Here is a 144,179-nt window from a genome sequence, read left to right as displayed (position 1 = left end):
GCATGACTAGTTGGAAGACAACCATGTAAAAATAGTGTGAATAAAACAATCGTTAAAATAAACGAGGAAGTAATAACATTTTTATTTTTTATCTTAACTAACAATAAACAACAAGTTTACAAAAAACATTCGAGTAAGAATAGTGTAAAAAGTTTAACCAATAAAAGATACAGGTGATGGTTGAATTATCTCGCCTGGAAGAAAAAAAACAAGTAAGTGGTAAGGATTATATAATTGTAATGAATGATTTAAGTAAGGTGTTGATTAGCGGAATGTTCAACAGGCAGAACATTGTTGAAATAGATAATGCTTTGAATATGATTGGACTTTACATAATTAAATCTTCAGGCGCATTGTAAATAACTGGTGAGAGGATGCTGAAAGCACTACCGCGCATTCAAGCATCCTCTCGATGAAAATAAACACAGGCTATGCACATTTACGTTATAATGAGGTAAATTAATGTTGTAAACATAGTGTCATGATTAAATCTGGTATGATGTGCATGAAACGACTCATGGTGCAAAAGCGCATAAGTGTTGACGGAAGATTCAAATGATAGGTATCACCATCGACAACCAATTTGGAGGTAGTCATATTGCCGAAAATACTATATCTTGTTGTTTTCAAGAAGTATATGTGCTGCAACAATAAACTGTAAAAAAAACAGTAGTTAACAACATTGTACAAGACAGTATTATAGACCCATATAATGCAAAGTTACAGGGTGTTGTACAAATGTACTCTCTTACTTTTAGGCTATTGTATGTTCATCCAACTGTCCATTCAGAATGATAAGGAGATAAAGTAGGTGCAAAGAGACTATATGGAATGTAATTGTACTTCATGGGAATATCATTGATGATATCAATCCATTCAGACTGATAGAACCCGTAAAAGTAATGAATTTATCGCATGGCAATGGCAATGACATATAACCAGAGTGAATTGACCATGCGCAAAGACAGCATTGTTGGTTTGCATAAGACAGCCAACACACAAGCTATAAGGAGGAAAATCCTGGTATCACCAATGACAGGGTTGTAAATGAGTCAACATCAAACCAGAAACATAGAATGTAAATGTATGGACCTGTTTATACAGAATACCAGTTCATCCCTCATTATGTATGTGGACTATGTTATAAAGATCTCAAACCATTATGAGGCCAATGACAAACAAATTTGATGTTTCCAGTATTAGGGTAAAAATATTGGGTAGTTAGACAGGGATTTTATTATTTTAGATTTACCCCCCCCACCCCAATGTCCAGTATATATTAAATTGGCCCCTATCAGTTTGTGCCTAATAAATGACAGTTATGTACATTCCTGCTGTGGCCATTTACCTACAATAGCAACAACACAAGCATGATGTACTCATTGCAGCTCCTGCTGTTTCTTGCATGTGACAAAAATCCTCCTAAACTACAAAAAAAATTGCAGTGGGCCAAACAATGGTCATGAAAAAGTAAAAATGAGTACAGCGAGCAATGCCAATGTGGTGAATGAAATGCTATTTCTTGCATGACTTTCTGCTCAATATTATACAGTGTGTGGTAGTCTATGCCAAATAGTCGTGGTCGCAAATGATCATAAAGATTATGATCACATACTTCATAGACATTATAACATTACATTAATGGGAAAAGACTATAAATCATATCCATGCCCTAGACATGGCTACATCCGAAATCATTATTTTGCCAATGCCATTCTTGCAATTTCATTATTGCTGGCTACATAGACCAAGTGGTCGTGAAGGACCGGTATGTTAGGTAATTCTTACTAGTCGCACCGTGCATGTGCACATCACACACATCATATGAGTTCACATGCCATTGGCCTAGTAAATCGCTGTCATTTATATACGATGCGATTTATTTTTGGCCATTTAGGCCCATTTAGATTCCCTGATTCGTGATATCGTGCGCCAATAAATCCTGAAAATCGGCTTTGCTAAGCGATGAGTCGTTTAGTTCAAACACTGAATGATCATAGCATGGTGTGCAACGTTTTATAGGTAAAGCAATATTTATGAATATATTAAAATGTGTGGAAAAGGGCAAGAGCTCTTACCTTTAGTACAATGTATGTACGGCGTTCTAAGCTCGCCGGCAAAATAATCTACGTCATCGAAAGTAGTGTGTACGTGTACTGTAGACAATTTTCATGACGCTGCATTGCATGCGTAGATTCGACGTCACGATTTTAGTATATCAATTTTACTCCGCTTTTTTCAACAAATAATTCACTTTTTCTCCTGGGAAAACGTGGTCAATCTTATTTTATTAACCTGACCTTTGTATTGACAGCCAAATTATACCCAAATAAGCGTCCTTGGTTGATTTCTGGCTCCCAAAATTGATTCTCGACTCAGTCCTAATTACGCGTTTAGGAATGACCTGTTGATCCGAAATTGACCTCGCACGAAATACTGCCGCCTACGGCGGGTCTCGGGATTATTGCGTCAAGCCAATATGGGCCAATCCCGAGATCTACATTGTAGTTCCTGGAGATTTACTCCGAGATTGTTTGCAGGGCTTCTACCAACTTTTTCGAAGCAAGCCCACACTGTACATAATCGATGACTTTTCAGTCCCAAAGGCACTATCTGTCTAAGCTGGCCTTCTCAGGCCGGCACTCAGAACAACGTGCATTGGTTCTGAAATAGAAAAAAATGCTGTCCTGAAGGACCTGCATGACCAAATTCTTTGGGTTGCTCTTTTTCACTGCAATAAAAGGGATGTTATGTTGATACAAGAAGAACATGCCATGGTCCGTCAGCTGCGTACGGAGATAAAAGAGGCTAATCTTGTATTGAAGACTGATTGCTTATAAAGTAATGATATGACATTTCATCATCCTAAAACATGAAAATCTATTATGCAGAATTTATGTGACATCGGACGATAATTTCTGTAACATCCAGAAAGATTGTCATTCAAACGATGTGGCTGCGAATAATACTACAAATACAAATGACAAAAACCGTCAACAAAATTTTAATGTAAATACTGTTGTTCCAGTTTACCTTGTGAAACCAACACACCCATACATAAAACAAGTATTAACAAAGATGTAAACAGAATCGAACCATAAATAAACACACACACACAAACAAACAACAAATGATAAATATAATGCAAATAATTCCATTGAAAACGATATTACTGAAAACATTATAGACCCCGACACTGAGGTCACTGAAGCTGTTAAAATATTATGGGTGAGCCCTGGAAAAATCCGGTTGACGTGGACACATTTGCCAATGACACTCAAAATGAATCACTAATTAAAAATATTAATAATGATGTTGAAAATAATGAAACCAATAACATGAGTACTGTGAATAAAAAACGCAAGTTGTACATGCCAACAATAACGAGAATGAATTTCCTGATTCTCAAAAGCAACTAAATAGTACGAATACGACCAACGTAGTAACTGATGATTTGTCAATGTAGGATGGCATAAATACCATTGAGGAGTCGGTACTAAGCTGGTTCTTGTCGTCACTCAGTCTGCTGGAGAGGTTGCTTTTGCAATTTCAGGTTCTCCTTCCTTTGCTTCTGTGGTGGCCTCAATCTCTGGTCCAGTCCCACAATTTATTTATGTTTTTGACATCAAATTTGATGAACATGGTAGCCCCCCCCCCGATGACGGGGATGACATAAAGTTCATTTCATCAGACATTTCTGATATATCTCAAATGAGTACTAGTGATACAGCTAAAGACAAACTGTTAGATCAAGTGTCGGTGTTTGCTTTCATTAAAAAGTCATATAACAAACGAAAGAATTGTTGAATTAACACTAGTTTTTTGTTCCGACCTTGCTTTACTTATCAGATCTATCATTAATGTTAAAAAAATGTTGAGATGCCAATCAAAGATAAAGCACGTGTTTTGCGCATGCTCTCTAGACTTTAGTCTCACTATAAACAAAATTAAAAACAATAAGATTGCTATAAGCGCACATGAAAAATCGGACAAAGACATACTAAACATACGTCGTGGTCTACCTTGCAAGCAAGGAGGTAGAAAACCAAAGCATCAATTGCTCCGATCTTGCATATCATTATGGATTGGTTTGTTTTATTCTGTCTTTGTTTGTTCATGGATACTGTTTCCTATGTTACATGGAATATCCGAGGCTGCCGGGATTCACTTATGAGATACCAAATGTGTCATATCCTAAAATCCTGTTATAACAGTGATTTTATTTTTTACAGGAAATGCACACAATTGTTTCTGATGAGTATACTTGGAAAGTTGTATGGCGCACGCCTGCGTTCTTTTCTCGTGAAAGCACACATGTTTCTAGTGTTACAATTTTGTTTCATCCAAATAAAAATATAAATGTTCTCAATATTACCAACGCCGTCCCTGGTTGTCTGCTTCACTTGCACGTAGAAATTGGTGGTTCTCGGTTTCACTTGGTCAACATGTATGCTCCCACTGTGGGTGTGGTGCGTGTTGCTTTCTTTGCCTCACTAAAACATTTGTTCAACGGGCTTGAGTCTGACCCTATCACCATGGGGGAGTTTTCTACTGTACGCTAAACGCCAATGTGGACAAGTTTAACAATGACGAACCTCACCAACCATCATCTGCCTTGCTTCTCGTTATCACTAAACGATTTAAACTCATTGTCTCACGGCGTCACGTTAATCCAACAGCTAAGCAGTTTCCATGGTCACGCAATCAGTCGAAATCACGACTCGATACTTATTATATTTCAAAGTCACGAGGATAAAGCATGCTTCCATAAAATACCACTTTGACTTCTCAGACCACGCTTCCGTTATTATAAACTAAATTATAAAATTCACAAAAATATATAATCGAAATCCTGTCTGGATATTTAACACAAGTCTGTTATACGATGTTGAATATTGTGAAATTTTATACTGGATCCATTGGCGGAAGCAGAAATCGCGATTCACTCATATTGAAACATGGTGGAAAACTAACATGAAAGAAGTAACAAAACAATATACCGCGAAGCTGTATAACAACTATAAAAAATGAGCTTTGTCGAAAAATAACTGAATTGAAAATGATATTCACAATAATCCATCGCTACAGGAAAAGCTCACTGCAAAACAGACACTATTAAATTAATTTATTAAAACTGAATCTAAGAGTGCTGCAATTAGGGCCAGACATTAAGTACTTAATGAGAACGATGCGCCTACACCATTTTTTTTTAATGCTGAGAAACGTTAAGGCAGCAAACAAATCATGACACAACTTGAAAGACCAGATGGGTCAATCATAGAGTCACCTGTTGTTCTGAGGAGCATTGTTGAAGAATTTTATACTAACTTATTTATACCAAATCGTATCTCTCTTGATTCACAAAACACCATACTTGAAGTTTTTCCCCAACTATCTGTCACCTCAAAAGAATGTTGTGATGCCTGTTTACTTTTGACGAACTGTCAAAACGGGTCAAACTTTTAGCAACCGGTAAGTCGTCTGGTGTTGACGGGCTTCTATGCGATTTTTATAAACACTTCTGGACCATTTTTAGTCAGGATCTTTTTGTGGTATTTTCAGCCTCAATCGTTGATGGACTACTTCCGTTATCGTGCAGCAGGGCGATTATAACACTGCTTCCTAAAAAGGGTAACAATAATCTCCTAAACAATTGGCTGCCGGTCAGTCTTTTGTGCTCGGATTATATAATCTTGAGTGAAACTATCTCTCTGAGACTAAAACATGCACTTCCCGAAATAATACATATAGACCAATCTTACTGCGTATCCGGTAGACAAATATTTGACAATATTAATCTTGTGCGTGATGTAATTTCATATTTAAATCTCACCAATACACTACTTGCAGTCGTCGCCTTGGATCAACAAAAGGCTTTTGATCGTTCACCATGATTATTTATTCGAATTACTGCAGTCATTCGGTTCGGTATTGGCAGAAATTACATTAAATACATTCGTTTTATTCTGATACACATAGTGCGGTAAGGGTGAATGACACCCTCACAAGTCCTGTTAGTTTTCTTCGAGGTGGGCGCCAATGATGCTCTCTGTCTGGCCAGTTGTACATCATTGTCGTAGGATCATTTCTACATAAAACAAGTCATTGAAAATGACACAGTCCCAGTTAAATTTTTGAAAGTTCTCTTTGTGCTCGTCATACATGTATTAAAGCGGAGGGCTTGTCGCAATCGTGTCCTTGAAACTTGAGTTCTAAGTGGCGTATACAACAGATTGTTTATTTACATCAAAACACGTGTTCCGTGTAGTAGTAATATAGCCAAAAATAAAAACAACCGTTATTCGGCCATCTTTGATCTGATTATGAAACACACTGATACGTATGATGTATGTATGTGCCAAATACAAATGAAAATATTTGATCCAATTGCGAAATAAATCGTCATGGACATCTGTTCTAACATGTATAATCCATTTACCAAGTTTGAATGAAAACTGACAAAGCATGTCCAAAATACAACATTTTCAAAAAACAAGATGGCTGCCAGTCGGCCATTTTGAATCGAATCGCTAAACTACTGCATGTGCATATGTCCCACATAAAGTACTAGGCACATGCAAAAATGAACGAAATCGGTCCAAGGGATTCTGAGATATGACTCCGGACGGATGCACGGACGCACGGACGGAGACCGAATTATAGGTCCCCGTTTTCGGAATTAGTCAAATTCAAAGTATTAAAATACAAAACTCCAGTGATAAGCGAATTCACATTTCATTATACGCTGGTGACATTTAGCTTTTTTATAACAAATAACGGTGATATTCATAAACTAAGTCACTGGTTAAGAGTTTATGAAAATGCAAGTAATGCTTGCATAAACTATACCAATTCCAAGGGTCTATGGGTTGGTAGCTGGAAATCACGCACGGATACACCACTTAATAATAGCTGGAATATTGAAGGTTTAAAGGTTCTCGGCGTGTATATTGGAAATAATTCAGCGATAAACCTGGATAGACGTGGTCAACAATATCAAAGCCAAACTTTAATGGTGGGAAAAAATTTGCACCCTTGATAAATAAATTTGTTTTCTTATGTCCGCCCAACAAAATCACTGATGAGCTTCAAGAGCTGTTTCTAAACTTTTTTTGGAATGATCGGCACCGGATTCATAAAGAAATTGTTTATCTAACAGTCAGGAAGGGTGGTCAAAAATTGATTGACCTCCATACTCGCATATCTTGTTACCGCCTAAATTACATTCAACAATATTTGTACTCCGGTCTTCACTCTCACTAATTATTACCTGCAACAGATACAACAACTTAATTATGACAAACAAATATTTGTAATTATCCCTCCAGAAATTACCACTGATACCCGAATGCATATGGAATTCAGTACCAATAGTCCGAAATGTAGGCCAGACACTTTTACCAAGATCTGCGAAGAACCCCTTTTTCAAAACCTGCTCATTTTGCATCATTTACAAATAGCACCATTAGAACTGGTGCACTTCAAATAAGCCGGAATTACAAAGATTGGTGACTTGGTTGATGACAGTGGCTGGTTAGAACCGAATACATTCACGAGCTTGTGCCCATATATTCAAGGCGAATTTTAAATATGACTCTTGATGTGGTAAAAAGAGCAATTTCGTTAGAAGGGAAACATTCTCTTAATGGCGGACCTAAGCCGGACGATTATATATAAAGCTGATGACCAGGCAGTGCTATTAAATTATTCTTTATATAAACTTGAAAAGGGTTCACTCTATCACGAAAATCCTACATTCGTAATTCTGACAAATGTCCATATTGCAATGATAAAGATGATTTGTTTCACATTTTTCTAGAGTGCCCTAGGCTGCTACATTTGTTTAAAGCACTCAATGATCTCAGTATTGCTTGAAATATATCATATTCCTATTCACTGGTACTGCCTTGGTCCACCCAGTCAAAAAACGTACTTAATCTGTATATCGACTACAATGCTACCTGCTAAATACCGCTAAAGTAGCCCATCACATCACACGGTATAACAAGCTAAAAGAAATGGAGCCAACCGCTGTACTACAGTGCTTCAAAACAAGAGTAAGGAGAAGAATAACGCCTGAATTCAAGTTTCACCTACTGCATAATTCCATTGAGACGTTCAAGGTGAAGTTCTGTGAAAACAGCGCCATCGCTGACGTAGTAGGCGACTGTCTTCTGTTCGCTGATGCAATAACGTAACGACTACCTGTAAATTTTACCATATGAAAAACTTTTATGAACTATATTTTTATATCGCACTACGTCTACTTTTTAAACTTTATCTTAAGTAATGAACTGATCAAACTCTGAATCCATTGTCACGGTTTGCAGCTATGTCTGAGAGTGAGTCTGCAAGAGCAAGCTTGACTCTGTGTTTGTTTTTGCGAAAACCAAATTAGGTGTTTATCTTTGTATGTTTTTTTTTCTAAATAGTCAATAAATTGTTTATTTACAAGCGATTCAATAATTTTGCATAAAACTGGAAAATGGAAATTGGGCGATAATTACTAACATTTGTTATCAAAACTTTTCTGAAGATCGGGGTAATTTTTGCGATCTTGAGATGACGTCTGCAGCATAGATAACTTGTTTGGGGTGAATTTGTTCATGTCCAGGCGATTTAAGGGGATTTAGTGACTTAATTTTATTTAAAACATCTCTTTTGAAAACAGGACGAATAAAAAAGCTCTGGAAATTTCGCTTAAATATTGTCTAAAATTGTGTGGCGGGCAAGTGATATTGGCAGCGAGATTCGGTCCAATGTTAGTGAAATACGGGTTCAAACTATCTGCAATGTCTAAACTATCACTTATTGTTTTGTTTAGCGTAGCGCCATGCAGTTTTTGAGTGGCTCTTTTCGTTACAGTTTTATTTAGAATTTCATTGACTTGAGGAGTTGACTTGAGTTTTGTCAACGTGTTTATATACGTTTTATATTTATTTTTGAGTTCAGTTTTTTTGTGGTGTTTCTTCATTTTACTAAATAGGTTGTATTTTGTATGAATTGATTTAATTAGAGCTTTGCATATCAAGGTTTGCGGGGAATGTTGTGTGATTTTTTTTTTCATTTACATTTACCTGTATATGCTTTAATGATATACCATGAAAAATGTCATAAATGGCGGAATAAACTTGATTAGGATCTAAACGTGTTAATACGTGTGACGTTCAAAGAGCATACAGTATACAGTGCTACTCTTCCGCCCTGTGAGTTATCCTGATCACATGTAATCAAATTATAAGAAGGGGTACTATAAAGAATAGGGTTTGAGGTGGAGTTTAACCAGGTTTCTGTAATACCCATAAATAAATGTGGGTGGTTTAAAATACTGAGAAAGGAAACGAAATCATGAAAATCCTTTGTGAGGTATCTAATATTTAGATGCAAAAAAGAAGTTTACTGTTTTGAAAAGTCTACCTTTGTTAATCCTACACTTTAGAACAGTTTAACTGTTATAATTGATTGTTGGTAATTCATTGCGAGGTGGAGGGATGGCTTGGTGTATGGACATGGTTGTACTTGTTATGCAATGTGTTCGATGTCATCATTCTTTGAAATACGTATGGCGTTGTCTCTGTTGTTTTTCCTTACAAGTATACTGCCATTCTGTGTCCATATGTACTTCCATTGCTTTGCTTTGCATAGTTGATTCGTTAAAAACAGGGGTTTGTTTGCTGGCGTGAGGTCTTCATTAATGAAAATAGTGTTATTTCCGAGTAATGCCATATATTTGGTAGTTTTGTTTCTTAATTGTTTTCTTGAAGCATATAATTCCTTTCTAATTGTGTGCCTGGTGAATTTGACTATACTTGGTGCTGGTTCTTGATTCTGACGGGTTGATCTGCGTGGAAGTTTGTGTGAAATGTCAATATCCGGAAGTGAAATATACATACCTACTGCGGTCGCTACCGAGAAAACAATTTCATCTGTTTTTTCGTTTTCCGATTCGGGTATATGTATATTGTTGCAGGTCGCTGAGTGAATCCTCTTTTTTGTCAATCTTGTTTTGAGCTATTTGTTCTTTTCCCTCAGTGACGTCATATGGTCTTTTAATTCGTTAAAAACATTACTCACATAACTCACGCAAGCTTGAAGATCATTAATACTGGTTGCCGTCCTGTAAGTCAATTGTGTGCCGATTATACAATCTCGCAAAGGCATTTTCCCTTAGATTGGAACTTGCACTACGTAACATCATTCACACTGACTAGAGTTATTGTATCTCTGGCAGACAAATACCAATCTCGTGCATTATGTCCTCACGTATGCAAACAACAATAACATCACATTGGGCATCGTTTCGTTGGACCAAGAAAAGGCCTTCGACCGTGTACACAATGAGCACCTTCTGAAAACACTACAGGCTTTTGGGTTTGGTGAGTTTTTCATCAAATATATAAAACTAATCTACACACAAACCGAATATCTCATTCATGTTAACAGTTCACTCACCTCACCACTTCCTTTTATGCGTGGCTTTACGCCAGGGTCGCTCGCTGCTACTGAGCCCCTATTACATAAAACTAGAACGAAAAGTGGTATACATGGTCTAAGACTTCCCAATGCAGCTCAAAAACACTCACTACATACGCTGATGACGTCAGTTACTTTCTAAGTGGGAAATGGCGATTTTAACAGACCGCGAGACTAGCTAACTATTTAAAAAATGCCAGCAATTCACATGTTAATTATGCCACATCTTGAGGTCTCTGGGCTGGTAGTTGAAAGACCAGGACGACTGACAACCCCTAAACATCAACTAGAACAATGTAGGCTTGAAAGTACTTGGCTATGATCCAAAATATGAGGAGAGAAACTGGTACGATACTGTGGGAAAAATAAAATCTAAACTTGAATGGTTTTCCAAATATGACTTACAGAGGGCGCACTCTCATAGTCAATCAACTGGTTGCCTTCAAAATCATACATACGCGTGTTTTCCCACCTAAAAATATAAACAACTAAATACAGAAACTCTTTCTGGATTTACTTTTGCAGGGTCGGCATTGGTTCCCGCTGAAATAGTCTACCTACCTTCTCCTGAAGGTGGACAGGGTCTTATTCATCTCCCATCACGCATTGCCTTGTTTCATATACAATACATACATCCAAAGATACCTGAACCTCAGTTTCAATCATCAATGTTTCACCTTAGCAAGTCTTTTTCTCAGTAAAGTAAACAAACTGAAATACAGCAGTTATTCATTACAGATGTCTCCTTTCAAAATACGCCTGAATATTAATGCAGGTTACTGAAAACTTCCTTAACTTCAATAAGAAAATATTTACCAACCACGTATGATGAAGCCCGGGAGAAATAAACTGATACTGCATCCAATCCATACTGAATTTACCCTCACACATTTTCGTGAGGCGGGAGTCACTATAATTGGTGACCTGGTGTCAATCAACACATTACTAGACTGTAATGAACTACAGGGCAAAATACCAATCTATTCATAAAGGCTATAGATGCAAGTTCGTGGGCACATCTTAAGTTCATTATAGAAAAATGCTTTTGTTTTTACCCTAGTTAATATTTGACCTTTGTGTGAGGTATGTATGGTAATTAGATCTGTTCCAAGTTTTTTTTTTCAAACACATTTGTAAGTTTATACTGTGATCAGCAAGTTTCTCAAATAGCTGCATTGGGTTAACTTTGTACAATTATGTGTGTCATTTCATTTCCATTGTGTGAAATGAGTATGTTTTTCCATCTTATTATAATCAGGGCCATCTGGAGTTCATTATTTGAAAATGTCTTCTATTTATACTTTAGTTATCATTTTATCTTTGTTAGAAGTCATTGTATGGTAATTAGATCTGGTGAAGGTTTATATTCAAGCTCGGTTGCCAATAATTGCTTGAGCTTGGTACTGTCATCAGTACACACACATTATTTTAGTTTACATAGTTTTATAAACCATATTCGTGAGGGACTGATAATATTATAAGATAATATTCTACTGTAAGCAGTTGTACTCGGTACTAGTCCTCATTGTTCAGTGAGTTACGAACTAAGTGCAATAGGTACATCCCAGAGTTCAAATATAATAATAATAATATTAATTGCTATAACTTCAGTGCAGTCAATTTTCTATTATTACTGTATAATCAGTTATATCCTATTAAGTCACATACATGTAAGATAATTATACTATAAGTTGGCATATATAGTAGTTGTTAACTGAGCAGTATTTGCTAATATCCAGACCATTAAGTTAACTTTCTACAATTATATAAGTGTGATTTCCAATATTATCATGATTTAGAATGCCTTAAGAAAAAATGATTTAGACTAAAACATAAACAAAATTGTCAATACATGCAGGAAATAAGAGCATGCGAGTCACAGCCTCAACAGTACAGTAAACAACAAAACCTTGAACTAAATAGTGAAAAATCAGGTAATCATGTAGAATTACATGTTGTTACCCATGAAGTTGATAATTTTATGGACCAATTAATGATCAAACTTGACAGACCAACAAATCAAAGTGAAATATCTTCAAAAGAATATTGTGAATACTGATTGGATATATGTTATGAATGGACTCCCTGGTGCTGGTTTACAAAACCTTTGACTTAAATGTTATTAAAATGTCACACAAGTATTAATACACACTCCAGCATTTGCACGCTACATGTTTACCAAATCAAAAACCCATCAATGCAGAAAAAATAAAACACCATCTTGTTTGTTATGTGAATGGGAATCATTTATAATCCAGATGTAATTGGGTAACAAGAGTTTTAATAGTGCGGCATAGTTACAGAAATACATTAAAAGTACAGAATTATTTAATCCTCTTATGGAAAATGATGCTCATGACTTTCTTGTGATTATAATTGATATATTAGAACAATATGACTTTAACAGTAATAATATGCCAGTACATACTTTACAAAGTATATTTATGGGTATCTATAATAACACATACATCAAAACACTGCATATCAGAATGTTAGACTTAAACCATTTGCTGTTTTTGGGAGATTGGCTTATAGGTACTACTATAATTATTATTTACAATTTCCTATCAAATATTCTAGTAATAATGAACCAGTTTCTATTTCAAATTGCTATAATTATTATTTTAGTGAAGAAACAATACATGAATATTTGTGTAGTAATTGCAACGAAGTTCATGACATTGTAAAAATGTGACCGATTAATTATTACGACCATACCTTGTTATACAGTTGAAACGTTTTTCAAATTTAGGGATTAAAATAGAGACACATGTCAGTTGTCTGAGTATGTAAGCAACAGTTACTATGGTAATATTTCATACAAGTTATATGATGTAATAGTTATTGTATCATTTAATAGAAATAAATACTAATTTTTAAGATTCCACCAATTACAGTCAAGTACTTAGTTGGCAAGATGTATTTACTGATGTTAAGATCATGTTCAAAATAAGGCTGATGTTAGTTCATCTCTTCAATATGATATGTTAAGTAAAGAATTACACAGGCAAATTGAGCTTGATGAAATAAAAAAGAGGTATACAAAACAATCAATCATAGTCTAGAAAAAGAAATATCTGGAGAAGAAAAGATATTTAAGGAGATTAAGTATGGAACATTGGAAAAGTAGAAATATGCAATGAGGTCAAATATAGAAGAATGCAGTGAGACTAAAGAGGAAACATATAGAACAATTAGAGAAGGAGAAAAATGCAATGAGATTAAAGAGGAAAAATGTACATCAACTTGAGGAAGAGTGTAACGTGAAAAGGTTAAGTCGAAAAAATGTATAACAATTGGAAAAGGAGAGACATTCAAAGAGATCAAGGATCAAGTAGAAAAAATATAGAACAGTTGGAGAAGGAGAAGAATGCAAAGAAATTTAAAAGTAAAAAAATATACAACAACTTGAGAAGAAGTGTAAAGCTAAGAGATTGAAATGTAAAAATGCAGTTGGAAACGATCGATTTAGTGAACTCATTAATGAATTTCAGAGTATATAATTGCTGCTATCAAACATGGTATAGACATTCGGTTGTTGAATGTAATCATGATATATATATAATAAGAAACTTGCTAAATTATGTGTAACTGATTTTAAATCAGTATGTGATAAACAATGGATATGTAATACTTGTTCTAATTCCATGAAAAGGCGAGTTATCCCATAATATCTATATGCTAATAAAATGAAATTTCCTGACAAAAATCCTAAATTAAGTTTCTACCTACTTGAAGAAAGATTGATTTCTCCAGGAATTCCACTAATGCAAATACGTGAGCTACTACGTGGTGGTCAATTAAGTATCCGTGGTAATATTGTCAACGTAGTTGCTAATGTAAATAGCACAATTGTGAATTTACCACTAACATTAAGTAAATCAGAAACAGTACCCATTAAATTGAAAAGGAAAATATCTTACAGCAGTCATGCTTAGTTTGAAAATATTCGTCCTTATGAAGATTTAGAGTCTTTGCACTATTTAGTGAGCAAGACTGAACTGTTCAAATCACAGGGTATAACTTTTAATAAAAGTGGTGTTTGGGGCAGTTTTGTGAATGATTTCTCTAACAATTAGAATACTGTGGAATCAAACAACGACAATAATAGAAGCAGAACACTACAAAATCAACACCCCACCCCCAAATGTATAGTTTAGAGTAATATTTGCTAGTAAGAATGTTAAATTACGTTATAAAATTTCACTATTTCAAGAATATAACCAATTCCTGGGCTCAACTTAACCAGTCGTATCAACTATTTCCTTGTGGGCAAGGTTTCAAAAGTTTTGCTATGTTTAATTTTATTGTACTTAATTTAATCGTTATTATTAATTCATCAATCTATCCTTCCATTCGATTTTATCAATTCAATATTCATTTCAATCGCTCCCCCCCCTGTGTGTGAGTTTTTATACTGTATACAGTGTTACTATTAGTCCAGCAGATTTAGCCCTGAAACAGGTCTAACCGGGAAGTAAATAGTACATTAACAAGTTCAGTATCAAAAGTTAGAATTTTTTTTTTGTAGATTTGCCAAAAAACGCAAAGAACTGATAACATGGCAATTTTTTTACACGGGTCGAAGTAAGGGGTAGTGTTTTTTGTACATTTTAGATTTTTCTTACATTTATATTTTGTAATTAATATTACTTACAGCCTACACATTATTTCATATAGATATTGCTAGTGTTTTCTATACACTTTTTATTTAGATAAACTGAAGAAACTATCCGCCAGTTATAGAACAGAAATTTGCTGATGTCAGCATTTTTTTCACAATTATTTTAATCCTGTCAAGTAGTCAACTAATCGTTTGTTTTACCAGATACCTATCGGTATAACAAAATATCTTTCCTTTATTTCTAAGCACCAGCATCTACGAAACTAAGCACTGTTTGAACTTTTAATGACTCATTTGTAGTTTCCAGGGTTTTTTAATACCCTGATATTCCCAAAATATAGCTGAATCCTGTTATGGTAAGACTTATATAAACACTTTGCTATTATTACTTTTCTTTTTTCCTTCTGTATTAACTGCTCTGTTTAGAGTAATCATATTTTAATATAGTTAAAACAAGTCATTTGCAAGTCCTTGCATGACTGTCAATCATACTAAATTGCTCAGTTTGTATAGTCAAAGTGACTTTTGATTATTATCACGTTCCTTATATGGCAACCAGACGAACCTTAAGTAGCACAAGATTATGTCACAATTTTTTTGCTCGAACACTTTCAGACTTTCTGAATGCAAACACTGACAACTTTTATTAAGATTTGAAGGCTTTCGTGCGTACTAAACGCGTCTTGTTTATGCTTGTGATAAATTTAGCGCGTCCCTAGATCACAACAATAAAACTTAAGATCTACGAAGATGAGTACAAGCCAGACTTCTCAGCATCAGCAATTTTACATGATTTCCACTATCATGCAAAGAATGAAGGCCGTGAATCCGAAAAAAAAATCGGCTCATTAAAACGGTTGCACAACTTATTAAAAATGATATAAAATCGTCCAGCACAACTAGTCATTTATATAAAAACACTGAAGATGCAATGCACTGAGAAAGCCATTGAGTACCTTCCATCCACCCTGAAAGTTTTACTTTAAGATACGTTTGTTGGAAAAGCACTGATGTTAATGTGGCATCCATAGGGCGGGTCATCATGCAGTCAGTTCGCCCACGAGTTATAGTGACTCCACTACAAATAGGACTTGCTGTTCAAATGCATCGCCAGTTTGGCTCACGATTTCTCATTGATTCTTTCCATAGTCATGGATTTTGTTCATCATATGCAGAGGTACAGAAGTTTGAACGTAGTGCCACCTTGGTTTTACACCCGGACATTTCATACAACATTTAGCTGATAATATTGACCATATAATGTCCGGCTAAACACGTTTCATGGTATGGGCATAATAACAACCACAACACCATACCTAAAGTTCATGTCACATCCGAGAATATAGTTTCTGTTGCAAAAGTCAATATTAAATATTATATGCAGTTATCAAAGGGCATGGCCAAATTAAAGTATGCCCAGTTACCCAGTTTGATAGCAGGTGACAATACATTGAATGTGGTTCTTCTGTGGAAAATCTCTTGGTTGTTACATCCATCTAGACCATCTTGGAATGATTTTATGTAAATGGTACATCAAGGTCCTCATCCTGGGGTTTCATCAATAATGTTCATGCCAATGATCGATATGAAATCAACTGATGAATCATGTATATTCTCAACTATGTGCTCTATCAGTGAACAAGCCAAGAAGTATGTGTTAACACCAGTGCTCACCTTCGACAAGCCTTTGTGGTGGAAATCACTGGAAATCCAACAGAATGAGCCCACAAGTAGCATTGTGAGGAATATTGTTCTCAGACTGGGTGGTCTACATGTGCAAATGAGTTTTCTGGGTTGCATTGGACATTTGATGAGTGGATCTGGACATCAGGAACTATTGGAGACAATTTATGGCGAGATTGCTGTTTGACATATGATGAGTGGCAAGACCATTCCCAGGGCTATTAGGGGGTCACATTCTAGTGGAAGCATCATTATATGCATTGCTTTTGTCAATGACCTATGACCATTACCAAGAAAAGAATCAGACATTCAAGAAGATATCAGTGCTAGTAAATTAACAGATATACCCGAACATGGCGATTCCAGTAATGCAAATCAGTCACAAACAGAAGATACAACAAATGAGTTGAAATAAGCTTGGTCCATCCTAGAGAGACTGTTGCGCATGAGACAGAGGTAGAATCGGTTTGTTCGGAGGAAATACTGACGCTAATACAGTAAAAAATCAACCAATTCAACGAAACACTCGCTTCTCTTAGAACATCCAAGTTATGGTTACAGTACATGGAGTTGATACTCTAGCAGTTCATTAAAGCTGAAAGAACTGGTAACTGGTCTCTTCATCTAAAAGCTTTTTCAAACATGCTTCCATACTTTGCTGCATCTGGCCATAATCTTTATGCAACGCCAGTGTACATATATCTTCAGATTATGTCAAAACTACCAGAGAGTAATGCAGATGTATTTTGTGCATTCCTGAATGGATACCATGTGGTTAGGCGGTCAGACAGGTACTGGGCAGGTATATCGACTGATCTTGCAATTGAACAAGTGTTGGTGAGAAGTGTCAAAACAAGTGGTGGGCTGACAAGGGGTAGAGGTATGTCAGAAATACAACGTACCGTTTGGCTACTCTCAACACCTGTATGTGCAGAAGTCAACCGTGCAATGCAAGAGTTCACTGGTGTTTCTTACATCACAAGTGAGCAACACAAAGAAAGTGCTAAGACCAGGCAAATTAGAGATCATAATGACCTAATGGAGTTGGTACAGTTTCGTCGTACAAGAAATCCATTCACAAACAACTATTTTCTGTGTAGTATAGCTACTAGACGTGTTGATGATGACACAGTAAATGTCGATAGTGCTAGGTATATTGGTGCTGAAATAATAAAGTCTACGATTGGAAAAAGCGTAGGTGATTTTTCATTCACTAAAAAAGAACAGAATAAAACATTTGGTGTGAAAACATCATTAAAGCTTGATGCAGATGAAGTACAAGTTGATCCCTTGTTGTTATTTCCAGGACTTGTTTTCATTGCAAAGGGAATTGTATCAACAAACGAGTTGTCCAGTCTTTTCACATATGAGCTGTGTACTCATCCACCAGCATTGTTTGCATCTGATGGACTGGTGCGGGAAGCAAAGAAGCCAGCATAGCCATTACTAGTGACATGTCCATTGAGGTTAAGTATGTTATTGATAGAGGTACACTTTCACAGAGAATTCCATGACCACAAGGACTAACATATAAGGACATCTGCAAACTACCTTGATTACATTGACCGCAAATATGGTAAAGAGTCAACAGTTGTTTTTGATGGCAATCCAGATAGACCATCAACAAAAGACACAACTCATCTTAGGCGTTCAATAGGGAAAATGTCTACTTGTGTTAACTTTGATTCTGACATGGTTATGAATATGAATAAACAACAGTTCCTTGCAAACACAGCACATAAGCAGCGGTTCATTGATATCCTGGGAACTGAACTTGAAGTGAATGGAATCAAGGTTCGACATGCTGAAGAAGATGCAGATGACCTTATAGTGATTGCAGCTGTAGACTCTGCTAGACAATGCACCAATGGTAGTTGTATGTGATGACACGGACTTGTGATAATGAAACAAACCCAGATCCTGGTAATATACAAAGATCTGAATTAACAAGGAAGTCAAGTTGTTATTAAAGGTACATCAAGGTTTACTCAGATTTGTGTTTGGTTGCACTTGTATACTGTGGGAGTTTGGACCTGGGTCAATGAAAGTTATCAGATTAAGGGAAATCACTTTATGATGAGTTGTACTCACATGGAGTACATATTAATTTAATTGTTTGTAGATGTTCAATATATTATTTTAACATGAGTATTTTATATTTAAATAACGGGGTCTGTGACATTCTTGTCTTGTTTCAATATTATCATTATTTAGAATGCCTCGACTTCAGAAAAAGAGTTTTAGACTAAAAGGCGAACAAGATAAAATACATGCAGGAAATAAGAGCATGTGAGTCACAATCTCAACAGTACAGTAAACAACAAAACCTTGAAGTAAATAGTGAAATATTTCCTCAGTCAGGTAATCCTGTAAAATTAGATGTTGTTACTCATGAAGTTGATAATTTCATGAGCCAATTAATGAACAAATTTGACAGACTAACAAATCAAAGTGAAATGTCTTCAAATGTAATGCAATTATTAAATCAGTTTCACCTGTGTCAAAAGAATATTGTGAGTACTGATTGGATCGATATATGTTGTAAATAGACTCCCTGGTGCTGGTTTACAAACACACTCCAGCATTTGCAAGCTACATTCTTACCAAATCAAAATGCAGGCAGACAAAATAAAACACCATCTTGTTTGTTATATTGAATGGGAATCATTTATAATTTGGGTATTTGGGTAACAACAGTGCAGCATGGTTACTCGTAGAGAAATACATTAAAAGTACAGAATTATTTAATCCTCTTGTGGAAAATGATGCCCATGGTTTCTTGTGATTATTTTTGACATATTAGAACAGTATGACGTAAACAGTAATAATATGCATGTGCATACTTTACAAAGTATATTTATGGGTATCTATAATAACACATATAAATCAAAATACTGTGCATAACAGAATGTTAGACTTGAACCATTTAGACTTGAACCATTTAGCTGTTTTACAACTCCCTATCAGGTATTCTAGTAATAATGAACCAGTTTATATTTCAAATTGCCTTAATGATTATTTTAGTGAAGAAACATTGCATGAATATCAAAGTTCATCAAAGTTCATGACATAACATCACAATATCAACACCCCTCCCTCAAATGTATAGCTTAGAGTAATATTTGGTAGTAAGAAATGTAAATTATGTTATAAAATTTCACTATTTCAAGAATTTTTAAATTAAAAACTCAAGAACAACTTTTTGTCCTGATTTACCTTTGTTGATGCGCCCCCTTATGCACTATAAAGAAAATATCAGAGCAGAGAAAACGTCAGAATACGGAGAAATACCTTCATATAAAAAGCTGGCAGTACCAACGAGAAGGCCTCCTAATACACCCTGAATTCAAAACGAGAGATCCTCACCAAACCAGACGGGAAGTTATCAAGAATGAATTGTTCAGTTTTATGTTATTATGATTTTAAATAAATTCAAGGGTCATATTCCCATTATCATCGATATAATCTTGGTTATACTATATGTCTTGTATACTCTGTTGATGTCAGTTTCTGGTGTGTGCTAATTGTTAAAAACAACTTTAATTTTGTTCAACTATATGCTGTATCATACACTAATAAATCACAAATCTTGTTAATTGTATCTGAATATCAACCACTGGTTATTTTCAGTCATCTTGTGATGTCTAGTTGTTCAGCTCCAACGTGTAATATCCACGGTTGTTGGAACTCGCTTAAAAGCCATGTGACAACTTCCATTTAAATTCACACCTACCAAATGACAACACACCTACAAAGTGACGACCCTCACTGTTTTTGCTATAATATATATTAAGTAAGGTATGCTACACGTTATATTAAATCAAATTGTTAGGTCACATTATGTTTGATGTTATTTCAACTTCTTTATTTAGACTAAACTATATTACAAGTTCATCCCATATAGTCATCAGAACACAAGTTAATCCAATAGAGTCCTGGAGTAGAACGTGGGTTCAAATTTACATGGGTTCAAATTTACATATTTCAAATTTGGAATGTTAGAGGGATCCTTCTGAGGTATATGCACCATTTATATGAAAATGAATTATGTCGATTACATTTCAATTAACTTGTATTTTATCAATATTTTTATCATATTTCAGAAAATGATCATATATACCTTTGATACAAAGAGTATTATTAGTGTGGAAGCAAAAAAAATACAATAACAATTTCAGGAAAGTCACAAGAGCAAAATTATGAGAAGCAAATAAAAGTGCTCAGCTACATGTATGTGGTTCCACATCGGAGATGAAATCATCCACCCGAAATATAATTATAGCCACTTTTATAAAGAATATGAATGGGAAGGTTTTTGCTACAGGCTATAAATGCATTGTATAGTTTTGAAACAAATCTCAATGCAACCAATGTATTTCTCACATGGTCAGTTGATGTTGCTAATGTGGGGGTAAGAATGTAAATATATTGAAATAAATTTCTGATTACGCACCAAGATAGTTTACGTATATAATTTAAACTTATGTCTTTGCTTTTGGAAGTTTCAAAACACGCAAAATTCAGATAAGTTTTGTAATTGCAATTGAAAAAAACGTGAATGATAATGTTAGTGAATAACGTTAATTCCAGTTGTTTACACATATACAACACTACAAACTACTTTATAATTTAGAGAAAGGCAGAATTGATAGATTGTTAGTCCTGTCTTAAAAATTCTGGCAGGAAAACTTGTGCGATTTCCTATCACTGCATGAAAAGAAAAGAACGACTTCAGGTGTTGATACATTTCACCTCTCACAAAAATAACGGGAATCTGCAGTGGAGACTTATTTACAATACCTACCTTACTGGTGTAATATGGTAAAAATCTGGTCCGCCAGAAATCGATAGCTGCCTTGTGTTTATTTCAAAATATTGAAATTCCTAGTCCTATCTAAAAATGGCTAAGGACTCCATGCCAGGAACACTTTTCTGTCGCTAAATGGGATAGGTTAAAAGCCCAGGTATACTATACATACGCTTCTAAACAATAGGGATTATTTGCTTGAAAGTCATGCTACAGTAAACAGCTCCAGCCAAGCTCCGGTAAAGACGTATTTTCTCAAACTTACAGATCGATTATGTCGTGCCGAAGTGGATGTATGTGACTGTGGATAACACAACAGTTAGCATTTATGACAATAATTAGTGTACGAGTTGAGATTTTGTCAGATAATTGTCAAAAACAAAAACCGGGAAAAGAGACGCGCTACTAAGCTTGAATAATTAACTGCTGTCAATCACGTCACGTGACGTTAAGCCGCTGAAACAGATTGCGTCAGCTTTTCTCATTATCACATAGCGGATTCAACGAAGAAAATAAAAATTTTGTTCGCAAATTTAAAAAGTTGCCACAGAGAGTACGAGCCAGAAATACCCCTGGTCGTGTTTTAATGAAATGAATACTGTGTTTAGTATTGTTTACTGTTACTGTGGTAATAAAGAGTGTATCCCGCAAATAGCGCAACATATGATGGTAAATGTAACAGGAATGAGACTCGAACCAGACGATCTTTAAAGTTGCCGATGACAGACCAATAATGTTACATGTGACTCGGTACGAATTAATTTACTGGATTCTTCGTGGCTCTTTTACAGTTCTTTAAGAAAAATGTCAAAATCGTGCTGTAAATGTGTACCCATGCGCCGTACACATTTATTTTAGATAATACAAGTTCCGACTTTCCTTGTCTAACCGGCCTCGTTCATATGAGGAAATGTAAATTAGTCGGCATATACAGCAGTTTTATTTTGCGTTACAAGTGGTGTGGTCATCAGGTTTTGCACGCAGTGATGCATCGTCTTAAATTTATTATCCTACTATTGCCACGTATTAGTAGCATCATTTATGCGAGTGACAGTATAAACGCTGAGCATTGACTATTTTGTTATTGTTGACCGTAGCGAGCTTGACAGCATCATAAGCATGCGTGCATGGTGGCCATCTTCGTGGTGTCGAAGTTAAACGATATAAGGGTGGCAAATAGATATGATACGTCAATTCTGCATATCAGATGAACGCCATTGTCCGCATCCTTTATTCTATGTTTTTGTTATATTGCCTAAAACCCTGCAAATGGAAGTGTGCATGGAATCGTGGGAGAAACCGGTGTGCATTGCCTTGTGATAACTGTCATACAAGTGATTGACAGGTCATACTTGTTTTCAACTCTGGACGGATATATTTGAAATCTACCAGGTATGCTTGTGATTTATATAACAAAGGGCGTTTACAACTTTGGAAGGGGAATTGAAATCTACCAGATGTGCTGTTATTTGAATAAGAAAGGAGATTTATGATTTACTGAGTTGCCTACCTGACACAGCTGCTAGCAAGATTACATTCTGATTGGCTCATATGGAAACCCAGGTGGTGTCACTGAATCATGGCTATAAATTTGACAGACTGGGGACATTTTAGGTCCATCATTTCAACTTAGTATTCCTGTGTGTAGCTACTGCGATATCGTGAATCAGGTAATACAGGATTCAACCATCATTCTGTGAGACTTGTATAAACTATATTTATTCATTGTATTTTTCTGTGCTTTATTTTTTGTAATTATTTTGAGAAGTACTAAAGCCAGGAACTTTAACTCGATATTTTGGTGTATGTATTTCATTTCCAGTGCTATTGTCTTGTCTACCCCATACTAGCAGTGAAAGAACCCCCTGTCCAGTGTAAGTTATGTGGGTGCCCTCTCGTTAGCGATAAGCAAGCCTTACACTGTGACAACCATTGTTGAAATAAATGTAATTTAAAGAAATGGTCACATCACTTTGTAACACGTTTATATTAGCTTGTCATTACGGAATGCCTATCCAGCTCACGTCTGTTCTCTGTGGAAGCAAGTCTGACTAACCCGTTATATCTTTTGATGCTTATGGGTATTAGTGCTATCAGCTTGTGAATAAACTACGAATTTATGTAAACTTGGGCTAGACAGGTGATTAACGGGACTCATCAGCATAGCCACACCTCCAATAAACACGGGGCAAGTGTTGTTGTTTTTTTTTCTTAAAATCTGGGTTGTGGGAAATCGAGAGCTGCCTTTTTTATAAACAGGAAAAGGACCTTGCCTTAGGAGAGTCCTGGATAATAATTCATTATGGTAAAATATATGTTATAAAAATAAGATAAAGATGATAAATATGGCCTTTTTTAAATATGTGCTGAATTTTTAAAACACTCAAAGCAGCGATCCACATTTCCTGTATTAAAACCATGATCAAAGACTTTACTGGAACTGATGTTCTGCTGGACGGAAAACGGAAGGGAAGAAGACAAATACAAATACCATATTTTACGTCGTTCACTGCATGTGTTCAACAACCAGTCGTATCCCAACAACGTCCTGCCGCCCATTGGCGAACATGAACTTCGCGTTTTCGACATTTTTGAAATGTTGTTAATTGCCATTCAATTTTACATATTGTTTACAGCGCACATGTAACTATGAACTTAATAACTTTGTGGTGTAACATATTTGAAATTTATTCGTTTGTACATGTTTGTACATAAATGGAAATGTTTTGTATAAATAATATGTATGTGTCTGTGTGTGTGTGTGTGTGTGTCCGTATATGCGTCCTCCATGGACTTTGCACAGGTGAGAATGAAATCATAAACATGTGCACTTAATAATAATCATAACTGCGTAAGAGATTTGACAGATGAGTTGGTTTGGTCGATTGTTTGCTGGTTATGTATTTTCATATAACATAAGACAGACGCTGCTGCATGTGTAATTATGCATACGTGAAGAGTGAATTTAAATCCCTGTGTGGTCACCCTATATTAAACCCTTACATCATGTGCATTCTTGCGAAAACATAATAGGCCTCTAGGGCTGGCAGCATATTGGCAAAACATATCCCTATTGCGTACGCAATGTAAATTTAGTGCACCTTAGAGCTGACATATTGAAGAAAAAAACACCTTCTTATTGCATACATATATTGAGAACATCCTACCCTATATATTGCGATCATTTTCTGCTGTTTTTTTTGCACTCAAGTGGAGTGTGATCAACTCAAACAAGCTCCTTTTGGTGTCATTCGTTGTTTTATGGGACTGTCAATTCGGGCCTAGGGTGGTGTTTGGGAGTGGTTGTTGCAAGAGGGGCCTACAGTGGGCGCAACAACTCTTTGAGTTTATTCCTTGGGGCCTATTGCAGACATTGGCATTTTAAAGGAGGCTTATTTAACTCACGCACCGGCCCGCTTTAGAAGGTGAAAAACACCGTTCTTTTCCGCTAAATCTGGATCGCACATGGGGTAGTAACGGCATATAGAATGGCCCCCCTGGGATTTGAAAAGCTTCACAACGCTCGTAACTGAGTATGTAGTGTCTTGTTTTTAGGAGAATGCGGTATTACACCAACGAGATCTAAAAGAATAGTCGGCGGACAAGACGCAGAAAAAGCGAAGTGGCCCTGGATAGCTCTGCTATACAACACGGAAGATAACTGGAGGTCATGTTGGGGAACTCTGATATCAACAAATTGGGTTGTGACATCTGCACAATGTTTTGATTACAGCAACGAAAGTCTTTACAAGGTTTACCTCGGAAAACCTTCTATATTTGTAAATGAAAGTGGGATTAATGTGGAAAAATTGGTTGTGCATCCTGATTATAAACGGAGTATAAACGCAGACATAGCCCTTATTCGATTGACAGAACATGTTGTTTTCACAGAAAAGATCATGCCAGGTATAGTAAATACGCAGTAAAATGTAATCATGTCACCTGTATACATCTATGCAATATTTGTCGACAACTGTATATATTTGGTAACGATTCCAGAAACTCAATAACTAATAAACTCAATGGTTTGTTAGTATCGAAATATAAAGGAGCAAATACAAAAGATAATCGTATGATATTATAGTTTATTTTATCCTGGTTGAATGCATTGCCATGAGACCAATATCAAATAGAGCGCGATGTAACATCAGTCACACTTTAGGTAAAACGTATACGGCGATATTACTTTATTAATTATTCAAACGTGTCAGCCTTAGTTTTTTAATTGTTTTAAATCGTGTTCATTCAAATATGAATATTTTAACTAAAACTTGTTCTCTTCAAACAATATCATCAAATCATTAAAAATTATCACTGAAATTAATATAAGAACGGATAGTTGAATCTATAGAAACTTAACAAATACCATTGCTCATTTATTAATTTGTCATTCAATATTCATCCATTCTTGTCAAACTTACTACTCACCTCTCTAATCGGATATGGCATTATACCCCTGAATAATTTCTATATTTATAATACCAAGAAATTTTATGTTACATATGTTTTATAATTGTAGCGTGTCTGCCCTCAGTTGAAAAAGCTGAACAGTTGCTTGAACCAGGCACAAATGGTACTATGTTAGAATGGAGACGTACTGGGTATATGGAATATGTACTACAAGAGGTAAGATTGGTACTACTTTAACAAATAAAATCGTAAAGCAAAATTAACTTGATACTCAATGTTAGGGCCATATTTATTGAATCTGGATTATCTTGATTGTTCCACCAACACAGTTATCTAAGAACTTAGTGAATGATAATTAATATTGAATTATTAGTTAACCATAACTTTATAACCATCTCAACCAAGATGATTATTATGCGCTTTCTATGCATGTGAACATTCCTCACAATGTTCACCATCCAACCAACTCCACACACATTGTTTTGTAAAACAGAAACAAATCATGGATTCGACAAATTGATGTTGCTATGCCTCATATCTGATGTTGATAATTTTTTGACGAATGAACATTGTCACTTTATATTATATTACATCTGTTTTGTTACAAATAAAAGATCGATGCTATCAATGACAGAAATATACGCCATATTATATTATACTAGTATATTGATGGTGTTAATTCATCGATTTGATTGGTCCTAACAGAAGATTTGCAAATGCAATTAAAGGTATACTGGCTGATAATACACGACTAAACCAAGTGGCCCTGGAACATGAAATGACTAAAGATTTAATAAGGAAATACATAAAACCGGTTGTATATGATTTTCAGGGAAATATAGTGGTTGAATTTTGAAAAAAAAATATTGAATTATAAACATCTGAAAAATACCATAATATCACTTGTTGTTAATGGCGTTGTTGTGTGCGTCGGTCGTTGGGTGATTGTTGCTCGCCACACAAAACCTAAACCACCGTCCCCAACACCGTGAGGGTCGGTGCCTAAACGAACGACAGCACGGTGTTTCTCCGTGTTGTGACTTTGAAATGAATTGAATTGCGAACCTCCAACAATGAAAACATGATCTTTAAGTTTAACTGAGGGATCGAAAAAAAAATGCAAAAATCTACACAGTCACAGAAACAAATGTATGCCCCAAACAACAATCGGTGTAGCTGACAGAATTCTAGCTGACAGAAATGCAGTAAAATTGCACTCGGGTAATTGCCATCTGTTTGAAAGACCAGGCAAATCCTATTCTGGCAAAATTGCGCACGGAATTCGGTCTGAGTACAGAATACTAGGCAACAATGCAATGTTGTCAACTAGAGCGCCCCAACGATCCTCTCCTATATGATTATTATTACCTGCACTAGATTGAAGTAGCGTTCAGTGAGGTATGAAATTAAATACGGTGAAACTGGTGAACGCTACCTCCAGCAAACGCCGGAGAAGCTAACGAACCCTATTTTAAAATAAGCATAACTCTCCTATATTTTAGTCAATTTAATAAAAAAAAATAGACAAACTTTTCGTCCATATACAGTGGCCCCTCGCTAAGTCGCGGGTGTCGGGATCCAAGCAAAAACCGCGACTTATCGAGGGCCGCGACTTACCGAGGGACGTCGTGAAAGAGGGAGATCCTGCATTGAAAAACATATAAAAAGCACATATAAACCCTCGGTTTAGTTAATTGATGTATCATCACATGTGTCAGGCAGTATTCGAATAAAATCATGATTATGTTTGCTGTAAACATTGCGTTGTTTATTTTGTTTGTGTCCGATATTATGTGGGTCGCTTGCTGTTGCTTGCGAATTCGACGGTAACAGCTTCCAAAATAAACCAGTTTCATCGCAATGTATATATGTATATTGAACATATAAATGAGTTTTGTTCTAAGTCGTCAGTATTAGCTTAAAGCGGGGGAGTTGTCACCTGCGCATACGTCAGATGGCCATAGCGTGTCATTGTTTACAACAAGCGTCCACCCATGAGCCTTTGCGTTTCTAGCGTGTGTTGTTATCGTCGCTTGGGACTCAATTCCCTCCCGCTTTAAACTAGTTTTCGCAAACGAGTTTTGTTTTCGACATTTTATGCTGTACACTATTCACAAATGGATGAATTATTAATATGCAAGACATACCACCAGAGTCATTCATAGTATTGCCGTTTTCTTTGAATGAAATAAATAGAAAACAATTATTTATTTGGATGTTCAAACATATATACAGTAGTAACTTTAATTTAATAAATACAATTCTCTAATTGACCTATAACATACCTAAAATACATATTTAAATATACATATTTTTTATATCAAAATATCAAGCAATTTATGACATTATAAACAATTTTCACCAATTTTAATATAAATTAGTCACGACCAGGGAAAAGTCATTCAATGTCTTGTTTCCTTTGTTTTGTTTTGTTTTTAAATAAATTATTATAAATGTTAACTGACATGTACAGTAATTGTCAGACGTCGTTGTGTTGGTCTTGGCAACCATAAAAGATGAACATGGCGAACTTCTTTCTCCTATGTCGACAATAATTTGAGCGACAGTCCCTCTGGCCTAATGTTTTTTTTCAATAAAATCATTTAAGCAATGCGTTTGCGTTTGACCTGGGCGCGACTTGCACTAATTACCGCCGACGACTCTTCGTTGGATACAAAATATATCCCTTCTACATTGGCGTAGCTGGTAGCCACGATCAGCTGTGTACTGCACAATCAGAGTCACATTACGCCACGATCAGCTGTGCACTGCACAATCAGAGTCACTTGTAATGTGGTCGATAAATTCGGCTGAAGTGTCGACATCTAGTGCCACGGAACTCTCCGAGATCCCTATGTTCATTTCGATTTGTTTGTGAAAGTCGAGTTTGAAGTTTGGCCTGTCTTCTAGTTATTTGTCAGGTTCTGGATATGTTCATAAACTAGGTGAATTCCATCGATCGTCTATTTGAGATAAAAAGATTCAACATGTTTTAACATTCGAAACATTGAACTATAACGATCAATGCAATAGAGAAATAATTAAAAATGATATAATGAGTCGAGGATTCATAAATCACAGTTACTGAATGATAGCCGTGTGCAAGTGAATTGACACCCTGTTCAAGTGGGTGGACGGACGTTTCGGCTCCGTACGTTTCGGGCAAGAGTTTCGACCAGGGCGGACGTTTCGGCTAAAGTAGAGTTCATAGTAGACTATGTATTAAATATGTCTATGAACAACTGTATGTCGACATCACTTAATAGACTGTGTATTAAATATTTCTATGAACAACTGTATGCCGACATCACGTAATAGCCTGTGTATTAAATATTTCTATGAACAACTGTATGCCGACATCACGTAATAGACTGTGTATTGAATATTTCTATGAACAACTGTATGCCGACATCACGTAATAGACTATGTATTAAATATTTCTATGAACAACTGTATGCCGACATCACGTAATAGACTATTGTGACGTTGAATGCGGGGGGGGGCTTTATGGGGCTACACCGTATTCAGGATCGGGGAGCTTGTTTTTAATACCGGTCTAATAGTCTTTGTCTTTGGTAGCGTGCTTATCTAATAAGTCTCCTCCCTCTCAGCTCGTCCGCTGTCACGGGGTGGGGATCGTTTGGTGAATGTATATCACCACAACTGAGACTGTGCAGAGAAAGAAATATACCAGTAACGATTATAACAAATCAACACAACACAATATATACGGTTTCCTGTACTTTAATAAACAAATAACAGGGGTGCTGGTCACTGGAACCAGCAAGGAGCGGGATACACTGTAAAATAAAATAAATTAGAGACTTGATCGATGCTGCAGGGAACACTCCACTCTCCATTTGACAGCAATGTGCAATGTTGCGTTCCTTCGTATCTGGCACACTGGCGAAGCAGCTGCACTACAATTTAAACTCGTGCTCTGTGTCCAGGGAGTATCGGCAACTGCACTGCTATCTGCTGCTACTGGTAGCACTGGTACAACGGGAGTAGTTCAGGCAGTGAGCTTCAGTGGTTCCTGTTGATCAGCAGGGATTACTGCACAGCACGTCTGCATATGTACCCCTGTATAGGGTACAGCTCACTGGAGTCAGGAATCAGTATCACAAGATGTTACATGATCAAGTCAGGTCACCTTCCTGACTAAAGATTTTCCCTTATGTCTCAACTTAAATACCCGAGCTAATTTATGGCCATGCAAATAATAAAATGTATATAACGAAATGATTGGTTATCTCGAAATAGCCGACAAATCAGTGTACAGAGGATGCCATTTTTGGTAGTGGAATAAACCACTCTTAATCCAAGCTCTACCAATTTAAAGTAGGAGACTCGGGTCAATGATGTCATATCTATTTTCATTGCCAACAACACTGGGTTCAGCACATTCCAAGGTATTTCACAATCCCCATGTCACTGTCTGAGCCATACCATTATGCCACAGGGAGAGACAGGATGTATGTATCTCAATTTCTGCTGACAACACAATCCAGTGACTGTATAAGCAGTCTTAAAAATAAACATGCGCAATGGGTTGTTGCAAATTATACAAACATGTGCGCTTTTCATTCACACAGCCAGGGCTCTGTACTTTTAACTTACAATTTATGTCACATTATTCCCCCCTGAGTTCAACACACCGGGGTTGATTTCATAGCATTTTTTCACAGACATAAATTATCTTGGAGAATTGAAATTGGTTATACTTTGGGGTGATAATTAGTATCTGAAGTCTATCCTCTCAATTGAAATAGTACACAAAATCAAGGACACAAGTCACAGCTCAAGTTGACTTTTGACTGCCATTTTGTTTGTCAATTTAACCTCTCTCCCCAAACTCAGCCCAGCAGTAGGAATGTGGTTTGAGATCTTTCTGGCCACAAATAAAATAAAAACTAGTTTTCATGAATACGTCAAAAATAATTAAATATGGAGTAGTTTATTCTTCACGCACAAGTGCGGGTTTTCTACTTTTAAATTTCTAGTTACACTAAATCCAAATGGAAATATATATATGCCACCCAAGTAAAGGTAAATACATTTTTCATGACAGTGCAAATTTCCCATACAGGGTTATTCACTCACAGTTTATAGTTCAGTTCTATTTCATGTCTTCCTCATCTGATTCCACAAAAATGCACTTTGACTGGTTCATAATTTTCACTTTCATCCGATCTCTCCTAATGTCTTCATCACAACCGTCGCATACTCTCGACCTTTCTTTATTCCGAGTTGCTTCCAGCTTCCCCAATTAACTCTCACGGCGGGCGCCAACCGTGACATCTCTTTCCATTTTGGTCTGATTCCTTCGCCCTCTTTACTGGACCTATTTCCGCATCAGCCGTCTGGGCTTCCTTTATCTGATCACTGCTCACCTTAGGTTGAATTCTGACAGCCCATACCTGGGTCTCTATTTCCGTTTCCACCATCCTGGTGTCCACTATTCCTTTTCTCATATTCACCTTTTCTGTGTCCCTCATGCAAGTGGGAGTATCCTCCAATGAACTGCTATACTCTCCGGCCCTGGAAATCACAGCGCTATGTTCCCCCTGCCAACCACATTTCCCGCATGGTCTCCTTATAACCCGTCAGTTTTCCCGTGGATTTTCCCTGGCCTATAACCTTATACTCGGATTCCCCAAGAACTTCGATCCACCTGGCGAGTTTTCCTCCTGGACACTTAAAACTCAACAACCACCTCAGAGCTGCATGATCAGTCCTGATGGTGAATTTCCTACCGTACAAGTACTGCCTGTAGTATCTCACGAAATTCACCAATACCAGTAATTCTTTCCTTGTGACGCAATAATTCCTTTCCGCTTTACTCAGCGACCTGCTGCCATACCTTATCACCTTTTCCTTTTCATCCTGGACCTGTGATAAGACAGCACCAATACCTGTTTCACTTGCGTCTGTATCCAGCACATATTCTCCTGTTTCCTGTGGATACGCTAGTACCGGGGCGGACATCAGACACTCCTTTAATACCTGTAAAGCAATCTCACATTCTGTATCCCAATTAAACACTTCATTTTTCTCCGGTAATCTATGCAAAGGTACTGCTATTTTGGTAAATCCTTGTACATACCGGCAGTAGTAGGACGCCATTCCCAAGAAACTTCTTACATTCTTCACACTTTTTGGCGTTGGCCACTCCTTTATGGTTCTCTCGCTTTGTCTGGATCCGTCGCTACACCATCTTTTGACACTACATGTATATGACCTGAATACATTACACTGGTTCTGCACAGGTCACATATCTTTGGCTTGAGTTTTAGTCCGGCTGCCCGCAATCTGCCTAACACTATTTCCAGACGCTCCAACTCCTCATCAATATCTCTGCCGTATACAATAATATCGTCTAAATATAACAGGACTATTTCCCACTGCAATCCAACCATTATTCGCTCCATAAGCCGCTCAAACGTAGAGGGCGCATTGCAAAGGCCGAAGGGCATCACTTTCCAACTATACAGACCACTACGGGTCACAAAAGCAGCTTTCTGTTGTGCCTCTTCATCTAACTGGACTTGCCAATAACCGCTAGCCAAATCTAAGGTAGAAAACCAGCAAGCGCCTGACAGACTGTCCAGAGAATCATCTATTCTGGGAATTGGATACGCATCTTTAATTGTTACATCATTCAGCTTCCTGTAGTCAACACAAAACCTTGTCCCACCATCTTTTTTCTTTACTAACACAATTGGTGAAGCCCAGGGACTAAACTTGGTTCAATAATACCGGCTTTCAGCATCTTTTCCACCTGCTTCCCCGCTTCCTCTCTCTGCCAAATTGGTAGTCTTCTTGAGGGTTGCCTAACAGGAGCTGCCTCACCTTTATTAATGGAGTGTTTAACCAGATTGGTACACCCCATATCATCATCACCCCTGGAAAATACATCTGCATACTTCATCAGCAATGCCGCTACCTTTTCTGCTTCACCGTCATCCAGCTCTGCTGTACTCCGCCTCCATATATCATGCAAATATTCTGGCAGTTGCTTTTCTTTCAGTGGTACCTCATTTTCTTTATCCCTCTCTGCTGTAACCACACCTTCCCCCTCTGATAGCGGCTCCACCATCCCCACCGCAGTGCCTTGTTTTACATGTATTGGGTGTGGGGTTACATTCAACAACCGTACTGGTATTACTCCATTACAATCTGATACTAATGCTCTTGCCACCATTATTCCTCTTTCCGCAATCGGGTTTTTATCTGTTGGTATCACCATTCCCTGCCGAGAGCCTGGGATCTTTCTGTTAGCATCACATCGTACTAACATTTCACTGCCAGGAGGAATATCAACTGCTTTTCTCAGCACCACTCTGGCACAAAGAGTACGGGCCTTCCAGTCATAACATGGAACTATTTCATCCAGAAATTTCAGCTGTAGATTATTTATGTCCACTACACAGCCTAAGGTAATCAGCAATTCCATCCCCAATATTGCATCAGTCTCCATATCCACTACAATCACATCGGCTGTGGTTTTGTATTTACTTATGCGTACCTCCATATTAGCTCCACCATGCTGTTTCATCAAGGTACCGTCTGCTTGCCGGATCCGAGTCGTCATGGCTTCCAATGCAGGTCTCTGCATCTCAGGTATACGCTCATAATGTTTTCTTGACAACAGGGTTCCTGATGCCCCTGTATCTATTAAAAAATATCCCTGTAATCCACCTATTCTGCCTGCCACAAATATACCGCTTGTTGCCCTTGTATAGTCATGTACGGTAGGCAGGGGTCTACTTTCAGTTGCTGGGGGGGTCGCTGTATCTGATTCCTCTAGTTTTGTCTCCCCTGCCTGCGTACCCTGTCCCCTCCGTCCCTGCACCATTTTTACTGCTTGTTGGGGTTGCCTGGGCCTGTCTGCATTTCCGACCCAGCCCTGGCCCCTGGGGTTGGTCGTGATTCGTTTCCCGCATACCCGTTTGGTGGAGTTGCGCAGTTTCTCTTAATATGCCTCCGTCCTCCGCATCTGTAACACTCAATTCCCATCTGGCCCCACCTTCTTGGTCTTTTATCTTTCCCTCCACCGAATGACTGCTCTCCTATCTGGGTTGGTTGGAATTTTCCGACCCCCATTTCTTTTATCCCTTCATTTAGTTCTACCATCTCAGAGTCACCTTCAGCATTCAGCACCCTGCCAAATTTGGGGCACCGCTCAGCCAGTCTCCTTTTCTCTGACATCACGTGTGATTCAGTCTCCAATGCAGCCTGTATCGCCTGGTCAAATGTTTTTGGATTTGCTCTGAATATACCGTCTCTTATTTTCTTTTCAGGGATGGCATTCTTAAAATACTGCCTGCCTAGCCTTTCCTGGGAAGCAGGATCCATACCTGGGTAGGCCATCTCTGTTAATTCCCGTATAGCTTCACCCAATTCTTGCAAACTTTCATCTTTCTTGCGCTGTCTAATCCGCAATTCTGCCACATATGTATCTGCTTGCCCACCGGGACCAAATCTCCTGTCCAGTCTGGTGACTAACTCCTAGTACGGTATTTCTCCACCATCTGCTTCTTGGGTCAGCACTTTTTGCGCCAAACCGGACAGACTCACTGCCTAATACCTGGACTTATGTACCATATACCAATTATTTACAATTTGTAATATCTCCATGGCGTTTTCCTTTTAAATTTTTCTGGAATTATGCTAGGCTTTGTCACAGGATACATGCCCCTCTGATGGAAAGCCTCCTCTCCTTTCAGTGCTTTTTCTCTGTACAACTTTGGTCTAACTACCAGCTCTGGATTCTCTTTTACCTCCTCAAATAAATCTGAGGTGGGGTTTGTCAGCCATCTGCCAGTTGATTGTGCCCGGGGGTACCCAAGCCATAAGTCATCTGCTCTGTCAGCTGGTCTCCCTCTCAATGCTGATCGGTACCGTGGTGTGGCTGTATCCAGCCTCCATGGTATATCTGTTTTCCCTGCCACTGCTGGCTTACTCCGCTTTTCAGATGTAAATCTACTGTCAGTCAACAGCTCAGCTTTACTCATTTTTTGGGTCCCATAGGCAGAGTTTGGTGTCACCTGTGGTGGCAGCTCCTCTGCTTTACCCTCTGACTGCACAACCCCCTCTTTTTCAGTCTCCACTGGATCTTTAAGCTCCGCAGTATCACCAGCTGCTGCCTGTGCAAACTGTATTTCTCTTAATGTATCAACAAAAATTTGCTGATCATTTCTTTGCTCTGCATCAGCTACTGGTTCAATCCGGATACTCTCTACTGGAATCGGCTTTGCCATTTCTGGATCTGCTACAGGTTCAGTCTGGATACTTTCTACTTGAATCTTTCTCTGCCATTTCTTGATCAGTAACAGGAGTCGCCTTGATCTGCTTTCTCTGGTTCACCTCCTCTGCACCAGTTGTATCCCACCGCTGCCACCAATGTGACGTTGAATGCGGGGGGGGGGGGCCTTTAAGGGGCTACACCGTATTCAGGATCGGGGAGCTTGTTTTTAATACCAGTCTAATAGTCTTTGTCTTTGGTAGCGTGCTTATCTAATAAGTCTCCTCCCTCTCAGCTCGTCAGCTGTCACAGGGTGGGGATCGTTTGGTGAATGTATATCACCACAACTGAGACTGTGCAGAGAAAGAAATATACTAGTAACGATTATAACAAATCAACACAACACAATATATACGGTTTCCTGTACTTTAATAAACAAATAACAGGGATGCTGGTCACTGGAACCAGCAAGGAGGGGGATACACTGTAAAATAAAATAAATTAGAGACTTGATCGATGCTGCAGGGAACACTCCACTCTCCATTGGACAGCAATGTGCAATGTTGCGTTCCTTCGTATCTGGCACACTGGCGAAGCAGCTGCACTACAATTTAAACTCGTGCTCTGTGTCCAGGGAGTATCGGCAACTGCACTGCTATCTGCTGCTACTGGTAGCACTGGTACAACGGGAGTAGTTCAGGCAGTGAGCTTCAGTGGTTCCTGATGATCAGCAGGGATTACTGCACAGCACGTCTGCATATGTACCCCTGTATAGGGTACAGCTCACTAGAGTCAGGAATCAGCATCACAAGATGTTACATGATCAAGTCAGGTCACCTTCCTGACTAAAGATTTTCCCTTATGTCTCAACTTAAATACACGAGCTAATTTATGACCATGCAAATAATAAAATGTATATAACGAAATGATTGGTTATCTCGAAATAGCCGACAAATCAGTGTACAGAGGATGCCAATTTTGGTAGTGGAATAAACCACTCTTAATCCAAGCTCTACCAATTTAAAGTAGGAGACTCGGGTCAATGATGTCATATCTATTTTCATTGCCAACAGCACTGGGTTCAGCACATTCCAAGGTATTTCACATCCCCATGTCACTGTCTGAGCCATACCATTATGCCACAGGGAGAGACAGGATGTATGTATCTCAATTTCTGCTGACAACACAATCCAGTGACTGTATCAGAAGTCTTAAAAATAAACATGTGCAATGGGTTGTTGCAAATTATACAAACATGTGCGCTTTTCATTCACACAGCCAGGGCTCTGTACTTTTAACTTACAATTTATGTCACACCATGTATTAAATATTTCTGTAAACAACTGTATGCCGACATCACGTAATAGACTATGTATTAAATATTTCTATGAACAACTGTATGCCGACATCACGTAATAGACTATGTATTACATATTTCTGTAAACAACTGTATGCCGACATCACGTAATAGACTGTGTATTACATATTTCTGTAAACAACTGTATGCCGACATGACGTAATAGACAGTGTATTAAATATTTCTATGAACAACTGTATGCCGACATCACGTAATAGACTGTGTATTACATATTTCTGTAAACAACAGTATGCCGACATCACGTAATAAACTGTGTATTAAATATTTCTATGAACAACTTTATGCCGACATCACGTAATAGACTATGCATTAAATATTTCTATGAACAACTGTATGCCGACATCACGTAATAGACTGTGTATTAACTATTTCTATGAACAACTTTAGGCCGACATCACGTAATAGACTGTGTATTAAATATTTCTGTAAACAACTGTATGCCGACATCACGTAATAGACTGTGTATTGAATATTTCTATGAACAATTGTATGCCGACATCACGTAATAGACTGTATTAAATATTTCTGTAAACAACTGTATGCCGACATCACGTAATAGACTATGTATTAAATATTTCTATGAACAACTGTATGCCGACATCACGTAATAGACTGTGTATTACATATTTCTGTAAACAACTGTATGCCGACATCACGTAATAGACTATGTATTAAATATTTCTATGAACAACTGTATACCGACTTCACGTAATAGACTGTGTATTAAATATTTCTATGAACAATTGTATGCCGACATCCCGTAATAGACTGTGTGTATTAAATATTTCTATGAACAATTGTATGCCGACATCACGTAATAGACTGTATTACATATCTCTATGAACAACTGCATACCGACATCACGTAATATACTATGTATTACATATCTCTGTAAACAACTGCATGCCGACATCACGTAATAGACTGTGTATTACATATTTCTGTAAACAACTGTATGCCGACATCACGTAATAAACTGTGTATTAAATATTTCTATGAACAACTGTATGCCGATATCACTTAATAGACTATGTATTAAATATATGAAAAACTGTATGCCGACATTACGTAATAGACTATGTATTAAATATTTCTATGAACAATTGTATGCCGACATCCCGTAATAGACTGTGTGTATTAAATATTTCTATGAACAATTGTATGCCGACATCACGTAATAGACTGTATTACATATCTCTATGAACAACTGCATACCGACATCACGTAATATACTATGTATTACATATCTCTGTAAACAACTGCATGCCGACATCACGTAATAGACTGTGTATTACATATTTCTGTAAACAACTGTATGCCGACATCACGTAATAAACTGTGTATTAAATATTTCTATGAACAACTGTATGCCGATATCACTTAATAGACTATGTATTAAATATATGAAAAACTGTATGCCGACATTACGTAATAGACTATGTATTAAATATTTCTATGAACAACTGTATGCCGACATCACGTAATAGACTGTGTATTAAATATTTCTATGAACAACTGTATGCCGACATCACGTAATAGACTATGTATTAAATATTTCTATGAACAACTGTATGCCGACATCACGTAATAGACTATGTATTAAATATTTCTATGAAAAACTGTATGCCGACATCACGTAATAGACTATGTATTAAATATTTCTGTAAACAACTGTATGCCGACATCACGTAATAGACTGTGTACTACATATTTCTGTAAACAACTGTATGCCGACATCACGTAATAGACTGTGTATTAAATATTTCTATGAACAACTGTATGCCGACATCACGTAATAGACTATGTATTAAATATTTCTATTAACAACTGCATACGGACATCACGTAATAGACTATGTATTAAATATTTCTGTAAACAACTGCATGCCGACATCATGTAATAGACTAGGTATTAAATATTTCTATGAACAACTGTATGCCGACATCACGTAATAGCCTGTGTATTAAATATTTCTATGAACAACTGTATGCCGACATCACGTAATAGACTGTGTATTACATATCTCTATGAACAACTGCATGCCGACATCACGTAATATACTATGTATTACATATTTCTGTAAACAACTGCATGCCGACATCACGTAATAGGCTGTGTATTAAATATTTCTATGAACAACTGTATGCCGACATCACGTAATAGACTATGTATTAAATATTTCTGTAAACAACTGTATGACGACATCACGTAATAGACTATGTATTAAATATTTCTATGAACAACTGTATGCAGACATCACGTAATAGACTGTGTATTAAATATTTCTATGAACAACTGTATGCCGACATCACGTAATAGACTGTGTATTAAATATTTCTATGAACAACTGTATGCCGACATCACGTAATAGACTATGTATTAAATATTTCTGTAAACAACTGTATGCCGACATCACGTAATAGACTATGTATTAAATATTTCTATGAACAACTGTATGCCGACATCACGTAATAGACTATGTATTAAATATTTCTGTAAACAACTGTATGCCGACATCACGTAATAGACTGTATTACATATTTCTGTAAACAACTGTATGCCGACATCACGTAATAGACTGTGTATTAAATATTTCTGTAAACAACTGTAAGCCGACATCACGTAATAGGCTATGTATTAAATATTCCTATGAACAACTGTATGCCGACATCACGTAATGGACTATGTATTACATATTTCTGTAAACAACTGCATGCCGACATCACGTAATAGACTATGTATTAAATATTTCTATGAACAACTGTATGCCGACATCACGTAATAGACTATGTATTAAATATTTCTGTAAACAACTGTATGCCGACATCACGTAATAGACTGTATTACATATTTCTGTAAACAACTGTATGCCAACATCACGTAATACACTGTGTATTAAATATTTCTGTAAACAACTGTAAGCCGACATCACGTAATAGACTATGTATTAAATATTTCTATGAACAACTGTATGCCGACATCACGTAATAGACTATGTATTAAATATTTCTATTAACAACTGCATACCGACATCACGTAATAGACTATGTATTAAATATTTCTGTAAACAACTGCATGCCGACATCATGTAATAGACTAGGTATTAAATATTTCTATGAACAACTGTATGCCGACATCACGTAATAGCCTGTGTATTAAATATTTCTATGAACAACTGTATGCCGACATCACGTAATAGACTATGTATTAAATATTTCTGTAAACAACTGTATGCCGACATCACGTAATAGACTGTGTATTAACTATTTCTATGAACAACTGTATGCCGACATCACGTAATAGACTATGTATTAAATATTTCTGTAAACAACTGTATGCCGACATCACGTAATAGACTATGTATTAAATATTTCTATGAACAACTGTATGCCGACATCACGTAATAGACTATGTATTAAATATTTCTGTAAACAACTGTATGCCGACATCACGTAATAGACTGTATTACATATTTCTGTAAACAACTGTATGCCGACATCACGTAATAGACTGTGTATTAAATATTTCTGTAAACAACTGTAAGCCGACATCACGTAATAGACTATGTATTAAATATTCCTATGAACAACTGTATGCCGACATCACGTAATAGACTATGTATTACATATTTCTGTAAACAACTGCATGCCGACATCACGTAATAGACTATGTATTAAATATTTCTATGAACAACTGTATGCCGACATCACGTAATAGACTATGTATTAAATATTTCTGTAAACAACTGTATGCCGACATCACGTAATAGACTGTATTACATATTTCTGTAAACAACTGTATGCCAACATCACGTAATACACTGTGTATTAAATATTTCTGTAAACAACTGTAAGCCGACATCACGTAATAGACTATGTATTAAATATTTCTATGAACAACTGTATGCCGACATCACGTAATAGACTATGTATTAAATGTTTCTATTAACAACTGCATACCGACATCACGTAATAGACTATGTATTAAATATTTCTGTAAACAACTGCATGCCGACATCATGTAATAGACTAGGTATTAAATATTTCTATGAACAACTGTATGCCGACATCACGTAATAGCCTGTGTATTAAATACTTCTATGAACAACTGTATGCCGACATCACGTAATAGACTGTGTATTACATATCTCTATGAACAACTGCATACCGACATCACGTAATATACTATGTATTACATATTTCTGTAAACAACTGCATGCCGACATCACGTAATAGGCTGTGTATTAACTATTTCTATGAACAACTGTATGCCGACATCACGTAATAGACTATGTATTAAATATTTCTGTAAACAACTGTATGCCGACATCACGTAATAGACTATGTATTAAATATTTCTATGAACAACTGTATGCCGACATCACGTAATAGACTATGTATTAAATATTTCTGTAAACAACTGTATGCCGACATCACGTAATAGACTGTATTACATATTTCTGTAAACAACTGTATGCCGACATCACGTAATAGACTGTGTATTAAATATTTCTGTAAACAACTGTAAGCCGACATCACGTAATAGACTATGTATTAAATATTCCTATGAACAACTGTATGCCGACATCACGTAATGGACTATGTATTACATATTTCTGTAAACAACTGCATGCCGACATCACGTAATAGACTATGTATTAAATATTTCTATGAACAACTGTATGCCGACATCACGTAATAGACTATGTATTAAATATTTCTGTAAACAACTGTATGCCGACATCACGTAATAGACTGTATTACATATTTCTGTAAACAACTGTATGCCAACATCACGTAATACACTGTGTATTAAATATTTCTGTAAACAACTGTAAGCCGACATCACGTAATAGACTATGTATTAAATATTTCTATGAACAACTGTATGCCGACATCACGTAATAGACTATGTATTAAATATTTCTATTAACAACTGCATACCGACATCACGTAATAGACTATGTATTAAATATTTCTGTAAACAACTGCATGCCGACATCATGTAATAGACTAGGTATTAAATATTTCTATGAACAACTGTATGCCGACATCACGTAATAGCCTGTGTATTAAATATTTCTATGAACAACTGTATGCCGACATCACGTAATAGACTATGTATTAAATATTTCTGTAAACAACTGTATGCCGACATCACGTAATAGACTGTGTATTAAATATTTCTATGAACAACTGTATGCCGACATCACGTAATAGACTATGTATTAAATATTTCTGTAAACAACTGTATGCCGACATCACGTAATAGACTATGTATTAAATATTTCTATGAACAACTGTATGCCGACATCACGTAATAGACTATGTATTAAATATTTCTGTAAACAACTGTATGCCGACATCACGTAATAGACTGTATTACATATTTCTGTAAACAACTGTATGCCGACATCACGTAATAGACTGTGTATTAAATATTTCTGTAAACAACTGTAAGCCGACATCACGTAATAGACTATGTATTAAATATTCCTATGAACAACTGTATGCCGACATCACGTAATAGACTATGTATTACATATTTCTGTAAACAACTGCATGCCGACATCACGTAATAGACTATGTATTAAATATTTCTATGAACAACTGTATGCCGACATCACGTAATAGACTATGTATTAAATATTTCTGTAAACAACTGTATGCCGACATCACGTAATAGACTGTATTACATATTTCTGTAAACAACTGTATGCCAACATCACGTAATACACTGTGTATTAAATATTTCTGTAAACAACTGTAAGCCGACATCACGTAATAGACTATGTATTAAATATTTCTATGAACAACTGTATGCCGACATCACGTAATAGACTATGTATTAAATATTTCTATTAACAACTGCATACCGACATCACGTAATAGACTATGTATTAAATATTTCTGTAAACAACTGCATGCTGACATCATGTAATAGACTAGGTATTAAATATTTCTATGAACAACTGTATGCCGACATCACGTAATAGCCTGTGTATTAAATATTTCTATGAACAACTGTATGCCGACATCACGTAATAGACTGTGCATTACATATCTCTATGAACAACTGCATACCGACATCACGTAATATACTATGTATTACATATTTCTGTAAACAACTGCATGCCGACATCACGTAATAGGTTGTGTATTAAATATTTCTATGAACAACTGTATGCCGACATCACGTAATAGACTATGTATTAAATATTTCTGTAAACAACTGTATGACGACATCACGTAATAGACTATGTATTAAATATTTCTATGAAAAACTGTATGCCGACATCACGTAATAGACTGTGTATTACAAATCTCTATGAACAACTGCATACCGACATCACGTAATATACTATGTATTACATATTTATGTAAACAACTGCATGCCGACATCACGTAATAGGCTGTGTATTAAATATTTCTATGAACAACTGTATGCAGACATCACGTAATAGACTGTGTATTAAATATTTCTATGAACAACTGTATGCCGACATCACGTAATAGACTGTGTATTAAATATTTCTATGAACAACTGTATGCCGACATCACGTAATAGACTATGTATTAAATATTTCTGTAAACAACTGTATGCCGACATCACGTAATAGACTATGTATTAAATATTTCTATGAACAACTGTATGCCGACATCACGTAATAGACTATGTATTAAATATTTCTGTAAACAACTGTATGCCGACATCACGTAATAGACTGTATTACATATTTCTGTAAACAACTGTATGCCGACATCACGTAATAGACTGTGTATTAAATATTTCTGTAAACAACTGTAAGCCGACATCACGTAATAGACTATGTATTAAATATTCCTATGAACAACTGTTTGCCGACATCACGTAATAGACTATGTATTACATATTTCTGTAAACAACTGCATGCCGACATCACGTAATAGACTATGTATTAAATATTTCTATGAACAACTGTATGCCGACATCACGTAATAGACTATGTATTAAATATTTCTGTAAACAACTGTATGCCGACATCACGTAATAGACTGTATTACATATTTCTGTAAACAACTGTATGCCAACATCACGTAATACACTGTGTATTAAATATTTCTGTAAACAACTGTAAGCCGACATCACGTAATAGACTATGTATTAAATATTCCTATGAACAACTGTATGCCGACAACACGTAATAGACTATATATTACATATTTCTGTAAACAACTGCATGCCGACAACACGTAATAGACTATGTATTAAATATTTCTATGAACAACTGTATGCCGACATCACGTAATAGACTATGTATTAAATATTTCTGTAAACAACTGTATGCCGACATCACGTAATAGACTGTGTATTAAATATTTCTGTAAACAACTGTAAGCCGACATCGCGTAATAGACTATGTATTAAATATTCCTATGAACAACTGTATGCCGACATCACGTAATAGACTATGTATTTAATATTTCTGTAAACAACTGTATTTTCGACATCACGTAATAGACTATGTATTAAATATTTCTATTAAAAACTGTATGCCGACATCACGTAATAGACTATGTATTAAATATTTCTGTAAACAACTGTATGCCGACATCACGTAATAGACAGTGTATTAAATATTTCCATGAACAATTGTATGCCGACATCACGTAATAGACTGTATTAAATATTTCTGTAAACAACTGTATGCCGACATCACGTAATAGACTATGTTTTAAATATTTCTATGAACAACTGTATGCCGACATCACGTCATAGACTGTGTATTAAACAGGTGTATTAAACAGGTGAATTAGTTCATCCTAGACTTTGGTAGAACATGTTTAAAATAGTACAGTGTGAACTGCAATTTCTTTCTGGCTGGTATAAATTTATTAAGTAATATTTTTTTCGTACTAAAAAGACTCAAATATCTTTTTTAATTAAATCTAACAGCGAATGGGAGCACATATGCTACAACCTCTGCTTACTTTGGACAAAATGTTCTTTTTTTCTCAGAACCAAAGCCACTGGAACTGCACGTATTACAAAAACATACCGGTACTATTTGCTGCGTGTCTGACAATTGTATAAAGTTTTTTTTTTTACTTTGAGAAGTTCTGTCAACCAAAGCATAAATATGTGTTTCTCTGTACATAAATTTTCACACGATTTGTCAATATTAATGAATGATAATAAAAACTTGATAATATTTTTCTGGATTTTTGCACTTTATTTGTATCATTGTCGTATGAGAAGTAATCTTGTCTTTATTAGAGATATTCAAACTAATCCAGGGCCACAAACTAGTTTATCCAAACAGACAGAACACTGACTCTACATATTTGCAGATCTGATTTGTATACTTCCTTGTCATTTTACCTATTTTTTTCTACTTACCATTTTTGTACTGGTTTGGTGCTATCTGGTTTCCTTGCTGAGAATAATGCTGACCTGGATGGAGAGTGATATAAACATGAAAATGCCATAGAAATCACGTTTTACAATTTATGTCCATGCAACTTTAGAATGACAACTAGCGAAGGCAGTGTCATTCATGACTTGTTCATTTCGTAATGATATCTTTAATTCTCTAATTTTGGTGAATATTTTTGTCATTTTTGGTAAAAAGTATTATTTTCGACTTCTTGTTGAAAACCGCAAGTCCAATTGCTTTGATATTGCATATATAGGTACTACATGTGGACCTCTCCCAGATTTGTTCATTTTGTAATGATATATTGAATTTTCTAATCTTAGTGATTATTTTTGTAATTTTGGTAAAAAGTGATATTTTCGACTTATTGTTAAAAACCTCAAGTCCAATTGCTTTGATATTACATATATAGGTACTACATGTGGTTCTAACTCAGATTTGTTCATTTCATGATGATATCTTCAATTCTCTAATTTTGATGAATATTTTTGTAATTTTTGGTAAAAAGTGATATTTACGACTTCTTGTTGAAAACCGCAAGTCCAATTGCTTTGATATTACATATATAGGTACTACATGTGGTCCTCTCTCAGATTTGTTCATTTTGTAATAATATATTCAATTTTCTAATTTTGGTGAATATTTTTGTAATTTTTGGTAAAAAGTGATATTTACGACTTCTTGTTGAAAACCGCAAGTCCAATTGTTTTGATATTACATATGTAGGTACTACATGTGGTTCTAACTCAGATTTGTTCATTTCATGATGATATATTCAATTCTCTAATTTTGATGAATATTTTTGTAATTTTTGGTAAAAAGTGATAATTTCCACTTGTTGAAAACCGCAAGTCTGATTGTTTTGATAATATCATATTGTTCATTTTCTAATGATATCTTCTGTTCTTTAATTGAAATGTGCATTGCTAACAGCGCAGCTATCTCAGCCGACAGGGTGCTCGTAATTTTAATGTTAAATTATTTCTATAGTGCATATTATTCACAATTGTAATATTTAGTTATGAAATATTGCTTTTGATATGGTAAGGAACAATTCGTGTTACATCTCATCATCGTTATAACAGCGATTTACGAATTTTAAACTGCATAACAATAATTTTCATGGTACAACACAGTGACGGTAAAACATACTCTTGGCGAATAAAATGTTCAATTCACAAAAAAAATATTACCATGAGAGTATAGTAATATTTATGTGGTTTATGAAAAAACATCATAAATTATCATCATCATGCTTAATTGACATAAACTAGCCTATAACTCGTAAGCTTAAAATAAGCAATAACATTTTAGTCATTAGCCACTTCTAGGTCGAATCATTGTTTTTTAATTCAATTATCACGTGACGTGACGCAACACGTGACAGCTATAACCACTGATAAATATGACGGGCGATTAAACAATTTACAAATGGCGGCAAGTTGCACTATATTGTAGTACAGCTGAATAATTCCACGCCGACAGTTAACATGTGTTCCGAAGCGGGAAGCTGATCGTACAACATTAGACAACAACATACACATACTAACTTCAATTAGCGATATACAATACGCAATCTAAATATAATTTTCTCCACAGACTGTCCTTACAACACGTGATTGGAATACTTGTTTTGACTTAAGTTCACGCATCGCTGATGATAAGTTTTGTGTTTATGCAGAACACTTACGTCGAGTGGATTGGTGCATACTAGATTACGGAGGACCATATATGATCAAGGCAAGAAAGTGTATATCATATATATGATTGCAACTATGGCCAACAGTGGTCTTATATGCATTTTAGTTATTAGCTATAACGTGTTATAATGCATCACAGGCGTTTTAAGTAAATCACATTGAATATAGAAAAACGCCACAACGCATGCATATTACGGGGTCCAGGAGGTTTGCATTTTTGGCGATTTTGAATCTAACCATATGATCCCATGATAACAATCCCCTCATTATAGAAAATTAGTTGCATTGACATGGTGGAACATACATTATACGATTACATCTCACTTTATGGGATCTGGCTTGGAATATGAGGCTAGATCTTTTTCGCATTTAACTACACACTCGAATGTTAAAAGTGCTCAGCTAGTTGTTTCAAATTAAACATAAAAAATAATGCCAAAATAATAGCAGTACAGGCACTGTTTAGTGCAAGGACATATATAATTTGGAGCAAAAGGTATTAGTTCAACACCTACTTGTTTAGCGTAAAGTTAAAAAACGCAAATTGTACAAAGATTCTGATGTTTGATTGGCTGTAATGTCGCGAGTACAAAAATTATCACTCTTTCCCATTTTAGTATTAAATTAATTTAAGTTTGATTCTTCAACTTGACCAAAATATAATGTGTTTGTTTACAAGTGATAAATATCTGATAGTATATGACATTCTACCATTGGAAATGTGTTTATTCTATTTGCTGCATGCAAATATATTTTGCATTATTTGTCCCAATAAGCTACATGGGACGCTATGAATCAGTATGTCCTCGGGTCATCCCACAGGATAGTATTAATATAATGTACAATTAGAGGGAAATATTTTTTCCAAAAAATACAAGACAATATACGCATCTACTTTCTGACTATTAGAAATTTTCTGTCATTGCTTTACTGCAACAATAAGTAAATACGGTGTTAAAAATCTGCAATATACTGACAGTCTTCAGAATTGAGTAACATTTTAACAGTCTTGAAATTGAATGTTTTGAGAACTTAGAAAAAAAAATAAAAACGTTTATCTACGAAATTGAATTGGGTGGTCTGGTGTGTGTTGAGAAAACAGAACAAGCAATTCGTTATAAAATAAATGACCATCGCCATGGAATGAATAATGCTCTTAGTTTTAACTTCACAACACTTTCAAAATTAAGACGATCACTCCATTTTGCTCACTCGTGTTCCGTTGTAGTTCACTTTTCCCTAATGGAAAAGAAAACTTTTGGATTAGAAAATTTGCTACTACCATGCCTTATAGTTGCAACAACATCAAATATATTGGCAGTCTTTCAAATCCAAGGTCCATGTTTCCTTCCTCTGGAATTTTTATAGCAAGATATTTGTTCTGATATGGCTGCCATCAAAACGTTTAACTTTTCCAGGTTTTATACTACATACCACATAAAAAAAATCATTCATCAAGCTTGTTTATATTGTACAAGGGTAAAAAATCACCTTTATATATGTCTTTCAACAAAACATTGGCATTCTAGTGGGATCTAATTATGCACCTTTGCTAGACGATTTATGAAACTATATGAAGCAGGATTTCATGAGAACATTTGTAGATGTGAAATAAATGGCGGTTGCTGCCGATGCCGAAGGATATCCACCCGACATGGTTGGTCTTGAGGTCCATATATAATTTTCCTGTACATTAATTGATAATAACTACCACTGTATACAATGTCTAATTTATGTGTGTAAATGTACTTTATCACATGTATAGTGCTATACATCTATTGAACTATTGAGTTTAGATAATCGGATAGGTATTTCAGTGCTTTTTATTTTACAGAGTGATAATCGGTGGTATTTATTAGGACAACAGATTTCAAGAACCCGATGTGTTGATCCAGGAGTATTTACAGCTGTACATAAATTTCATGAATGGATAAAAGGCATAATGCAGTATGGAGAATTTTTTGAAGGTAATTAAGTGTAAATACTTCACGAAATTTAAAGTACATGTACAAGATTATGTCTTGTACAAAAGCTAAATATCCACTCCTGCCAAACTTGAGGTTGGCTTATCAATCATACTGGACTATTACTTAAACTAATTTATATTTTGAATTATCTGCCGGGAGAATTGAAATTGGTAAGAACTGCATCACCATGTCGTATATCGAAATGATAACTTGGGACCCTAACTATGATTCAGGTTGTATTTTTTTTATTAGGTGTTTGGAAAATGACATGATTATTTTGCTATATATCGGTATGAAGAATATTTACAACAATAGGTTTCAATTGAGTAATATATTTTCAGTATTACTCTGGGACGACAATAACAAATAAAAAAACAGTCAAAGAAAATTCAAAATAGAAAATAATGTATGTATGTATTTATGCTAATTAGCAACACAAGCTGGTACATCGCTTCTGGAATTTCGTCAATTTTTTTTCACTTTTGAGGACAAAGTCAGTCTAAGGTTTCAGTGGTTTCATTTGCCCGTTATTTATGTGTTTTAGGCCGATTTTGGGTTGGTTTTGTATCTCTGTGTTGTGGCATTCGGTCACGCTGGTACCCAAGATAAAAAGTCAACATGTGAATTCATTTGCTGGATTGACTCGCAAACATGTTGTGCAATGCGAATCAATTGATGGCGCCACTATTATAAGCTACGTTCAAGCTATTTCTGAAACTGTTGGACCACAACATGTCGTGACAGCTTCTCGGGCTAATGGTCAGGTTATTGTTTTTCTTGATTCGGTTGGCTAAGTTGAGCAAACCCGGTATTGGCACTATTGGCAGTAGTTTTATCTAGCCGCTATTCATTCAGCCACCAAAGTATTATTATCAGGAGTTCCATAATTTATTCCAAACGAAATACTTGAAAAGGAATTGACCCGTAAATATTGAGTACTCTGAGTATTATGATGCAAGAAACCTGAATTGTGTCACATCAAATATTTTTGCAGACAGGTTTATATGCTATGCGAATAAGATGTTACGTATGAAGAACGTCCTTATCGAATATATTTGCCGACTGATGGTGTTACATGCCAAGTATCACGCAAAGGGACACATTCAGAGAAATTGCATAGATAACATTTTCTGTGTCGCCATTGTTGATACCACTTTGACTGACACGTCTAAAACGATCAACAAAAACACAACTTCACATCTCTCAAATCGCTGACACTGACATGCGAACCGAAACTGGAATTGACATGCAAACAGATATCATGTAACAATACATAACGATACAATGGAGAAATCCCCAAAACGTACTGAGGAATGCTCTGCAACAAATTACAACTTTTCTTTAAATATAACTAAACGATCGAAACTAAAAACGCTATCCAAAACACACAATTGAATAAAACTAACGTAATTGACATCTGTGATGAAAATTGAGGCGATGAAAAAAAACAACAACAGAAAACCTTCTAAACTCGTTAATGTCAAGTTGTTGTAACACTAATATTAAACACGCAGTTGTTAGTTACTATAACTACTATACTACTGGATTGTTCTTTTTTCACTCTTGACAAATATCAAAGCTAAGACAGAGTACGTACGAGGCTGCCGTGAAACTAATAAAAGATAGAAGTTGTTAATTTTTTTGAAACTTAACAATTCTAGCGACTTTTATGTTCTTCAAGAGACGTATACAATAATATCTGATGAATCAGCATGGCATGTTGTTTGGCGTGCGCCATTTTTTTCACACACAAGCAAACTCTCTTTTGGTGTGGCTGATTCAGTTAGCCCAAAGAAAAAGGTTAATGTCTTCAGCGTAAATAATTTCGTTGAAGGTTGACTAATTCATGTCGAGGTCTATAATTCTCGTTTCTGTATGGTAAATGTTTATGTTCACACGAGTTAAATTGTTAAAAGCGTACTAAAGGGTTTGAACACAGACACATTAATAATGGGTGTCGACTACAATTGTACGCTAAATTAATAGCCGTGAGCAACATACACTATCTTCATTGTTTTGTCAAACATTCTGGTACGATTCAAGCTTGGTTGATGTATGACAACATGTCAATCCACTTATAATATAATATCAATTTATTTGATTTTGTCAATTTTTTTTTAATTTGGTTAAATGTGGCTGAACGAGGTTGAACTGGATTTGGTAAAATTCATCTTTTCTTTTGGTTGAACAGGCTGAACGAAATTGAACACAGGTCTGGAATGATTGGGCAGACGTGGCATAAAAACGTATTAATATAATAATCAAAGTGACATAATATAATTTGCTGCATGATAATATGTATGATTGCAGTGTAGAGTAATATATGCTCTGTATTGCAAATGTTCCTTGCTGAACTTCAATCTTGCACTTGCTGATATCATTCATTGAAATAAAATATAAAGTAACACACACTGACATCAAATAAAAAAATATACACTAGCAACAATGTAAAATATGTGACCCCTAACACAAATGTTTACTTTGCACTATTAACAAATAATTTAGTGGCGATGGTCTAAACTTAAATGACAAATTAAATTTGTTGAGCTTCTGCAACGATGAAAGGTATTTTTTAAACTTCATATCATGAATGAATATTCTTTTTTTAGAATGATTAGTTTGTGTGTGTGGACATTTTAGTTTGAACTATCACAAACCACTCTCGATTTGTTTTTTAAACAATTTTTATTTAAACACTGTCAAACAAACAATACTTAGAAAATGGTAACTAGGGAACACACTTTATATACTCCAAGTTGCCGCATGTGTTGCATTAAACACAAACATACAGTTGATTCTCTGACCTTACACACAGAGAATCATTGGCAAGTGGTGAAGCCAACGCGTCACCATTTTCACTGAAAAAACAGAAAGAAGTCAAAATTTAGTAATTATGCTTGACAAATACTTGATTGTAATTATAGCAGTTAATTATAAAGTTTTACAATTACAGAATTGAAGATATCATCATTAAATAAAATAAAAATCTAAATATTAATTTACCAAAAATGACAAAAATATTCACAAAAATTAGGGAATTAAAATTATCTACATGGAATGATTGTGAAACTAATTGTCGTAGACATGTATCCTAACATCTCAATGATACATTTTGAAAAAAAACTGCCAGTTGGTCAATTTGTACTCGAACACGAAACTAATCATTTTGGACATTTGTCGCAACGTGTATAATGTTTATAACAGATTTGAACGAAAACCGAGAAGCAAGATGGCTGCCAGTCGGCCATCTTTGATCTGATTATGAAACAAACTGTAATCTAAAATGTACAGTGTATATAAGTAATTTGAATGAAAATGACAAACCATGTTCATGATACAACATTTCCAAATAGCAAGATGGCTGCCTCTCGGCTAACTTTGATCAGATTGCGAAACAATCGTCATTGGGCATGTATGATGTGTGTGTCGAATTTTAAAAGTGTCAAAGCATACATAAGATACTACATTCTCAAACATGCAGATTGTTATAAATAGTTGTAATAACTACAGTTGTATTCACATGCATACTGTTATTATTAGTTGTATTCATATGCTCGAGTGAGGATCTTCGCTTGAATAATTTGTCAAACTCTCAAATATTATAACGAATCACGAAAACTGTAATATCTCACACAGAATATGTACCAGCGCCAAAAGTCTACGGATACATGTAAGAACGTGTTGTTGCTTTAATGAACTGCTGGATTGAAATCGAGAACACAGAACTCAACAAATATATTTGTTTTCGGGTCGTTCGTCAGTTGCGTCACGTCACGCAAATTTAACTAGTATCGACTTAATTTTAAATGTATGACCATATAATTGGTTTCTTTTGTAACCAATTATTCAATGACGTCATTGTGTATTTCGCTGCAAAAATAACCATTAAATGCAACTCCGCCAATCTTTTTCAGAGGCGGGTGTACCATCAACTTACACCCCGCCCATGACCACTATGAATGTACAGTGATATTAATTATTTATACTGTATTTCACTGAGAAAAAAAGAACGATATATATGAGCAACCAGGACAACGTTTAACCTATTTATAACTAGATATAAAGCCGTTATAAACAAATTTTCAAATTGTATATCAAATTCTATAACATATTCTGGCAAAGCTCAATTATTTGGTTTTGTTTATATATATATATATAATGCTTTGTGATTATAACAACCTTTGAGATTTCCAAATAAATGTCCATGCATATTTTCCTTCATACAGGGCAGCATTCGGACAACTTATATAATGCACTACGTACAACTGTGGGTGTCTTAACGAGAGATACAGGTAAGAATCATATAACCAGGTGAGATAATACGAATTATTCCACTATTCGTGGCTGCATTAACTTTAACATTAACTTTTGACATCATTGTTGAGTATCAAAAATACGCGAATAACTTTTGACGTTGGTCGTCCCTTATACTAGATATGTCTATTATGGGCAAGATAACATGCATATTCAAATAGCTACACATATATGTGAAGTACTTCAAGTAAATGATACATCCATACAGATGATTGATTGGGATAGTTTTATCAGATTTACTAATGTACCACTATGGGTTAAATCATTTGTTTCACACAGTATTCACACTAGATGCAAATTATATATATTATGTATATACTCGTTTTACCAGATTCAACAATTTACCATCATGGGGAAATCATTAGCTTCACACAGTATTCAAATCATGTATAATATGTATATATTCTTACATTCAAATAGCTGGTTGTTTGGAGTAGTTTTACCACAATCAACACTACATCACCATGGGGGGAAATCATTAGCTTCACACAGTATTCAAATCATGTATAATATGTATATATTCTTACATTCAAATAGCTGGTTGTTTGGAGTAGTTTTACCACAATCAACACTACATCACCATGGAGGAAATCATTAGCTTCACACAGTATGCAAATCATGTATAATATGTATATATTCTTACATTCAAATAGCTGGTTGTTTGAAGTAGTTTTACCACAATCAACACTACATCACCATGGAGGAAATCATTAGCTTCACACAGTATTCAAATCATGTATAATATGTATATATTCTTACATTCAAATAGCTGGTTGTTTGGAGTAGTTTTACCAGAATCAACACTACATCACCATGGGGGGAAATCATTAGCTTCACACAGTATGCAAATCATGTATAATATGTATATATTCTTACATTCAAATAGCTGGTTGTTTGGAGTAGTTTTACCAGAATTAACACTTCATCACCAAGGGGGAAATCATTTGCTACACACAGTATCCACCAAGGGTAGTATTCAAATAATTAAGAACCAAAAGTACTGTAACACACAAAACAATGCTGTCTAATGCTGCGATGAACGTATAACTCCATGACTGCGCATAATAAACTAATAATCACTGCTAATTTTATCAAATTTCTTAAGTTGTATAATTAGGCTTCTCCCGAAAAGTCATTTTCAATGGCATTAGTTGCAGTTTCCATAATACTCTTGGCTTACTCAAAGGGCACTACACCCCGATTCGGTGCATTTTCGGATAGTCCTTCCCTTTGTGACTAATGTGCCTTTCACATTTCCAATTGCCTGGCATCCAGGGTTGAAGACAGTTCACTGATTGTATTTGCATTGCTATGGTAGCTGTTGAATTCTCACCACTTGTTGTTCTTATTCTTGGTATTCTTCTTCATTCTCTTCGCCAAGTGTATGTCTACTACTCAAGTAGTCAACTGTCATTATTATGGAAGATGATTGTTTGGTCATATTCAAAAAAAGGGAATGCTGTATTTACAATATTAGAAACAAATTTTCAATACACGTAAAGTACACATTATGTTTATTGTATGCACAATCATATTTTGGTCATTTATATCTTTGTTCTTTATATTCACAGTAAGCACATGTGCTTCTAATAAAGCAAAACATCATTAGGCTGCAAGCTTTGATTAGGGTACTTCCAAGTAGTTATGGTTTTACAATTATAAATATTTAATGAAATAATGACCCTACATGATTTTGACCATATATCTTTTTAAACGATTATAGCAGTACAGTACTTAAAATTTTACAGTTACCATTATCACTGAGGTCACAAGACCATAGTCATTTAATACATTATTCATAACACATTGTCAGATGCCTTTATTATAGCACGAATTGCATATTTGCAGCAGAGTTAGTACATTGCAGTTATGCATATTATAAAATACACATGAAATTAATAACAGGCAATTAATATGCCTGGATTTCAACCCTGAAGTAATCAGATCTGTCGATTATCCAAAAGCACCAATGTAACTAGTTTCATTAACATTTGATGAATGTTATTCGTGGACGCCTATAAATTGGTTAATTAGACAATTAGTACGCATAGAATTCAATCCTAAACTGAACATGTTTATATGGCTTATCCTAAGCATGTCTGTACTAAGCATCTTAGTTTCATTGAATCTGATGAGTGATTGAGATTTTAGCTAATTAATATGCAAATTAGATCATTAATACACATGGTTTTCAACCAAAAACTAATCTGGACTGGGCATTGTCCTAGTGCAAATATGTATCAAGTTTCATTGAAATCTGTTGAATGACTAGTATGAAAATTGAATTGAAATCTGCGCACAGTCCTCAAATACAAGGAATATAATGAATTAACCAGAGGTGAGTTTTAAAATTTACATAAACCTTACAAGTGAATAATGACATTTCAGGACACACAATTATAACTAATTTTTCTTTGATTTGAACAAAAACTGTCTTAGTCAGCCATTTTGAATTGACAGAAACCACTTGCTGAAACGAACTTATCCAGGGAATGTTTCATGAAATGAAAAAAAAAATTGAGATAGCTCCTCTGTTAGCAATGAACATTTCAATTAGAAAATTATTAGAAAATATCATCACAAAATATACAAATCTCTTAGAGGTCCACCTAAAGTACATGTTTCATATCAAACAAATAGAACTTGTGGTTTTCAACAAGAAGTCAAAAATATCTTCTTTTTTTTAACAACAAGCAACCTACTGGTCAATATAGAGCTCCGCCTTTGTCCCCAAAATTACAAGAATATTGGGTAAAATTAGAGAATTAATGATATTGTAATGAAAAGAAATCCGTCAGACGTATACGCTAAGTACCTATATATAACACTTGCCAATCAAAACGCATATCACACCCACAAGTGTGTGTAGACCAACTACACATCTATATAGGGCATAGTACACCAAATGTAATAATATTACAAATATAATTACAATGGTGATATCACAATATACAATGTAGTACACCAGCGATATCACATGGTGGTTATTGTATCAAATATTGTTCACGTGATAGCTAATTCAGAATGAATATCATTGCATAGTTTTGGTGTATTGATCTAAGAGGCTTTTTCATCATTTCACCACAATTGTAATACTTATTGACATGGTTATTGGTATTGTAGAACTTTTCACAACCAACGGTTGTGGCCACGTTGATGTTGTTTCCGTGTTTTTGTAAACAAGATCTCCAGCGAAGATACAAAATTATTACTGTGGAAAATACCACATATATAAAATGGAATGAATGGTTCTTTGTGTGGAATAACTTGTAGCTGTGCTGTTATAAGCTTGTGATAATGCTTTGTAGCTTCCAAAAAGTAGTCGAAAAAGTAAAAAGTTGATGCAGATCCCTACGGACAATCACTCATACGATAAGCTTCGCCCCACTAAGTCGACGGCAGAGCTAAAAAATAAATAAATAAATAATTGATAATGACACAGTTTTCATTGAAATCAGCGGGTATTATTCATGCCAAAAATAATAATATAATATGGACTAAAGTCATAGTTAGTAATTGAAAATGAATAATTGGCTGGTCTAGTGTCAACAGAAATTAGATTTATTATATGACTCTTTCAAAATCGAAATACAAGGTCAGAAATTAAACATATTGTTTTTGTATTCAAACTGAATGTAATGTGTCCAGTTTCATGTATAGGGATATAGTAGTATGGCTGAAAATCAAAATTGGAGGCATTCAACCATATTTGATCTGACTGTATAACTAATTGTCAAGAAGGAAGATCATTACCCTTAACATCTCCTGGTGTGCTATTTGCTCAGCTCTGTTAAATCAGCAATTCACATCACGATTTAATAGCTGAGAAATTCCACGGAGGCTGATGCGCTGCAGTGCTTTAAATCCTGTCTCAAATGGAAAATCAGTGATGAGTTCAACTACCACCTGTTGACCAATTCACTTGATGTATTTAGAGCCCAGTGGTGCATCAATGATACCATAGCAGTTCTCCATGGGCAGGAGCTGAAATTTCCAGACTACCGTGACAATAGTTAAGCTACCAATACCTACTATTGAGAAGGACACGACCAAGCCCACGCTGTCGCGATTATTTACACTACTATTGTTTATATCTTATTTATATCAAACGTTATTTGAAATGTATAATAATTTAAATCAATCATTATTATTAATTTTATTGTACTTAATTTAATCGTTGTTATTAATTTATCTATTTATCGTTCTTTCATTCAATTTTATCAATTCAATATTCATTTCAATTTTTCCTTTTCCCTCACCTATGTGTGAGTTTTTATACTGTATATAATGTAACTATATACATGAAAAAAATAACTAAATTCTGAGTCAGAGTGACCAACCTAGCGCAGTGGCTTCAAGTTTCTGTGGTTTAGCAGCAAGACCCTGCTGCCAAATACTGCATTGCAGGTGTGCTCTTAGTGTATTTTCATGAATGACACCATGTGTTGGTGGAAGTTTTTCAGTCCCCTGATTAGCCTTCAGTGCCAGAAAGTGAGGCCATCTTGCATCTTTTGCCTGTGTATGTGTGGACTTCTTTGTTTCATACAGCTGACACACAAGCTCTTCGCATTTTAAGTATCATTTCACTGGGTTCATCATCGATACCTAAGGCAGAGATCATACTGATGACATTGTCACTAGCTGTAAGGAAGGCATTCCACTGTGTATTTTTGCTTTTGCCATGAATGTGACCAGAGGTGTCACAACCACTGATTGTATGTAGACCTCTCAATGCTGCTACTTTGCATCTCCCAACAGCATTGTAGATAGGCTTTAGTCTTACAAGGTGACCTTTTTCTGATGCTACTGAACCCAAGCTTGGCTGTGTAGATATTGCTAGAACCATCACATCTGTATCTGAGGAATAGATGAGAACATTTAACGCAGAGCTATGAACCTCGGCAACATAACGTATAAGTAAGGCTCTGGACCTCTATAGTATCTGATTTTTGCTGATTTGAACGGACACCTTGTGTCACTGAAGTAACTAATGAGTTGGAGTGCTCTGTCAACTTTTCGGTAAGGTACAATGTTAACTGGTCCTTTGTCTCAGTACTACTAAAAAAGTGCCAAAATCCTTTATATGAATTGTGTCTTCTACTTTGTGACATGGCTGCTGTTGCGACTTTCCTTTTGTGCGAAGCTTTCTGGTTGCATCATTTAGAGAAGAATTAACACTGAGGTCATACTACTTCCTATCTATTGCTTTAACAAACTGTTTGACAAGGTCATTACAGTTCTTGATGACCGATTTAAAAACCACCAGATCCTGAACAACTGCCGTTTCATCAAACAGAATACATGTCTGGTCAGGAATCTCTGTACTTGTGCTATTAGATACTTAATTTGCTATTGGTTCCGCTACTAAACGCTCTACCTGGTGCATGAGTTGTGCTTTGTCTTGATGTAGATGTAGTCTACCATAACCTGTCATAAACTGCTGATTGCTGGTGGATACCTTGTATGTTCCAATTACTTCTTTCATGTCAAGTTCTCTGGAGGATCTCACAAATACTAAAAGACGTGCCATGAGTTAAATGGATGCCCGCAGACTTGTCTGTCCCATCGCTGTGTTGGTTTTCAATGGCTTACAACCAGCACTCCACCCAAGAATTTTTACCTTGCTCATATTTTCCCACATATTTTTATTTCCACAAATCTGTAAGCCCTTTCTCCACGAGATTCTGTTCCATCAGATTGAACAACTTAAGTTCATTTTGAATGGACTGGAATTTGATAGCACTTTTTTGAGGGCATGCATTATACTTCTCTTGTCGGTTTAATTTAGTGTCTGTCTTTTGGTGGTGTAAAGGTGGTGCAAAGTAAACTGTGTTACTCCTAACATGTATTCCGACTCAGTTGATAGTTGTGTAAATTCAGGAGCACTTAGGCAATACTTAAGTAGAGCTTCAGGGCTTGTGGTTATTCCAGATACTCCTCCATCACCTTTGTTACCTTTGTTGACATATTCCTGCGCTTGGTTCACACCAATAGCTGTAAATGATACAGAGTTGGTCTTCATAGTGAAGTTTCCCTGGGCAAAGATATCATGTCTTGTATGTTTTAAATAATAAATTCGGGCAATGTATTCAGGTACATGTTGGGCATAATCTAGCCTGTTTTATGCAAAGAACCAGATAAATAATTGTTCTAATGATGCCAAATGTAGATCTCACTGTTGGTGACGAGTTCCCTGAAAGAAACTAAGCATTGTGGTAACTTCGAGCCCATCTATAAACAGGGTACTTGTTATTTGCAGCATCGTAGTCATCCAATATTTTCCTAAAATTGGATGCTGAAATAGTAGATATCAGATCTTTATGAGCTTGTAGACACTCTTCTGGTTTCTGTACGCATTTAATAGGTTATGTAAACTATGCTGTAATGCTGCACAAGCACCTGGGTTTTTCTGAAAAATAGCCTCAAGCAAAAGGTCATTCATTACTTGTAAGGTCACCTGGTGGCATTCTATGGCTCGGTTGTAGTATTTACCATTCACAATCTGCATGACTGTGCTGTACATGTCTGCCTGAACCCATGCATCATCCAGTCCACTACTTTCAACTGTTTGACCAAGGCATCGCAATGCGCACAAGACTGTATGAAACTGACCTGGAGACTCAATCTATTTATTTGAATATTGAGTTGGATCCAGGTAGGCAAGTTTAATAACTCTTTTTTATAGATCCATATCAAGCCAAACACACAGTGGTTTATGGGAAACGTTACTTCTGACAAGTTCATTTAGTTTGTGTAGCTGTAAGAGTGGAGTAGTCAAAGTCGACTATTCATGGGCTTGTAAAGTGTTTTTTGATTATCTGATATTGAATCTTCGTTGATTACAGAGTTGTAAGCAGCCCACACATATATAAATTGCAATAATAATAATAATAATAATAATAATAATAATAATAATAATAATAATAATTTATTTACCTAGAAAATATTTCATACAATACACAAAATTGTACATGCAGTCTAGGTGAATTGGAATCTGAAATAGCTTAAAAGCTAGTCGAGTCAGATCTCTGACATAACTTGAATGTAATGACTTAAGTTGCAGCTGATAGTAGGTTACACCTCAATATATTTCAAATACACAAATATGATAATATAATATATATATATATATATATATATATATATATGTGTATATACATACATTTATAATAAATATTAGTTCTATTCTAAATACTCTGACATTAAATTTTCCCATATAGTAGTTTTTGTTTCAAAGTTTGGCTCCTAAATAAAATATTGCAACTGTCCCCACTACTGTGTTCATTCTAGGTGCAAGAAAATCATTTCGACATCTTTGTCGTGTTCTATATTCATGATGTAAATACTGAAAATTGTTAGTTGACATTGATTGTGGGAGATTCTCATGAATTATATCATACATACAACTTAAAAGTAATGACTTATTAAGTTTTAAAATATCAAGAATTTGGAGAGTATTAAAAATTGGTGGAGCATGCGCAGTAAAGTCGGAAAACGTTATAACTCTGGCTATCATTTTTTGTATGATATGTATAACTTAAAGATGTGACGAGTATGTACTACCTTAAACTTCTAAACCATAGGCGATATGAGGCTGAATCAACGTTTTGTATAACAAAAGTAGAATATGCCGTGGGACATAATGTCTTAATTTTAAAAGGATGCCCGTCTTTTTCCTAATAGCTTTATTGGTCTTTGAAATGTGATTATCCCAGGTCAGATATTTATCAATTTCCATCCCTACGAAAGTTGCTGATTCAGTCTCATGTACTACGTTGCTTTTTATGGACAGGGCACCTCTTACTGTCACACACATACGCCTACTGCTGATGATCATATATTTTGTTTTTGAACAATTGATGGTCAACTTATTTGCATCACTGCAGTGTACAACACTGTTTAAATGTTTGTTAATAATACACAAATCAATATCTGCCCCTGGTGAAAAAGAATGAAACAAATTGGTAGAGTTTGGGAAATCGTTAATGTATAAAAGAAATAAGGTAGGGCCAAGTACTGAACCTTCTGGTACACCACATGATATGGGAAGTTGCCCAGATGAAACACCATTTGAAAAAATGAATTGTGATCTATCTTCTAGATAACTTTTAAACCACTTATTTGGAAGCCCGCGTACACCATAATGACCCATTTTTGTCAGCAAAATTGTATGATTAATAGTATCAAAAGCTTTTGTAAAATCGATAAATATTCCAATAGTTGGCTTGTCCTCGTCAATTTAAAGGAGTAGTTTGTTTATTAAATTGATTAGGGAAAGCTTAGTGCTGAATTCATTACGAAACCCGTATTGATGCTTGTAAAGAATTTTCTCTTTCTCCAAATAATGCAGTAGTTGTTTTTTATTAAACTATTTTTTCAGAACCTTGCTAATAAGGGGTAACACTGAAATTGGCCTGTAATTTCCAGGGATATTGTTTGGGCTTTGTTTGTAGATGGGCGTTACCTTTGCCATTTTTAATGTATTTGGAAAATGTCCCTGTAAAAATGATAAATTAAAAATAAAACAAAGTGGTTTATAAATGATATCAGCTCCATCTACAAGAAGTCGTGCCGGTAAACAGTCATAGTCTGACATTTTTGTTTCTGTTCAAGATGGCTTAATGTCAAAGCTACCTCCTGTTCTGTGGTTGGTGCAAGGAAGAAAGAAGAATTCACATTGGGGTCATTAAGATAGTGATCAAAATTATTTGGGGGATTGGTAATATTTGAGGCAAGGTTGGGTTCAATATTAACAAAGTAGTTATTGAAGGCTTCTGCAATGTCAGTGGGATTGGATAGTATTTTATCGGTGTTATCAACATTAATTTTTAGTTCTTTGGGTAAAGTTTGTTATATGTTTTCAGAGGAACCAAGTAAGTCATTGATAATTTCCTAAGTTTTACCAGAATTATTACGATACTTTGTAAATAAATCTGAATAATAATTGTTCACTGCTTTTCTCAATACCCAGTGTATGTAAGCATGTTGTCATATATTTTATAGGTATTTAAAACTTTGATGTACAGTTTATGTTATTTCTTAATTGACTTTTTAATTGCTGATGTAATCCAAGGCTGTTCCTTCTTCAAATTGTTACACTTTACATTTTTACTCACAATGGGTGCATGTTTATTACATATCTCATTAAAACTGGTGTAGAATGTGTTGTATGCCAGGTTAACATCCTGTTGTCTGTAGACCCTGTCCCAAGATTGAATAGACAAATCGTTTTTAAAATTGTTTGACTGTTTGATAGTTTTTAAATTTTCTGTAATAATTTTTGTACTGTGTGACTTATTAACAGAAAGTACATTTTCAAAAATAGCATATATTGGGAAGTGGTCAGTTACATCAGTTGTAATGGTACCAACATGTGTGCAACATGTATTAATATTGGAATACATGTGGTCAATAATAGTACCACTGATGTTATGTTTTGAGACATCATTGTTTTCTTGGGTAGCTTCCTGGGTGGCTCCCTGCTCCATGATCTGGAGGCCAGTATCTCCCTAGAAAATTGACTGCGGTACTGCTGTAGTTGCGTTATTGGCGTCTGGGTGTTCCATGGTCTGTGTTTCTGCACTGATACCAGACTGTGTTGGTGAAGAGGGCATATCAACTCATGTATACTAAATACGCCTTTGGTAGCTTTGCTGGTGGATTCCTGCTCATTAGTATGTGTGTCTGAACTGATACATGACTGTGTTACAACTGTAGTTTCTTTTGTAGTGCATGGTTGTTCCATGATTACAGTGTCTGTACTGATACATTTTAGTCTACAAGCAGTGATACACTGTTGTGAATCCAGTAGCTTATCGAGATGTTGGAAAACTTGAAATTCAGGAGATGTTGTACTTAGCTGTAGTGGTCCAACTATGGGTTCAACAGTTTCTCCTTGTTGAGCTCCGTACTGAAATGCAGTTACTTTACATCGATGTTGTCGATAGCCGCATAAATAGTTTGGCCTTACCCAAACAAAAAGGTACATAAACACCTTTGTTGTTATTCATGTTTGCCTGTACTTCGCCTGTAATCTGTGATATATGTTCTAATGCAGATTTGTATGAGGTTCCAACCAATGCAGGTACATTTCTGTCATTAGAGGGGTGTAAGTTGTGTTGCGAAATCAAGCCATGAGCGACTTAGGTTTATATGCAATCTGTATCTTTGATTGCAAGCTTGTTTTATCTGTTGTGCTAGGGTGTTACAACTGCAGTGAATCATATTAGCACAGAATACTGTCTGGTATACAGTATGTTCCTGTATTATCCATCTCAGTAATATGTCAAGCTCAGACAGCCCATTTGTTGCTGCTAGTGAACCACTAAATGTTCATGTATTGGCTTGTTCGATGGCCCTGCGGACAATTTGTGCACATTGAAATATTACTTGCCCCTCTTCAATGCCATTCTTGTGTGCTGCAGCATCTACTGCTGCAGCTTGTGCTGCTCTTGAGTGAATCGTTGTCGGCCTTGACTTAACTTTTGGACGTGTGAATTCTACATTCTCAATGTTTCTTTTAATTTTTTTTTCTTTGAGCATGTTCCTTGTTATTGTTATGCTAGCTACACTGTGTTCCTTTCACTATAGTCTGCCATCGCTTCAGTGATTGGGATTTATGCCCCAGTGAAAATGCTGTCAATCAACTGAGTATAAAACTGCATCTCGGCAGCTAAGAATGCCACTGTCTCTCCTGTATCTTGTTCCTGAGCTTTGAAACACAGTATTTATTCCACTGTCGTACCATGCAAATCTTGTGATACATTATGTCTCTTGACAAAGCATCGTTTTTTGACAGGACATCATAGTTTACCTACCATTGAGCAGTATCTGAGTGTGTGATGATTTTCGATATTTCTGCCCCAACATTGGTAGAACGGCATTGATGAAGAGGGTGTCCAACAATTTGACTTTAGCAGAAAAATCACATTTTTCTATCAAACATAGATATCTGTAACCTTGTATATCTCACTGTTGTTCATGTTTCTGCAGTGTCTAATTGCACGCCTGCTGCTGTTGGTCGCCCTCTCTTTCTTTTAAGATGCGAAGTATCGTTAGCAGCAACACTTTTATCATAGCTCTGTCTTACTCTTTCAAGTTGAATGCTGTTAATAATAGATGAATAGCAAGTGGCATGCCATACAGCAGCTTTTTTCTTCAATGTTTCTAGAGTTACTTTACAGAGATGCTTCAAAATTGGGATACACTCCACATCACCGTATTCAGCTCGTTGACATACTCTGTCTAAGAATATAGTGTAGCTGCTTTCTTTTATATTGCTTCTTAAGGGCTCCTATGTTGAGGTTTGATATTAAAGACACAGCTCAGCCATGTCTTTAGGACTTTATTAATTGAAATAATAAATAAGTATTATTTATAACCACTACAATATATATCCAACTTGTTATAGTGATAATTAACACAATATTCAAGAAAGCTTCACAGACAATGAACACAAATTTTATTTCTATGATAGCCATTTTGAATTTGGCAGCCATTTTGAATTTTCAGTGTCATCTTTAGTTATATTTCATCAATGTAAATTGATATAGTATTGAAGTAGAATTGAAAAACATAAATTATTCCAAAGAAAGATGGAAAAGGAATGTAAAATAATGATCAATATGTATTTTTTTATGCCAAATTCAAGATGGCTGCCACAAATCCAAGATAGTGTCTGGAAAAAGGTAAACCATATTTTTTTATAATGTTATGATGTACTAAAAAAAATGATTGCAAGATTCTACCCAAATTGTTCACGGGATTTGTTATTGTGACACGAGGGTATGTACAAGTGTGTCTAATAAACGTTGTGACGACTTCCATTTAAATTCACACCTACCAATGTGAGTATGAGTATTACAAAAGTGTGCCAAATTTTCAAGACAATCAGGATTCCCCCCTGACCATTTGTCTCCAAAATTTGACATGTCATGCTGGCTACACAGGGAACTTGCATACCAAGATTGAAGATCTACAAATTAGAGTGGAGTTTGACGAGGATACATTATATGGCATTGACCATTTCTTTGAATTGAATTTATTTCATCAATGTCGTTCTTCTGAAATGCAGAATTGACGTATCACATGCATTTGCCATCGTTGTGTCGTTGAACTACGACACCGCGGAGATGGCCACGATGCACATATGTTTAGAATACTGTCAAAATCGCTACGGTCAACAAACTCTCATAAATGTTGCTAAAGAGAATACATTTTAGACGATGCATCACTGTGTGCGAACACCTGATGACCGACCACACCACTTGTAATGCAAAAGTAAAATTGTTATATATATGCCGACTAATTTACATTTCCTAATGTGAACCAGGTCGGCGTGACTGTAATTTTTTAAAAAGATTATATTTAGTAGTCACGTTAAAAAAATAATTTTATAGAAAACAAAAATGTTCATGATTTAGCTATGGGCCGGCGAGTGGGTACACATATACGGCACGAATTTGGCATATTTCTTAAAAAGCTGTAAAAGAGCCATGAATAAGCCAGTAAATTAATTAATTCGTACCGAGTCACATGTAACATTATTGGTCCGTCATCGTCAACTTCAAAGATCGTTTGGTTCGAGTCTCATTCCTGTTACATTTACCCTCATATACTGCGCTATTTCCAGGATACACTCTTTATTACCAAGTAAAAGTAAACAATACTAAACACAGTGCATTAAAACACGACTAAGGGTATTTCTTGCTCGTACCCTCTGTGGCAACTTTTTAAAATTGCGAACACAATTTTCATTGTTTTCGTTGAATCCGCTATGTGGTAATGAAAAAAGCATTAAGAACTGTGTAAATGTTTTTCGAGATTAGATGACGCATCCTGTTTTAGCGGCCCAACGTCACGTGACATTGATTGACAGCAGTTAATTATTCAAGCCTAGTGGCGCGTCCCTTTTCCCGGTTTGTGTTTTTGACATTTATCCGACAAAATCCAAACTTGTATACTATATATTGTCATAAATACTATTTGTTGTGATATCCGAAAAAGCACATCAAAGTGGAGTCCTTAGCCATTTTTAGATAGGACTAGGAATTTCTAAATTTTGCAAAAAAAAACACCAGGCAGCTATCGATTTCTGGCGAACCAGATTTTAACAATATTGCATCAGTAGGGTAGGCATCGTAAATAAGCCTCCACAGCAGATCTCCGTTATTTTTGTGAGAGGTGAAATGTAGCACCTGAAGTCGTTTACCCTTTTCATGGAGTGACAGCAAATAGCACAAGTTTTCCTGCCAGAATGAATTTCTAGGACAGGACTAAAAATCCATCAATTCTGCTTTACTCTAAATTAAAAGTAGCTTGTAGCGTTGTATATGTGTATATACAACTGGAATTAACGTTATTCACTAACATTATCATACACTTTTTTTCAATTGCAATTACAAAATTTATCTGAATTTTGCGTGTTTTGATTCTGACCTCTTGGAAACTTCCCGGCTCAAAGACTTGCAGCTATAGAAACCTTCCCATTCATATTCTTTATAAAAGTGACTATAATTGTATTTCGAGTGGATGATTTCATCTCTGATGTGGAAGAACATGTAGCTGAGCACCCATTATTTGCTTCTAATCATTTTGCTCTTGTGACTTTCTTGAAATTGTAATTGTATTTTTTGTTTCCACACTAATAATACTATTTGTATCAAAGGTAAGTGGCTCAGATATATGATCATTTTCTGAAATATGATAAAAAATATTAATAAAATATAATTAGTTATTTGAAATGTAATCAACTTGGTTCATTTTCATATTCAGAAGGATCCCTCTTACATTCCAATTTTGAAATATGTAAATTTGAACCCACGTTCTACTCCAGGACTCCATTGGATTAACTTTTGTTTCGAAGACTCTATTGGATGAACTTTTAATATAGTTGCAATATTTTGGGGTAAAACGCTTTATATGGTTGCAATTTAATTAAACTCAATTAAATTGCAATTCTAAATAATTTTAAGTCAAAGTTAAAGAATAGTATATATGCTATAATTGTGGCTCTGCGTGAATATGTATATTGAAATAATCTAGTACAGCTTAGCATTTCATTGTTGTGAATTATATCTAGTTATTGATTATAATACGACCATTCAGTCTAGATTGGTTGGGTATAACGAACTGATGCATTGAAACACACATTGTTAGCCCAATAATACTACACGTTTGCTAAGCAATTGTGGACTGTGCCCATGTTGGTGTTTCTGACAGGTCACTGCGTTGACGTTCAATAATAGAACAGACCAATCAAGAAAAAGAACTACTAATCTACAACCTACTAATTTTGCATCAAGGTCTTTATCCCCATGTATTATATGACTGCATGTTTATCTGCGTGTCATTTCTAATTTTTGATAAGCGTATTCATCTTCCTGTCCCTTCAAAGTATTGAAAATATTGTATTTATTGATATTTATTTTGTAGTAACATTTTTATGCACATGTAAACCATAGTATATTTTTTTACTGATTTGACAACACTTGACTTGACAGTTTCTAGTACTTGTGTTCTGTGTTATCCAGCATAAATATCGGATTGTTCCGTCGGAAGCATAATATAGTAATGTGAATTTCGATCATCAATACTGTATGATGACGCTATCTTCCAGGCCCACCTGTCATTCAGAGTCCCATATTTAGGGGGGCAAGAGGGTAACTGGAAATTCAATTTACAGCTAAAAAATAGGTTTTTACACTTTACAGATAACGCTAATTAAAGATTACGGATGAATAAAATAGCTGATTACATTTTACACCTTGTCTATGTCTACGAAATTACTGTTTTTATTTATTTAACTTACTAGTACATTATTATAATAATGAAAAAAAAAAACAATTGATTACAGAACACAGAACCAAACCAATATGTCAGCCGTCGCCGGCCACACCAGCGAAATGAGTTTACACATACAAATTGAGAATCACAATTGCATAGAAATGAACACTAATTACAGCTATCCCGGTCAGCAATCGAATCACCAATCTCCATGAATGATGTAACTGGTATTTCCACCCATTTACTTAGTGGTCTGTAAGTGAATGTTGTCAAGTTCGAGAGTGCGTTTTGACGTACAGCCACGTGAACATTATTTCAACAATTTTGGGTTTGAACGTGTTCTATATTCATCCAAAATAACAACGAACCTGACACAAAAGTAACCGTCCGATCTAAACGACCTGCGTCTGTCTCCTTTGCGTTTCCAAGCGAGAGAAGGTCAAGGCCACTCTGCCATGATTGTTTGGTTATCATCAATTCAACCAAGCTGTTAGATAAGGTGACAGGGAACACAAATTTAGGACGTGAATCACTCCGGCACCGTAAACGGTAATAATAACCAAGGGGTGAGACAATTTTTACCTCGGCGATAGCTACGGTAATTGCGACCCAATCAATCCCTGGAGAACAAGAGACCAGTAAGGCCCTAAACACACTTTTATGACGTGGATTCAGTTTTATTACAGACTCCTGGGGAAATAAACGTGCGTGATTCTCTCTATAGTCAAGGATATTAAATAAACATGGTGATAATAATGCAACATTGTATTCCCCGTCTTTGCTAGTTTTCGGACCCAGGAGGTTTTATAAACTTATGGTAGTGAAATATGTTGTATTGTTTACCGGCCTATTGAATTCTTTCGTTGAAAACATGATTAGGCAGAAAATTAAAAAAACTATCGGACATACATAAATGTTTCGTAAATGTAAAGTTACACCAAAAATAAACGCAGTTCCAAAATTGCATAGTGACACCATTTGTATTACTTGATTATGAATTCCCGGGAAACAAATATAAGTGTTGTGATTCACCCTGGTGAGGGAATAGATGACAAAATTCAAAAACGTTTTCAAACGTGAATTTCACGACGAACGTTTTAGAAATAGTGACACCATTATATTACTTGATTATAGTGTAATGAACACTAGCGATGTATTCAGGAATCAGGGAACTCCGTCTCGCTTGGCCGATGTCACACGTAGAGGGCCTCAAATGAATACACATAAGTTCATTACAGATAGTCCAGCTTTATTCTCCCAATCAATCAGCCGAGGAAACCCCTCACTGTGCCGTTCTCTCTTTCTCTTTCTCCGTTACAAAAGTTTACAAACTCTTCATTAAAAAGTAAAATTTCTAAGGCGTGGTAGAGTAACCATACGACTAACCAATCGCTGTAGTCGTTGGCACGATCGCGTGATTACCAGGATTGTGTCTCACGGTTAAAACCTTGCGAAGTCGCCACTACTAAATAGAATAAGTAAACAATATATATTTATAAACTTCCTGTAATATACGTTATGTTCTCCACCCTAAACATGCAAATTGTTGATCCTAATCAATAGTCTAACGGCGTGTGAACCGAGTGTGCGAACGTGAAGTCACTATCATGACACAATCCCTCTCTGACAAATTTGAACTCTTCCTTAGTTCAAGTGGGTGAAGCTAAAATTATAAATAATATAATTCTTTAAATGATCTAATCTACAAAGAATAGAAATAGGTAAATATACAATGTTTTATATACTGAGAGTAATGTTAATACAGTGCTTACATAAAGGTTTAATAAATCACTTATCTACTAAGTTATCGCTACCTTCAACTTTATAATATAAGTAAGCAAAATTACAGTAAAGCAGAGTAAACGTATACTAAGAGTAATTTACATAACACGACTTTGCTTGTTGACAGGGTGCTTTAGGCTACACATGGAAGTCAGAGGTTGCTAGTACTTGGCCTACCCCGCATGTCTTCACGAAACGGAGGTAGACCTGAGCTTGTCCCACCAACAAGTGGTACTCCGCCTCATTATTCTCCAAGGCAGATATTAATCCGGGACTTAGTCTAGGCAATTTAAGCCATGGTGGAAACTTTCAAACTTTAATTGAACCATCTCCTTCGTATACGACTTCAGGCCAGGCAAATTTTGATATCGTGTCCGAATCATGTTTTTTGCGTGGTTATTATGAATTTCTGATATTGCGTTGTCGATTCGTTTGTTAGGTAATATGTTATTTGAGTTTAAGTCTTTTTGAAATATTATGATATTGACGTCTTCGGCGTGATCAATGTTTTTTTTTTTATTTCATAATCATTACATCTTCTGTTGTCGCTGTTCCAAATAATGTTTTTGATATTTTTCCATTAGAAGGAACATAGGGACCAAGTGTTCCGAATGTGATGTGCGTTGTGTGGGATCGCTCCACACATCGGCACGAATGATAGGGTGCGGCTATTACATTAGTATAATATCAGATTTGTTTTGAGTTATCAGAATGAATGATAGTGTGGGAAGAATTTCGTGTTTATCCAATAATAGTGGGTGACGTAATTTGTATATAATTTCCAGAATGAATAGTTATTAAAATCAATAATAAAAGTTTAGGCTATTTGCTTTTTTCCTATAATAATTTTTGTTTTCACTGCGCCCTCCCATTTTTATGTTTTCTATTTAGCTAAATCTTAAACTGTTTATCAACTTATCTCTAGCTTTGCGATTCGAATATGGTGACCCAGTTATCTCGACTGTTTCTTTCTCTAGACCTCTGTATTGCTCTGTTGTCCAAATTACTAACCAGTTCCCACGTATTCTATGATGTTGGATACCCCAACCATTTGATCAAGTAGAATAGACGTCTGTTTTTATATTTTCCTCGTATTATCTTTTCGATTCCAAAGAATTCTTGTTTCTTTTTCTGACGTCTTTTTTTTTATTTTCCCCTTTATTTGTTAAGAAGTTCGCGTCTTTGTTTTAAGAATTTTGCTCCGCGACTATGTTATCGTGTTGAGCATTTGCGGTGTCTATTAATATTTTTGCCTTTGCAGGGTAAATATATTTTAGTTGTTTTGAGGCCGTGCTTTTGTCTTTGTTAGCGGGATGTGCGTCATTTTCTTCTTTATTGAATTTTGTTCCAATAGAGGCTTTTTAGTCTATTTACGTGTACCACGTTTCTAATTATCGAACCATCGCCGATTCGTCGTAGTTTAAAGTTCACTGGCGAATTTTTCGCATATAACTTGTCCGGACCATAAATGTTGTAGTTTATTAAATAATCCTTTCTAAACTTTAGGTGTATGTGGGTAAACTACTAGTATATCGCCTATTTCAAAATTACTTTCTGTTGGCTTTTGGTCGTAATTATGCTACATTTTGTCTTGACTTAGTATTATGTTTTGTCCGGCAATTTCGTGTATGACTTTTAATCCACCTTTCAATTTTTCAACGAATTCTAGGGCTGTTTGATTTTCTACTGGTTTTTCTTCTAATAATATTGTCTCTATTGGTAATACTGTTTCTCTCCTATTCATCATAGCGAACGGTGTTATTTTTGTCTCGTGTTTTGATATTCAGTAATCCATTAAAATTGCTGGTATGAATTTGTCCCAGTCGGTGTGATGGGTATCACACAACATCGATATTCCTTGTATTAAAGTCCCATTATACTTTTCTAAAATGATTTGATTCATCGAATAAAAAGAGAAGGATACTGTCTTATCAATGTTTAACAATTTACATGTCCCTTTAACGACTTTTGAAAGAAAGTATTTGTCTTAGAGAACCATGCCTGCAAATGATTCCATCGAAAGAAATACGTGCAGTTGTCTCTGTAGTTTGACCTGGTGTTGCAAAGACCTCAGGATATTTTGTGAAATTGTCTACGATTACCAATATATGTTTGTTTCCTTGGGAACTTTTGTGAATCGGGCCAATATAATCTATCGTTAGTGAATTAAATGGAATGTTGTTGGTTTTGATCGGTATTAATGGCGCCGGGTGTCGATTGTTAGGCGATTTTTGGGATGTGCAAAACGTGCATGATGCGACATATTTATGTATATTCCTACTCATTCCTGGCCAATAATATCGTTCATGTATCGCTGTGTATGTTTTTGCGAAACCAAACTGTGTCCCAACATGGAATCGTGCATTTGATTCAATACAAATTGTCTTAAAGAGTAAGGTATTACTAATTGTTTTGTACACCGTCATTTGTTATTCTTTTCTTTTATAAACCAACATTGAAACAACTTATTTGTATCCATAATATATTCATCACGGGTGTGTCAGATTACTCTAGCCTTACGAGAATTATTTTGGAGTTCCTGTGTTTCTAAATATATTATTATCTCATTTAATTGCTGATCTTGCCTTTGCAAGGTTGACAAGTTCTCCAATAATGTTTTATCTGTATTTTCTGTACCAGGTGTTTTTTTATTAACCATATTCGTCGTTGTGGGTGGGTCTATGCTTTCTTGCTAACTCACCATGCCTGCCAATCCGATACAATTGTTCTGTGTTAGTTGTCCTTTTTGTTCGGTGTTAGGAGTCGTTAACCCTATTATTTCTATGAGGTCATCGTCCTCTATGATTTTGTTTTCTTCACTGTTTTCTAGGTTTGAGTATTTTCGTCTCAATAGTCCGTCGGGATTTTGGTGTTTCGTGCCTGGTCTGTGTACAATAGTAGAGTCGTGTTGTTGTAGTGCCAGGGTTTTTTCAAGCCAAATAAGTTTGTCAGTGCATTGTGACCCGTAATTATCTCAAATTTAGCGTGCCTAAAATAAGCGTCGAAATACTTTACACCAACGATCACTGCTAAGGCTTCTAGTTGTGTTATTCCGTATTTAGTTTCTGTTGATGTTAAACCTCGTCCCCCTTAAGCTATGTTACGTTTATGTCCGTCTTGGTAATATTACCCCTGGCCCGTTTGCGAAGCGTCACAGTACAACTTGAAAGGCTTTTCGAAATCTGGATAACATAATACGGGTGGCTTCACTAATGCATCCTTTAATGTTTGGAACGCCTTATCACACTCTGTGGAACATACAAACTTTACGTCCTTTTGTGTTTAATTGTATAATGGTCTAGCAATTTCCGAGTAAATTTACAGAACGCTCGTAGAGTCTTAACCTTTGTCGGTACTGGAAATTCCCTAATTCTCTTCGTTGTTTCATGATTTGCTTTAATGCCATCCTTAGATATTATGTATCCTAAGAATTTTATTTCTTTGCATCCAAATCTGCACTTGCTTAATTTCAATTTCAAATTGGCTTTTCGAAATCTCTGAAATATATCATTTAAATCTTGCAGATATTGTTTGAAAGTTGACGAGTATACAATTACGTCGTCGATATAACTAGACAATTTTGCCATGTGAAATCTCGTAGAACTGTGTTCATCATATTCACTACCATTGGACATCGTTTAAACATATATGTATTACCATAAGTCGTAAATGTTGTAAATTCCCGAGAATCTGTGTGTAGGTATACTTGGAAATAGCGGCTTTTTAAGTCCAGTGTAGACAAATATTTCGGTTGAGCTAAACCCAGTGAATCTAGACAACCAGTTATTAGTGGTAAAGGATAGACGTTGTCTTTAGTTACAGCATTTAATTTACGGTAGTCAACGCAAAAACGATACGTGTGGTCCGGTATTTGCTATCTTTTAGCTCGATTTTGATGGTTCGTATTATTACAATGTCCCATTTCTCCTGTTTCTGCAAATATATTACTATTATCATTCAACAATTGACTCAAATTCTTCTTGTCTATTTAAATCTGTGTCTGAAATGTTATGCTCTATGTCGAGTTTCTTTCTTGTAATATTCTGACCGTTTTCGTGGTTTTTATTTTTGTCAAGTGTATGTATTTGTGTGTGCTCGTCAATACATTGGAATCGTCCGAGGTTTGCACCTCGTTTGACATATACTTCCCTATCGTAAAGGTTTAATATTTTATTGCTACTTTATTATCTTTTACATTACAAATTCCTGTGGCCAGAATAATCCCCAATCTTGATATTTTATGATCTCTTACAGTTTCACCTAGCATACCGTCATGGTAAGACAATTGTAATTTTGCTAATATTATAGTTTCTGATGTCGCTGTAATCACAGTTTTGTTAGCTGCGCGTAATTCTGATTTCCGTTTTTTAATAATAATTTGTTTCGCGCGCAATAGATTTTAGGTCATGTTTTCTTAAAAAGTCCGAGCCAATAATTATATATATCTTCATATCATCTATTATATGAAAGGGGATTATTACTCGGCTTTTCGCAATTTATGTTGGGATGTCAACAAGACCTTTTAAATGAACCAATGCACCATTAATCGTCTCAGCCTTGTGGGAGGTAAATGTTATATCGTTTCAAAGGCGTATTTTCATTCATATTTTTTTTCAGAAATCACTGATAAGTGGCCCCTGTACTCAACAAGGCTGTAGTGTTGTGACAGGTATTTTTGATGGTTAACAACCTTTCACTTAGGTAACCGGGATTCGGTCGTTTCCACGCTAGGCTGACAAAAGACACCACAAGCTTCGTTCATGTTCCCAAAACGATTCTCTGTCAAGTCCCTCGTTTTCACTCGAGACAGCATTAAATCACTCTTTATTTCTTGTCACTCCTTAACCAATTACAATCAGTATAAGAGACTCCAAGGCCTTGCCTTCAAACAAACAACCAATCACATGAAAGTTTTACACATCATAATCAATTAATTACTCGTCAAGCTGTCTAGAGAAAACATTTCTATACATTGTCAACACTAACTAATATTGATGGGGTAATAATCTCGCACTAACATTCCACCAAGATACTACCTTTTTTAAACTCGCAAACAACATTGGTTTAGAATTACAGCTACTGTCTTGTATCTTAAAAACTGCAGAGTCATAAGATGTTTTTGGTTGATTTCGACCAGCTCGCCATCTGGTCTTGTCATTAACCTTTATCAGTATATGTCATGACAACCACTGTCAAACTGACTGAAATATAAATCATGATACAACCCCCTGTTTTACATTCTGCATGTTCTCCGAACATACCGTTCCAATACCAAGGATGTCATCACCTTTATATTTCACACGTCAAATACATCAACAATTGTTAAGCAAGTAAAATACACTCTAATATAACAAAATACATAGTTTCAAATGAGTAAATACAATGATTACATATGGTAATTATAATTTCAAATAAAAAGCTATAAATTTAAACACTACTGTTATGATTCTAAAATACAATAGTTATATATATTTAAATAAAAAGATTATGAGGTTAAATACATTGGTTATATTTTCGAATATCCTACTCTATCAAGGAGAGGTGCCAGCACTTCACTTGCTATCCCAATTATTCAGTATTGGGTTCCCTATCTACTGCATACTAATAATATCCCTGGGAATCTCGGTATATACTTCAGATAGACCTACCAATAATCTATAATGATTCCCTACCCCTTCCACAGCCATGCACTTACTATCTTTCCACTTTGGTATCTTAACGGCTTTGGGCAAAGGAATTACACGTTCTACACCATGAAATTTGTATTTTAAATCACCCCATTCGATATTCAACACGGACGAAATTATACCACGTTCAACTGTTAAATTCTCGATCACGGGTCGCTTTGCAAAGGCCAAATGGCTCGGAGACACGTACAGGGTCATAACATTTACCAAGACATACAGCTTGTCATTGGATATCTCTAAAATTAACTTAGTACGGGGCAATTTAGGTGCACGATACATTATAGAGCGATTACGATAACACTTGCACAATCGAATAACCGCCAATATTAATAAGAATCCTGAACACATTAAAATCAGAATTAACGTTTCATTTCGAAGTTGGATCATGGAACTCTTCAAATCTCGCAAGGGGTGGTCCGTAATTAACTCGTCTACTGGCAAATATAACGTTTTAGCCCGGGCCCTGGGAAGGGTTGCAATCAATATGCTCAAAGTTCTCACCTTACAAACTGTATATACTGACAAAATCAGTGACCCTGTGCTTATAATAGCCAGAATGGTTTCAATTATAGTAATAGTTTTGACTTCCAAAAACGGTAAGGCAGGGGTTTCATCCGTAATGTCGCTAAATAATTTGTCTACTTTTGAATAATAAATTGGTTTATTTTTTTTTAATAAATCTGCCGTTCTGTTTAAATCTACCACCAAACGTGCATCAGAACGTACAATTTCCTCGAAATTCCCTCTGTTAATGGTGATGTTAGGGAGTTGTACTCGCCACGGGTTTTCATACATCGATTTCCCCGTAATTTCTGTCAAATCATCTGGGTCATAAAAGGGTATTAAGAATGGCAAATTTACCGGATGCAGAAACGTGGGGGCCTCGTCTTCTGTGCAACTGGTTAACAATGGCGATACATAGAGATTGTCGGATTTTATAGCGCATCCACAGGGCAATTTAATTATACACATTGTACAACCTTCAATAGGCTCAGGGCTTTTATCCCCGCATGCTATTAACCATTTAGTATCATTGCTATTTACCAAAACATTCCCCTGTCCGATTTCGAGAATCTTAGGGTCATATACTGGGTTGAGTATTAAATCTATTTTACACGTGTTATGAATTTCCTCTTTATTATCATAGAACAAGGCCTTCGTACACGACGACTTACGCATATTTATCATGGTAATCACAGAGGGACAATCTTTTACTGTCAGACCAGTACAAGACGAAATTTGGTCTGCACTCATTTCAACGTAGTAAGTTTCATCTTCATTAACCCCAAAATACAGCCCGTTCTTTGCTGTATTATTGTCGAAATGCTGAGGTTTATCACCTAAATCATAAGGGAGGGGCATAGGCATGACTATCACTTTATACACTTCGAATATGTCGTTTTTTATAGTAATGGGAATTCCAACCTTTATGTACACATTATTGTCTGTACGCCGAAATGTCACTCTCGCATTATGGTAATAATAATTCAAATTCGTGTATGCTATATCAAAATTAGGATATTTCTTTCGTAGTTTCTTTCGCACTGCCCTTAAAGCATCCCCTAACACTCTCGGTCCTACCAACTGCAAAGGTAACCTTTCTTGTAATAACACGTCAATCGAACTCACCCTACGTTGTGTCTCCCTTTCAAGTAACTGTAACGCTTGTAGGCGTTGGATAGCATATCGAAACATTAAATGTGTGGATCGCCGTTCATAATTTAATTCTTTTTCTAACGCCTCTTGATTTAGTTCCATTCTGTTCAAGCGCTTTCTCCATTGCGATAAATCAGATACGATCGAATAAATGGCCTCATGATTTTCCTTAATCCCATTCAGAGCATTCCCTATTCTTTTATTCGTTGTGAAAACATATGAGTTTAAATCATCTTCGTACGCAACAATTTGATCTGTCATAACCTCGGTGGAACTTTCCAATGCCGCTACATGCCGTCTCAAAATATTTACGTCGTTCGACGTGGCCGTTCCGAATAAAGATTTCGATACCTTCCCTACAAAGTCTAATAATCCCCTCTTCTGCCGTTCATTTCCCAACTTCCTTTTCTCTATCTTTGGAAATAACACTCGAATCGCTCGTTCATCTCTCGAAATATGATACATATAGAACTTATTCTGTTGTTCGACTAACTTCAAAGTTTCCCCGTATTCCTCACAAAACTTCGGAATGAGGTGAACTGTTTCGTTCGAACATAATGACTCATTCACACTCATCATAGGAATATCTAAATAAGGTATTGCGAACGTATGATGCCAGTACGTTAGGCTGTTATCGATGTTTGCTACCCGTTCAAACAATACTCCATAATTGGGGCGCAGAACATAATCTCTCATCTGCACAGACGGTTTCCATCGTACGACCAGTAATACACTAATAAATATCAACGCTATTCTCATCTTGACATCAATTTCTCGGGAGACGCACTATAAATTAGTAATGAAATGAAAAGAAAGGGGTATGACACATGATAAATGAAAAATTCGTGGCCAATTCTCAATTTGCGTGGTCGAATGGTAGAATTAAGTACCCACCTAAAGCGTTTCCTATGTTCTCATCAAATTGTCCCTGGCGTCACCGCCCGGCGTCTTCATGAAAGTGTGACCCCCAACACCAAACCCGTACGTAGCTATAGTGCGGACATAACACTTCCATGTAATTTAAACTTAGGCTTTATCATGGATTCTTTCCACGCTCCTTGAGAAATGGTCTCGTATGAATGAATTCGTTAAGTATTGTCGTTAGTAATGAATGATGTGCGTCCCAGGGCCTAAATAACACTCGTCTTGTCACACACTAATCTCTTTTTAATATACTTCTAAACCATTAATCAACTTTTCCCGCCTTCTTTTATTCGCTCTTGTCGATCCCATAAGGGGTATCGGATGGTCTTCTAAAAATAATCTCGCCTGTTCGTTTAAATTCTCATAACATTCCCAAGAATTTTGATCTTTTGGGTACCCCACCCATTTAATAAGATACTCTTTTCTACCGTTCCTCAGCCTACCCTTAATAATCTTTTCGATACCAAAATATCCGCTATTCTTACTATTCATCTCTGTGTCTCTGGGCCCTACCGAATCATTTTCTCCTTCCGGTATATCATCTAAATTAGGAACATTTTCTCCAGGAATTTCCGTTTGAGTGGACGGGGGTTCACTTTGTATTTCCGTACCCCTCTCATCAGCATTCACGATTTCAAACTCAGGGGCTTCCTCAAATATATCTCCTTCATTTTGTTCTTCGCGTAAAGCTCCGCGTTTCAGTCTGTTTACATGAACTATATTTTTAAATATTTTCCCATCGCATACGCGTTGCAATCGAAAGTTCACGGGAGATACTTTTTCGAACGTGCGATATGGGCCGTGCCACCGATGTTCTAGTTTTTTACTCAATCCCGATGTTGCTTTAGGCGTGTACAAATAAACAATATCCCCAACTTGGAACGTACTTTCTTTCGCTCTTCTGTCAAAATAATATTTCATTTTTTCTTGATTAGCCTCAATGCATTTTAAAGCAGTCTCATGGGCAACCTTTAATTTTTCCTTCAGTAATTCCGCATAATCTCGGGGTACTTTATTCTCTTGTTCTGGTTCTAATAACACTGTGTCTATTGGCAACGTCGCCCGTCTCCCATATGTTCAGTAAAACGGTGTTTCTTGAATCGTTTCCTGTTTAGTTACTCTATACGCAAATAACGCGGCCGGTATAAATACATCCCAATCTTCCTGTCTAGAGTCGCAAAACATACTTAATATTTGAATTAATGTTTGATTAAAACGTTCCGTATTCGCGTTACATTGTGGATTATATGGCGTCGTGTTTGCTTTTCTGATTCCAAACATTTGGCAGGTCGCTTTGATTACTTCCGACAAGAAATTTTGACCCCTGTCTGACAAGAGACATCTTGGTGCTCCGTACCTGCATATAATTTCATCAAATAGAATCCTAGCTGTTGTTCGAGCATTCATGTTTTCCGTCGCGAACGCCTCGGCCCATTTCGTAAAATAATCAGTAAACACAATAATATACCGATTTCCCGCCCGAGTTTTATGCATGGGCCCAATAAAATCAACTCCGACCCTATGCCAAGGGGCTTCTATTTTTAACGGTATCAAGGGGGCCTTGGAGCGTAGTTTAGGAGATTTCCTAGTGGCGCAATCTACACACGTAGACACCCAACTATGGATTTCAGAAGCCATCTTTGGCCAATAATAACGCTGCCTGATTGAAGCATAAGTTCTTGCAAACCCAAAATGACCTGCCGTTACTTCATTGTGAAATTCTTCTAAAACGCGATTTCTTAATTTATGCGGAATGACTAACTGTTTTACGCAATCCTGTTCTTTACTAAATTTACCCTTGGGGAACCAGAGGTGATATAATTTTCCATTCTCCATAACATATTCGTCTCTAGTATATGCTAATATTCGTGCCTTGCGCGGTTCAGGCGGTAGGGTCCCGTTTATTAAATAATCTATTATTTGGCTTATCTCTGGGTCGGCTCGTTGCATTTCGCTAACATTATACCAGCCTGTTTCTGCAGGCGTTCCACCGACTACATTTTCTTCACAATATACGTCTACTGTTCCTTCATTATTAATTTCCGGTTGGACTTTATCAGTCACTAAGGATACTATTCCAATCAAATCATCGTCCTCCTCTAATTCTGTGATCGTTTGGGGCCCCTCATAGGTACGTCTAGACAATGCATCCGCGTTTTGGTGAACCTTACCGGGCCTATGTACAACTTCAAAATCATACTGTTGTAGGGCAATGACCCACCTTCCGATTCGGCCCTTAGGTCTTACTAACCCAAATATATACTTTAAACTTGAGTGATCTGTTATTACCTTGAACTTTGCGTGCCTTAAATACGGGTCGAAGTATTTAATTCCTACCACTACGGCCAAAGCCTCTAATTGTGTTATAGGATAATTACGCTCTGCCGGGGTCAACGCCCGCCCGCCATACGCAATAACTCTCTCACGTCCGTCTTGTATTTGCGATAAAATAAAACCGATGGCTTGGCCAGAGGCGTCGCAACTTAATATAAATGGCTTCTCAAAATCGGGGTATGCCAATATAGGCGGATTTGTTAGCGCTTCTTTCAGCTGTTCGAATGCCTGTTGACATTCTTCCGTCCATTCAAACGCAATATTTTTGCTAGTCATTGCATTCAAAGGCCTGGCTATTTTCGCATATTGGAACACTAACTTTTTATAATAATTACAAATACCTAAGAATCCTCTCAAACTTCTTACATCACGTGGAACGGGGAAATCCCTTATGGCTGCACATTTTTCTGGATCTGCTCTGATACCGTCCTTACTTATCACGTGACCTAAATAATTAACCTCTCTACACGCAAAATTACATTTTGATAACTTCAGTTTTAAGTTAGCCTTTCTTAACCTTTGGAATATTTGATTCAGGTCCCCCAAATGTTTCTCAAAAGTATCGGAAAATACGATTATATCATCTAGATAAACTAAACAACTCTTCCAATTCAATCCCCTAAGCACAATATTCATGAGCCGTTGAAATGAATGTCCACTCCCAGCGACCCCCATCGGACATCGGTTAAATTGATAATTCCCAGCATGGGTCGTAAATGTAGTGAGTTCACGACTATCTGGGTGTAGGTCTAATTGGAAATATCCACTTTTTAGATCAAGCGTCGAAAAATATTTGGGTTTGGCTATTCCCAAGGAGTCAAAACAATCCACTATTAAGGGTAAGGGATATGGTTCTAATTTTGTGATTGCATTCAACTTCCTATAGTCGACACAGAATCGATAAGCACCCCCAGGTTTCGTAACCAAGACAACCGGAAAACTCCATTCCGAAACAGAAGGTGAAATTATATCTTCAGATAACATATCATTAATTTGTTTTTCAATCTCCGATCTTTTTTGAGGAGTGACCCTGTATGGCCGACAACTAATTTGGTCGGGGTCGCCTACTAATCTTATTCTATGTTGGATTAATTTTGTGTGACCCATGTGTCCTGCAATTTCGGCAAATATATCTCCATTCATATTTAGGAATTTCCTTAACCTTTCTTTTTGTTCAGAGTTTAAATCTGCCCTCGCCATGTCAATATTGAAAGGGTTTACTGTTTCACTAGGGTGATCATCGTACTTGAACTCATTCAAACTTAAGTGCTCCCCCTCTGAGCCGACGTTAATTATGCCAGTATCCGGGGTCAAACATTGTATCATTCCAACTTTAATACCTCGAGGAATTTGAATTTCTGTGTCTAACGGATTCATTACTCTAATTGGCACTTTATTCTTATGTATTTCAAAAATGCCTTTTGCAGTCAATAACCCGTACTTAGATAAATTATTCACGCACTTATTTTCTGCAATTACACCGTTTGGATAATGATATCGAGTTTTACAAGTCATAATTTGCTGTGTCTTGGGAGGAATTGTAATACTATTTTGCGTCCATATTGGCGACTTCGGTCTCAAATGAAACTTTCGGGATGAGAAATCAATAACTGCTTTATGTTCCGCTAGAAAGTCTGCTCCAATTATCACATTACTTTTTGTATAGTCGACAATGTGGAAAGGAATAGTCACTTTTTGACCCTCTATTTCTGCCCTAACATAGATTCGACCCCTGAGCGGAACTATTTGACCGTTCACAGTACGTGCTGAACTTCGAAGGGGGGGATATATTTTACGATTTCTCAAGTTTGGAAAGTTTCGTATGAAACTTCTTGAAATAACTGAAATCTCAGCTCCCGTGTCTACCAATGCCCATACATAATCATTATCTAATTTTACTTTAATTACATTATTTCTATAGATATCGGTTGATACTGAACACAAAAGAGGGCTGTCTACCATTCTTTTCTTATGGCTAGTCAGTCTATTCTCCGCCCTTACTAAAATAGACTTTTTGGGTTTAAATTACCCCCTTGTTTTTCGTTATCACAATTTTTAGCAATATGGCCTTTCGCCCCACAACTATAACAAATTATATCTTTCGAATTCCCTTTTTGTGCTTCCTTTCGACACTCCCTTGCTCTATGACCTCTTTTGCCACAATTATAACAATTTCCACTGAAATAATTTCCACGGCTGTAACAGCCGGCTGCTGAATGACCCTGCTTATTACAAATGCCACATACCGGAATTGTATTGAATTGTCTACCTTGGTAAGTTAGGTTTGAACCAACCTGACTCTCTGGTTCCTGGAACTGCTGCGGGCTGTATACGTACTGCGGTCGATGTTGTTGTAATAATTGTTCAGTTTTCTGTGCTAACCTTTCCACGCTGAATTCAATCGCTGATAGATCTGCGCCATTCTTTTTTTTCTCGCCTTCCTGCATCTGACAAGCTATCTCACTCAGTCTGGCTCTTCGTCTCGCTTCATCAATGGTTTGAGGTTGATGGACAATCACCTGACTCTTGATGTCATTCCGTAACCCGGCGCGAAAATAACGTAATTGTTCTTCGGGTGTTTTACGAAGTCGGGCACAACGCGACTTGATATTTGCCGCGTAATCTTCTACGGATTCGTCGGCCCCTTGCTTTCGCTCAGACAGTTCTTGTTCTAGTATCCAGTCTAAATCGGCGTTTTCAAAATATGCAATAAAGGCCGCCGTTAAAACTTCATAATCATCTCTTACTTGGGCTGGCAATTCATTTACCCACATCTCGGCTGGGCCAGTCATCAACATTCTGAATCCTGCCGCTTTTCTATCATTCGGCAGTTGGTTAAAGTCTGCGTACGCATTAAATCTCTGTAACCAGGATGTTGCGTTCTCTGATTGTTTACCTTTAAACGGAGCTGGCCCGATTCCCATGTTGACAGGCGTTGGACGATTTTGAAGATCTTCCACCACTTCTTGAATTCCTTCTACCGCTTGTTGTGTCATTCTTTGGTCTCCGGCAATGGCTTGTGTCATTTGTCCAAGATGTTCCGTTAAAACTTCACGAATTCCTTCCATCATGTATGTCTTTTGTCTTGTAATCATACAGTGTTCCCAGGATGATTTTTGTGTTGAACACAATGCCCAAGGGTTATCCACCACGTGTGATAGGTATTTTTGATGGTTAACAACCTTTCACTTAGGTAACCGGGATTCGGTCGTTTCCACGCTAGGCTGACAAAAGACACCACAAGCTTCGTTCATGTTCCCAAAACGATTCTCTGCCAAGTCCCTCGTTTTCACTCGAGACAGCATTAAATCACTCTTTATTTCTTGTCACTCCTTAACCAATTACAATCAGTATAAGAGACTCCAAGGCCTTGCCTTCAAACAAACAACCAATCACATGAAAGTTTTACACATCATGATCAATTAATTACTCGTCAAGCTGTCTAGAGAAAACATTTCTATACATTGTCAACACTAACTAATATTGATGGGGTAATAATCTCGCACTAACATTCCACCAAGATACTACCTTTTTTAAACTCGCAAACAACATTGGTTTAGAATTACAGCTACTGTCTTGTATCTTAAAAACTGCAGAGTCATAAGATGTTTTTGGTTGATTTCGACCAGCTCGCCATCTGGTCTTGTCATTAACCTTTATCAGTATATGTCATGACAACCACTGTCAAACTGACTGAAATATAAATCATGATAGTGTTAACGTTACACAGTTTTAATTTTATATAATTATCACGTAGAATATTTGTTTATAAACATTTATAATAGCGAATAGCCGGTTTTAGTTCTATCAACCCAAATTAGCAAAGTTGCCAAACTACATATATCTGAACGACGTTTTTTTTTTTTTTGAAGCGCCGCAAAATTGACTACTTCATTATATAAACCATATATACACACATGGCGCGTTAACAACGCTTTGCCGCCACTGCGAAGACACTGGCATATACCTGACACAGAGCTAATCAAGGACAAGACAGCATGTTTTATGTGGTAATAAATTTATTACACAACTCTAAACATGAACGTAGTACTGCAACACTAAACTCTCAGATAATCCTGTGTCTGTAAAACTCTAAAATATCCGTAAGCATTGGATAGTGCATCGTACACCGCCACAGGCACACTATCATGTAAAATAGTACGGTAAAGGTCTCTGTGCAGAACAGTTGTCAATTTGTTGAAACATTCTTCAACAGGGTTTAGCTCAGGGGAGTGCACTAGCATAAATACAAGTTCCATTCCCATATCTACCAACCAGTTTGACAAGACGTTATTCCTCGTGTCTGTGAAACGGTGCATTGTCGACTACTATAGTATCACCTGGTAGCAATATTGGTTGACCATCATTATCATGTGCCTCGGCTGCGTCAACGAAAAATCTCAAAAGTTCATTTGATTTGAAGGTCCAACAATGACGTCACTGTACTTCACTCCATTTACATCTATGAGAAGACTAAGGGAATAGTTGGCACTGTTTGCGTATTTACTAATCTCAATACATCTCTCCTCCCGGGGGGAATGTCCATAGCGCGACTGGCCACTGTTTATTTTTTATGATTGTTTGTTTGGATGTACTGAATAAAAGCGTTGTAATATCGTATATTTTCTGGAGTAAACTTTTGCTGTGGTATTGGCACTAACCGTTTATGTGTTCAATTACCACCATTTAATTTTTCCCGAACTGTTTTTCCGGTTGTAATTCTGAAAACATTTTCTACAGGCGCGTAATGAAGAAGCTCCTCTTTGATTTCAGCATACGTTGTTGAAGGCCTCTCTCCTTTAAGTCCCTCAATTAGGTTTTCCTGATCCATGCCTTCTGTCGTGTTTACGTGATAGTACTTCTCTAGTCTCACAATAAATATTCCATATGCGTCTGACTGTTTTAATATCTACGGATATTTTGACAGCAACTTTGCTCAAACTTCCATATGGGAAATGCCCTTTATAAATTAGTTGTCTGAGATTAAGTCAAGTTTATTCAGGGCAGCATTTGATGGAATATACCTGTAATGTATTGCTGGAAGAACAGTGAATATTCACTAACGAATAGTTTTGGTCATGTTGAAATGCACTTGTGAATAAGAATAATACACACAAAAAATGTGATTACACCCCTGTAGAAAAATCTATATGAAATCGTTGCCAATTTCACATTGTCAATTTTTTAACATGGTGTTGTGAAATGGAAGGCACTCCGCAACATCGTCAAGTAATTGTCGAATTTCTCAGTTCTGTCGACCCAGCACTGCTAAACAATGTCGATGATTTTAAGCGACTGGATTTTATAGTGTGTCCGCGATGAGGTTTTTCCACGATTTTGAGAAGTTTGTGACCAAGGTCAGCACTGTACACAAGCGAATGGTACTGAATGCAGTTGCTAAGATACAAACACCGAGATCTAAACTCGGTAAATGTATTAACAATTCGGAAACCTCTCCGTGTGTAGCATCTGATGAAAGGAGTGGTGACAGCAGTAATTGTACTAGTGGTGGCGGTGGTGGTGGTGTTAGAGTATCAAAGCACCGTCGACTGAGTCTAACGACGAATATCGATCTTGGGAAAATTACACTTACCAGACGCCCCAAGAATTGGCATTGGAGGCGCTGAAAGTTGAAATAGGTGAATTGACGACTGAGTTGGATTTGGCCTAGACGAAATATGAGCAGTTAACTGACAAGCTCTGTGACGAGGTCCGGGACAAAAACAGTGTGCCAACTGTCATACTTACGGGAATCATGACAAACGAAGATGTCCGTACGACAAATGTATGACACCTGAACAGTGCGGAATTGTTGCAAATCACCCAGAATATAAATCCGAAAATTCGTGACCGGGGCATTTGATTGCGTTTATTTTGTTTTTTTATTTTCGAAATGTAGCACTCGCTGCGTTTATTTTGTCATGTCTCGCAACTGAACGTCTAAGATGACTTTATTTTGGCTGTAAAGAAGAAGCAAGTCGCACATGATATACAGAAAACAGCGTTTCAGTCAAAGTATACAGCGTCTTATCCATGACAGCGTCGGTATTGTTCCCCGTACTCCACTAATAAAAGAGGACATCGCTATTCTTGAATCGCACTTTAAAAGGAAAGTTCCTGGTAATATCAGCGCTAGCAGTAACAATTTTCAGACAATAATTAACAACTTCAATCAAAAACACAACCGTCTTCAGAAATATAGTTCTTATGCACGCAGGGCGCCAGATTCAGTCAGGGAAAGAATGATTAGATCAGTGAGTCACATTCAAACTCGCAGTTAAAGTGAATGTGATAGAAGCATAATTACGCCGCGCACACTTCCCATGTCACAGTCTGCACGCGACGCCATGGAATTACACACCACTGAGACAACCAGTACAGTGCCCAACCGTGAACGTTGTAGTATTTCCACAGCACCATATATGAGTATTCAAAGTCAATTATCCCGCACACCGTCCCGAGTGTTGACAATAATACAACAGAGTCTGCTTCGTAACAATATCCATGGCAGTACTGGTGTCCAAATACAAGTATGATGCAGTCTCCATACTATGGGTCTACATTCCCGCAGCATACACCAACCCCCCAGCAACCCAGCCACTGTTGCCGAAATCGCCACGGCCGACACGCCCACCATCATAGGAGCAGGGTGACAGCGAATAAATACTGACTTTTCTAAACAAATTTGGGAATTTGTTCTTGCTTTTTTTCAGCCTTATCATGACCTCATAGATGCAAATTAAGTGTTTACTACTATAATATGTTTATGTATTTGAAAGTGATGTTTAATGAAAAAAGAATAATGAATAATGAAAGAAATATTGATTTTAAAACGAGTGGAAAATTTGCTTTCACCATCCATTTCGTTTGCCAGTTGTATCTTATCCTTGCTATGCTATTTCATTGCTTACAACATTTCGCGATTGTCCGTCCGTAGGTCAATGTCTTTACTTAGAATTATTGTTAACTGTTGAATGTATTTCTGTTAATGAGAGAATATACCTTATTTTTCTTGCACGCCGTTTTATTTTACTAAAATTGAAAAAAAAAATAGCGAACTACCGATATTATAATTGTTTACTCTGACGTCTGACAGTGGCGTCAACAACGCTCGTTTGTATCAGTTAAAATGTAACAATATTGTATATCGTGTCGGCGCCTCAAATGAAAAAAAAAACGTTCTCTAGCCCAACGTAGCTTGGCAACTTTGGTAATTTTGGTTACTAAACTCTTGATATTATTCATTTCACAGTTGATGACTTTGCACCTCGGATTACGGAGCATCCAACCAGCGAAATATTTCCTGAAGACAAAAGTGCAACATCTGCAACGATATTTTGCAAATCCGAGGGACAGCCAACGCCTAGCATGAAAGTATAACACAATTTACATTTCTGATAGCAATTCTCTCACATCTTAGTTTAATAAAGTTCAGTTTTTCAACATTTGAAGAAGATACACAAAGTTAAATCTTGCTTTGAAAATTAGAAAAATTACCACATACATGAGAAAAATGTTTTTAGGACTTGTACCAATATGCTAATAGTACTAAAAAGTTATTTACATTTTTGTAGAATTTTCACTAATTCTTATGACCTGTGATACAAAAATACCAGTTCCGATGTAAATTGTTGTTGTTGGTTTGTTGTTGAAATTCTGAGATGTTACCCCGTCATTCATTTTCACACTTCCACCCCTATTACTTCAAGGTTTCATCCAGCATACTTTAAATGCACCACACCACTTCATAGTAAAGGGGAAGTCAACAGGTCGAGTGGGTGATGTCAGTTGTTTTTATCCTGCCAATCATTGATTTGGTCATAAAGTTTCAACCTTAAATTGATCTCGCGTGTAGATTCTTCGAAAATGCTTCAACATTTTCTATCAACGTGTTGGAATACACTGAGATCATACGGTCCAAATTCGCAGAGTTTGTTTGAATTTGCAAGCCCAGTAGTCAGGAAATAATGAGTAGTGTTCTGCTAAATGAAATTCAGATAAAACGTTTTAATTAAAAAATTCCTAGAAAAAATGAAAACCATTTTTTCTATACCACATTATAGTCTGGTAGGAAATATGTTATACTTGTAGCACTTGTAAAAACAAGAGCCCTATAGACCAATCCGAGAAGCAGATGAATTACCCCTTAGCCGTAGGCGGCGCGCTCACGGCCGCCATTACCGGGGGGCAGCGTGAATCGATAATCAAGTGGAAATTTTTCGTCAGTGTAATGTTGTTTTGATCAAAATTTTATATCATAATTTTAACTAGTGTTATAGTTTCAATGTTTTTATGATCATGGGAGGGTCAGAAAAAAACTGTAAGTTTCTAGGATGCACGAACAGCGATAAAAAACTTTAAAAAATGGAAACAAACTACGTGCCAAATCCATTCACCAAAGACACATGTTGAGTGCGAATGCAGGCAACCCCCGGGAGGGGGGTACTTGCAAAAATACTGACAGAGGTGTGTAGCTGGTTGTTTGAAACACCTACCCCTTATCAGAAAAAAATAAACTCAAATTGCCTACCCCTTTTCAGACAAACTGTGGATATTTGACATCCCTTTCCAGACAGTACGCATAAATGGTAAATAGCGAATCAGAGGATCTATATCCGTTTCAGGTTTATTTATTCCGGGAAATGGGGGTGGGTGGTCAGCTATTTTTATTTACCTAGATGGACTCCCGGGGATATAAAAAAAGTTGACGACCGAAATGAAGTTACAGAAAGAAAAAATCAGCTTAATTTTCCTGATTTTTGGATCACTCAAGCTCTAGAGACAGTCTTTGGAAAATATGGTCCTTTTTTCAGACAGAAATAATGACCATAAGATACAGACAGGGTAAAATAACATACCCCTTTTCAGACAGAAGTGGTAAATTTGGGACCCCTTTTGGCGGCACATATACATATAGCACTTTAATGTGAGTAACCCCCTCCAAACAACCTTACTAAATGCACCGGTCTCCAAACGAAAAAAAAAAAAGTCTGCCAAGCTTCTGATGAAATGGAAGCAGATTATACAAATTAGTTAATTTGTTACTACAAGTAAACTTTGAATAGTTCTCACAGTTTTTTATCATTTTTTATATTTATTTCTTATTAATGGAAATAATAACATGTTGAGTTGCATGCTGAGTCAGTGTTTATAATTACTGTACATGTCAAGACCTTGTCCCTTAATGTATTTTTCAGGGCTCAGATTGAAACTCAGAGTGAAACATCAGCAATCGTATAGTCATTAGAACCCCAAACAAGAAACTTGCACCTTGTTCGTCCTGAGCAAAACATTGCAATTTCCACCTGGGTATAGTAAATACTGGCTGCGGTTGTTGCTGCATTACCTGTGAAGCGTGGGTGAACATGGTTGCGAATCCATTTTGCGGGATCGGTGTTCAGTTTCTTTAGGACGTTTGCAGCTGCACTACTTGTGATACGTAGCTTTCTCTGAGATGTCCAACGGGCAGAGTTTCAGTTTTTATTTATTTTTTCTACATCAGCATTTATTATTAACATTCAAATGCCTAAATATTTTGAATAGTTATGAAATTGCTTGTGCTGCCATGTTATTTTACGAGTGTTCATCAATGTAGGTACAATGAACTTCTTGGCGATCAATGCCCATCATTTTCTACAAAGAATGACTATCCACTAACCCTAGTAAGTCTCTACAACAAAAATTAAATAGTACCATATGAACAACCTACGATTCTGTACATCGACCGTGTTGGTAGGGGACTGCCCAGTAACTAACGAGAATAATTCTCCTACGTCTGTTCTCCATTGATCGTTTTGGAAAACAGCTTAACTCTGTACGTGCAAGTAGCGATTTGGACACACACAAACGAAACAAAATCATGTTTTACAACAATTTCTACACAAAGTCTGAATTTCCAGCTTTGGCCAGTCTCTAGCCCTGAGTACAGTCCTGTAGGTTGGCCTCCTTCCGTTGATCACTGGCATTCGGCCCCACATGTTAGCCAGTCTCTAACATCGTCTTTCCAAATATCCAAGAAAATAATCGTTGGAAATACGTATTAAATATGTGTAGGTGAGTTTGTAGTGGTGGCAATAGTACGAGTTTGCATGTAATTAATAAATAATATTATTATTTTCACGTAATTTGTTATGGGACGCCATGACTGTGAGTGGTATATGCCCCCCAGTAATGGCGACGGCGTATGAGGGCGCACTTTCGAGAAGCACTCGTCGGATTACTCTATAGAGGGGGACTCTGTATTGACTAATAATAATCTCCACATCTTAGAAAGAAGAAGCTTGTGACCATGGTGCTCACTAATGAAGTTGAGAAATATGCATTACCCCAAAATGTCACATATCCTGGTACTTTGGGAACATAGAACCATGTTATCAATTGGATTGTTTTAGTTATGCCCCAACTAATGTAATAAGTTGGTGTAGAAGTTGAAAATAAATGTTGCTGTATTTGAACAGTAAGATGAAGGGTCAATTATGTCAATGCATTTTTCGGTATTACCGGTAGACAAATAATTTCTGGTTACAAACTGATTAATGAACTATACAAGTGTAGAACGTACTTGACCCACTGAATACAAATACAATAAATGCACTTTGGATTATGTGGGCTTCTATTGGAGATAAATTTTACAAAATTTCATAATTGATAAACACTTTTTTACAGTGGTATAAGGATGGCGAATTGGTGAAAAATAGTTATCGGGCCAGATATTTTACGGAACAATACAGAGTATCTCTGTATTTAAGCGAAAGCCACAGTAACGGACGGTATCGGAGAATATCAGGGGTGTATCAATGTGTCGCTACAAACTACTTAGGAACTGCATATAGTAATAATGCTACGTTAGGATTTGCAAGTAAGTTTTACTTCCGTAACCCCCCCCCCCTTAGATTTCTACATCCAATAGTACTTACCATTCCTATAGGATGATTCAATTTTTAGTTGCATTACAGAGACAAGACTTTTACTAGACTTAGTTTGAAATTTCGTCAAGTAATAAAATTATTGCACAACATTTCCATTGTCTGTAATTCAAAATGGCAGCCATCTTGGATTGATGTACATTTCTATAAAAAAATAGATTTTCAGCCAGATCTTGTTAAATTTCCGAATGTTAAAACACAACCAATGATTGTTACAAACTCAACCTATCTTAATATTGGTGATTAATCTCAACAATATCTTCAAGAAGTTCCACGTCTACATCTATGAAAATAATGTCACCCCTACTTCTCAATCCCTCCTTGTTTACATTCAGGACGTTCTCCATTTTATTACAAATGTCAGATCCCAAACTTGTTTTCAAACTTCTTCAGAGCCCCGCTGGTTTAGAAATTATACAGCACATTTTTTTCTGTCAGATGATTCACGTTGTTTGATACAGTAAACTATAAAACACCTTATGAAACGAGTGGAAAGTTTGCTTTCACCGTCTATTTCGTTTGCCAGTTATATCTTATCCTTGCTATGTACTTGGATTTCATTTAAAAATTTCATTGCTTACAACATTTCGCGATTGTCCGTCCGTAGGTCAATGTCCTTACTTAGAATTATTGTTAACTGTTGAATGTATTTCTGTTAATAAGAGAATATACCTTATTTTTCTTGCATGCCGTTTTATTTTATTTAAAATTGAAAAAAAAATAGCGAACTACCGATATTAATAATTGTTTACTCTGACGTCTGACAGTGGCGTCAACAACGCTCGTTTGTATCAATTAAAATGTAACAATATTGTCTACCGTGTCGGCGCCTCAAATGAAAAAAAAACACGTTATCTAGCCCAACTTAGCTTGGCAACTTTGGTAATTTTGGTTACTAAACTCTTGATATTATTTATTTCACAGCTGACTTTGCACCTCGGATTAATGAGCATATACCCTTTAGAATATTTATTTTTAGCAGCCATGGTAATATAGAATGCGAAGAGGAAGGAGAGCCACGCCCTAGGATAAAAGTATAACACAATTTACATTTCTGATTGCAATTCTCTCACATCTTAGTTTAATAAAGTTCAGTTTTTCAACATTTGAAGAAGACACACAAAGTTAAATCTTGCTTTGAAAATTAGAAAAATTAGCACATACATGAAAAAAATGTTTTTAGGACTTGTACCAATATGCTAGTAGTACTAAAAAGTTATTTACATTTTTGCAGAAAAAAATATTCTATGTATTTTCACTAATTCTTTTGACCTGTGATACAAAAATACATTTCAGATGTAAATTGTTGTTGTTGATTTGTTGTTGAAATTGTTATCATAAATGACAGAGATATGTCTAAGTCCAAAATAAATCATATTTTAATGATCCAGTATACAATAAATACAATATTTATAGGTACATAAAATACAAAGTAACTTTTGTAATACATTGTCACACGCAACGTAATATTAACGTAATTGGTATAGTACAGGTGTGATGGTTCAAATACCAAAATGGCAACAGTAACTGAAAGACTTCCCTGGCGGCGATGATAAAATACGAACACGGAGCCAACATATGAGGTTTCAACTGGTACTGGTATTATTATACTCTGCAAACATCAAGTACAATAACGCGGTAAAACTCCACTACTCCAATGACTAGATACTTAAACTCCAATACAATTCAACGAGATTTCCGATCTGAACTCAGTGCTGAACAACTCCCCTATATATACCCACACTGTCTATAAATAGACCATTACATCAGCATACATAATGAGTCTGGAATGTACTATAAATTTCTAGAATGTTCCATTACCTTCTATTGCCTCCTACAGTGTTCTATTACCTATTCAACCAGTTTCTAAAAAAAATCTAGAATATTCCACCCAGACACAGTACGGTTCTTAGAACATTATCAGTGACACGGAAGTTGTAAACAAGTCGTATGCGACATACATGTAAAAGTATAATGTTAAATTCTGAGATGTTACCCCGTCATTCATTTTTACACTTCCACCCCTATTACTTCAAGGGTTTCATCAAGCATACTTCAAAAGCACCACTCCACTTCATAGTAAAGGGGAGGTAAACAGGTCAAGTGGGTGATGTCATTTGTTTTTTATTCTGCCAATAATTAATGTGGTCCTAAAGTTTCAACCTTAAATTGATCTTGCGTGTAGATTCTTCGAAAATGCTTCTACATTTTCTATCAACGTGTTGGAATACACTGAGATCATACGGTCCAAATTCGCAGAGTTTGTTTGAATTTGCAAGCCCAGTAGTCAGGAAATAATGAGTAGTGTTCTGCTAAATGAAATTCAGATAAAACGTTTTAATTAAAAAATTCCTAGAAAAATGAAAACCATTTTTTCCATACCACATTATAGTCTGGTAGGAAATATTTTATACTTGTAGCACTTGTAAAAACAAGATTGCCCTATAGGGGGTTTCTGTATTGACTAATAATGATCTCCACATCTTAGAAAGAAGAAGCTAGTGAGCATGGTGCTCACTAATTAAGTTGAGAAGTATGCATGACCCCAAAATGTCACATATCCTGGTACTTTTGGAAAGTAGTACCATGTTATCAATTGGATTTTTTTAGTTATGCCCCCAACGAATGTAATAAGTTGGTGTTGAAGTTGAAAATAAATGTTGCTGTATTTGAACAGTAAGATGAAGGGTCAATTATGTCAATGCATTTTTCGGTATTATGGGTAGACAAATAATTTCTGGTTACAAACTGATTAATGAACTATACAAGTGTAGAACGTACTTGACCCACTGAATACAAATACAATAAATGCACTTTGGATTATGTGGGCTTCTATTGGAGATAAATTTTACAAAATTTCATAATTGATAAACACTTTTTTACAGTGGTATAAGGATGGCGAATTGCTGACGAGGGAGGCCGGTTATTCGGTGTCAGAGTATACCCTGAGATTTCCAATTTATGGCGATGCTAGATTGATAAAGGCAGAAGAAGGGGTGTATCAATGTGTCGCTACAAACTACTTAGGAACTGCATATAGTAATAATGCTACGTTGGAAATTGCAAGTAAGTTTTACTTCTGTAACCCCCCCCCCTCAGATTTCTACATCCCATAGTACTTACCATTCCTATAGGATGATTCAATTTTTAGTTGGATTACAGAGACAAGACTTTTACTAGACTTAGTTGGAAATTTCGTCAAGTAATAAAATTATTGTACAACATTTCCATTTTGTGTAATTCAAAATGGCAGCCATCTTGAATTGATGTACATTTCTATAAAAAAATAGATTTTCAGCCAGATCTTGTTAAATTTCAGAATTTCAGAACACAACCAGTGATTGTTACAAACTCAACCTATCTTAATATTGGTGATTAATCTCAACAATATCTTCAAGAGGTTCCACGTCTACATCTATGAAAATAATGTCACCCCTACTTCTCAATCCCTTCTTGTTTACATTCCGGACGTTCTCCATTTTATTAGAAATGTCAGATCCCAAACTTGTTTTCAAACTTCTTCAGAGCCGCGCTGGTTTAGCAATTATACAGCACACTTTTTTTCTGTCAGATGATTCACATTGTTTGATACAGTAAACTATAAACCACCTTATGAATACTCTTTTCAGGCCCTTATATAATAATAAAATATATTGTTTATTATATTTAAAAATCGTGTTTTAGAAACATATGTGTACCAGTCTCCTCAATCTCAGCCACCCTATTCATAAATAATTTTACTCAATATCAACAACTGTGTTGCCCTTAAATATACCGCTGTGATTGGTTTATTTGATTTATGATTAACTTGAAGTTGTTTGTTTTATTTTTACTCCTGTTGTAAGTCCACACTTTCTTAGTTTTAATACGTTTCTTCATTACACTTAGCTATACATTATATTGGTTAATGGCACAGGAAGAGGTATTGGATACTGTTCTTCTTTGCTGTACTTGGATTCTGGATTTACTGAACTGTGCTGAAAGATACTGTGTTTATAACTTCATACCCTAGCAACGGCTGTTGTCAAGGCTAGAATGTTAGCACTGTTTAAACTTATAGCTCGTAGTGACATATATAGGTATCATTGAAAACTCAACAATCATTTTATTTCTTTTTTTATTCAATAAAGTTTATACAAAACAATATCTTTATAATTTCTTCGCCTAATAATTGCTAATAATGAAAATAGGGTTAACTATATAACTATAATTATATAATATAACTCAGTGTGCATTGGTTTATAAAAAGACCTCGATATTATTTTTATATTTGACGGTTGCCCAGAATTAATGGGTAAGAGTGTTATTTTACAATATTTTTTCTCTTTAGTATATGTGTCATGTTAACTCCAATAGAAGTCGTTGAGGAAATAATAATGTGAAATCCAGAGGGCAGAGTATTTACCTGATATATATTATACATATCTTAACCATAGTAAGAAGTGTCATTTATTGCTTCTGAATAAAACAATTATAAGTGTTGTGAATTTTCCCTTCCACATTTCTTTATTTCAAGTACATCATTGACATTACTGTGAGTTTTGTAGGGCTGGCTGTGAACATACTCAAAAATATCACGTCACGTGGCACAAGTACAAGTTCAAAGAATGTAAAATAAAAACTCACAATTTTGTCTTGTCACTGAAGCATTGTTAGTTTTTTGACACGTCATAACAACATATTGGTTTTATTAAAATAATGTTTGCTTTTACCATATCATTCCTGTGTCTCGCATATTTACAAAGTGGTTTTAATCAATATTGGATTATGTTAAGGACGACGTCAAAAGATCGATGTCGGATAAAAAACTTATTTCTTTTTGTTTGGGGGTGCGGGGTTTTGGCCTCAAAAAGTTTACATCCTACAAAAACGATTTTATTTTTTAATGAAGTCAAAAATATCTTGGAGTATTTGTAGTTGGGTTTTTTTTCTATCCAATCATGGACAGAAATAACCAAAAAGGGAAAAAAAACAGAAAAAATGGTTTGGTTCGAGTGTAAATCTGTGCGTCAAATGAGGTGCATTTGTAAAGTCTTTTTACACTCTCCCGACAACCAACTGCTATGCAATACTACTGTCCGATTATCAATTTGTATTTAATGGTGAATGTAGTCTGACGCCATGACCAATATTTATCAATTAAGTTTCAGTGGGGGGTAGGGGGGTTGGAAAAAAACTAAAGGAATTACGTTTTTTATCCGTCATCGATCTTTTGACGTCGTCCCTTATATACTCACAACTTTGTGAATTTGATTGATCTAATTGCAATGAGACTATTATTGTACATGCTTTGGTGACCATAGACAAGTTCGAAAGACATAACCTTACTCACATCTGATATGCAAATTACGTCTACATTCCAACTTTGCATTTATTCATTCACTTACAATTTGTTTAGATACATTAAAAACTATGAGTGAGTGTCGTAAAACAGTGGAAGATTATAGTTTGTATTATATAAACTATATATATCAATGTGGTAAATAATTATCCGAGCCAGCTAACATCTTGGGATACCATGTCCTGGTTTTTCTTCTCATTACTTACTTCACGGAAGAGAGAACTTCATTGGACTTCGAGGCTAGTAACACAAACAATGCACGGCGTTACCGTTCCCGTTGTTTTGAAAAACAATTAGACTACATGCTACAACATGGCTCAGTTCTGCAGTGCATCATTGATTTATCACTTGGTAAAAACTATTATGTTATTTACATACATCATAAAACTCCCTCTTCTTACAATTATTGATGTAACATACAATACAGATGAACGCCCAAGCAATTTAAGTTGATCCTAAACGTTACATTTTGAATCGGGGTATACACTAAACATCGTACTTTTCCCTCTCAAGTCGATTATAAAAGTACATGTAGCAATAACATTTAGTTCATGTTTTTTTGCTTTCATGTTCTATATTTAAAATAAGCGAAGGTTTCTATCATATAAAATTATACATGTACACTTATCAGAAGCTAAAAAAACAAACTTAACACATACCATTCATGATTTTATGGAGTAATTAATTATGAAAAGTGTGTATCGCCTTTCATAGAGAGCATTTGTACATTAAGCTCTCATTGGTTCAACCTGAAACCTTTTTTACAATGGTGGTGTACACCCCCACCTTATTTAAACAATAGTATATTGTGACATAAATGAAAAGAGTCAATCAGATAAAGTGTGACGCGATATATTTTAATTTTTGATTTAATTTTAATTGCAAATTAAGTCATTGGTGGATAAACATTCATGGCTAAAACGTGGAAATATCATACTTTAAAAATCAAACTTTGGTCTTGTAATAACAGTGTTCAAATCATCATGCTTTTTAATTTGGCTAAGTTGGCACTGACCAAAATCACCGGCCCCAACATTGTTACACTGTATCAACGTAATTCCAAGTCAACTTTGAACTTTGAATGAACTATAAATGTTGCGTTCAATCTCAGACCACTAATAAATTAGTTTTATTTATTTGTTGTTCTAGGTTCAATTAAAGAATCTAGAAAATACAATCGCAAAATGATCAGCCATTGTAAATCCGATCTGAAAATTAAAATGACGTGCATCTGGAACCCATAATGTCTAATGTATGTACCAAGTTTAAACACACTCAATCCATAAATGCCAGAAATGCTTGATATTTGATGATTTTTTAGCACAAAAATGACCACCATTCGGCCATTTTGAATAGGATCGTCAAACCAATATGTCTGTATATCTATGATATGATTTATAATGACCATTTAAAATTTGAACATAATCAGTATAAGCAAGTCAGAGATATGGCACTAGAACCACATTCTTTAAAACAAAATGGCTGCCAGTCGGCCATTTTGAATCATGTATCTGAAAAACAAAATGATGTGCATCCATGTCCTATAATGTCCAACGTATATACAAGGTTTGAACAAAATCCATCTGTAAACAGTCGGGAAATGGGTTTTTTTATGATTTTTAGCACAAAAATAGCCGCCATTCGGCCATCTTGAATCAGATCGTGAAACAAATTGACGTGCATATGTATAATATAATGTATGATGTATGTGTGAAGTTTGATTGTGATTGGTCCAAGCATTTCTAAGATACAGGTCCGGTCGCACACACGGACACACGAACGCACGGAGGCACGGAGGTCAAAACACAAGTCCCCGTTTTCGGACTGCGTAGATAATTTAGTTGGACGTAGTCTGTGGTATAATATTCAATGTTCCTTTACAGACACGTATATATTAAAACCTTGCGTTGAATTATTTCTAATATATTAACGAAGTAATGTTGTTAAGCAGACCGCGCAGACTTGGGGGGCAAACTCAAGCTCGTTTCGGAGAATAGTTATATACAATGTTCTAATCGTTCTAATCGTATCGTCGTATTTCTAAATTTATTAGACTAAGATGTAGAAAACAATTTGCAGCCACTGTTTTTCTTGTTGTAGTTGGGTAGACCCAGGCATAACTTCAAATTGATAGGTAGCCACCCAAAATAGAACCAAATTTATGTGCAAATATTTGTAATTATGTTTTTTTGAATTCATGGTTTAGATTCACGTGATAAACGCTAGCAATCGCACCAAAAATAAAACTTTCGGCAAATTGGACAGTAAATCACATGGCTGCGAATAAGTACGACGTATGTAGCTGTTATTTACATTACATAAAATTCACATATTAACACTATGTAGCAGCCAACTACTGAAAATGCCGTTGTTATCCGTTTTTTTTTGTTTTTTTTTTTGCGTCAATCGTTATTTTTGTATAGTATGTACAACCAGAACATGCAATTTTAAACGAAACTGCCATAAAATATCGATCGTCTCTTTTAAAACAGCAGCCATGCGGTCATGTGCTTCGAACGCCTGTGCTTAGTCAGAAACCGTCCGCGGAAACTTGTACATGTTCTCGTTGTCCTAATACTGGCACCGTTTCATCAGTTGCTTTCACCAATATTAATCCTTGCCATATGGCCAGTCGTGTCCCACAGTACAGTACAGTCGTGGTCGCGTTCATAGCGCCCTCTTTTGGTGGAGTTGGTATATCCCTCATGACGTGAAAACAATGGAAGTTATCTTCTTTGTGGGAGCGAATAACTTACAGTGAATGAATAGAGCATACCAGACTAAAATGAAATACCTGATAAATCCCCCAGTATTTACTCCAACGTATTCCCAAGTTACAGTATAGTGCAGTGACCCGACCCTGTATACATGGCGCATTTACAATGGGAAAAGATTGTGGAAATAAAAATAAACTGCCTGGCTAAAATACCGTGCATTGACACGTTTGCTATAATGACTTGGATTATAAATTGTGTATGATTTTCTTTATATTCTGGTTGAAATTCACTGATAAAATCATATTGTACATTACATTACCAGACTCACATTTCGAAAATGAATTAGATGTAGTGAACATATCCTTGAATTCCACGCAAACTTCCGTGGAAATGCTGTAACATATTAAAGGCATGCTGTATGTGATGAAATTACCAATAACTTCTGATTATTAATCATCTTAACATCGGCAATTTGATTGGCTGAAACTCACCAATTCGCCATAGAAATTCTGGTAGGGGAGATGGTCAAAATAGGCAATTATTTTTTTTCACCGTGTTACTGTAAACACACCATTATCAAATACGATTTATTTATTTTTTTTATTTTCTTGCGTAAATACTTTTGTTTGTTTGTTTGGGGTCCAAGTTTCTTCTTCAAAGATTCCTCTATTTCCCAAATCTGCGATCCCCCACCCACCAAAATGACAACATTGTCTATGAAAGGTGAAATTGTTATGAATATTTCTTTACAACCACTCTGGTCTCGGATCTATTCTGGTACCAGAGGCTCTCTGTCAATACTGATCGTCATATAGTGTGTTCCCTGATCGAAGTACCCGTAGTCTAAATATACGGTTATGCGTCACTGTTTTGACCCCCCAATTCCGATCCAGTTTTGAACTTGTATGTACACTGCATAGCAAAGAGTCTACGTAACATGCTTTGAATTATACCAAACTCCTAATTGAATAATATTCCCCGTATCTCAATTATCACAGTTCATGCATTGAACATTTGTACATACTGGTTGATTCATTTTACAAATCGAACCGTGACACAGTCTGATGTCATTGTATACAACACCATGCACATATGTTCTTCTTTTTTTTTTTAAATTTCCCTCTGATTGGTTGAACGTCATAATGTTTCCTTCTAAAATTTCAGTGCAGCATACTGTTCATTTTATGTATTTTTCTATAATTTCTTTGATAATTTTTGATCAGTTAATTGCTGTTTTAATATTGCTGCTCCATTCGCGGTCACAGTAAATTTCCCACGTTTCCTATTCCCCTTTATTAGCATATATGAGTACGAATATTTTTATTTCCGAACATTAAATAAACCTGGTGTCCGGACAAATTATTGTAATTTTTTTAATCGCTTGCTAATAAAACAGCTGATTTTCCTTCTGTGAATCAGGAGGTTGGTGCGTTTTTTAAAACAACTACTTGGTGAAAACATGTTCCCGATACATGCCATCATTATTATGAGACAACTAAACAAGACGTACCTTTCTGTTAGAAAGTTTGCCCCAAAGGACAAGCTTTATCACTATGGTTACGCCCGTGTAGGTTTCATCGTGACCTTTGACACCGGTTACATGATGACGTGTATTAGGAGAGTTAACCGAAGCCGCACGCCAACAGCTGATCGTCGAAATGTACCATGCCTCGACGCTTGGTTTTCTGTTCTTTATCGCGCTTTTACCCAATTTTGCTCCTCATAATGGACACCAATGCGTGACTGTCTCGGCATTGGATGGCAGGTAGGTCTTATTTTATTCCTTGAATTACCGGCTTTGTGACACAGAATTTTCCATTGTTCGCGCGATGTTATATTTTAGTTTCTTGAGTAGCAGAACATTGACTGCCTTCAAATTTTCGTTCACTGTAACTAAGTATAATATTCAAAAATAAATGCATTTTTCTGTCACTTTTTGATTTGTATTTAATGAAAGTAATGCTGTCAAGCAAAACTGACCCTGCCGTGAAGATCATCTTTCGATAGTCTAGATTGGCGACCCAACCTGTTCAGTTGGATGACGTTGTCTGCTCAGTAGCCGATCAAACTGAAATCACAAGTGCTTCCGGGATATTAACCTTACGACGTGCATACGACCACGATCGTCGAATGCCTTTATTATATTGTAATAATAAATAAAACAATATACCTCCATAGCACGGAAATTATCATGCACCAGCCCTCAATGTAAAGTAGAGATCGATCGAGATAAATCGTAGAGGTCAGTGGATACATCATCTTGGCTGTATACGAGCGTTGTCTCACCATCTACTATAACCCATTTTAAAAGACTCGCCATTGCCATTTAATTTGTAAAGAGTATCATCAATTTAATTAATGGCCAGTTATTAATTATAACTGCTCCTGTGACTTCGGTATTCGGACGACAATTAACTGCGTACACATCTCGTAAACCGGGCTAAAATTTATATAACTGCATCTTGCCGTGTCACCCCAAAAAACAAGTTCATGAAGCTAATGTGTTGTGTCAAAAATACTAGAATGTTCCGTGTCATCGGCGCTATTCTATACATTCCCACTGTACCGTTATTTGAAGTGTGTAGGCCAATCAGTGACACTGCTTTGAAAGAGACAGCTCACATATTAACATGTAAACACATCGCCTATATTGGTATTCAATAATGTGTGTCCATTTTATTGTGAAACAGACAATAAACAAAATTAAGGTCATCAGACAAATATCTAGCCTGACAAAGTTCAAATAGGTGAATATTTTGTCCAGTGTTGAGAACTGTATGAAATCCAGGGGGTGCATTTTTAAAAGAGAAAACAGGGCAATGACAAATGTCCAGTACATCAAAAACTCCTGGATTCATAAGAGTAGCCATGTTTTACCTAACTTTGGTGTATTGGTTTTAAAATTAGGAAAACAACTAAGTGAAATAGAAAATTGTCTTTCAAATCAAAGTTCCCCACATATTTAAAAATATCAATTCCCATGGTCTAATGGATCCAGATGTTTTACTGAGCAAGATAATACAAAATATTTTCAAATGATGCTCCACAAATGAACAAAAATATTAGCAATGCCTGTCTATGCTTGCCAAACTGTTTTGTGGCTTAGTCCAAACAGTTGTCACTGTTAGATGTTTTTAAAATTAAAATCTGATCTAAGTACAACTAAATTACATATGATCAAATAATATTCAATTCAAATTCAGGTAGTTTTTTTGATGGTATTTGTTAACCAGTTAATGCTTCTCATCTGCAATAATTTTTATTATATACTGTAGAATACTTTATTTTCGCTTGGAATATATTTTCGCTGAAGGGATGATTCTGCAAAAATAAAATCAGGCGAATATACATTTTTTCCTATATTTCACATTCAACTTATCAAAAATCAGTGAAAATAAATTCCATAAAGAAGGACCAAACAGCCTTTTCAGCAAAAATTAATTCCAGCGAAAATAAAGTATTCCACTGTATTTTTTGAAAGTCCTTGTGGGTACTGGGAACTGATATTAATGTCAGATAGTAACATCAGCAATTGATATGCTAATGATATATTCCACAATAAATATACATCATCGATAAAGCCAACATTATGTACTAAATTTCTAGCATTACAACAAGTTAAAACAAATTTGCACAATCAAGTTTTTTTCTTTCTGCCCTACTGATACATTTTGTTTAGGACTGGGTCAATCATAAGGCTGTTTTATTTATTATGATTGTTCACATGGTAACATAATTAGATGGAGTGTACATTGACCCACAGGCATGATCTATGTTCATGTTACAAAATGTCACATGCCAAATATCTTCAATCTTTGATGTTTGTGAAGTGGTTACAGCAGTTGTGCTCATGTTAATGGAACCCACTTCGCGATCGACCCACTAAGGACTTACTGGGCTTTGTTGCACCCTAATTCGTCAACCTGTTGACCCAAAACACATGGCAAACAGTATGCATGTTCTGCACATGCTATTTGCTGTTATGGCATTTATTATGAATCATTGCACAATTAAATGACAAAAGAGAATTCAAATAACAGCTATTTTTTCATGTCAATGTAGCATTGCAAAAAGAAACCAATTGCAGCATAAATGTCCATTGCTGGCAAAATTGTTATACATTAATTTATTTGTTCATGGCAGGAGCTAGTGCTCAGGCCACAAAGGTGATTTGTATGGAGTGGAACCATACATGTACATGGATCACCTATTATACAATAAAGCTGTCTTAGAATCAATATATATATACCAGTACATGCTAAAATGGAAGTGTTTGGTTTTTGCTTGTGCTGAGTGTGATCATGACTTGTGCTGAGTTTGAACTTGGCTTGTGCTGAATTTCAACTTGGCTTGTGCTGAATTTCAACTTGGCTTGTGCTGAATTTCAACTTGGCTTGTGCTGAGTTTGAACTTGGCTTGTGCTGAATTTCAACTTGGGTTGTGCTGAATTTCAACTTGGCTTGTGCTGAATTTCAACTTGGCTTGTGCTGAATTTCAACTTGGCTTGTGCTGAGTTTGAACTTGGCTTGTGCTGAATTTCAACTTGGCTTGTGCTGAATTTCAACTTGGCTTGTGCTGAATTTCAACTTGGCTTGTGCTGAATTTCAACTTGGCTTGTGCTGAATTTCAACTTGGCTTGTGCTGAATTTCAACTTGGCTTGTGCTAAATTTCAACTTGGCTTGTGCTGAATTTCAACTTGGCTTGTGCTGAATTTCAACTTGGCTTGTGCTGAATTTCAACTTGGCTTGTGCTGAATTTCAACTTGGCTTGTGCTGAATTTCAACTTGGCTTGTGCTGAATTTCAACTTGGCTTGTGCTGAGTTTGAACTTGGCTTGTGCTGAATTTCAACTTGGCTTGTGCTGAATTTCAACTTGGCTTGTGCTGAATTTCAACCCCAATTCTCTATTGGAACCAAAAACAAGTTTTTTACAACACATGCCAAATCAATCCTGTTCACACACACATTTCAGCTCATGTTAGCGGGTCCCATCGCTCAGCATGTGCGGAGATCTCTAACAAATCATCACTATGGTTATCAATGTAGTATTTACATTAACCTTGACTACATGGCTATCAATAGGTGACTATTAATAGTTTATCAATACAGTTTCTCACAATCTGAACCACCTTGAACTTGAGGTTATTTCAAATTGAATAAATGTCTTCTGTCTTGTGTATTGACTATGAATATAAGAGTGAAGGAACCTTTCTTTACTAATATCTATTTACCAGACAATATTTAATTTTCACCTTCCTGTCAACTTCAGAATAAGGAAGTCTCCCAATTCCTAAATTATCTTGTGGTATTAAATATTCCTCTTGAATTCACACAACATATGATGTACAGTTTGAAGATACAACTACAAGATTTGTGAATGAATTATTGTTATTTGCAACTACCAAAATTATTCATACTAATCTTCAGAAAATCTATCCTCATGTCGCCAAATCATGTTTTCTCATTTTTAAATTGTCAATGTCAAAGATCCAACCACATGCAATGAGTAATTAAAGTAAAGATTGACATTTATTAAATGACTATTTTTTCTCTTATTTAAATTATTATTTATAATATGATAATTAGCAACAATACTTCGTTATTATTGGTAATGAGCGAAAGTTCAGTTTTGTGACTGCATTTGGTGAATAGTCCTGTTTAACACCTTCCATCAAAGTAAACAAATCTGAAATAAATTAACAAAAATATCGTATCTCCAATATAAACCAAACATCCCATTTGTTGTAAACTGAATCATTAACCTTTTTACCACCAATTCTCTCTTTTCATCACAAATTAACAAAATAGTCTGTTTATAGTCTGCACTTGCCTTCAATTGACAAAAATCAACAATTGAAAATTGACTTAAATGTTGTCTGTTAATTAAGGTTCATTTCCAGAAATATTGAAGACTATAAAAAAAAGTTGTGGAAAATTTGGTCTAAAAAGTCTGCTCGTGAAAAGCTTAATATATGCCTTATTTTGATTATAGAAACAACTTTTTAATTTATGTGAGCGCTACTAATAGAATAAATAAGATAACTAAAAACTTGCAAGGAATTACTGAAAACATTTTATCAAACAGACATTTAGTACTCGTACTGATAACTTTTAGTTAACAGTTAACTTGTCATCACTAAATGTTTTTGTAGTTATTGTGATTCACAAGCTTTCCCAGAGAAGCATTAATTGACAGCACTATAGACATCATTTCATAGTGGTCCCACATTGATACTATAATTTCATCATCCAAAACCCCATTGAGGCAGTTCAAGCCAAATTCAAATTTTACACTGCTAAGGATACGTACTGCACATCTATATAGTCTCCCTAATCCTGGGGAAAATGATGAATTTCTGTTTCACTCTATAGGATGTGAGATTTTTTCACACTGGAACCTCAGTAATAAAAAACAATCTTAGTTGCCTTTGCAAAAGCTGCGAGTATGGAAACAGTTGACTGAAATTAGGATGGGAGGAATCCCTGTGGTATTACGATGGTTAGGCTGGGTTATCAGTCCTATCCCGGAAACAACATTTCAAAAATTGGTAGTATTTGGACGCAGTAAAGTGGCTGGCAGTCAGGCGATATAAGTGGCAGACAGTATAAAGGTTAAATTAATAATTAAAAAATTATAAATGTAGGTAGATATTTTTAGCACTTTATATTGTGCAGCTTTTGATAATAGGATCATGAATATTCATTTATATATAATTAATATTTAATAACCCAGTAAACATATTTGAACACTTCAATCTGAAAAAGAATCTTTTGTTGTAATCGGGGAAAAAAAATCTGTTGTTCAATTAGTGAAGTGAATATGAATAGGGCAGCAGCAGGACTATATCATCGACTCACGACTCAATAATCTTAACCTAATCTGTCATGTAATTTTTAATCTAAAACTATTGTAATTTTTGTGATAATTTTCTCAAATTTCACTGTTTGTGATAAATAAAATTTGTTACTAGTAAATTATTTCCTGGTTTGATGTCGATATCAAATATTACTGTAGTTTAATGTATAATATGTCATGTTGGTGGATATTTGAAAAACAAATAAATATGCATATATGTTCAAAATTAATTTCATGGAAAATGATTATTTAATTTTACCTGGTAGTAGAATTTAACTATATACGTGTATGTAACACTTAAAAAAACAAAACACAGATGCAGCATTTTGTCAATATAATAATATGAATTTAAGCATAATTCAATCATAACCAGATGTTGTCCAGTATGGTTCAGTGGATACACCTACTTTCATTTATGATCTAGTGGAATTTCATAAATAATTTATCACAGAGTTATAAGGATATAGCAAAGTATACACAAAGGCAGTTCATCAGGAATATCATGAATATATACCAATATTTTGAAGTGTCCTCATATTATTTGAAATTAGTTTCCCAACAAGGTTAGCAACTGCATCCCATATGTGACATTACAAAATGGCATCACACTGTGATGATGCAGTTACAGATGTGTTGTACGAGGTGATTACAAGAACACCATATAGTATCCATGACAACAGTACAGTGAGAATATTGATGGTCAATGTAATCATTCACTTGAGTGGCTATTTTGTGATATCTTCATAATAACTTATTATTATACATCTTCCAAACCTATTAACTGCTTGGTATGTGAAGCTGAGAACTAAGCAAGGCAGTGAAATTTGATTATACTTTCTTGTTATACATGTACGGTATATAGACTTTGTTTTCAAACATGTCCGCCATATTGGAAATATTGAGTAATTATTCAATCTACACTTTCTAATATAAAACTTACAAGATATGATATGCAAATATTGTCATTCTGTAGTGGATATGTCATTCTCACTTTTGTACAAGTTTGTACAGAAGTGTAATTTAATTAACAAAAACCTTCTATTCTAGTTAATTATTTTTCAAATTCAAACATTCAAATCTAGCGAAATGCAAATTCAGTGAAAATTTCTGCCTTGATAACACATGGCAACTCAACTTCTCAGTTACTGTAAAATATTTGTTGAAGTTATTTTCGCTGCAAGAATAATTCATCAAAAATAAAATCCAGCGAATATATTTCAAATTATATTTTACATTTATTTTATCAAAAATCAGTGACCTCCATACAAACACCCAATAATTCATTTCAGCGAAAATTAATTCCGGCTATAATGAAGTATTTTACAGTAGTGTTAAAATCATGATCTATGCATGTATATACAGTAGGACATTTATTTTACATAATGACTTACATGTACATATCCATGACATTTGTATCTTCATTTCAACCATTTGTAACATGCTTATATCATCGCAATCAAATCATGAATCACTGAATGGAATATGTGACGTACATCGTGTTCGATTCTCAACATTGATAAGTGCGGTAAACAAGAATTGTATCTTTAACAGATTAAATTACATCCTGGACAAAAATCAAATGCGTTTTTTTCATCACATTTTTGGAACTATGTTTAATACCTAATGTAACATCATGTGATATCTGCGAAAATATTCGCAACAGTACTTTGTAACATGATGTAAATATAGCAAAGATGTAATTTATTACTTATAAAAAATGAGATTCTAAAAATAGCAACTGTTATTGCCGATACTGTCTGTGCAGACATGCATGCATAATTATGAAATTTGCTGTTCATTTCCGAACTCGTTAATTAACAGGACATTCATTTCTAACTTAAAAATGGCTATAATATTTATATTATAATTATTGTGCACTGCCTGTTATTAGTTCCCATTCAAACACAGTCCAAAACAGCGACTTATGTTTTAATCTTAATTCGTGCATATGTATCCATCTGTATCCCAGACACACCTGGTCAGATCACATTCAAACGTTACAAATATATCACACATCTTAAGCGTGCATGATCATTTGTTTTATGATCTGAATCAAAATGGCCAAATAGCAGCCAATTTTGCGATGAAATTTCATTAAAATCAAGTATTTCTGCCTTTCATGAAGCAGATCTCAGTCATGTATAGACTGATTTTGTTCAAACTTGTACATACTTTACTTTTTTTAGTGAATGCAGTTTTAAAGTCATACATATCTCAGACATTCTGAGTTAATTTCAAACAAGGTTTTCAAATCATTTGACATGTTGCATTGTTTCTGAACACAATTTGAACTGTGACCTCTTGTTACCCTTCGGATATATATACATCTACTATGTGCCATATTTGCCACATTAATGATTCAGATTCTCACCTGTCATCAGGAATTTGCTGATATTTTTCAAAATGTTCTTATTTTGTTCACAATTTCAGAGCAAAGCACTTATAACAAGTGTTTTCTGTTAGATTCACTGTTTTATCCAAACAATAATTATAATTTTCTCCCTGAAGCTACCGGTAGTTGCTATTTTGGACAAAATGTTCTAAATAATTTTGAGACAGAACTTGTGTTACATCTCCAAGTGCATGTAAACCAAAAATTGAAAGATTAAAATATTACTTATTTTACCTTAAATTTGTAATTTACAGATTTACATGTAATGTTAACACATATGTGTTATTTATTTAAAGAGGATAAAAACATGTTAAGCTATAGGCTTATCCCACACATGGTCCTCAAAAATTAATACTAAATACAAAAATTAGTAATACATTTTTAAATAAAGAAGTACAGATTTAAAATAGGTACTTTTATAAGCTCCAATTGAGTCACTATCCTGAATTGGTAGAGGTATCTTATTCCAAAATTCAGCAGCTGGGAATTGGAAGCTATCTGAATATACTTTAAGAATTTTAACAAGTGTAACTTGGAACTGTCTGAATTTCTGGTAGTCCTAGTGCTGACTTCTCTGACCAATTTAAACACTTGTCTCATATAAGTTGGAGCAAGATTATTTAATTAATGGTTTATAGATCATAACAGAGTGCGGTAATCAACCTTATCTATCACAGTCATCCATCTCAATTTTTGAAATACCGTAGAGGTTTAGTGGGAGTTCGCGAATGAAAGATCAAAAATAATTCTAGATGCTCTTTTCTGTATTAATAGAACAAATATGACAGTTTAACCTTGATTTTGTCTAGTCAATGTCAAAGTACATGTACATTGGGCTGTAAGGATATGCTGCACATCAAGCATTATAAAATTAAAAAAATGGGATGGTGGACGTTTTTGGTGCTAAAATGTTTGACAGCCCAAACATTTTGCAGGTTTGATCATTTTTTTGTCAACAGAGGGCACTGGGCAGTGGTGAAATTAGCCTGACAAGTTGGTGTAGGTGGCGCCCTGGACTGCTGCCCTGGACTGCAGCGATCCCCACCAGGCAGCAGTACAGGGCAGCAGTCCAGGGCGCCACCTACGCCAACTTGTCAGGCTAAGTGGAAATAAGTGGGGGAGAAAAAGATGGCCCACATTTTTTTGGACAAAGAACATTTTTAGTTCTTCAGCAACCCAAGTACAACAAGGAAAATGTCTGTGACAACTGCAATAAGAATGTCAGTTTTGTTTATTGAATCAATTTTTGTTATGTCGAAATATAACTGTAACACCAAGAAAACGATTTGTGGCATTAACAAACATACACCCAGAATTGATTTGAATATTCTGGATCTATGGGCAGATAGCTGAAGTCATCGTGTTGTTGTTACAAATTACCTCGATTCGAAACAAACAAATTCAGTTAAATTTTTTGTTCATCACAAAGAAGGAAGTTAGCAATCTAATTTGCAATAAATTCAGGGTATATTTTGATAATGCGGTATTACCAGTAGTGCTTGGAATATGAGTTTCAATCAATACTAGCTATAATGCTGGTGAATAACAATTCATTGAATGACAGTACAAATAATGTGATGCTGTAGACTAAAAATAGTCATGAACTTAAAAATTCTAAATGTTTTATTCATTTAAAAATTAAAATTTTCACTGCAATGACATCATCCCTCTCATGAAATGTTTTCTCTAAACAGTGCATGCAGGCAGCTTGATTAAGTCTGCTATTCATGTTCTAAATGTCATGCTTTTCAATACCTGCATAGAATGCATACCATAAATTTGATTGCCTAATTGTTTTCAGTTGAATTTGGGGAAAACCCTACCCGTGTGATATACCCACTCTGTATACTACAAGTCAATTCCAATTTGGTGCTCAATCTTGTGTGGGAAACTCAAGACCCCACCCTTCAAGGGACCAGAATTTATTGCTGTTTGCCATTATGGAAGTGAAGACTCCATAGGTTTCCAGTTTTAAAAAGATTCTATTGAAAAATTATTTACTTAGAGATAATCATTGTTTAGCTGTGATCGAATACAATATTTGTTCTATTACGATAGAAGCACATTACATGAACTAAAACTAACATTTGTAGTATACTGAATCATCAAAATATTCCCTATTTTAACCACAAATGCCTGTGTGATTTGCTTATGAGCACACACTCTACTCAATCTAGACATGAATATGATTAGGAAACCAATTGATTGCCCCCATTGCTGTGATATAATACCCTTATTCAGATTTTGGGAAATTTGGGAACATTTCTAGTGATGGAAATAAATTTAAAAAGATATGAATATAAATATTGTCATGTAATGAATTGCTGGTATGTAATTATGAGGTGAATCTAACAATAGCAGTTGTTGATGGTTCTTAGTCTCGTCACGCTGTAATCTCTCGATGGACTGCAATCAAATAACCGATTGTGGTATCAGCCAACCAACAAAGTATTGTTTTGTTATTACTTTAAGGCTAAGCAATACAGTCTCACAAATGTGGATGAGTTTGAAATGGACATGCACATGTTTCATGTGAAAAGACATTATATCAATAATGTACTACCGGCATATTAGTGTAATAATAAATGGTGCCATACCATCTTTTTGTTTTTATAGCCAAGCAGGAGCCTATGTCAACAAAATTCGTATGAAAACATTTTATATATATAAAACAGGACTACAATTTATTGAATAGAGACACAAGCTGTTTTATTATGCATCTATCACTGTGATGCCATAAATCACAGTGTACCGCAATTTTGCGGTATAGCACTGGGTATTTGCCATAACCATATTAGGAAATGTGAATTCCAAATATGGAGTGATTACGCACGTGAGCTCAGGCTCAGACAGTATGCTAAAGCATCGACCTTCACTGCACGCTGGTCGATACTCTCACTGTACTGTCTTCGTGCATATTTTTCGGTATTCTCGTAATAATCTCATATTATATCTACGAAAGTTCATAAAAATAATAAGTTAAAGTTAGAGATTACATTTTCTCAAACAGGGACACTACTGTCTTATTTGAGATAAAAAAAAATATTCTAATCCATTTAGTGAAACTGATGTCTAATTAACTACCATAAGAGCCTTCTAAGGAATAAACTGACCCATCTAGGTCGTTGTGTGTGATTGCCTGTGATGTGCATACACAGGAGGTATAATATGAAACAAAACATTGTTCATCTAGTGAAACAATGAACTATTTTTGTGATAACTGTTTTAAATATGATCAATGTGAATTTGCTTGCTATACACCGATATATAGTTTCATCCATTCACCAGTATGTATTTTCAGTTTAAAAATAGAGTTTGATGATTTCACAGTATTTAATTCCCCTAACTGAAGCGTGCCTAACCTAAATGTTACTAAACCTAAACTGTCATTACTGCTTACTGATTTACTGCTAAAATGCTGAAGACTGCTGTCAATAACAGCACGTTCATCGGCTTGTGAACTGTAAACGACTCTTGTCAAAAGCTATGATTTGTTTTGAGAGTTTAGTTTAGCAGAATTTCATAGTACCGGTAATTCCAAAGAGCGGTGGTCGTCGCGCTGCGCATGTGTGACATTTGTGTTGATAAACATTAATTTTCCCACAATCCAATATGCTCTTCTAATGGTATGAGGCTTGAACTGGTCGTATCATGTACTAATCACCGCCGGTGACTCCTTCGATAACTTCCAATCTCCTAAAAAATATCTAATTAAAGCTTGGTAACATCTCAGTTTGCACTCGTTGATCTGCGCAACAATCAAAGTCACCATCTTTGTTTATATGAGACCCATATATCTCACCTCACGCATACGTGGCGCGACGACTACCGCCCTTGAAATAATTATTTTTGGCTGCTGGACTGATTGTGGATTTTCGGTGATTTATTTTTTTTAAATCACTGAAATTTATTGCTTTACCAAACTTACAGTTAAAATATTTCAGTGCAGTATGAATGCTTATTAGTCTTTGTCCAACATGGATAATCAGTTACTAATTAGTGGCGTCATTCAACGCTATGCAGGCGTTATGCAATGAAATGCTGGTATACCTTGATATTGCAATTCTAACAATAGCATTTGCTGGTGTTCAAGAGTATATCTATCGCATTTGACGTAGTACGCTGTAGTCTTCCAATGGACCACAATCAAGGAAACAGTTGTGGTATTGGCCAACCAACATCAAGGTACTTTTTTTTCATTACTTAAGGAAGTCAAAATGGGTGTGCATGGGTTTTCCAGTAGAACACATTTTAATGGCCATATATACTGAAACTGTCAACTTTTATAAATAAGTCCTTACCCTCCTTTATTTATTTTTATATAGATGAAATAACCGATAAATTGTTTCATTATCTTTAGTTTCTAATATCCAAGATGAATTCTTTGAATTGAATTCAAGACGTGTTTTACTTTTTAACATAATCTGTGTATTACCATAATACAGAAATATCAAATTTATTTCAAAAATTACATCTAAGGCCCCAATATTTGTTTGACATTTGACCTTGTATAGAATTAAACAACCTTTAAACAATATTAAATCAGTCTTGTTATGCATTTTACAAATTGAGAACATTTTTTTTTTATAAATCAATCATGTTTGAAATCTTCTGAGTAAATACCCACATATTTGGCTAGTCTGAAAAAATACATCTGTAGCAACCTAAACTCTGACTTTTGTTTTTCATTATTGGCGCTGCAAATAATGCCAATGTGTATACATGTCATTACTAAATAATTGCAATCCATTGGACACTGTGGATGGACTAGAAGGTGTTCCCAATACAATCCAATTAATGATGACACAAAATTCTGGACTAATACATTCATATGTCTTCCGTATTTGGAAAATGTGCGTGATATTTGCATATTTTCTTTTGATTACATGTGACACAACAACAATGTAGCTCATGTCAGAAATAGTCTCATGTCACTTTTCATGCACGGAAGAATTAATTTTGCTGGCATTTCGGTTGTCATATCTCTGTAAATTAGGGGTACAAACAAAAAAAGATGTTAAATAATTGGTTTATCTCATAAATAAATATACATATGGTCACCATACTTTATGATATTCTCGTAATAACCTCAGTGTACATGTATGTACCTTTAAGGAGTCAATAACTGTGATTTTAAACATTTTCTGTATAAATATATCCACATAAAGATGACCAAATCTTACCAAAATATTGCTTTAGACACAAGTGACCATGCACAAGCCTAATATCACATAAGATGTGGTTAAGTAATCACCAGTAAGACGTCGTCAGAGAGTGGCTTTATACTGTCCACATTTTGGCAATGGTCATTACAAATTGACACTGATGATGCAGGAAATGTTTTATTAAAAAAGGAAATTGGAGAAAAATTATTGATATCCCCGGTAGTTCCAGCTATTGTTACTTTAAAGCTTAGTTTAACCTTTTTAGCACCTAGGTCAACTTATATTGCTATGTATGGAATGAAAATGTATTTCACAATTTTCCCAAATTCTGATCAAAACGTGAAACCATTGGGAAATTACGTCCATCTGGGGCGGGGATTGGTACAAGAGGGTGACAGGCGATTTGGATAGAACGTTTCGAAGTTAATAGGACAGGGCCATCGTCGAAGCAATAACATCTCTTTCACGAATAGATAAAATAATTGTAGCTCCTAGCAATAGAATTGACATGTTGGCTACAAGAATGTTTTTTGGCACAATTGTACTGGAAAAACGAGTTCTTCAATGCACATGAATTTTAATTTATGCAACTGAGACAAGTATTTCATATATCTAACCTGCCTTGACCAATCATGTTCAAACGTGTTAGATACATCATACATCATGTCGCACATATGCACATATACCGGTATTTGTCTGATGGTTAGATTGAAGATGGCGGCCATTTTAATGTTAAAATTAATCAAATCAACCCTGATCCTGGTTATACATGTACATGTACATGTATATGGGGACAACTATTGTCCATCCTAGTATAATAATGGGAACAAGTTTTTTTTTTTAATTAGATTCAAAATAATTGAATGCAAATGCTGTTTAGAGCTAAATCATACATTGACTGTATGTCGTGAAAAGAAATGAAAACAGGTCTGGAATAGACATTCTTACTTTCTCACTCTTAATTTATTGCATGTTCTGATTCAAAATGGCTGATTCATTTCAGTTCTGGTTACTATTTAAACTAACAGGGACTCTGTTATGTCCCGACGTGTTTGTCAACCCTCACACTGCATTAAAAAAACTTTGAGAAAATTAAGTTTTTTAAAAACTACAAATCATCCATAAGTCATTTTCTACAGTTTATAGTTAAAATAATTTGACCAAACAAAGTGAATGTGCATTTTACACCTGTATTAGTTCCCATTGTTTTATTTATTTTTGAATGAACTGTTCTGCAAATTAAAGGGCATATCCAGTAGTAATTCACAGCTCCATGTTAATGTGTATGCCTCTAAGCTAATATATACATACATTTTTCATGACATAACATCTTATGCTCACTCCCTGGTATGTCATTGACTCAAGAGGAAAATTCCTTTGAAAAATATATTATTATTATATTGTTGAGGAATTTTAATTTATTAAAAAATTTTGTTTGCTCCTTCAGAAGTCTCCATCTACAATATAATTTTATTTACTTGTCGAATACTTCGCAGTAGTCAACAAGCTGACCCAGTTTGATTTTAGAAATTCTGTTTTGACTTGTAATTAGTCTTATTATTGAACTGATATTTGTTTTCAATGAAAATCATTAATAAATAAAAATTTACCTCTGTAAAAATCAATAATATTTAAGTTCACCTACTCTACAAACAAAAATATAACTTGCTGTAAAATCTGTATTAGAAGCTGCGGCTTCTATTAAAATTGTACAATGCAACAGAGGGGATGCGATTTCTATTATATATAGCATTTTTGGTTCTCAATTGTGCAAAAAGAATGGGTGTGACTTGTATTAGAGATGCGGCTTCTGACACAGATTTTACGGTAATAATGACCTTTTACATGTATGCACTTTTAAAGCATAGGCTTAGAGCAAATATTATACATCGTATTTCCCATCACATTTTAAAACTAGAGGTCAAAGCAAATGCTGTTGTAAAATATAATTCAATTTTGAAAAAAAATGTTTAGTGTATTATTTATTGGCAGTTTCCTTTGTAGACTAAACTGTGGTGAACTATTCATAGCCTATCTATGATATTACCGGTATGACAGTCTCTATGCAGTGTTAGCGCTGCATGTATTGACAACAGTGACACATACACACTGATATGTCATGGTAATTTATATGCAAATTGTACTATTGTAAATTGCTCAGTTTATCTGAAAACGGAAAATTGCTGATTTTTTTAATGATACATTCACAGCTGCTTGTTTTCATTGTTTGGAGCAATTGCTATACGTGTTGTACATAAATTTCAAATATATTACTCTCTGTTCACTGCGTGTTTTTGTTATCATCATGCTGGTTTTTTTCGTACGGAAAATTTGAGAAACATTATCAGATGGATAGAATTTAATTTGTTCATGCACTATCTTTTGAAATATTTTTTAGCAAATTAGCATCTCATTATTTTGGTCGGATGAGGTGATTGTTGTGAGGTAATTATGTACAGATGTCCTGCAATTAAATGTTTAAACCCTCAGTTATTTGTTAATTCAAAAAGAAAAAAAAAACTAAAAGACTGAAGGAGCCTTATTACAGGAAACGTGTACATGTAGAAGGCAGTAATATTTTCTTTTTAAAATGAGATGGTTAATATGTGATTACAAAAATGAAAGGTATTAAATGCGCTAACCACATGTGCTTAACGGGTTACACAAAATCAATAAAAGGGAGACGTGAATGCTAAAATAATGACAAATTGAACTGCATATTGTATATGTGGCTCGTATATGTTCGAATAAAAATAGAAATTTGAATTCTGATGTGTTTACAATATTGATTGAATTTTCTCAAGTATTCCTCCAGTGCTTCAGTTGTAAAACTATTTATTTTCACTGACAATTTAATTTGGGTGTTTTGAACATATTCACTGTTTTAATTTCACGATTTTGTCATGAAAACAATAAGTTTTATTGTTATTTTACATGTTCACGTAGATTTAATTTAGTGGATTTTACTTATCAGCAAAAATTAAATAAAACCCAGTGAATAATTAATGCATTTACAGTATGTGAAGCACTATGCACAGCGCCCTCTGTAGCTGTAAAATAATTTCTGTACCAAACAAGAGCTACAAAGTTTGGTTCTGAAATTAATTTAATCATACTCATTCTGAGCTAACTAGTGATAATCTGTTTTTTCTAATCTTATAGATTAGATTATTCATACATGTGCTGGATTACAAAATCTAGGTTAAAAACTATCAAAAAGATTTTGAATTTATCATCTAAGGTTGTTTTTTTAATGCCATCAACACATTAGAAAAAAACATGTGGAAACACTGAGAAAATACTATTTTGTCTCCATCAGTACATAACATTATGCTATCATAAAATAGTGAAATTAAAAAAAATATAATTATTATTATTATTATATGCAGAAATATATTAAATGCTACTGTCATTTTCCCCCAACAGCCACATACATGTGTAAGTCGTCAAGCCCCTATGTTTTTTGGGGGCTAAAAAAACTGAATAACTTCAAAATACTGCAGACATTAAAAAGTGAAAACAAATTTTTAAAATATTATAGCCTATACCTACATCAGATTTTATTCAGGTTGGAACTGACTGATAAAGGAACTCTGAAACTTTTCGGCACTACTGTAAATTTCTGTACACAAGGGCCTAAGAGTTTAGACGAGACAGTGATTGACAAAGTGTTGTTTGGTAAATGTAAGATACTGTACATGTAGGAACGACATCTACAGTGTATAATGCAATCACATTCAAGTACATGATATACATGATCATATTAAAAGAAAACACTCTGATTGTTTCTTTCTGTGTTCGTTACCTTTTCTAGTTGTCCACTTACAAACAATGATAGAAGTGGTTGCCAAGGCGATAAGGTGTCAGTAGAGAAAAGTCTTCGGGTCACACCAGCTACCCAGACACCAGCCACACATGTAACCGATGACACCGATGGCAATGATAAATGCCAAAAATGAGACATACCAAATTTCGGATGATTATTGGTATCCTAATGACCCACTAGACTGGTTGTCAGAGATGTCAATTTCACCATCTGATCAGGTGTTTTCATGCAATAGCCAGTTATAAACACATTAAAAATGAGGGTGCACTTCATTAACCTGAACACACAAGGGAATCCAAAAACACTGGGCCAAGAAAACTATCATTCTCATTCCTTCAAAAATTTCAGTTTTGTTTATTCCAGTATCTGTTTTTGATTTCAGTTTAAGCCATGTAGGTACAAATAGGTAGCCGGTACCTTGGGTGGTCATCTTTCAGATTTGTTATTAATATGATAACATTAATTAATTATTTACATTAGCGAACATTTTTGTTATTTTTGGTAAGAATTTACATTGCCTACTTCTCAAAAACTACCAGCCCCATAGACAATTAGCAGTTTTCAAATGCTCATGTTGGCATGTTATTTGATTATGTCAGTAGATCTTTGCAGGCTTGTGCAGTGACTGCACATTTGCAGTATATCATATTTACATGCAAATATACCTGTGTTGTATCATCTGAATATTTTTACTACAAACAAGGTTGACAAAATGGTGGATAACTATTACGTAATCAATCAAAAATACTCAAAAACCTACAAATAGTCGATTGCTTTGATACTTGATATGTAACTTGGGTGGACCTTTGTCAGCTTTGTCCATAGCATGAATATATTAATAACTTTTCTTTTTTAGCAAATAAGTTGTTGTTTTTTTTTGTACAAAATGATATTTTTGAATTATTAAACTACTAGCCTTCTATCTTTGATATTTGAGATGTACATAACTTACTTTTTTTGAAGGAGGTTTGTGATCTTGAAGAATATTTCATCTTGTGCATGTTTAATCAATTGGATGTAAACAATTTGTTTGATGAAGTTACTTACGCATGTTCCTAACAGGCAGAGCCAAACTATTGTCTTGTAGATAACCATGGTTTTGTTATATTGGTGTGTACTTGATTTGAATACCACAATGCTCTTAAAGAGCAGCAGAGCTATTTTGACTGTCAGGAAACTTGTTTGTTTTTTTCATACTAAACAAAGCATGGTTGTACCATTTTGAATTTTTCTTTTGATGTAGCTATGTCACCTGGTGACTTCCTCAAAAACCGCTCCATGATCCTGGAAGTTTCTAAAAAGATGCGAGAGGTAATGCTGTCCGAATCGTTGTTCAAATCATTGGATGACATGATAGACCGGGTCAATAAAAGTCAGTTCCATGTGGATATATATGATGTGTGCCGGGATGCCGAGAGGGAAGTGTTACAACAATATGGTGTGGATCCGGATATCATGCCTGGAAGACTTCCATTTTTTGCCTTCATTGTGCCAATATATAAAATGGATATGGAGGTGAGTTCTTCTAGTATGAAGGAGCAAATTTCTATATTTGCTTGGGTTATATATTGTTATCACGTGTTTTTCAGATGAGCTTTTGTGGGCAGAATCCTAAACATGCATTCTGTGTAGCAATGCACAAATAGATATTCCTGTTGTAAACCATATAACGCATTTATGTTAAAGTGAATGCATGAAATAAAACAGTAAATTATTGTCATTTATAAGGCCTTCATTGGTTAATACAGTTAATATTTTTTTGGCTATTTCATGTTTGGTTATTTGAATACTAATGCTTGTACTGTGCAATTTTATAACATCAGGTCTAATAATTGATGATACTAGTAAATCATAATCCCCAGTAACATACCCGGTAAGTAATGTCAATAATATTGGTTGTATTTTTCAGATTATGCAGTGTTTTGATTTTGTTGGCAAAGGCGTTAGTGGTCTGCTTCAGGCCGAAATCTCAGTTGGTGATAGAAGACCGGAAGTTGATGTTATATATATAGAAACAAGAAACAGGTTCAAGCTATCGAAACTGAGAACAAAATCCAACTGCGTAATGGTTTTGATTGCATCATCACAAAGCTGACCTATCATGAGGGTAGGTAAATGGCCTTTGACCCCTTGCTGACACTGGTTCAGCATTTATACATGCATGTATATATGTATGCGATATTTTTAGATGGAGTAGTCAGCTAGTAAATTTTTCAATATATTGCTAACATCTGTTTGAATGAATCATCTTCATTGTTGAGACTTTCTACTCCTAGATTGATACTCTTTACTATTGTATTAGCTCCTCTGTCGACTTTGTCTTTTCACAAGTATCCAAAAACACACGCCCTCATTACGCGACCTTTTATGGAACACAAATAAACGACACTTGTAGTGCCATGTGTACTCTACCTGACAGCATGACAATTATATGAGATTAATTATTACTTCTTAGATAAACGTGAAAACTGTCATTTTACCCCTGCAATCGAAATGGTATAAGAATTACAAGTTCTCGGGATTAGATGGATTTCCTATGAACTACTAACCGAGACATGTTGTACACTGAATGCAGGATCACATTTCCCTTGGTATAATCGTAATACATTTAGTACTGGTGCATATCAATACAATTGTGTCATAAACTCAATATGACTGCATTTTAAACTAAAATGCATCTTTTATAGTTCAATTTGTAACGTTACCTGTTACACAGACCCAGTGTAGAGATTCGTTTGACCTGGCGGTGCCTGCTAATGGGATCACGAGTTGTATACAAATGTATGGAAATAACTCGCCGCAAAAAACACATGGTCCCAAGATGTTAATTAGATAAACACTCCAAAATATATAATGGAATTTATAATAAAGTCTGAGTTTTAAAAAGCAGTTCATACAATCAGTAAAATCTCTGTCTGTTTCAATCAAGAACATTGACTCTGAAAGCGGAATGGAAAAAAAAATTACTAAAAACCCAAAACACTAGACATTAATTGCAAGAGTGGCGGCAATAATTAATATTTTGAACCAATTTGGTTCACAGCTACTGCTTTTGAAGATTCATTTGGCACTAGTTCAAAATATTCAGTACACTTAAGTTTAATTGCATTTGCTCTTTGGCCCAATAGTGTAATTCCTTTCTTGTAATCAAAATACATATAATCTAAATTACAATCAGACATAGGTTTGTTTAGTCTGTCTAGCTTTACAGCTGGGCCACAGTACACTTCAGAGATACCCGTACATAGTTCATTAGACACGGACCTTGTAATTCTCCAACATGCTAGGCAAGTTACAAAACCAGTTAAGTCTCACAACACAAATATTTACTATATCATAAAAAGTTATTTTCACGAGTGATACGATTTAATTCGTCACGAACTCATTTCAATTTTATTGTGCATTATATTCTATTCATGTACAGATATGTCTTTTGACACATTGTAGGTGCAAAAAAGTCTTTTACTGTATTCTTTTTTGGTGTCCGATGATTGTACTGTTAGTAATTGCAGGTTTGGTAGTTTTAAATTGTTGACTAACACGATTGAGTTATGTTTAACCGTTGGTATTCTTACAACATGTATCACCACAACTTATCCGTGCTAAAAACTGTGTTGTTTAAATTATTTAGTGCATCTACCACACAAGCGAAATAATTAAGTTCATAAATTGATTAAAACAAATGGGTGAAACTCTTTTTTTCAAGAAAAGCTTATACTTATTTTGAATATCTAAGGGTACAAACTTTCGAACATAAAAGTCCGCGATCACGGGTGGTCATCAGCGGCTTTTGAATGCATTAAACATTCTATACCGGAATTCTTTCATCTGTAAAGCGTGTATAATTAGTTATATATATGCACCAAATCGACACACCCAGACTTCCTTTATCAAATTAAATTATTTAACGCAGACATCTCACGAAAAAGTGAACAAGCCCGCTTTTTCATTCAAAGTGTGCCACGTGAAACAGAAATCACTAGGCGTAATCCCCTAGTCGACATACGACTTGTCAGTAAATTACCAGGAAGATAATATCACTCAACATCTATTAATTGTATATTGCATCAGTGATCAATTAAGGTCAGGATAATTTACATTAACACTAATTTTTCCGTACAGTATGCGATTTATGTTTATTTTATTTATATTTATGTTTAAGTACCATAACCTTTTCAAAAAAAAACTCTTTTCCCGAAAGGAATAACTTAATATTTGGCACAATTTCTAACAGTTTGTTCATTTGTGATTGTCATTAAATTAATGATCTGGTGTTGTAGACGTAGCTACTTAGTGCATACATTTGGAATAAAACGCTGCCTCAGCTCATTGTAGGAGGGGCAGACAAGTAAAAAGTGCAACTAATCTTAACCCAACTACGACACACTTGACAAATCCTGTTTGGTCTAGGCATATTTAGGTGGCATCACTTTTCAATTAGTAGACTAACTCCCAAATTCCGTAACTAAATAGCATTACTTTTAATGGTTTAACACAACATTTTTTGTTTGTGGAAAATTGTAGTATTAACTTCCGTAAAGGATTGGGCTAATTGTGAGTGTTTTCGGCCAATATTTCATCATTCTAAACGGAAAGAATATATGGTTTCCCTGTTACTACTGCGTGGATTAATGACGGAGGCATGTGAAGCAAAAATTTACAAATTTTAATGTGTACATTTCAATAGCTCACTCAGAGTGACCCCAAATCTCGATTCCATAATGCATTATATGATCGTTTATGTCAAATATTTTGAAACAAAGATAAATAATACACTGATCCTGTTTTACACGTAGTAACCATGCGTGCATGGAGAGATTTTGTAACCTGGTGCGATAGATGTTGTTGATACAAGAGGAAGAACCACGTAGTGAAAGCTTTATTCATAACTAAGCGTAATACGGTACTACTTCAATTATCACCCCCATCGTATTGTCACACTGTCTTCGTAACGTTCCTCCATTACTAAAATCCATTACATTTATAATAAAAAGAAAACAAAAAAATAAAAAAAATACATCATTGACGTACTCCAATAGAATATTTACAGAAGCTTGTCAAGACACATACATACATAGAATTAATAATGAAATACGTTTACCCCTAATACCTGCTTTGCCAAGTTTGAAAAATACTATATTAGTGTGTGAATAATAAATACGTGGTGTTATACCCTGCCCTGAAACTTACATTTACAATAGCCTATTGTATAAAATACTATTGCACTTAATATTAATCTTCTATTTTAATTTCTATTTCTAATGTGATGCCCCGATAATTATAAGTCATTCTTATGTATCAGGAATATAATATCCTCGCACCATTACTTAGGAAAATACTGTTAAATATGCCATGTAGTAATTGAATTATTTAAGGAGAACACAATTTGTAAAACCTGGATTTGAAGTTGTGAAATTTGACAATTAATAAAGTCAGTAATTTGGTTCTCCTGTGGGTAGTTGAACAGCAGATTCATTACTGCGCCACAAATTGTCGTGTTCAGTGTTATTTCCCTCATTAATGACAGGATTAAATAAAGATTTGAAATATTTAAATTATTAAGTTGGACTAATTGAGCGTGGTTTGTGCTGGTCTGCATTTCAAAATACCCCCTAAAATTGTTGCTATCATTGTCACAAGTGGTTGTCTCTAACTCAGATAGTTGGTTATTTTGATAGTTTTTTTTTCTTTGTTATAATTATATCACTGCAGAGCTCTAACCGTCGCGATGAATTCGAGTTTGGCCGACATTGTTCTTCAAACCTTGGGTCTATGTACGTTTATTGGGGCATTGACAATGTACACTGATGTTCATCACGCAGATATTAGTATTTATGAAAGTCATTGATAAGTGGAGCATTGAATTGTGTAATTAGGCGGTGATGGCAATTTATAAGATAAAAAGTGCAGGAGCCGGTAGACAAAAAGACAAACAATATTTTTATTACATTTTTTTTCGCTTATTCGTGTGCTGGTTCTTCTTAATTTCTTGTTGCCCCTTGTTGATAAATCGTTATTTATTAATAATAAACAATCTCGCTGTAAAAAACATGATAGATACATCTAGTGACACGCCTATTATGAATCTATGCTAGCTAACGTATACATGCTCAATTGGGGATTGTGTCGGAAATGTTATCCCCCAAACGTCAATACCGCACAAAAGTATAGATCTCACAACTTTGTCGGATAGTCACTGCGGGTCACATTGGCACGATCTGATGATATCTGGTAGGTCGTTCAGAAAGCAGTCTAAATGAGTTAGGGCTCATATTGCTTCCTTGATTAACTCCTGTGTTTAAGAGAATTTTGTTGGTTAGCCCCGCATTACATGTAATTTTGTTTGACTGTAATATTTAATATGTTTTTTCATATTGTATTATAAATTTCCCAGAAATGCCAGATTTGATTAATTTGATTTATCGTCAATATGCCACACATCATCGAAAACATGTTTTAAGTCAATGAAGTAATTGTACAGTTTAATACTGTCAAAAGTCATTCTAAGGCCAATGCAACATGTATACAACATACAATTCGAGATTGTTACAACTACCAGTTGCAATTTTCGATGGTGACAGCAGTAACACGATATATGTGCGTATCCGCGAGCTTGGTTCCGTATATGACGGTTATAACTGCGTCTTCTTATTTCTGATAATGACAACAAGAACGCAATCTTTATGTGCACTGTGAGCTTTGCTCAGTGTGCGATGGATACAACTAAGAGTTCCTTTTTTCGATCGTGCGTCTTCATATTGACAAAAATAAGTTATACCTTCGTTGATAATAACAAGGAGTTGAGGTTACGTTTACAATAGTACTTGTAGAAACTGCGTTTCCGATGGCAGTATAATGTATTCACCGAGATTCAATATTTAGTAATAAGGAGAATGGTATTAAACCTGCTCGTGCAATTTTAGCAACGTAAATACAAGTGTTAGCTCTGATTACAACTACAATAGCGATGTCTGCAACGCATTCAGTAACAATACGTATATAGTTAATATACATTTTTATTAAACGAGTATTTATATGTGTCACACCACGCCCCGAGAAGTTCATATATGTCGGACTTATTTAACATGATAGCAGGTGATTCCCATGGTAATAAGAAACCTTATAAATATACAACTTCAAACTGCGTTTCTCTATGAGTTCTGTAATAGACAATCGGGGTCCGGACAGCTTTCCATAAAAAGGGAAATTGAAATAATTAGTAATTCTACAATTCAGGCAGATATTTTTAAACAAAATAAACTAACCCGCTTTCAACATATGTCAAATTTACAAATACTAACACAGCACCAATTACCCAGAGATTAGCCATTGCTGTTAACACGACTAACACACGATTATCTCTGCTCAGTCACAATGCAAAATGTTCACAGTGGATAGATTTAGTACATACTAGTCATTTAACAATAACAAATAAAATAATGTTGCATCACAATTTGAAAGAGGTGTCAGCTTTCATTACCGGGAATTCCTTTCACAAACATGCACCAACAAACACACGCATTCATTGTAAGTCAATTTTTGGAACAAAAATAAACGAATGAAGTTAGATGACTTTATTTGCCAGCCTTGTGTACACTACGGGATTGAATATGGTAGTTTACTTCTCAAATGAACTTGTAACGTACAAACTGTCATTTCACGCATGCAATCGAAGTGTAATAGTCAGAAATAGATAGATTGCATTACCTAACTACTTATTGCGCATTGATTGATGGATCTCATTTCCGTTATTATTATGGTAATACATTTTGTACTGTGCAGATCAATGAATTTTTGCCATAAAATCAATGTGACTGCTTTTTGATTTTTCACCCCGGATATATAGTTTTGAATAACCTAAATTAATCTCGTATTATATGACTCATTTTGTATATTTCAATTGGTAACGCTAACTGTAACAGACCCAGGATAGAGGTTCGTTCGACCTGCCGGTGCCTGCTACTGGGGTCACGAGTTGCATCAGAACGTATGGGAAACACCACAAAAACACATGGTCTTAATATAATTATTATATAAACATTCACAAATTTATATATATAAGTTATAATAATGCACGAGTTTTCATGGTAAATTTTCAATTAGAACTGTTTTTAGAAACATTTAGTTGACCCTTGGCTTTATTGCCTTTTTCCTATATACTCGGAAGATTTCTTCTACCACACAAGCCGTCCATAGCATCCCTCCCTTAATATGACAATCAAAAGACTGTTATCCGCGGTGTGACACATAACAAATTCTGGGCCGTATACTGATGCCACACTAATCACCTTCGCATATAAGTCATAGAAATCAGGGTGATATGATTTTTAGGATAGCATGGAGGTTGATTTACTTCATTCTGCTGTGCATTAACATTTTAGAACATGGGAAAAATACACACACATTTGGTGGCAAATAGCACATAGCAGATATTTGTAGGTGTAGTATTAAATATGCCAAACCCTGGTTTATGAATACTACCATTGAGTGTGGGCTATTATCAGTTTATACTATGATAATAATCAAATACATAATTCTCATCTCTTGTGTACAACATTAATTCGTATTTTATAATTACAATTCAGACACTTCGTGACAATACCATGATATATGATTATACAAAAATTGTGAAAGATAAATTCTATTTTACTGATAGGAACTCGATGCACAAATACACCTGACATTTACCTCATATTTATCCTATTTTGAGCACCTCAACTTATACCGCTGCGTAATAAAATAGTATTAATGCATAATGAAAGATGAGACATAGTAGCGACAGAATTCCTCGTCTGACGTTTGTTGTAGATAACCAACCAATTGTTTGCAAACGCTGAGACTCACTGACTTTGCCGGAGTGGTAATTTAAAAAAATAAGTGCATTGCCAAGTGGATTATAACACGCACACACTTGTTTCGAACTCACGGGCACGACAAAAGTTCAGCTATTATTTGTTTTTCGAGCAATTTGTTTCAGGACGGAGAAAAAATAAAATTAATTCTTTTTTTCCCCATTAGGTTTGTGTGATTCTCAAAGAATTGGAAGTGAGATCGAATAGAAAAAATGAAATAAAGTCTTATTCAATGTATAACCTTGTTTCTCACATTATTCTATACAAATGTCATCTGACTTGTAGAACTGGGCATTTTTGTGGGTTGCCTAAATCTGCACGAAAACCCCAAATTAGCAGTTCTTGTGAATTTTACACTGAAAGATGTTGTCATTAAAATTACAACCTCCCACTCGAATATCAAGTTTTACAAATAGATTGAGATTCCAACTGCCATTGTCTTTGTTTACAAAGTGCATAGAAAAATAGGACAAAGTAACATATTTTCTTTGTTCTCTATTTGGTGTGTCAGTGCACAGTCACGTGGATAAATAGATAAATAGTCTATCTATATGTGTTATGGAGGAGGTACGGACTTCCGATTGTTAATAAAAGACTTGTTATAGGTAATAAGTGACTGTTGTCAGTGGTAAAAAAAGTCAACATCGTCGTTTTGGATTTGTCAACTTGTATGAGACTATAAACAATCGCATTTTAAAATTTAAATAGTTTAAAGTATAATATTTATGCGTAACTCTGATCAGGCGACACGTAAACAAGCTTGTTTGGAGTGTTCTCACCAACAAAATAAAAAGTCTAACCCACATGCACAGACGACAACTTCGCGGTTTCAAGGGCATGAATAATGAAAGTAAGTTGTTGCAAAGCGACACACCGCACGGCTACTCAACTGTTTCTATTTGAGATGCACAACATGAAAAAATGTGACTCACATCATCCAAATTTAGAATACATACAGAAAATACATTTGATTTTTCATTCGTCGTTTTAGTTTAGTAATTAATATGCACAGATTTTAATCAAAAAATAATGGGGTTTGTACATTGTCTCAGCATCTATGTACCAAGTTTCAAAGAAATGAAATAATTAGTACCTGAAATTTCAAAAGCTAAAGATTGATTACTTGTGCAAATTAAGTAATTATTATGCACGAATATTAGGTCTATGACATCTATGAACTAAGTTAATATGCATGAATTTTTGTGGTTTTTAGATATCAGTGGAATAGTCATGGACAGCTAAAAATTTGCTAATGCAAATTAGGTAATTAATATACATTAATTTCAACCAAAACCAAATCAAAACTGCGTATTAGCTCAGAGCATCTATGCATCAAGTTTCATTAAAAACCAACATATAGTTCTTGAGATATCAGTGAAACAGACACTCACACGCACCCATACAGGTGTTAACGTAGTTGTAATGTCACAAGTTAGATTAACGTTTAATATAGTTGATTTAAATAAAAGTTGAATATCCCGTGACTAAACATATGTATTAGTATAATAGTACCATATCTTCCCCCGTTACTAAACCTTAGCTTCGCAAACTTGACCTAAATTCGATTAAATATTAATATAAATTCTGAGACATTGTGAATCCCCCTGTGTGCGTCTCCATGTTTGTTTTACCATTAGAGGACGCTTACGCGCGTAATCGTTTTTTTTTTACATTTGGATTTCGCATTTCTAATAAGGTAGGATGAAAATACCCAGTGCAATTCAGCAAAATTACGGCACACTGTAACTTATGGCGTTACGGTGACAGGTGTAATAATATACAAAGAAACCAACACACTACCCCGGAACTAATGGAGGTCGGTTTTATTCATTTAAATGGTTCACAATCGTGCATAACTCAAATACTCACGCTTGCAAGATTTAATTGCACCCACTAATTTTTAGTAAACGCAGTATATGCGAATAATTGAATTACTAACCATCTTGAATTATTATAGAGCACGGATATCAATGACACCATAACATCTCTTAAAGTATCATTGTTTACACTAACAGTAGTTTAACGATCAGCTTCCTACTATAGTACAAACAATTGTAAATTACCCTTAGCAAACAAACACATGAAAATGGGGAATCATGCGCTAATAAGGCGGCTCCAACAACGGCTTCCTGGGGATGAGTTGAAGTGTTTTGAATTAAAATCCACTAGAATGACATTTAGCGTGTGAGAATTATATATATGATATTGAATGGTGAGTGATCATTGCACACGACATGCAAATAATCTGATTATTTTTGATAACAGATTTTGATTGATCTACTCAAACTGAAGAACGAATCAAGGACCACCCTTATCTACGCTCATCTATAACGAAAATCGGCTGAATTAAACAATATTCATTATATCAGGATATTCTTTGATTTTTAAACGAGTGACATATCCCTAGAAACTGTAGAAAGAACCAAGAACCAAGATAACAGAGCATACACACAGGCAACTAAAAGTACATAGAGTGATCTGCAGTCAATATAAGGCAAGTTATAGAAACACAAAGAAAAAAAAAAGAATCACGAAATTCGTAATAAACCAAAAATGAGTAGAAACAGCTTTTATGGGAAGAGAGGCGTGCTATATCCAGTCCTATGCATGACCTTTGATTCACGAACTTAAGGAATGAGGTATTGAGGTTGTTGCTCACATGAATGTGTACTGTAAACAATGATTACGTTACACGATATATTATGAATAATATAACTCTTCAGTCAACCGTACTTGTTCACTTCAACATCATCTCGCCGAACGTACACAAGTAAGCTTATTGAAGACCATGTATTTCTTGGTTGCGTATTTCTGTACTGTGTATCTACTCTGTGCATGTCATGCAGAAACACCCGGTGAGTACAACTTTATTTTATTGGCGATTCGCATCGCTAAGATTTCCCTTATAATCGCTTGTATGTATTTGTGTGTCTGTGCTTGTGTTGTCTTCACATATTAACTTTTCGGAATATTTTGGACTCACTTTAGCCGTATGTATGTAGCATACTACATAATGTGCGAGTGAATGGTTGTATATCATAGTCGTATTACCACCTCACTATGTTCAAACTTCACTCTAGTTAGGTGGTCAAATCTGAAAAAAAATCCCTTATATATTTAAAAACATTTGACCTCGAAGTAGGAGTAACTGCATATCTATGATTTTGTAGGCTGGGTAGATTTTGTTTAAAGTTAGCAGGAAGGTCACACCTTCACTCTAGTAAGAGGTAAAACCTGGAAAAAACAGGACCATCGTTACCGTGACAATAGCCAAGAAAACTGATTTTTGAATAGCTTTGCGCCTGATGTATCTCCTTCAAATCTTGAGTGCGGACCCATAATTACTATATGTATTGTTGATATCCTTTTTCATTGCCGTGAAATTTTACTTTTCTGTGATTTGTTTGCGGTGGTGGGGTGCTGGGCTACTTTTGGGCAAACCTGACAGGCAGGTCCCACCTGCAGAATGATGTACACATTTGAAAAACAAACAAAAAAAAATCAGTCAACATTTGAGCGGAGCGGATTGCCAATCGTAATGTATTATTTAGCATATTAAACTCCGTTGTATTTGTTGACATCCCCAATAATATTAGTTCCTTCGCGATATCATTTAAAGTTATGTACAGTGATTTATTATTCACAAAAAGAAACGAACCTTCCTCATGCCGCCATGTCTAAATTGATACGATTATCTGAATTGATATGCCAGTTAGCAACGGTTCATTGACCTGTATTCATTTGTAGCATGGTTGCCTTGAATTTGCAAAAGAGCGCTCGAGGATTGCCAGGGTTATAGGCCTTATACCCGTGTTAGGGAAAGATTTGCATATAACATTTTATAAAAGCTCATGCTAAAACGTTTGAGTACTAGTTCAAAGAAACATAAACAAACAAACCTTACAAAAAGATAAAAATGGCATTACAGATGGAGTAAACGTGAGACTACGTCATTCAAGTAAAAATAAAACACGAATGGCTTTTTCGACGCGAAACGATATGTAAACGTCGTGAATAGGTGCGTTTACACAAAACCATACTCCAGTCATACTTCTAGTACGGGCAAGTTTAGGGGGAGTTGAGAGTTTAAGACGAATAGAAAATGATTTTGCAGGAGATTCGCAATTTTCATTTGAACTATATGCATACACTGGAGGTGTAAGTAAACTGCATGTTTGTTTTGTTTTCAAAAGAGGACAGAAAACAGTACAACAAAATATTTTTTTTCAGCAGAGAACGGATTAAGTAAATACTCAGAAAAGATATTTATATTGCTGACTGAAAGTAAACTACAGTGTCAAACTGTACTGTCATAGTGGGGGGGGGCAATAAGCTGTGTACACAAGTTAATCAAATTGTTGTATGCAATACATAATACTTATTATAGTGTTAACTTAATAGAGAAAATAAACATTTGTATTGTGTCGATTTTTTCGACAATTGTAGGAATTCTCAGTAACATCAAACCAAGATTGTATGCTCATAAAACACTCCTCTCAATTCATGCTCATAATTATCATATCAATGTATACATCGATAATTCGAGAGCTACATATATTGCCGTTAATACTTCTAAACATAATGAGGTGGTATTCGACCATGATATACAAACATTGACTCGAACATTATGTAGTATGCTACATACCTACGGCTAAAGTGAGTGTAAAGTAATGATATTCTGATCGTTATGATAAGCACTGCTCCATGCATATGCCTGCCCAGTGCCTGACTTATATATGGTGGCATGTATGAAATTCCTCTCCGGTCATAAATGTGATATACTATTTATGCCATACATCTGTTTCTTAACTTTTAAACAACTATCACAATTTATGAACATCTATTACATGTCATGTTTATCCCATGTATCCGTTTCCTGACTTTTAAATACAACAACCTCAACACTTTATAAGTGAGTAATGAAAACACTATAAATCATCCTTTAATTTAATAATGCGACAAAGTTCTTCAGACACTGTGGCGCCTTATGTCCGCTAAAGTGTGAAAACAAATAGCAATGCAGTAATTACTATTAAACAGTCCCACTATGTCAACTGCGATAAATGTACTAGTTGATAAAGAATTATTTAATAATTGTAATGCTTGGCAAATATCACTTACACAGTAGAGATGCCAGATTCGAAGAATACACATTATGTCATTACATATAGCCCTGCTTAAATACTCAAAACGGCCAGCTTAGTTAACGCCTCGCTGCTATTTTATCTTACAAAATTATACATCCTTCAAAATAAACTTTTATGACATGCCAGGTACACATGTGATCGACCAATGGCTGCAGCCGTTAGCATTATCACGTGATTACCAGGGATGTGTCTCAAAATTGCCACTGAACCAAATAAATAGTAAGCATTGTATTTTGACAATTACTGTAGTATATGGTGATATATACCTTAAACATGCAAGTTGTAATACTACATGCTGTCACTATAGTAACACATCACCGAACAATGACGTTTGTACTGGCCTATTTATACAATGTAATTATTTTATGATGAAAACTCAAATATCTATAGCCGCCTAGTCTGGCATTAATAGTGGTTGGCTAACATCTTTCTTCAACATTGCTTCACCAACACAAACGAATGTATTATCTCTAAGGCGTTTGAGGCTTCGTTTAGTATACCTAATATCTAAACCACGGATAAAACTTTGTGGTAACTTGACATCGCTGGTACTGAACCCAGAAAGCTGGCTGACCTCGTATTATGTGAATATAATCTATAATGGCGAGTACAGTTTCAATATAATCATGAAATATAATATCACTGTCAAGATGTCACTGCATCAGTTTGCATAAACTAGCCAGAGAATTGCAACGAGACCAGGGCAAACCAATTAATGCCAACTAATTGCAGATATTCCAACTTGTGTGGGTTTTTGAAACCAAGCCAGAAACTACAATCATAGTATCTCGTAGTTGTAGAACGATGTAGTAGTGTGGTGTGGATACATGAAACAGACAATAACATATTTTTACGGTCAAACTAACCGCATTTATCGGGGTAATAATACATACGGGGACACGGGGTGACTAATGTCCTATGTCTATTGTAAATACGCTACTTAGAATTAATTATGATTCGCAAAGACTACTAACGTTTGAACCATGTCCGAAATATGCGAAACAACAAATATTAAAAGAACAACTATGCGCATATTCTAATGTGTTTGTTGGACATGTTACTAACCAGTCTCTTGACGCAAAGTCCGACGTCCTAACATGCGACATGTGGTCACATAAAGTATTATTCTTCACTGTAGTTTTCTGTCACCGGCAGTCCCCATACATTTAGTCTTCTAACACCAAAACAGATGTTTTCAACTGTGGATAGTTAATCTTTAATGTGGTGTCGTCTTTACTGGCAAACAACGAACATCGAATAGCGAATACCATGACCATGACCTCCTTGGAACCCAGCACTACATAGAGGGAACAGACTCGAGGCTTGATTTTGACCGCTTTTTATAGACTCAGTGAAATCGTCCATCAGGCTAGATTATTCCACCGCCTGATTGGTGGGTGTATTCTTCCAAATTCTACTGTACAGCTGTACTGGTTTTCTACACCATTCATAAACAAAGAACATAGTTATGCCAAACAATGACATGAATGAATTGTCCAGGCACATAAGGTGACGTTTATTAGTGCCGTTGTTAAGGTGATTTCTTTGTTCCCGAAAGATTAATATGCCCAAATATTCACCAAGCTGTATTAAATAAAATCGAGATAGAAAGTGTAGCATTATCACTATGGTAAACAAATTATGTTTACACTCCAAACTGCAGACATATCAACTATCCAACGTGCCAGCCGACACACAATGTAGACATACAAGGTTTAGTACAGTGGCTATTAACAGTCCCAGTGAGTGTTAATATATGTATTTAACATTAAGCTAAATTGAATAGCGCATAGTCTCCGATTAAAATCTAATTACGTGTGTATTTAGACTTTTTAGGATTTATTCAAGTTCGTACCACACAATTAAACTAGACACAGAAATGCACACTTTGACAACCACATTTATGACTGCGAACTGCTTTGCTGTTATATTTATAAGAAATTCGAAATATATTCATGTATTTTTCCAAATTCTAATAATCATTCCCGGAATTTCATAATTCCATGCAGCGTTCTTCCAAAGAATGTCGTCTAACGTGCGTTTTATCGCATCGACTTCATACGTAAGAACTAATTCCGAAAATTTCCTTTGATTAGTTTTATTCAAACAACAATTTTATTTTGACTAGAATGTAAAGCGAATGGATTGGTTTCAATGTACAGTTTATTATGGCGGATTCCTTTTAAAATGTTAATTATTATCTTTGAACATTCGTCATTAGGCTTGTTTCGGACATGGGGAGAATGGGGATACTGGATTAGTAGCTGGAAAATTCGCCCCTGGTCGCTTATGGGCCCGAAGTGGTCACTCTATATTAATACCATGCACCATGTGCATTCTTGTTAAAAAAATAATAGGCTTCCTAGGGCTGGCAGCAAATTTGCAAACCCCCTCGAGCAGAATATTGAATGAAGAAAATACCCCTATTGCAGACATATATTAAGAACATCCTACCCTATATATTGTGAGCATTCTCTGCCGTTTATCACACTCAAGTGTAGTGTGGTCAACTCAAACAAGCTATTTATGGTCGAAATCCGGACAAATTTAGTAATAGCCGTGATTGATACCTCTCGAATCGGTAGCCATCTTATCGATAGAACCGTCACTGATAGCATATTGGTCGATCCCTACCCTGGGTGAGTGTGCTACAGACTCAATGGGAAGGCCAATTCTACTGGCCGAGATTCATTCACTAACGAATGCGACTTTGGTGGAACCTTGGTCAAGGTCCTCAGGTGCTTGTGTTCGACCGAGCATGGTTGACGCCAGGATAGCGCATTAAAATTGCCGTTTGTTAGGGAGATGGCCACGCGGCTCTGCCATGTAGTCCCAAACGGGAAATGACTTCTGTGGCAAAATGCACTCTGTGACAGCACTATCACTTGCAATTTGCACTTACAAAATAGAAAACAGTCAGGAGAGACAACAGTGATATTCAATGTCCGGAACTGTCGCCTGGCACAAAAACATTTAAAAAAAATCTTATCGATATGTGCGAATAAGGTCGAGGTGCAAAATGAGTTTCGGAAATTCGAATGACTCCGGAGGGTGACTTTCCGTATACTCGGGTTGGAAGTGGCGGGAAAGTTTGGGCAAGCGTTTGGAGCCTGGATGGGTCTATGGGTCCACCAACTCGGGGTCTAGGGCGGTGTATTGGAGATGTTATTCTAAGAGGGGGCCTACAGCGGGTGCAGCAATCCTGTGAATTGATTCCTTGAGGCCTGTTGCAGCATTAACATTTGAAAGGGGGCTTATTTGCCTTCCGCGTGCCCCCCTCCCCCTTTTCCGCTAAATGTAGAATGCATATGGGATAGTAACGACATATAGAGCGACCCCCGGGCTCACAGGTCTTAAACAGGTCGTCGTTACGGTCGTGGTATAAATTATATTCGAAGTTACTATTATTATATTAATATATTGTACTAATATATATATTAATACAATATTATTATTATATTAACTTATTGTAAAAATATATATCTGGCTGACTGACAGCAATGAATGTGGACTGCCCGCTGATACAGAATACACATCTAATACATTTCAGTTTCGAGTTAAGTTCAAATGCAAATTTGTTACATAGAGCTAAAGATTAGAGATCTGTGGTTGTTAAAATGCGTTTTCATGTGAGTTATGTAATGAATTAAGAACATTAATGAGCAGGGGAAAAGAGTGTAGCAGTTTATGTAGGCGATACATAAAAGTTTATCAGTGTATCTGTAAAAAAACTGATAAACTGTTGTTGTTGTTTTTGTAGTGTTTTTTTTGATTGCATAGTAATACACTTCAGTTTCGCCCAGGGTCTGTATATTTGCGTATTTTTTTTTCAAAATATGTCTCCATAGAGAGTTGTTTGAATAAATCACGAACGTAAGTCAAAATGTGACAATGTAGCAATTTATGTAGAAACGTGGTCTCTTCATTTGGCATTTTCAAATTTGCTAAATTAAATCCATATTAAATTTTGTGAAGATAATACCCTTAATAATAGGCTCAGTGAAAATTAATGATTTATGCAGATGGTTTTCACCCCCTGATAAAACTATTCACGTAGTTCATACCCATCATAGACTCCGGTGAATCAAAATGAATATTTTGAATGGTATGCATTAATCTGTAATTCAGCCAATGACGGAGTAAGATATCTAGGTCAGGGGAAGCCAAATTACATCAAAAATGTCCTTCACGTCACGCAGCACTTTACCAAGGTAAAGAGGGCAGCGCCAATTTGCCTTATCTTCACTCCTCTGTTTTCTCCGTATGCGAGGACAATCGCTATGGAAATTGGGGTGGTTGGGAGTTACCTGGAGTCTATAGTGGGTATGAACTATGTGAGGTTTGGGGTCTAGGCCTTTCGCTATGAAAAGCAGTAAACCGTCTTGTAATAATAGGGCAATTAGCTAGTTTTTTCCCAATAAATTCTTGATGGTGGGTGGCAAGGCTGATTTATAGCCAACGACTGCTGCATAGGACAATCATAACTCGTCAAACAAATGGACAAATCAGCTACCTGACCAACAGTGGGGTGGCATGCCCCGACCTCCCTTCAACTACACCAATTAACATATGCCCGCTATCTAGAGTCGTAGGCTGCATTGATGGAACCCATATATGCCCTGGTGAGGACGTTGGAAGCCCGCTCAGATAAACTTTCCATTTGCGCGAGTCTACTGAAAACCTCCATGTGTGTAAGTGGTACACCACTGGGCTCATTGGTAATGCGTCGTTCAGCAAATTTGGGATGTCCGGAGCTGGTGTCTCGAATAACATTTCAAACTGGTGGAAACCTAGCCTCGGTTGACCAGTTGGGCGCCACCAGCGTCAAGATGCAGATGCGCTCCTGTCAAAGTTTTTCCAGTACCATGTGAGTTAGTGGGAACGGAAGAAAGGCACACACGTCCATGTGGGCCCACGGGATCGCTAATGCTTCCATAGCCCACGCTCCTGGTGTCAGCAGAAGTTTTACGTGCGTTAGGAGCTTGGCATTCGGGGTGTGTCTAATAGGTCCAACTTGGGATCGTCCCAAAGCTAAACAAATTTCAGGAGGCTATCTGACACTCTGTGTTCTGGAAGCAAAGTCGCCGCCAGAGGGCGTCCGCTTAACTGTTTCGCAGCCCTGAAAGGTGGAGTGCAGTTAGCTCCACATTGTATTCCAGGCACCAATGGGGAATTTGTTTTGCCAGACATGTCAGCAACGCCCCTTCTGGTTGATATAGGTGACCACCACTGTGTTGTCTCGACATCTTGAACCGATTGAGAGATACATAACTGAACTGAAGCCAGACACGTGTAGTCTTTGGGACTACGAACAAATGTGAGTAGAAACCAGGACTTGTCGCTGGGTTGTCTACCCTACGTATGGCGTCCTTTAAAAACAAATTGTCGGATTGCTTCCGCTTTGAGGGGATTCCCTGGCAGCGCTCCCAATGAGGGGGATGTAGACATGGAAGGTGGAGATAGCAGCGGGATTTTGTAACTGTATGTTACCACCTAGAATGTCTAGGGATTAGTTACCTCCACCGAGGTGAGTATGAGGTGAGTGGTCGTGTTTTCAACATAATGTTTTCCAAGGTGCAGCCACAAACTTCAAAAGGTATTGGGTCGCAACTCTGATCTCAGGGCGTGGTGGATTGTTTCCGACTGAGCTGCCGAAAAAAATTTCATGGAATGCGGCCAACCCTTTGCCTATCGAACCGCCAAAAGTTTGTGGTAAAAAAGCAAGGGATCTGGTCGGGCCTGAGATTTTGCTCATGACTTTGCTGGCCCTATTATCAGACACCACACTGGTCGGGTAGTGCTGGGTCCAGCGGAAAGAGTTAAGCATAAGATTGCCCCATGCTGGGAAACCACACAGTAGGTCCTGCTTTGGATCCCACAGTCTGGTGCCCAGAAGCGACAGTACTACTATGGGTGGGGATATGTACATCAGGTCACTAGGATAGATGATTACTTGCATCACCGCCACGAATCCGAGGGGCTGCCCAAGGTTGTACCGTCAAATCAATTATCGCCTAACCCCTTCACTTTAAAAAGAGCATGTCTGATAACATTTTTGATGGACGGGTCGGTCCCTCTTGAAAGGTTTGTAGGACCTCAAAGGGGGAGTTACCCGTAGCAGAGACAGGGTTCAGGAAAAAAAATCCCTTTTACTGCCTCCAACTGAATATCCCTGGCTGGCAGGTGAGAGATGAGACCAACGTCCTGCCCTGTTCAGGGACCTCCACCCCCTCCCCCAGTCGACAGTCTGTGGGCTAGGTCTCGGCAGAGACCCACTACCACCAGCCTATGCCCCACCTGCTTTCCAAGCAATTGGGAGGTCGGGGCTTGGATCGGGGTTTCCGGGAAGAAGCATCCTGTGAATATGAATGTTGCTTTCTGGTTTGCATCTTCCGGTTTGCCAAACGAGAGGGGTCTGCAATGGAGGCAACCCACTCTGTCTGCAGCATGTCTACCAGACCGGAGCGGGATGCAATTTCTTTTGACAGCCCCTCAAACTCCAAATCTTGGAGGCAAACCTGGTACCCGGCAAAGGAGGCTCCACAAAGTTACCTGCAACAGGCCCCATAGGAGCAATATGCTCCAGAGCACGGCCTCGCTGTAGCCGGCACGATGGGGCAAAACTCCACCTGTAATAGCTAGCATGCCCTACAATCAGCCTGCCGGGCCTTCACTCGCTGACCCAGTACCTGAGGTACTAGTAGACAAACAAGAGGACTTTCCACCCATACCCATACTCGCACTCCACACACTCACGCTCACCTAGAAGGTCTTCTTGGACTGCTTTCCTATCTTTCTGTTCAGTTTAAACAACACTAACAAATGAACAGCGCACATATGAGTGGAATGTTACAGTTAAAAAGCTGACATAATAAAGCAAAATGGTCAAATGCATTACCCGAGTATTTTATTGTTAGCGGTACCACAGCAGGACGAAGGACCCCTAATAGGAAAAAAAATATCCTACCAGACACCACATCTTTTACCAACCGTCACAAGAGTACCTCGAAAACAACTGTTTTGATGAAATGTACAATCAGTGCGGAGAAACCGGAGAGTAAATTATGCCGCCACCTTATTTACCTTGATCATGTGTTGCGTGACGTGGAAAACAATCTATGAGGTCATGGACCTAGATTTCTCTCTCCGCCATTGGCTGAATCGCAGATTAATGCCTACAGTTCAAAATAGTCATTTTGACTGACCATGTCACCAGTCTATGGTGGGTAATTGAACGTAGTGAATTTCACAGTAGTAGTTTTGCCGGTGTTGGTTGGTTCACTGCATTCGTATTTGTAGTTCCATGATTATACTGAACTGTTGTTGGAAGAAATTAAATATATTTTATGTGAAACTTAAATATAGAAGTTCTACGTAGGAGAAGGCATTCGATTTGTATGAGTGACGTGCTCTAGCCTACTCTAACACAAAACTAAATGATTATCCGTCACCTTGACTAGCTATACTGGCCCATTGTAGGGTGTGGGTTTGCAAGCAAGTGTCAAAGACCCAAATTTGACATATCTGAAGAGCAGCTCCAGTTTCTTCTTAGCAATTTTATCGTGCGCGCAATAGAAATGATGATTGGTGTGTCAACTCGTACCATAGAACGACAAAGTTTGGGTTGTCTGTAGCATACACCTACGCAAATCTCACTAATGATAAAGTTGAGTTATAGTTAGTGATATTATCAGACAACTTCCAAACACAGGCATGAAGCGATTACATGGACTGCTAATAGCCAAAGATAAACGTGTAACTGTTTTCAGTGTACGTGAAAGTCTGAGGGAAGTAGATGCTGATGGCAAAGAGAACAGACGAAGAACTCCGGTTTAGAGACGGAAATATAATGTGCCATATCCGAATGCTCTTTGGCACATTCATGGGCACCATAAACTTATCAGGTATGTTAATATAAAGCCCAATGTCTGGAAACTTTTTGTATCGTAATAGTTCGGACGAAGTCTGAAATGGGGTGGATTAATCTCCGTGCGTGTGTGCGTGCGTGTGTCTGTCTGTATGTGTGTCCGTCCGTCCGCCCAGACCTATATCTCAGAAATCTTTGGACCGATTCTATTCTTTGATTTGGTACAAGTTGGTATAATTGACATGTGCAAGTCAATTTATTTTGGATCGGATAATTTTTTGACCGAATGGTGATTATGCACAAGCAGTTTGTCACCCAATCAAAAAACAATGACTGGCATGAAGGTTGTAAAAATGCACTAAAATCAGTCATTTGACATGTTTTGAACCAAATCTCAGCCATGTGTAATCTGATTTTAAAGCTCTCTAGCGGTTTGGAATGTGAACTAATGAGACTGTTCCATCCTTGGATTGTTTTTACTGTAATTCAATCGTATCCCCAAAAATGACATAATCCAAAACGAGACCCTAACACTGTGTCAGGTTAACGTGGCATCGCTTCCTAACATATGCGTCTATGGGCATTAGTTTTTCACTTGCAATTGAAACAAATATAGTTTATTCGAAAATAACTTTTAGATCAACTCCCCAAAACATCAACGCTTCAGTATTTGTTCAACTAAGCAAAGTCATATAGGATATATATTCATTGCAAACAAAATATATAAAAAGTCCGCTAAAATGTTACATTGATATTTGGGCCTTTAATTGAAATCTTTATCTTTTGGGGGAATGCAATTTAATTTAATTTATTTCCACGGAAACCCCACGGGCCATTAACCCAATTAGAGGCTCCACAAACATACAACATACCAAATTATATATACAAGACGAACGAATAAAAAACATTAGCTGACGAACAGAATTTTTAAAAATGCTCAACTTACTAAAATATATATTTTCGAGTCAGCCTGTATAAATTATTAAATTGTTGCGTACATCTTACAATTGGTGAGTAGTGAGTATTTATTTAATTATTATTCATTGATACCTAAAAGTGTTTGAAAATGAACATCTGCCCTGCAACAACACTGATTGCGTCTATTTATCCCATCAATCCGCAGTATATGGGTGGAAGAATGTCGATGAAATATAACCTCTCAATTTTATGTTTTGTTAAATTGTTAAGTGCGAACCTAACTACATGTAATCACTTGAATTCATTCGTACATAATATTGAAATCACAGTATGTATAATGAAAGTGTTAATTACAAATATGTTAAAGCAATTAATAAAAGTCAATTGATGTTTAACAGGTGGAAATCGGTTACCCACGGAGGATTAGATGGCTATTCCCGATGCTCATTTATTTTAAATGTAGTGACAACAATATTGCTGTTGCTGTGTTGCATTCTTTTCTGGATGTTGTGGACACCTATGGTCTTCCTTCACGTATTAGGGCAGATAAAGGAGGAGAAAACTAAAGAGTCGCTGACTTTATGTTAAGCCATCCTGCCAGAGGAGAGGGAAGAGGAAGTTTCATTGCTGGACAAAGTGTTCATAACCAGAGAATCGAGCAGATGTGGAGGGGCGTTTTTCAGAGAATTATATTCAAATATTATTATTTGTTTTATTATCTTGAGGACCACAACGCTCTGGACCCAGATAATGATTTTGATTTTTTCAGCCTACATTATATATATATATATATATATCAAGAATTAACAGAGATGTGCATTGGTGCCATGAAAATAATATACTGGCAATCGGACAAGGCTCTACCTACATACAGTTTCTTGAAACTAGATGAAAACGAGTTTTTGTATGATGACGGTATATTTTAATTTTCAGTGAGTCGGTGGCAACGACGATAACTATAGAACGCAGTCAGAAGCACTGTAATTGTAGAACAAACGCTGCACACTCAGTCGAACGTAATACCAATCAAATATAGAGATTATCTGTCGAACATTCGTAACTTTTAGGGGAGTTGTCCCGGTGGATTCCCTCACACCACAGAACACATCAGTAGCCAGCAACACAAATTAAGAGGCGCATCCAGTTCGAAACCTAAATCGGGAATGTCATTCACTATCGAGTTTTCTCTACTCGTTAACTGCAGTATGCTGGAATCAGACAATAGAATTATCTTTATGATGCACATTCCGTGGTTCACAATACATTAATTTGAATGACAGTGCATAGTGCATTGTTCTAGTATTACTGGCAAATACGTGATTAGTGAACAAGTGAAAATTGCTATAATTAACAGTCTGCCAGCTACGGCGAAACGACGTCCTCCAGAATAGATTACAAACTCCCATGATGCAACATTATTAAATGGCTTATGTGGTACCTAAAGATCGGACATCCACATCATGTAGTCACATATGAACGTTCAGATCGGGTTCTATCAATGTCCGTTTCTTCCGTACTGACTAGAAGAAATATCTATATTTAACACTTATCCATCGCCAAAAACAACAAAGCCTTTCTATCGCAATAAGACAAACAAAGAACACCGCCATCACGACAAGCCACAAGATGGTAATTAGGACCCTTACTGTTCCCTCATACAACAGTTCAAATGGGGAAATCCCATAACTAGCTTGCAGAGCTTCTTTGTATGAAAATAATAAGGGTGTTATGTAACACATGCGTTTGAGTATGGACATAAGGACGCCATTAAAACGTTCACATATGCCATTTGTTTGTGGGTGATATGGAGTCGTATTGAACCGTTTAGTTGACAGGGGTTTGCTAATTACCTGCATAACATCACCAGCAAACTGACGACCTGTGAAAACCTTTACAGGTATACCAACACAACTATGAATAGTCACCAGAACTTCTACTACTTCTGTAGAGATCTCTTTTAGAGGCGTAGCTTCAGGCTAACGGGTTGCATAATCAACTACTATAAGTATGTACTGGCACCCACTAGTAGTGATCGTTTGAATTGGCCCCGACAAGTGTATGGTAACTCGTCTGAACTTAACATCAATCAATGGCATGATACTAAATGAAACTGTAGGGTATAGTCCTCTGGCAGGAGTCACATAACCGACAATATCGTTTAATGTCATCATGCATTGTTGACCACTAGAATTTTGAAACATGTTATCTTTTGTTTTCTGTACGTGCAAATTTATCCACAAGATGGGGTAAAGCCTAATTTTATAACATCAGACAGAAATGAAGAGGAACTACCAACTTAGTAACAACACGCTCAAAATCGATAATAGGTAATCAAACAGTTCCATAGAATAGATATTTAATTTACCAGTCGCCACCTCTGTTTTATCAGCTGCATACTTTTAAATTTTTGTTGTATTTCATGCATGCAAACTGTCAGCGGACGCCACAAGGTCGTAGGTCATGAATTCATGTACCGCCAGACTGAGTTCTTGTCTCAAAATCATGGATAACCATGAGCTTTTCCAGCTCTAGACTGGTCATTGGCACCAATTTGAACAATGGTCGAGGAGTCTGCTAGCATACCCTCTGCCACCTGTTCCATAAGATTGCCACTTATGTTCACCATAGCAAGAGCATCGTCAAGACTTGCACCTATATAATTGGTGCCATATCTGAGAAAGGTTAGGGAATTTTCCTCAATCCTCTGTCTCTCAGGTAAATCACCTGTATTTGTCACATTCACTGTATGACTGGGAATTGCACCCACATAATCAGTGATAGGGAAGGCCACAATTTGGTCCATCTGACCGTCTCCTAATGGTCTTTGTGTTAGAACACTCATACATGTGTCACCAGGAATGTTACTGGAATGTTTTTATAAGTGACATTCACGTCACAAGGAGTTTCACCTTATGAATGTTCATCACTATCAGCACATCAAAGAGAGGTTTTGTCAAGTCTATAGTTTTGACTATTGCAGTGTAATAAAGAGTGCCGACCTCTAGATCGGCTTCAGGGGCTCGTTTCTATGTACCATCAGCTAGTACACAAGGTGATAACTACCAGTGAGCTGAGAGGGACAATAGCAATCATAGAGCACCCTGTATCTCTTAACACTGTTACTTTCTGGTCATTGACCATTTCCTCAGCAGTGATCAATTCTAGTTCTGCCACCTGTTTACGGAGGTCATATGTTGCATCACTTCTTAACCTATGACAAATGTTGTTGAGATTTGAATGTTTGTTGGTGGCAGTTACATGTGGTATAATGATTTACGTTGATGTGGCAGTGGTCAGGGAATCAAGAGAGCGGTTAAATTTCCTACTTCAACCCCACAAACAGCTGTTAGTAGTTTGTAATCTTGCCCAAATTCGGCATGGCAGTCTTTCCACTTATGTCTGACACTGACACGTGAAGGTGTACCCCTTGTTTTGATCATTACTGGCGGCGTTTGCGATTTCTGTGTGGTGTTACTTTCTTTTTGAATTTGGGTTCAGCTGCGGATTCACCACGATTTTAAGTATAGTATTGTGCCTCTTTCTGGAGGTCAGCAAATTTTGCAACTTAACTCGGGTCTTGACACAATTGGTTCTTCAAGAACACTAACATTTCAGTGCTACACGCGCTATAATTCTGTTCACGCAAGAAAAAGTATTTCAGCACATCCACGGTATTCGCAACATCGACCATGCTCATCCAGTTGAATCATGAATTGTCTTGCAGTTACAAACGATGAAATACGATACGATACCTCTCTTCCGTCAACCCACACGCCTCCAGCATAACGCGCTTGGCTACCCCCCAGTCACAAGTCTCATCTATAGCCAGCACATTGTAAACCATCAACTTTCAATTGACCACTATTGCATTATTTTGCAATTCAAACTTAGTCTTAAAATCAAGCTGAACTAATTCTGTGGCAGTCTTACCTTCATGTTTTAATTTAACAAGTTAAAAAGTAGGGGGGGGCTTATAAATATGGCATG

At 35.9% G+C, this 144,179-nt stretch overlaps 3 protein-coding genes and 2 long non-coding RNA genes across 6 annotated transcripts; all 5 read left to right on the top strand.

Annotated features, from left to right (window-relative positions):
- The first annotated feature begins 17,422 nt into the window (after positions 1-17,422).
- On the top strand, positions 17,423-18,220 carry LOC146735720 (uncharacterized). Its single transcript, XM_085506028.1, has one exon. It carries the CDS (start codon positions 17,423-17,425, stop codon positions 18,218-18,220), a length of 798 nt encoding a protein of 265 aa, XP_085362154.1.
- A 222-nt stretch (positions 18,221-18,442) lies between these two features.
- On the top strand, positions 18,443-26,853 carry LOC146735719 (chymotrypsin-like elastase family member 2A). The gene is made up of 4 exons (XM_085506027.1): positions 18,443-18,650; positions 25,143-25,493; positions 26,107-26,213; positions 26,830-26,853. Exons 1-4 carry the CDS (start codon positions 18,443-18,445, stop codon positions 26,851-26,853), a joined length of 690 nt encoding a protein of 229 aa, XP_085362153.1.
- A 26,076-nt stretch (positions 26,854-52,929) lies between these two features.
- LOC146735718 (uncharacterized) lies at positions 52,930-87,814 on the top strand. Its single transcript, XR_014931191.1, has 2 exons — positions 52,930-52,997; positions 87,439-87,814. It is a non-coding gene; the product is annotated as an uncharacterized LOC146735718 (long non-coding RNA).
- A 3,055-nt stretch (positions 87,815-90,869) lies between these two features.
- On the top strand, positions 90,870-92,115 carry LOC146735717 (uncharacterized). Its single transcript, XR_014931190.1, has 2 exons — positions 90,870-91,044; positions 92,036-92,115. It is a non-coding gene; the product is annotated as an uncharacterized LOC146735717 (long non-coding RNA).
- A 26,542-nt stretch (positions 92,116-118,657) lies between these two features.
- LOC146735716 (uncharacterized) lies at positions 118,658-128,814 on the top strand. Of its 2 annotated transcripts, none has more exons than XM_085506229.1 (3): positions 118,658-118,923; positions 119,318-119,515; positions 126,427-126,500. In XM_085506229.1, exons 1-2 carry the CDS (start codon positions 118,687-118,689, stop codon positions 119,501-119,503), a joined length of 423 nt encoding a protein of 140 aa, XP_085362355.1. In that variant the 5' UTR covers positions 118,658-118,686; the 3' UTR covers positions 119,504-119,515; positions 126,427-126,500. The 2 variants fall into 2 exon arrangements, with proteins under 2 accessions (XP_085362355.1, XP_085362356.1); XM_085506230.1 differs by lacking the exon at positions 126,427-126,500 and adding an exon at positions 128,526-128,814 and having other exon boundaries at positions 118,718-118,923.
- Positions 128,815-144,179: the final 15,365 nt, after the last annotated feature.

Source organism: Saccoglossus kowalevskii, chromosome 12 (genome assembly GCF_978046115.1).
Source record: "Saccoglossus kowalevskii chromosome 12, keSacKowa6.1, whole genome shotgun sequence".
Classification (NCBI taxonomy): domain Eukaryota; kingdom Metazoa; phylum Hemichordata; class Enteropneusta; family Harrimaniidae; genus Saccoglossus; species Saccoglossus kowalevskii.
Note: the sequence above shows the minus strand (reverse complement) of the source record. Positions and strands in the feature narration are given on the sequence as shown.

Bases quoted from the DNA above. Each gene is read 5' to 3' on its own strand.
- LOC146735720 (XM_085506028.1), top strand. From the start codon at position 17,423: ATGCTTCCATACTTTGCTGCATCTGGCCATAATCTTTATGCAACGCCA.
- LOC146735719 (XM_085506027.1), top strand. From the start codon at position 18,443: ATGTCTACTTGTGTTAACTTTGATTCTGACATGGTTATGAATATGAAT. The intron at 25,494-26,106 runs GTATAGTAAATA...TTATAATTGTAG, and splicing joins CACAGAAAAGATCATGCCAG to CGTGTCTGCCCTCAGTTGAA. The intron at 26,214-26,829 runs GTAAGATTGGTA...TATGATTTTCAG, and splicing joins TGGAATATGTACTACAAGAG to GGAAATATAGTGGTTGAATT.
- LOC146735716 (XM_085506229.1), top strand. From the start codon at position 118,687: ATGATCCTGGAAGTTTCTAAAAAGATGCGAGAGGTAATGCTGTCCGAA. The intron at 118,924-119,317 runs GTGAGTTCTTCT...TGTATTTTTCAG, and splicing joins TATATAAAATGGATATGGAG to ATTATGCAGTGTTTTGATTT.